Consider the following 144,179-nt stretch of genomic DNA (forward strand, 5'->3'; position numbering starts at 1 on the left):
GATTTTAAATTGCAATTAGTTTTAGTACTTTCGTGTTGAAATTGGTACTTAGTTTATTAGTATTTTCCGTATATTACTTATCTTATCTGTTTCTTGTAAATATACAAATTTATTTGTATTCCTAACTTATTATAAACTTTAGGAAGTATTGTCTAAAAACATAATCATTTTTTATTAAGTCGCTGAAGACAAGTGAGCTACAAAATACTCAACAAATGGTAGGGGAAGGTGGGGAGAAGTGGGACACGTAAATTTTTTTTAGGGTTATTGCAATATCTTTTTTATTTGATGTATAAACTGAACCAAACAAGTTTTTACGAATAAACCTTCTTTTTAGGCACCGACTCAATACTCTTAGATTTCCAACCAATTATAACCAAATATATAAATTTTTGCTTTTAGAGAAACCGTGCCATTGAGGTAAAGTGGGACAAGTTTGAATAGAAGTGGGACAAATAAAACAACATTTTAGCACAAATTATTAAATAGAAACTTATTAAATCATAAAATCACCTAATCAACATAAAAATGTTCAAGAGTTTTCTCCAATCAAAATAATCAAATGGCGACGGGAAGAAGTGGGCATAAATATTTTTTTTTCTACCCCACTTCACACCAATGGAAACACTTTTTTAATGTACATTTCAAAACTAGGGCTTCTAGAGCACGTAAAAACAAACCAATTTCTGCTTAATATAGGGGAAGAAATTTAATTGTTTACATTAAACAACAGTATTTAGGCACCACTCCTAAATAGAAATTTCAGGGTGTCCCACTTCTCCCCACTCTCCCCTAAATCTAAAAAATATTTTAAGTTATTAATTTCGTTCAACTTATATTAATTTTCCCAAACTCTATGGACTCTCTTAATGCAAAAGTCAGTTTTAAAAACAAGTTTAGGTCTCAAATATTATTGAAATTTTTTTTTTGACTTGGGTCCTAAACTTGGTTTACACTTTTCTCAAGATATATATTCCTAAACTGTTTTAACGACTTCAACTTCTAGACTTGGTTTCCAGACTTTCAATTTAGTTTTAAAATTTGTAACTTTTATTTTTTCACAAAATTCTTTTAACTCTTTTATTTGTGCCATTTAATTTAATTTTTTTTTTACCTCCTATTATTTAAAAGCCGCAAGCAAACCTTTTTTTCTCTTGTGAAATTATTTTTTATGTTTATCTACCAAAAGCCAGTATAATTGAGGCTAGGCTACTAGTGCTCTCATTTTTTAATTATTTTTTAAATCCTTTTTGCAATCCCTTCTTACATCTCGTTTGCAAAGCGAGGACTATATCATTTCATCACTACCAAATTAAAAGTGAAAATATTTACTCCAAAACCAAAATAAATAAAAAAAACTGTATTCGTTTCAAAAGCGCTACAGATAATGCGCGTTTTGATTACCCTAAATAAAACGTTCTATAAGTTCGCTTTTGAAAAGGCCTTTAGAAATTTTATGATATTTTGAAATGCGAATAATCTGTGATCTATGCGTGTAAATAAAAAGTAATATAATATACAAAATAAATAATATATATATAAATTCAAATAGATGGCTATATATTAGACAACAGATGATATCTCATTAGGTAACTGCTGTGTAACTTTATAGGGAAGTTTATGGGGAATTTGCATAGTATTAAGAAGCTTAGTATTATCTTCCAAATGTTCGTTGTTATCTTTTACGCTATGATTCGTATTTATCTTTTTATTTATATCGTCTTTTGATTTAGAAATGTTAGAATTATTTATTTCAAATACACTGTCTGATTTCATATCAATGTTTGCTTTATTGGCATTAGAACAATCAACGTTCATTGTTTTTAAATTATTCGTAAATCTTGCGTTGTTCGGTATAGAGTTATGTCTTATAAGCAAACTAATATCTAAAAAAAAAATGTTTTAAATATTTTTCATAAATACACTTATATATCTTATTTTATAGTAAAATAATTTTACTATAAATTAAAAGTAATAGGAACATACCAAGGTTACTTGAATTTCCTGATGCAATAGAGCCAAGACGTTCACCAAACTTCTTTTTATTTCGTAATTTCAACCAAATTATAGCCGTTGCAGACAGTATTAGAAATAATAAACACGACAATGTAACGACAATAGCTAAAGTTGTGTTATCGTTCATTGTTAAGTCTAAAAAAAGTTTTAAGTTAAATTTTTAAATATTTATTTTATTTAATGGTAGTTAATAAACAGTAGGGTAAAAAAATATAGAAATTTTATTCAAGTGATTATATGGTCCTAAAAAATAGCCAAAGCTAATTCGTATTTAAAAGCAAACCATTCGCTAATTTTTTTTTTCCAAAAATCTTTAAATTCTGAGTGACTCTTGCTAAGCACCTGATAAGCTCTAATATAAATTTAGTAGTATAAAATACTTAATTATATTAATATAAGGTTTTTTCTTACGGATCCTAATATATTAATACATTTTTTTATAAAGTATGTTTCAAAACATTTTATACATATATTTTTCATTTAGGTGTCCCAAGAAGACCTAACGGTTCTGTCACAGAGCAAAGCAGAAGAGCATCTAATTAGAAAGATCGCGCCTCCTCCCTTACCAATGGCGCGAAGTGTGCCTTGAGCTCGCTTTGAAACCCTGGGATTCTTGCTTCTAAAGCAAGCGCTCTAACAACTGCGCCACGGCCGCTCAATGTGGTTGATCTCAATGTAGTTAACCAATATTGTACTTTATACGTTTATAAAATAGTATAATTATGTATATTTACTAATATAATTAAAAAGGTAAAAGCCATATTTTACTTAAATAGAGTTACAACTATATTAACCTGGACATTTATATTCACAGCATCTTCCTGGAATTTCTTTATAATTAGGACATTTAGGCTTTGGACAAACTACAGATATGCAATGATCTTGGGTTCCGTTAACACATAGGCATTCCAAACAAGCAGAAGATAGTGGCGTAAAATATTCACCGTGATCTACTTTTTTAGCCGCAATATCCAAACATGATTTAAATCCTAAAAAAATTGATTCCTAACATGACTATCAAACATGTTACTGTTTTAGATATTAGATATTTATCATATTAGAAAAAAAAATGATCCTACTGTTTATTTCAGTCAAAATCTGAATAGATGGATTAGTGAATAATCATTTTATTTAATATTATTAGAGTTTAACAATAAATATAAATAAACCGAAGGTGTTTAACAAAAATATAACCATGTCAGTAATCTAAGTTATTTAGTATAGAGATATAAAACATTATAATGGTTATTCAGTCACTTGTCTAATTTTTGTTCTTTTCTGCTTGTTGTTAATTTAAAATGAAACTAACAACGTGAACATTTGATTTTCCAAATATAAAAAAAGATTTAACATGTCTACCTGATTTATTACTTGAAGAATTGACAAGCAGCTTTGCGTTACTCATTGCATTTAAGTGACTAAAAAAAAAAATCTACAAGTTATATATAATGTCAAAAAAAAGCCTGCGATTATTCTTTGTTTTATGAGAGAAAGGTCAAAAGACAATCAAGAAAAGGTATGTAATATTTTTGGGAACAGACGTCTACCAATTTAATCTCATCGTATTAATTTAAAATATATCAATTTATTTTTGCACGAATTTTCTCAAGTTAAACAAAGTTATACGCGTAGCATTCATTTTAAAGTAATCAAAGTGTAGAGCAAATAACATATAATGCAAAAGATTAAATATTTTTTTTATTGTTGTACAATAAACTAAAAAGTTCAGAAAAAAACTTAACCTTTCATACAAATGAACGTTTTGGTTCATTCAAAAATGATTTTTGGCTATAATAACAAATTTATTTTATTTTTTTAAACTTATTTTATAACTACTGGACGGAATTCTATTCACATCCTTGTATTTATTATTAAGGAAAACGAACTATACATAATTCGTTTAAAACGGAAAGTAGTTTTAACGCACTTATTATAACTGACGCTCTTTCAATGTTATGCTGTGAGCCGCTAAGAAAACCGCATCTTTCAAAACAAATGAACTACTCAAAACGAATTGGATATCCCTAATAAATGATGCGACTGAGCCTTACATACACACATTTAAAAAACAGGAACAAAACGTAAGTATGCAAAATAAACTGTTGGCGACAAAACCGGCGTTCTACTAATAATACAGACGGTTCAATTTCCTGCTAAAGTTCTCCTACGCAGTGAATTTTAAAATAATTTTTTTTTGAAATTATCGTTGACAATAAGCTAACTTTATTAAAACGTGGTAAAAAACGTATTAACCTTATAAGTAACACACAACTGAAAGCAAGTTTTTTTTTAATTAACAAAAAAAAAATTATTTTGAGAGACAAAAAAGCGTAATTTTTTTTATACATGAAAATGCGTTTATTAGCAAAACTTCAATACCCAAGTAAATTTTAAACAAAGTTTCCTGAGCATACTTCACTCTGCTTGACGGTAGGATTTTTTGTGTTTCAAATTCTTTCACAAAGTACTGAAAATTTGAGGGTCAAAAGAAGTATTGTATTAAAAAGTCCTGAAAATTATATTTAATGAAGTTTGATTAGTTTTTTTGTGTATTTCAACATTTAAAATAGAACTTAATGTTTGATGGCGTTGTTAAGGATAAATGTTTTTGCTATCATCTACTAAAATGCAACTAGATCAAATTTCATACTATTTATTAGATTAAATTTTATTTCAATATTGCAGGATTCCTATAGCAAAAAATTTTGCATTATGGTTAATACAAATTTTTTGGTATTAATCATATTACCAAAAAATTGATATTTTTCAATGTCTCTATTATTTTCAGTTGTGTACCTTAAAATATTGTGTAAACGTTAAACTGCAATGTAATAATTTTATTAATTTACTCTTTACACCCGTGTGAGTTAATGTATAAGTGTGAGTGTGTGGGTGTGCGTGTGTGTAACAAAACAAAAAAAAGAATTACAACAACATTTAAAGGTATATTCATTTACCTTTTGGTCCAAACTACATTATAACAATAATTCTTTAAAAAATATTTATTTAGCTTATTTCTTTTTCATATATAAAAAGCATAATTAAAAAAAAAGAAAAGTAACAAAAAATAGTAGAGACCAGTGAGGAGTATGGAGTATAATTTTGTAACAACTTTAATCATTTAATAGCTTTATATACAACTGATTTGTTAGTTGATAATATAAATTATTAACTATAATATCAATTTTACATGTAGCCGTATACATTACCCCTTAAACAGTCTTAAATATATAATATACAAATACAATACAAATAAACAGTCTCTGCTGAAAAATAAGAGAAGATTATAGCAAAATAATAACAATAATAATATTGATAATTAAGTAAAAATGAAATTATGTAATAAAATATTACTAAAGTAAACATAAAGAATAAAATTGAATATTCGATTTAAATAATTTATTCTATTTTGCAATTTGCGTACAATTAGGTAGACCATAAAGGTAGAGCATTAAATGACTAAACTTTAATTTCCTAATAGCAGATTTTTTCAATAGCTGTTTCTAAGTCAAAATTTTGACTAAGAAACAAAATTTCAGCCATTAAAATCAACTTACTCGATTGAACATACATAAGACATTTTGTAAAAGAAATAAACAAAAAAATACATGCATAACTTTTTTTAAAGTTTTGATTTTTAAGTTGTATTGATTACCTTTGAACGTTTGAAAAAGTTACATTGAAATATGGCTTTTAAAACGAAAACATTTTAGAGAAAGAAAACTCATTTTATTCTTCCTTTTTAACTACTTTGGATATATTTCCAATTAAATCTTGTTTACAAAGACTAGTTAAGCATAAAGAAATGAAACTACTTTAACGTAGAAAAGATTTTTTTGAATTCGAATTTTCTTCGACATTACACTGTATTCATTCAAAATTAATATGAATAAAAAAAGGAAAAACTCTCGAAGCAAGAACATGTAAAAAATATTGTGTCAAAATTAAATTTGAAAAGCGTTTTTTAATAAATAAAGCATTAAAATTCATTCATTATTCTCTACGGAATTAAAACAACAATTTTTCACCATTGAAACAACATTTTGAATAGAATTGAAATATCATCCGGCGTCTTTTAAAAGATTTTTGGAACGTTTTATATTTTATAAGAAACATCACGCGCTAAAAAAGCTATTTTATAATTAACACAATAGATTCATTAATAAAAAGAGCAACTGTTTCATTATAGTTTTTGTTAGTTTCATTTTATTTTATTATGTCAAAAATATTATTAATGCATATATATATATATATATATATATATATATATATATATATATATATATATATATATATATATATATATATATATATATATATATATATATATATATATATATATATATATATTTATGTTATATATATGTGTTAAATAGATTATACATATATAACATATATATACATATATGTATATATACAACATATATATGTTATATATTTATGTTACATATATATATATATATATATATGTTAAATTAACGGAGTAATAGTAAATAATGTATGTTAAATATACGGGTTGGTATATTAAAATTATATTAGATTAAAATTTATATTTTAAAATTTTGATTTTTAAAAACATTTTAACTGAAACGTCATTTTAAATCTTTTACGTACCTTTTATTAACGGAGTAGCTATTTTAGGTAATTGCTGCACGAAATTTTGTTTAATTATTATTTTTTGGAATTTCCACTTTTAATGTTTTCTTGCGTTGCTTTTAATAATTCTACTTTTTCTTAAACCTAATAAAAATAACAGTTAGTATTTGTTTCTCGTTTCAACTTCCGCCATTAAAACAATCAAAGTTCTCTCCGTCGATAATAATTCTTTTTTACAACAATAGTCAATATATAGTATAATAGTAACAAATATAGTTAGAAATATATAAAATAAAGCTGACATACATATACACATATTAGGTGTAAATATATTATAATATTAACTTTTTTAACATAAAATGTTATAGTGTCATTCCTATTAAAGGTAAAGTTAAATACGTTTTTTATTACAACAAAAAAAAAAAGTAGACCATTCTTAAAATTTAGACCCTCAAAATAACTGTCCGTTTTGCCTTTAAAAAAATCCTTATGCTTGCTCTTGAAATTCAAAAATACAGTCTTTATCTATAAACACAAAAAATAAATGAGTTGCTGCAAAAAAGTTTATTGTTTATTTTAAACTCTTCACATTTGTAATCAATACATTTTAAAAACGAAATTGCGTTAATGATTTCCGTTAAATCGTCCAATGAGTTGGTTTTTGGCATTTGCCATTACTTAGTAAGGTGTTTCAACTCAATTAACAACCATTGCCTGCCGGATATATGTATGTATGTATGTATGTATGTATGTATGTATGTATGTATGTATGTATGTATGTATGTATGTATGTATGTATGTATGTATGTATGTATGTATGTATGTATGTATGTATGTATGTATGTATGTATGTATGTATGTATGTATGTATGTATGTATGTATGTATGTATGTATGTATGTATGTATGTATGTATGTATGTATGTATGTATGTATGTATGTATGTATGTATGTATGTATGTATGTATGTTTGTGTGTGTGGGTATGTTTTTTGCAATTGTTTTTAATTCTTTAAAATCAAATTGTAATTCTTCACACACACAAAAAAAAATATATCAAAATAATATTGACAAATACTCTATTACTTTAGTTTCTTTACCTGTATATGTAAAATACCTTTAATAAAATATACGTCCTTCAGTTTAAATATATATACTTTTCTATACCTTAGCACTTAGCTAACTACGACTTTAAAAAAATACTTTAATTTGAATCGACGGAATTATTCATGGAAACAATATTTAAGCTCAGACAAACTTGAATATAAGAAAGGATATCCGAATGTTTTCGCCGTAGATGACGATGAATTATTTACGTGTAAATCAGTATAATATTTAACGAACACGTTCGTGAGCTTCAATTAATTTTGCTATTAAAATAGCGAAATTAAACAGTTTTGCGTTTGTAATAACTTAACTAGTTAATAGTAATTACTTTTGCTTTCATAATAGCAAAACCGCTTACAAAATTGTAGATGAAATATTTTTTGAAAAAATGTTTAAAAGTAGTTTATTTTAGTAATTGCTCTTATATTCAAAAAACGAATCAATAGATGTATTAACAAAAATTATATTTAAAATAACTAATAAAGAAAATCCCTCGTTTAATTAAAAAAGTAATCGTATTTCCTTTTTTTAAAAAGTCATTAAAATAAGATTTCTTGTTGGCAAGGGGATTCTTTTATTGATGAATGGATACATAATACTTAATCTCTTATGGATAACTTTTTCGAAAGGTTTTAAAAAGCGGACATCCGTTAAGTTACTTTTGTAGGTTTAAAATATATCTTTAAAATGTAAAAGAAAATTTTAATCAAATTCTTTTTTTAAACATTATTTAGCAAGTTATAGCAACTCGATACAAGTTAGAACCATATCAATCTTTCAATTAACATCAACACCTTTAAAATTGCGTCTATCTGACAGCCGTCATAAAACATTTTTGTTTTTATATTTAAAATTTAAAAAAATAAAGTAAAAAGTCTTTAATATATTAAATCTACGGCTTTTAGTTGTCAAGGTATAAAAACACAGGGTAGACATTTAAACTATCAAGATGTGTTTCGACGATAACAAAAGGTATATTCATATAAATAATTATGTGGCATAAGTTTTTCGAAATTTATTAAATAGTAGCGCAAGTGTTAACTTGCACAAATGCAACAATACTGGCATATTAGCGCCCAGAAAAAAGTTGTGTTCTTTTTTGTTTTCAAAGGCAGTAAAATATAATAAAAACAAAAAGATTTGTGACAAAAAGTGCTACGTAGCAGTAAGAGTATAAATATTGTAAATCCTCCATCTCCACGTCAACTTCTGTAGTTAAGTAAACCAATACCCCTATTGCGTTACAATAGACTAAACAATTAAAAAAAAAGAAAACTATAATATAAACAGAACAACAATATATACAACGAGAAATTTTGAAATAGGGCATTCAACAACTAATAGTTTTACAGCTTATTTAAACCTATCATAACCAACTATGTAAAAGCAACATAAAAGGTAATTTAAAATGTTTACTGCCGGCGGGCAGTGGTAAAATATAAATTCAATTTACTTCCATAATCTTAGGGTAGTGTAACACTATCGATGTCACGACGAATAATGAAGGTGGAGTTGCCGGTTTGAAACTTTTGTAAAGAATTTTAATTTTCGTGAAATTAGTTTTGTTTTGGAGTGTACATATTTTTATATTTATCAACTATTAATATTGTTTATTAATTCTATTATTATTATCTATTAATTACTATTGTTTTTTCAATATTATTTTTAAATTAGGCTAACAAAAAAAATTATTACAGTTGAATTGGTTTATTTCATACGATGTCGACTGTTAATTTCAAAATTTTTTGCCGGCAGATACCGTTTGCCAGAAATCAGTGCCATAAAGTCCATAGCTCAGATATCTACAATCCTGGTCATCCCGTAGAGGTGGTATACAAAATCTTATAAAAGTTTATATCATTTTTTAAAATCTGGTTTTAAGGTGCTCCATGAAGATCTAACAGCCTTGTCACAGACCACCGCGGAAGAGCATTTAACGGATATTCATGTCTCCTTTTTTTACTAATGTAGCAAATAAGGTCAGAACTTGCATCTAACTTCGGACCTCTCAATTTTGAAGCAAGCTTCTCTAACCACTGTTTTTGGCTGTATAAGAAGCTTACTAATGAAGATAACTTTCAAAACGTCTGCCGGTAAAAACTAAAAATCTTTCTAAAGAATAATTTCAAATTAAATATTAAAAACAAAAAATGCTGACATTATTTTAAAGTTTAAAGTCTATGTAGTAGCCATTTTTAAACATTAAATGAAGTTGCCAAATCCTAATTTATGAAAAATAAATCTGCTTTCACGGATTTATATAAACGATAAAAGAACATAAACTAGACACTGATTTTATTATTGAAAAGTAAGACCATCTCAAAAGTATCAAAAGTTACTTTTTGCATTTTAAAAGAATTCCTCTATTTTCATTCTAAACACCATGTCATTTTATTTTTATTTATTTTTTTGTTCTCTTCTTTCAAAAATGAGGGATTGTATCATTTAAACTATATTTTTCTAAAATTCTAAAATGAATAATGTAAATCAATAAAATGTCTTTAACATTTTATGTTTCATGTTTAAATGTAGAGAAAATTTGTTACCAAACGTATTGCAAAATCTTTATTGTATGAAACCTAAAAACAAATATAATCTTCGAATTAATAACAATCTTACTGCCCCTTTTTGCCATAAAAGCAAAGACCAGTTTTTTGTTTCTTATCGAGGTCCTTATCTCTGGAACAAAATAATCTTACCAAATTTTGATTTTTCTACCCAACTGACTTTTGCTTCATTCAAACAAAAACTTAAAAGAATAGTATTTTTAATTGAAAATAATTTGATTTATTTTTAATTGTTTTTTTGTTTTGCTTGTTTGTTTGTTCGTTTTTGTTCTATTTTGTATATTTTATTTATTTTTTAATCTTGGCTTTTTAAAATTTTATCTTGGTTCTTACATGTTTTTGCATAAAGTTGTATTATTATTATTATTTCACTTAAGACATTGTATTTTTATTAAAAATTAACCATATATTGTAAAGGGCTTCATGACAAGATCCACACGATCTTCTAGAAGTCCTGTCGTTACTAATGTAAAAATTGTAAAATATAAATGGTTATTGTAATATTTTTAAATGGCAAAATATTAAAGAAAAAAAAAAAAAAATAAATAAATAAATAAATAACGAAAATAAAAACAATTTAGGGGAGAGTGAGGTAATGGCGAACGCGGATTAACTCCGAACAAGATCAAAACGCTATGATAGAAATAGATAGTTGACAATATCTTTTAGCCTGCTGAGAGGGGGGTCCCACACACAGTTTCAGACGTGAAGTAGTGTAGTTAAGCTGCGCTCGTTATTCCCAATAAATTGATACTAACTTTTTCTGATAATTACATGCAGTTTTTTGCTTGAGAAACATCTTTGTTGTAACTACTATGGGTTTAAAAACACTCCTTTTGTTGTTGTTGTTGAATAGTACCATAATCAAAGAGTTTTAAACATTCTTAAACATTCTCTGGTTTTAGAGTGAAAACCACGGAATGTTTAAGAAAGAAACATTTTACTATAATTACGAGTTCGCCTATGAGAAATATTTTAGAGCAAAAGAAAAGTGAGGAAGAAGTAAAAAATACTATTGGTAAAATTAAAAAGAAGAAGAAGAACCTTAATCTATTAGAGGCTGATCATGTACCATCATGTAAAGAAAAAAAGTGAGCCAGTGGTGATACAGAAATTTTTTGTTTAATTTGCGAAGAAAAGTATAAAGAGCCACCCACAGAAGACTGGATCATGTGTCATAAATGCCAGTCCTGGTTGCACAAAAGTGCACAATTGGTGAAAGTACGTGCCGGCGTTTGTTATTGATATTTGTTTTACTTTTTTTTTTAAATTTTAATATATAAAAAATTAAATATTAATTTTAAAAGAGTGTTGTATTATGTTGCGATGAAAAGTTTCATAATCTGCCCATGGAAGACTGGATTATGTGTTACAATTATAAAGCTTGGTGAAGGTGAGCATATCCTGAGGTTTTGTCTGTGATTTCTGCACTTACTTATTACAATTAGCATTTTATTCGTTATTACACAACAGTGTTTGTGATTACCCCAAGGTATATTTGGAATTACCTAAAGTACGTAGGGTAATTATGAACACCGATGGTTTTATTTTTGCCCAAAATTTTTATTTTGTAATAAGAAATATAAAAATTGCATTTGGGGGTTTGTGACTGATTAGCTAGACTAAATGATAAGCAATAAATACGAGTAATTATTAATTACCCCACTCCCCTAGCACCTAAATTTAACGAATTTTATCATTGAAATACTTAAAGTAGGAAAAGTTAAACCTTTTTTTAAACTAGACGAATAAACAGAAAGCAGCAATTAAAGACGAATCCTTTTTTTGTTTGAATATTTTAGAGAATAGATTATGTTTGTTTTATTTCAACCTTTTTTTAATTGACCTTTTTTTTTTTCTTGCTTAAAACGGATAATAAATTTAAGCGTAATATACCATGAACGCGGACTGAACTCAGAAATTCTCGCCAATAAAATGAAAAGTTTTTATATTTTTCATACTTGAAAAAAAAATCATAAAGATAAAATCCTTTCACAAAAGAAATTACAAAATCAAATAAGAACGAGCTTCAAAATTACTTGTGTACATGATAGCGTTTTTATTGACAAAGATATCCCCTGCAATAAATAAAACGATATTATCAATAAAGTATCGTGAAGTGTTAGTTTACTATATTGCTGTAATGATAGGATTTATTAAGTAAACATTTTTAAAATAATGATCTTATCTAAAATAACAAGCTAAAAAGGATATTTAAGTGAGTATTTCATCAAATACTTTGATTATATAGAAATTAATAAAAAAGTTTTTATTTTTAAAGTTATATATAACTAATTTATTTTTAAATATATTTGAGCCTTTATATTACGAAATGGTAAACGAGAATATATACTACGGATTGTTAAAGAACGGATAAATAAAATTAAATAAAATTTGGAGAATTAATTATTACTTTTGAAAAATTCAACTTTACAAAAAATTTAACTTAAAATGACAACTTAATATTTAATCAGAGGAGCACCTATGGGTAATTGGTGCTCACGCTCTCCGAAGCTAGGTTGCATACGTTTTATTTCTGAAAAACTAATTTAAAATTAGATTATTTTTTCATTTAGGTCATAGTAAATTAAAAATTTGATATTTAATTTACCTAATGACTTTTCGCAAATGGTAGTAGAAACCGCGTTTGTCAACGGTATGCAGTATTACATTTGTTGTGCAGTTGTGGCGCAGCAGTTAGAAAAATGGCCTCAGAATCAATAGGTCTGAAGTTTGACGCCTGCCTTCGTCATATAAACGACATCGATAAGGAAGTTCACACTACCTTCCTTTTATTCTTTGTAATAAAATAATACATTAGCGATTAAAAAACGCAACCATTATAGCTTATTCTTGGCACAAATCAGGTGATGGTAATAGTATTTAATTTTCTTATTATTTGCATTAAATCTTTATCAAAAACAATCTGAGCCAAAAACGGATCTAGAAATTTTTTGTAAATTGTATTTTTTTTTTGTATGTTTACATTTGTCGTAAAATACATATTATATTTTACATAAACAAATTAACTAAGTTTCTGAAAAAAGATCATAATGTAGGTATGTGTGTAAAGATTTCAAACCATTTATTTATCTAAATTTTATATATGGTTCGAAAGAGCTTGAATTTGTAATAAAATGGTGAAAACTTTATGTAAAAAGAATAATTACCAAAAAAGTTATGCTCATTTAAGTAACATTATTTTTTATGAAGCATTGCTTAAGAAAAATGCAACTAACGTAAAAACTCGCGTTTGGCTAACGGCAGCTTTGTAATAGAATTATTGTTAATTTGCGCATGATTTTGCATAGTGAAATGTGCAAAACGATTAAAAACGTAATTAAAAAAGTTTCAAATTAAAATAACAAAATATTTTTAATGATTAAAACGTAATAATAAAATCTATTACAAAATTTTATAAAACATGCACAAAAAAAAATCGCATATTTTTGCGATATTTACAATAATTATATATATATATATATATATATATATATATATATATATATATATATATATATATATATATATATATATATATATATATATATATATATATACATATATATATATATATATATATATATATATATATATATATATATATATATATATATATATATATATATATATATATATATATATATATATATATATATATATATATATATATATATATATATATATATATATATATATATGGTTAAGGGTATATATATTTATTTTATTAAGGCTAGATATTTTATAGCGTATAGGTGAAATTTAAATAATTAAAAGCTTTAGCGATTTCGCCTCATTTTTATCGTTACTAATGAATTTCAATGAAAGATATATATACAAAAAAGATAGTGAAAATGAAGTACAAAAAAACAATGATAAAACACCATATAGTTCAACTAAAAACCTACACAAAAATATCCATCTAAACAATAGAAGGAGGGGGGGGGGGGAAAGCATATCCACCCACCCCCTCTTATATAAAGTTAGATAGATATATAGTCCATATATCTATCAAATTTTATATAAATTCCAACAAACCGCAAAAAATAAAAATAATTTTTTTACATACTTCTTTAACAAAAAATTTAGACTATAATAACTATTTTCAGCACTAGTCCGCCCTCACCTAGAATACTGTGGATCAATCTGTAACCCTGGACTTCTCAAAGACAAACGGCAACTAGAAAATGTGTTAAGAAGAGCTTCGAAACGAATCAATGGATTACAGGATCTACCGTATGAACAAAGATTGTTGGCATTAAATATGACAACTGTAAAATACAGGCTACTTCGTGCAGACCTAATCAACGTCTACAAAGGGTGCAAAAACAACAATAGTGACAGAAGTCTTTTTGAAATAGATAGTAAATTTATTACTCGTGGTCATATATATAAACTAAAAAAACAATCTTCGCGATTAAATTTACGTGTGAATTTTTTTTCTCTAAGAATAATAAATAAATGGAACTCTCTTCCTAATCACATTGTATCAGCGTTATCTTTAAAAACGTTTAAACTGCTTCTAGACAATCATCTAAAAAATGAATGGCTTCTCTATGACTAATCCACATTTTATTTTCTATTAGTTATACAAACTCTGTAATTGTCAAGTATTATATAATTAGGTTGACAGGCAGTTTATGCCTACACAATTTATTGTAAAACCTTAATTAAAAAAAAAAAAAAAAAAAAAAAAAAAATAATTATTTTCTTTTTTGCTTAGTAATGTTTTTAACAGAATTGCAGCTTTGAATAAAGCTTAGTTTTTGAAGCAAACAAAACTGTGACATCCATAGCTAGAAAGAGTCGATTCTTTAGTACGCAAACGAAACCACATACAATGATATCTAAAATAAAGTAAACCCCTAAATTAATATCGCTATACTTATTTAATAAGGATGCCTTATGTCGCGGATAATAAATAAATACATAACTGTTATTATTGCATTAATAAACATAATCAATCTCTAAAAAAATATGAACCAGTTTAATTTTGATATGAAAAAGATCAACATCCATCGAAGCAATCGTGTGGTTTTCATCATGTTGTGTAACCTTGCAATGATAGATAAGATAAAATATATCAATATAAAATTTAAAAAAAAATTAAGGCTAACAATTAGCTAAGTATATAATAAATTAACATGTAACTGTTATTACTGAATTAATAAATATAATCTTGAGGTCTTTAAGATGAACATCTACAGTAGCAAGCTGCCATCATAGTTTAGACGTTGCAATAAAAGATAAATGAAATTATATTAGATATTTAGCACAATAACTGAAAAACCCATTACAAATTAGAGAAGATGAGAATGATTTACTAACTTAAAAAAAAATTTTAAATCACTTAACTCGTGATACACAACACATTTCCCATTACCAAACAGAAAAATCGATAGAAGTAGACCCTTCAATACTTTTTAACCTGAAATATAATAGATTTGATTATAAGTTATAATGAAAAGAAAGTTATATTGTGTTAGTGTAACAATCTGGTAATGGCAGATCCCACTTGCCTAGAGTGTACTGATTTATTGTAACTAAACACTAACATCTCTCAATCCATGCAAGCAAAAGTCTGTCTTTCTGGGTAGAAACAATGTATAGCCATCATTATGATTAACATTAATTGTCATGAGCCAGGCAATTTGCTTATGTAAAATAGTAAATGAGCTTTGGTTTCCCATAGCTCGTTGCAACCAGGTCAACCATGATTGTTTGATATCGGTAACTAATCGACTACCTAAAATTACATTTCTATATACATATATGTATATACATCTATGTATACATAAAAACAAATTAAAATTTTTTCATTATCTTAAAAAAAGGGTAGGGTAGAGAGTATGATATACATTAGGCACTGTAAAATTTATTATAAAAATATATAAGATTAACCTATCTGTAATAAGATTAACCTACTATCTGTAAATAATATCTGTTAATGCAAGTTTATAAGACATACTATTATTTAAAATAACATATACCTTATTACACATTTCTATTATGTTATCACCATATCACCACTTTTTATGTATGCAGAAAGTTGATATTTGCTCACTTCATACTCAACACAACAGATGATAATATCTTCATTCTCTTTTGGTTTCCAATAAGAAACTATATATAAATCACTTTTCTTCTTTTTAATGCCAACAATTCTGCCTTATACATCCTGGATGCTAGTGGCATTATCAAAAAACATGTGGCAAATACTTCTTCCAATAGAAACTCCAATAAGAATTTCTTCAATATCTGAGGCCTCATTATTTTCTAGGTCAGGAAACATTTCTTTTACCTGATCAGGCATGCAATTCTTAATATTTTTTCTACATTTCTACGTTCTATGTTTTTTTTTTCCTGAATTTTATTTGCCATTCGTTTTATCAATTCTAACTTCAGGTCATTATGACATTGCATATTTGTAAACCGCTTTTTTCTGGCATTAGCCCATAATATCAACTTGTTTTGAATATCATTTGGCTTTTTGCATAGCAGAGCAGTTGTTTTATTTTTGCAAGCACAAAGTTTTGAAGAAAAAAAACAAAGAGTGGCATTTAGAGCTTTGTGCTTTGCAGCGCTAAACATACCCATAAGTTCTTCTGAATCAATGTTGTGAAGCCTAGCTGACTTAGTCTGGTCTTTAAGGTGATCATTAGAACTCATTTCAAATTGCTTGTACTGCCTGTCAATGACGCTAATAACTGCATTAAGGTAGTCAGCTAATGCTTTACTCATTTCATCAGTTACTGGGCAAAAGCTGATTATTGAATTAAAAACTACATCTTCAATATCATTACTAAAGAAATCAGTTTTTCGTTTAAGTAGAGATAAAGGATTCTTGCTGCTCTCAATAAGAGTGTTCCAAACATCTTTTACTACCTGAATGCCAGATATGTAGTCAAGTCCCGTACCTGGTGCAATATAAAATTTTGTCATCCAAGGACCAGAAAGTAGCTTTCCAATTAAAGCTAAAACACACAACTCATGGATACCTAAGGTGAAAAAGTTAATTAGTAACAAAGAATAATCTTTGTTTATAATAGTCTTTACTCCCCGTTAATCTTGCAAGTGTCATTACTATTTGTAATTTGTATTTGTAACTATATTTGTAACTAATTCTATAGCCTATATTATTGTGTAGCACTTTATCAAATGAACTGAACAGGTATAAAAAAGAAAAAAGATACCTGTTTCAGATGTAAAGTCTTGAAATAAACTATTTCGCAGTCCTCCGCATAACGCCAAGCCAGAACACAGAAATATCTTCAATATGGCATAATGACGGATCAAAATACCACATGTGTGAAAAAGCATATATAGTCTGTTGCCTCTATAGCGCGGTAGCAATCCTATGGGCAACTCATGTTCGTCCAAAAAGGTTACAAAACCTTTTGGATCACCTATGAATATCATAAAAAAGCTCATTTTGATGATTGCAAGAAGAATGTGAAATAAAAACATGCACTAATTATAACATTTCATTTTAACTCAAAATTTTATTCAGAAAACTTATTAAATTAAAGTAAAAGAATGGTTTTGATTAGTTAGAGTACCTTTTGCATCCTTATAGCAAAGTTTGTTCAGTTGTACAACAATGTCTGATAGTCATAAGCTGTACCTCCAGGAAGTTGATCAATAGCTACAACTATACATACTGATTCCATTCTCAAGTGCACAGCATTTACATGAACACCCTCCTGGGTTGTTGCATCAAAACCAAGTGTCAGATCTTTTATTGTAAATGCTATCTCAGCAGCTTGTATGTCTGAAAGCACACCAAGCTCAAGCATCATTAGTTCTACAGCTGTACAATGTGGAATTTGACTAAATCGGTAGCCATATATAAGTCTCCTAATATCTGTTGAGTAGCATTTTTCATTTTTGTTGTTTTGTGTTACTTGCTAAATCTCCTCCAACTCTTCCTGTAAATTCAGAATGTCATTTTGCAGTACAAGAATTGCAGAATTTTTTTCAGCAAGTTGTTGGCTTAAAATTGCCTTTTGATAAGAAAACTTTCTTTGCCTGGATGTCAACTGTTGTTTCAAACAAAAAATTTGATTTTGAAGTTTTATTAACAGTAAATTTGAAAACTTTTCTTTTAATTTTTTTCTAAGTTGAGAAATTATCTTTTTCTTACGAGTAATAACTTGATTTAGATATTTAAATCTGTATGTAAATCTTTGGCTTATCTCTTAAACCTTTAATACCCTCTATATGCTTTCTCTTCGTAATTGCCATTTCGTTTGCCAAAATGGTTAATCTCTTTCTCATAATCTTTTTTCTGGGACTCAACTGGTCAGCTCTCAAACTGGATAGTGGTTCATGAGAAGAGGTTTTTAAAGTAGGACAAGATAAAGGAGATAAGTGATCACTATTTGATCAGATGAAACACTGATTTGTTGAGAAGAAAATGAAGAACATGTAGCAAAGTCAATTGAGGTTGCAATTGATTGCGATGTTTGTGCCACAGCAGATGTTGTTATTTGGAATGAAAATGTTGCAGATGTCAACAAATGGTTTCGAATTTCGTGAAAAATGGTTTACAAAGACTTTTGATGTTCTAACTAGTTGCAGAATTTGACTTATACAAATTTTGATGTTAAAATACTTACCGATTAGTTCTACAGTTACTTTATATGAATCATTGTTAGTTGCAAATATATGCAGTACATGTCCATTTCTACAGCTAATATTAAAATGAGCTGGTATTGGAAAATTACAAGCTAAATAAGTTTTAGCTTTACCATAAAATAGATTTGTTTTCTTGTCAGGTCCTATGATGCACTAAATTAAATTCAACAATCATAATACTACTATTTAATTGGGTCGGCTATTAATCATAATTAAATAATTTAAAAAATCACCATTAATCTATAAAAAATTTTTTTAAATATATGTATAAATTTTTATATCATATATAGCTTAAGGTGGCTATATGGTAAATTATGGGTATGGAAAAAGCTGAGAAAATGCTGTTATTGTTTTTAATGATTTTTATACAGAATAATCATAAAATAGTTTTAAATAATTTTATTTTTAGCATTTTAAATTTTATTTTGCAGAATTTTGCCTTTAAACTAGTTTTGGTGGTGGAAAAGAGTTAGCCATCAAAAAAAAAAAAAAAAAAAAAAATATATATATATATATATATATATATATATATATATATATATATATATATATATATATATATATATATATATATATATATATATATATATATATATATATAACCACCTTAATTATACTTGTTAGTTTTTGTGTAAATCATTTAACTGCTATAAAAAAAGACAACAAATATTCTTAGTAAAAGGCTATTAAAAAAAAGTTTGTGTAACAGTTCTAATAAAATATATCATTATAATGAATAAAAAATCAAAAATACTGAATTCTCCACTGTCAAAAACCGCCCTTCCCCTAACACTCTGTAACGGAAGTGGAAATACATACCTCCACTGCGAAGAACAATAGGGTATGAGGTCATGAATATTTTTAGATGAAATTTGGCATGCACATAGAAAATAGATCTATACAGTTGCCTGAAAAATTCCAAATATGTACCAACATGCCTTCTATATTAATGCACCTCCGGAACAGAAACGAAATTTTAAAACCGAATGAAAATCACTGGTAACTGTAAAAAAACAAACAGAATTTATAACAAAAAGTAACAGTAACAATAGCAGAAACAATTTTATAAAGTGTAACAGTAACAGTAACACTAAAAGAGGTGGAAATGGTACCTCCACTGGGTCGAAAAATACGGTATTTGGTCATGAATATTTTTTAATGAAATTTGGCAGGCACAAAGGAAATAGACCTATACAGTTGACTGGAAAATTTTTACAACATTATACTTATCATTTTTTTAGTAATTTTCTACTTTGAGGCTCTTTGTTTTCCACTGGACATCTGCCCTTTTGTACTTTTATCTCACTCTGCTCAACTCTTTCTAACTTATTATTCATCCCTAAGGCGTTCACTGCTCGGTGCAGCTTCACTAAAATGCTTTGCATTTACAACAACAAAATATGTACCAACATGCCTTCAATATCAATGCAGTGCCAGAACAGGAACGAAATTTTGAATAGCAATAAAAAAGTTGAAAAATTTATTACACGTAAAAAAAACCCATAATTTATTCAAGATAAAACATTCTACTTTTTTAATAAAGTCTAAGCTGATATAAAATTCTAAAAAAAAAGACAAATAAGTACATCTTTACCACACCGACTTCGAGCACGCTGTGAAAAAAAAGGTCACAGCTTTTGTCTTTGAAACCGGTGCCGTAAAAAACCAGATACGCACGTACCTACATAATGATCTAATCATTTTGATCACTGATCTCAAAATATAACTGGATAGCGCATGCGGCAAATTTTTTGAAGCCAGTTTTGGCCTCCCAAGATGGCGACGGTTTCGGTTGATTACAAATGAAGAAATTTTTGTTACGAACTTATATGTCATTTACATATATAAATATTATGAAATTTACATGCCTCAAATATAATTTTTGGTTTTACATAACAATAATTAAAAAAAAAAAAAAGGCAATATTACATATTTACGTAAATTTCTCTATTGTTTAACAAAATATATTCTACACAATAAGTTTGTATAATATCTTGATTTTTTAAAGATGAATAAATGTTATTAAATAAGATAAAAATTTTAAGTTTTTTTTAATTAAGAATTAGTTTATTTAACATTAGTAAAGAACAAATAAGGAGTTAGTAGTTATACAAGTTAACAATTTCCAAACAACTTTCGAATAATTATTTTAAGTTTGAAAAACTGAAATAATTTTATTCATATTTTGTTTATTTTCATTTAACTACTTTCTTTTAATTTTAGTTTTACTATAAATTATTTGTTTAATATTGTTTATAATACAATTTATGCACCTTTTAGTTCTTAACTACCCAATGCTGTGTGCTAGAAGGTTAATAACATAACTGCATGGTAGGCAGCTAATTATCTTTTTAAAATAAACTATTATGAAATTAGTTTTTCAAATAGATATCACAAATTTACAAATGCTGCATGAACTATTAGCTGAGCTCTGTGAGTACACACAACTCAGGGGTTCGTTCTAGAATTTTTTTATATAGTTATTTGTGTCATATTATTTTATTATTATTATTATATATATATATATATATATATATATATATATATATATATATATATATATATATATATATATATATATATATATATATATATATATATATATATCAAACATGAGGAGCTAGATCAATTATTATTTTCAAGAAATCGACTGATCTCAAAGCAGCACTTGCTAATGCATTTTGAATTCCAATTTCTTTTGGAAAGAGGCAATTTATTAAAACAACCAATTAATTTGGAAACACCTTTCTGTTTCTTTGCATATAACACTTATGGTTGGTTTAATCAAACCTCCTATCTTTGAATTTTAAAAAGCTATTTTGTTTTAAACGAAAAGGGAATACAAGTGCATTCTGACATTTAATGAGGATATTTTTTTTTGAAGTCATTTTATCTACGTATCCAGCAATATATGGGATCAAAGTTTTTTTGTATTCAAATAGGTTGTTGGAATTTGGAATATCTGCATTATGGTGATCACTAACTGTTGGTTCTCTCTCCAACAAATCATATTTTCTTATTAATTCAATTCCAGTAAAAGATATTTTAGTACTAAAATCACCAAAAGAATCGTCTAAAACATATATATGAGTTTTATCTCTGATGCTGCAGTTTTCATTTGAAAATTGAACGGTAATTTGCATAAAAAGTTATTTATATGTGAATTGTTGGCAATTGATATTGCTGTTAAACATTTCTGCAGATCTCACAGCACCAAAAAAGAGCTCTAGATGGTTTTGACTGAGCTTATATGATAATAAATAATTTAATGGTGAGCCTTCTTTTTCAACCCAGTCAAGAAATACCTTTAGCAGATTTAATTGCTGCCAAATATCCAATGAAATCAGTTTTTCGATTATACAAGATCATTTGTGTAGCAGTAATCTCTTTAAGACTAATAATATTCTTCAGCAAATCATTTTCTTGAATTTAATGTCATATAATCAATCTATTATGCAAATAAACTCAACAACATATTTATAAAATTATTTAACAGCTATTTACAGTTCATTAATATAAAAAAAAGTCAGCAAGCTGTAATATATAACCATAATACTTAACAGCAGGTAAGCAGGATATTTAATTAAAGTTAAGGAGATATTTCAAAGAGGAGGAAATGTTTTGAACATTTCTATATAAAGAAATAAATAAATTTTTTTCAAACAAATGTATTTTTAAATACATTTGTTTCTTCAATTGTATTGAGTGATTATCCTTCAAACTATAAGAAACTATTATTTACTTTTTATTTGTTTTAAAAGTTGTTATAAATAATTATAATTCAGACCTGGTTTTTTTTTACCAGTATAAGTGACACCTAATAATATTTTATTCAAATAATTTATGCAATAATAGAATTCAAGTATAATATAATTCTAGAAAGAACCCCTAAGTTTTTGTATACTCACAGCACTCAATTAACAATTCATGTAGAATTTGTACAAAATGGCATCTTACTACAAAAAATAGAGAATATAGTAGTAGAGAATATAGAGGGTAGAAATGATTGCCGTTTATCATACTGTTATGTTATTAACCTTTTAGCATACAGCATTGGGAACTAAAAACTATAAGACTTATAGTTTTTAGTTCCCAATACTTATACATAAGACTTAACTAAATTTGTAAATGCCATTTAATAATAAATTCAATTATACAAAAAAATAACTTCTTTTTTTCTCTAATATTTATAAAATTCATTTGTTTTCTTTTATTTTTAACAAATTTATAAGCTTATTTATTTATTTTTTTAGTAATTTGATATAGCCATTTAAATTGTATATCGGTTTCACCGCTAGGAACTAAAATCGCCGCCATCTTGGGAGGCCAATTTTAGCTTCAACTTTTTTCGGAAAAAACAATAGAACCAGCTATCCAGTTATATTTTGAGATCAGTGCATTTTGATCTTTTTTCATCAAAACCTTTAAAAAAATTTTTTAACTTTTTTTGTTTTTTGTTTGTTTTTGTTCCTTACAAATTCGTAATATATAACAGAATCTTCACAAAGTAAGTAAACTAAAAATCACATAGTTACGTTACACAAAAAATATATAAAATAAAACTGTAAAGTATTAGAAATTACTTTAAAGAACGCGAGAAACATGCAAAAGACCTATGGTCTTGTCATCAAGAAACCACTATGCGTTACAAATATTTTTGGATACTTCAATTTAAAACAAGTTTATGTTTAAAAAAATAATGTTATTAGTTTCGGCGGAATGAAAATAAAAATGCAAAATTCAAAAAACAAAAAATGCAGACAAAAAGAAGTATTTAATTTTTTAAATTTTATTTCAATACACATAAATATAAGTAGGTACACGATTTGCTAAATAGGTAATATATAGTCGTTCATGTGTTGATAAGTAAGCCAATTATTTTTGTTGTTATTGTTGTTGTTTTTGAGTTATTTAGAGTTTTTAGAGTTATTAGAGTTTAGAATGGTTTCGGAACAAAGTTAGCTTTATACATAGTTATAAATGTTTTGGGGTTAATAAAAGTTCACAAAGCTGTTAGTGTTTATAATGACTTTTAATAACGTTTTTAGAGTATTTAAGTTATTCGATTTTTCCAGTTGAGTATTTTTGGATATTAATTTGTTATTTTGACAAGGGTCACGGTACGAAATGGAAAAGCGCGAAAGATTAGTTTTTTTAAAAGGTACGTTGAAGTTTCCCGTTCCTCTGGTATGGTATCTATTTTTGCTATTTTGGAAGAAATTCTTTAAAAAGTAAGAAGGAACAAGTTCATGTTTATATTTGAGCATAAATAACAAATTTTGGACTATATTGATTTGATATACATTTAATACTTTCAAATATTTTAAAAGTGGCTCAGCATGCGAGAGTCTATCCTTATTAAAAACTATTCTTGCAGCATGTTTTTGTTTTCGATATAGTGTGGTTAGTTTGGATTTATGAGTACTCGCCCATGCAACATTAGCGTATATGTAGTAGCTTTGTATGAAAGAGAAGTATAGAAACTTTAAATTATCAGGAGACAGTATAGAACTAGCTTTGTAGAGGATACCAATGTTTTTTGATATTTTTGTATTTAATATATCTATATGTGATTTCCATGAGATTTTCTCATCAATAAGTACCTCTAGAAATTTAGTTGTTTGGGTTCTCTTTATTTCTTTAGTATCTATATTTAGCGAAATTATTTTTTAAGGTTAGAATGAAAAAGAATGTATTCGGTTTTTTCTGTGTTGAGCGATAACTTTTAGACTTTAACCAATTGTTTATTTTTTCAAGCTCAATATTTGTAGTTTCATAAAGTTCTGTAATTGATGAGGATGCATAAAATAAATTGGTGTCGTCTGCGAACATTATGACATCCAATTTACTTGAGGCTTAAGGAAGATTGTTTATATATGTTAAAAACAAAAGAGGTGCAAGAATGGAACCTTGGGGGACACTGCATTTTATTTTGAGTAATTTTGAAAATTATTTTTCATGAGCAATAACGCATTGTTTTCTGTCTAGTAAAAAATTTTGAACCAGTTTAGTGCAACACCTTTTATTCCATATTTTTCCATTTTCCTAATTAAGAAGCGTGATCTACTGTGTCAAATGCCTTAGATAAATCAACAAAGACTCCAAGGACGTATTTTTTGTTCTCAAAAGAGTCATTTGCATTATTTATAAGATCAAGAATTGTGTGCTCGGTTGAATGTTGCTTTTGGAAGCCAAACTGTTTTTCATTTAGGATTTAGATATTTGTTAGATATTTGTACAGTTTATTGTATATTACTCTCTCCAAAAGTTTTGAAAATACTGGAAGAACTTTTTTTGCGTTTGCGGCACAAGACGAGTAAGACGTATTCTTTTTTTGAGCATAACTTTATTTACAATAAAAATGGAAATAAATATTAAAAATATAGAAAAAATTATCACAAGCAAACTAGAAGAACAAAAAAGAAGTATACTAGCAGAAACGGAGAGATTACTCAAAGATCATGAAAAAAACTTCACTACAATAATAAGTTCGAATTTCAAAATAATAACAGCAAGGTTAGACAAAATGGACGCTGAAATAAACAATAACAAGTTAAATATCAGAAGAGTTGAAAATGAAGTTGACGAAATAAAAGTCAGCTTAAATTTCCGAGAAGAAAAAGCTAAGGATGAACTTATTCATATAAAAACAAAAAATGATAATGAAATTTTGATGTTAAAAAAAAAATCTATTGACTTAGAGAATCGCTCGAGACGTAATAACTTACGTATCGATGGCATAAAAGAAAACCCTGAAGAAAACTGGAGTGATTGTGAGAAGGCTGTAAAAGACATCTTTAAAACAAAGCTAAATATATTAAGTGAAGTAGTTGTGGAACGAGCGCACCGAGTCGGTGCAGTTAAAGATAATAAAACACCAAGATCAATCGTTCTAAAGCTTTTGAATTATCATGATAAAAATAAAATATTAAGCTCAGTAAATAAACTTAAAGGAACCGGTATTTATATTAATGAAGATTATGCAAAAGAAACGATGTTAGAAAGAAAGAAGCTTTGGGAAGAAGTTAAACGATTACGAAACGAAGGTAAATTTGCAGTTATTAAATTTGATAAAATTTATTGTAGAGATTTTAGAAAGTAAACGCGCGAAGTTATATTAAGCGAAGCGCTATTTTAACGATTTCAATTAATGACTAACTTAACAATAGATTTTGAAAAATTACACTTTAATGTTTTCAATGTTGTCAGCAAATGTTTTACTTAATGATATTTCTGACGTTGATTTGCATTTTTTTAACGAAAACAATTTTAGTTCGTCCCTTTTTGAAATAAAAACTTTTAAAAGTGAACTAAAAACGTTAAAGAGTAATTTTACTGTAATACACATTAACATAAGAAGTATAAATAGCAACATGGATAAGCTAAAACATTTTCTTATCGAATGCGATTATCTATTCAGTATGATATGCCTAACAGAAACGTGGTGTTCTGACGAATCATGCAGAATAAATTCAAGTTTAGAAATTCCTAACTACAAATTATTATCATCTGAAAGAAAAACTAACAAAAGGGGAGGTGGAATTATAACTTATATTAGGAATGATCAAGTTACCAAAATTAGAGATGACCTTTCGATCTCAGATGCCGATAGTGAGGTTTTTACAATTGAAATAACTAGCAACAAATCAAAAAACATACTGGTCTCCACATGTTACCGGCCACCTGAAGGTGATTTATTTAAATTTTCCAATCATTTAAAACAAATTTTTATAAAAAACAACAATGAGCAAAAAAAAATATTCTGTATTGGAGACATAAACATAGATTGTTTACAATATGATAAACATGCCAATACTAAACTTTTTTTTGACGAAATGCTTCAACATTACATCTTCCCAATTATTAACAAGCCAACTCGAGTAACTCCAACTTCAATCACTGCAATAGACAATATATTAACTAATTCATTGTTTGATACTTCTCTAAAGGCAGGAATAATAAAGGCAGATATATCTGATCATTTTCCTATTTTCTTCTCCTTGACGCAAGATATAAAATCTAATAATAGTTGTAAAATTAAAACTTATAAAAGCAAAATCAACAAATTTGCTATTCAACAATTTAAAGACTCACTGTCGGCAGAAGAGTGGGATAAGGTATACCATGAATGCAATCTTGGGCACACTAACTCTGCTTATAATAACTTCGAAAAAATTTTCCTAAAAAGCTATAATATGCACTTCCCAATTAAAGTAAAATTTATAAAAGAAAAACATTTAAAATGTCCATGGATCACCAAAGGTATAAAAAAATCCTCAAAAAAAAAACAAAAACTTCATATTAAATACTTAAAAAATAGAAATGAGGCAAACCTAAATGTTTACAAACAGTATAAAAACTTGTTTGAAAAAATTAAAAAAAATTCAAAGAAAAACTATTACTCAAATAAAATAAAAAACACAAATGGTGATATTAAGAAAACTTGGGATATCATGAAAGAAATAATTGGGATAAAAACCTGCAAAATAAATAGTTTACCTGCTCAAATTGTCATAGATAATAAAGAGTATGACAATAATAATGCAATTTCAGAAAAATTTAATAGTTTTTTTGTCAACATAGGCCCAAATCTAGCTTCAAAAGTCAATTGTCCAAACAACTCATTTGAAACTTATCTAACTAGTGTCAACAACGAATTAATATTTAAAGAACTAAAAATTGATGAACTCGAAAATGCAATAAACTCTCTTAAAACAAACAAGTCTCCAGGTATAGATGACATTTGCAGTAATATCGTCGTCAATGTCTTTTCGGAGATACGCAAACCTATTTTCGAAATATTTAAATCATCAATTATAACAGGAACTGTACCAGATAAATTAAAAGTAGCTAAAATTGTACCTATTTTTAAAACCGGTGAAACATTTCTAATAAACAATTACAGACCAATCTCAATACTTCCAACCTTTTCTAAAATACTTGAAAGAATAATCTATAATAGATTATATGAATACCTAATTCAAAACAAGTTCTTAAATAAAAAACAATTCGGCTTTCAAGCACAGCACTCAACAGAACATGCAATTTTAGATTTAGTTAATAGCATAAGTGATTCTTTTAATAAAAAGCAATTTGTATTAGGAACTTTTATAGACCTATCCAAAGCATTTGACACAATGGAAAAAATGGAAAAATACGGAATAAAAAATACTAGCCTAGATTGGTTTAAAAGTTATCTGTGCAACAGACAACAATGTGTTATTTCGAACGATAATAAGTATTCTAATTTACTAAAAATAAAATGCGGAGTTCCCCAAGGTTCCATTCTTGGTCCTCTTTTATTTTTAATTTATATTAACGATCTTCCACAATCACTAAAAAAACTTGATGCAATATTGTTTGCTGATGACAGAAATTTATTTTATTCATCAGCATCAATTGAAAATCTCTTTGAGTCTCCAAATAATGACCTTGAGAGTCTAAACATTTGGTTTAAAGTAAATAAATTATCTTTAAATCAAGAAAAAACAAAATACATCTTGTTTCATTCCAACCAACAAAAAAACAAAATACCAAGCATGCTACCATTACTAAAAATTGATAACATAAACATCGAAAGAACTGAAACTATTAAATTTCTTGGGATAATTATTGACGAAACGATTTCTTGGAAACCCCATGTAAAAACATTGAATACAAAAATATCAAAAAGTATCGGCATACTTTACAAAGTCAAAACTATACTTTCCCAGGAGAATCTGAAAGTTCTCTACTTTTCTTATATACAAAGTTATCTAACATATGCTAATATTGCCTGGGGAAGTACAAATAAATCTAAATTAAGTTCTCTATATACACACCAAAAACACGCATCAAGATTGATTTATAATAAAAATAAATTCACTCATGCCGATCCTTTACTTAAAAACTTGAATGCTTTAAATATCTATCAAATTAACATCTACCAAAATGTTTTATTTATGCTCAAATATAAGCTCGGACTTGTCCCAACTCATTTTACTAATAACTTTTTTCAAACCAACGCCAACAGATATACCACACGAGGAACCGGAAACTTTACATTGCCCATAAAAAAAACAAAATTTTCGAGATTTTCAATTGTATACCGTGGCCCCTATTTATACAACAAAACAATACCTCAAAATATAGAACTTACTAAATTGGATAATCTTATTGCCCTGAAGAAAAAACTAAAAGATCTCATAATTAACAAAACCAATTTTATCGATATGTATTAAATATAAAAGAACAATTAATATAATAAAATGTAAAAAGAACAATTTAAGCTATAAAAATAAATAAAAAAGAAATAAAACATAAAATATAAAAAAATAAAAAAATAAAAAATGTTAGCAACTATACATAGTTAATTTTTTTCTGAACAGTAGACCTCAAAAAATTAATGTTTGTCTTTACTCTTTAAATTTTTAGTTTATTTTGTATTTTAAAGGTTCTCGATGAAAAGACTTTTCTTAGTCTTCTGCGAGTTTCCTTACAACTACATAGTACTACTAACCCCTATAACATTTTAAAGTTATGTTACGTCTTAATCGGTTACAATTGGTAACAAGGTTACATTCTCTAACTTTTAATTAAATATTAAGTAAATAAACTTGATAATGCAGTAAATGTTTGTTTTATATTGCCGTGTTGCTAAAAATCATCTTTTATTTTATTTTTATTGTAAAATAGCTTCGTCTCAATTGGTTACTTTGTCACGAAAAAAAAAAAAATTCTTAATTCGCAACGTTACGTCTCAATTAGTTTTCTTTTTAACTATATAAAGTGTAACCAAATAAGACGTAACATAACGTTACTAAATATAGATTCGAGACGTAACTAAACTACGTGACGCAAATGGATTTTTTTAACGTTACATTATGTCTTAATTGGTTACACTCTAACAAGTATCAAGATAGACGTAAGGAAACGTAAAATAAATTAAATTTGTGACGCGTTAAATTTGCAAATTAATTTTAATTAATACGTAACATCACGTGTCATAGGGTTACAGTAAATAAGATATATATAAGGAATTAGATTGCTTGTGGGTTAGTTTTTTTTTTAAATACTTTTTTTTATTACAATGGTCTGGACAAATGCATTCAGGGCATTTACAATATTGTTAATTCAACAAATTTGTTAAATACTGTAATTCATTTATGAGTTATGGTATTCAACAATACATTTGTTAAGACATAAGTAACTAAAAAAAGTTTTAGAAAAATATTTTTTTGTTAAAAAATTCAAATCGCAAAGTTGCAAATAGTTAATTGCAACTTCGCGAATCGAAACGTTGTTTTCGTGACAAATTTGTTATAAAAAAAAATTAGAAATAATTTTTTGTATATAGTTAAAAGTTTAAAAAAATACCAGTATGGTTTTTTTTAACTTATAAATACTAATTAAAAAAAAACCATAACACTTATAATTATAACAGTGCACTTTTAATAAGTGTAAACTAAGACGCAACATAACGTCAAAAAAATCTATAGGTATTTTAAATGCGTCTCACATTTATATTATATAAAGTAACATCACGTTTTATTTAATCAAAAGCTTTTAAATTTATAAGTTTAGAAAATAATCTTTGTTTAATAAAACCCTCAAGCAATCCAATGTAATTATTATATATATACTTAATTTTTTTTACATAAAAAAGATCTCGAATAATTCTTGTTTCTTATAAAATAGTTAAATCAGATTGCTAGTGGGTTTGATTTGAAATGAAACTTTTTTTAAGTCTTATAAACGGCGTAAATCGTTATTAAATCCGAAGACGGCATATTAAAACATTTTTAAAACTCAAGTTTTTTTTGCAACTTTTTTGATTAAAACTTAGATTTCAATGCGGTAGAAAAGTATTATTTTGAGGTACATGAAACAATACACAGTTGATGTATGAACACTCCATTGCGCCTGAACCTTATATTTATATCTGTAAATGGCGTAAACACGATTTGGGGGGAGGAGGTAATCAGGGGTCAATTATAAAAGAAAGAAGACACTAACCCAAAAAAAAAGGTAGGTACGTTAAAAGCGCAGGTTCTTTTATTGAGGTGGAGGGTACTAAAAAAAGCGTATATTAAAATTATAAAAAAAGACACTAAACTAAAAAAAAAGTAGGAACGATAAAAGCGTAGATTCTTTTATTGAGGTGGAGGGTACTAAAAATGGGGGAGGGGAAGAAGGATTGAAATAAAAGCGTACGTATTTAATGAACGACTCCTAATTAGAAATACATTTATACATATACAATTAGCAATGATAGTTAAAATTATGCTTGCAATTTTCGGCTTTTAAACGAGGCATAAGGGGTGTTCAAAATTTTTTTATTATAAAACGAAAATACACAAGAAACCCAATATGGAGCAAATATGAAAAAAATACGATTACAAAAAAAAAAAATTCTAAAAATATTGACATTTACCTTGTGCTCAAGCAGCAAAAAACCCCGGAAAATGCGCTAAATATTTTCTGAAAACAAAATTTTTTATGTGATAATGACCCAAATTTTTTTTAGATTGTTATGTATTCCGGTTTTTTCATAAATGTTGTTTAAGTTAAAAAAAAAGATTTAGGAAAAAAAAAACTATGGGCAAATACGCAATAAAGTTTTATTTTTTTGACTAAATTTTGCCAAACTTTATTTTATTTTAAACAACAAATACGAAGAAACCAGAAAACACAATAATCTAAAAAAGAAATTGGACCATTATAATCACATTAGCATTTTTTTTTTACAAATATTGAGATTTACCTTGCGCTCAAAGTCAAATAATTTGGGGACAATTTGGGGCATTTTTCGAGGTGTTTTGCAAATCGCAAAAACGCATTAACCTCCCATAAGGTAGCAGAGGCGCTCGGGGATCAATTAAAACGAATGTCAATGCATGCAAAACGCGCAGTAATCAAGGCAGAAGCCAGACTAATAGGCATACCTAGTCGGGCACCAAAGAAGGCTAGTATTGCACCTGAATCTATTGGTAATGATAATTCTGACAGTAACGCCTTTGATGATATTTGCAACGATGATAGTTCGTTTACCAAAGACAGTAGTTAGAGGCAAAATGTACACAGATTATATTATTACTATGTTAATTATTTTTTTCGTTATAATAAACTTCTGAATTAAATGCTTTTTTCTGATCGCCATCAATAAATTTTATATGAAATTTGAAATATATATGAAGAGGAGGGAGGAGAGTAATCAGGTGCGTTCAATCCCCCTTTATTTGCATATTCTCTTTATTTCAAAGAACTTTTAAATGTAAAATTAAGAAAAATTTATATTTACTATTACAATCTGCCTTTTTTCTAAAAATTTTCACGTTACGGGTCCGTATATATATATATATATATATATATATATATATATATATATATATATATATATATATATATATATATATATATATATATATATATATATATATATATATATATATATATATATATATATATATATATATATATATATATATGTATATATACACAACACATAAACGACTTATTATTAATGTTAATTACAATATTTTAAATCTAATTACGTTAAAACTTTTAATATAAATAAAACGTTTTTAAATTTTTTTTATTTAATCAGCGTAACACTTCTTTTGTTTTTATTACCCCACAAGCAAAAACGTGTATATAATGTCAATTTAGACAATTTTTAAGTATAAACATGATGATTAAAATATACTATGGAAAGGTTTGTGTTACTATCATTTATTACGAGGATATATTATGTTACTTAAGTTTTGTTATAAGTTATTATGTGATATACATAGTGTGATTGGCATTAGTCTACGCCTGACTCTCTAGACGATGCTACGTTCTTAATTGCCTACATTATACAGGCTGTAAGAGTAACTTGCAGCAATATTGTAGGCCGGTAATTAGGTGTTCAATCGCCTACAAGATAACAATTAAATATCGCCTATATGAAAGTCGCCACTGGTGATCATGATCCCGTCTTATTAGGTCAAAATGTTACGTATTAATACGCTATTCGTTACATCTCGGATACGTAAAAATAATACTTTTGCACGTAAAGTTACGTTACAATGTTACGTATCATTACGTAAAATCTTACGTCTCGGTTACGTAAAAATAACGGACATTTTGCACGTATTGTTACGTTACAATTTTACGTATCGTTACGTAAAATCTTTCGTCTCGGTTACGTAAAAATAACGGACATTTTGCACGTAACGTAACGAATCTTGTTTACGTTACAATACGTAATGTAACCTGAAAATGTTATAGGGGTAATATATGTTGATATATATTTTCAACAAATAACATATATTTTCAACGACAACGACAAGCAAGTTCCTAGTAGCACTGTGGTGCGACGGACTTGCGTATATTTATTAAATGCATGGGTTAATAGCCAGCACATTATATTATAAACCACGAATTTATTATTTTCATTCGCATGAGTTAAAATGTCAAACGCGCATGCGTTAAACAGCATTGTTAACGCTCTTTAGATATTGTAAATATTTGTGGTGGACATTTATATAAACTAGAGAAATGTAAATATTATTTGTTTTTGAAATATATAATAATGATTGTTTTAAAAAAAAAAAAAAAAAAAAAGAACTGAGATAGGTCTGTAGTTATTTAGTGTAAATGAATATCCGGTTTTTAATATTGGTATTACCTTAGCTATTTTTAATTTATTCGGTACAGATCCTGTATTAATTGAAGATTTAAATATTTCATAGATAGGTTGTTTTATTACTGGAAACATATTTACAACTATATAGCTACAAATATCGTCTATCCCAGGGGCCTTATTTGTCTTAAGCGAATTTTTTTGCAACTTCTAGTTCTTCATGGTTTAGTCCAGAAAAAATATTTAAGCAGAAATGTTGGTTTGTGATATAGGTTTCGAAGGAGATATCAGGGCATTGAATTTTTGAAGTCATGTTAGGGCCTATGTTTGCAAAAAAACTATTGAAGTTTTCAGCAATAGAAATTTTGTCGATATATTCAGTTTCGTTAACAATAATTTTATCGGGTAAATTATTTGATTTTGTATGGTTTTTACCTATTATTTCTTTCAATATGTTCCAGGTTTTTTATGTAATCACTTTTGCTTTTTTGTAGTTTTTTTGAGTAATATATATTTTTTTGAATTCTTTCTAATTTTTTCAAATAGATTTTTGTATCCCTTGTATGCAGTTAAGTTAGTTTCGTTTCTGTTTTTTAAATACTTGATATAGAGTTTTTGCTTTGGTTTTGATGATTTTCTAATCCCGTTAGTTATCCATGGGCAGTTTAAATATTTTAGCTTTATTTCTTTCTCTTCAACAGGAAATGTTTATTGTAGTGATCTAGAAAAATATTTATAAATAGATTGTATGCGGAATTTGTGTGGCCAAGGTTACATTCTTGATACACTCCATCCCAATTTACTACCGATAGCGAGTCTTTAAAATTTTTTATAGAGAACTGGTTGATTTTTCTTTTATAAATTTTGGTGTTAGGACTGTTATAGGTTTTTAAATCTTGAGATAATGAAAAATAAATAGGAAAATGATCTGATATATTGGTTTTGATAATTCCTGCGTTTAAAGAGGTTTCTATAAATGTATTTGTTATTATATTGTCTATAGCAGAGACGGAGGTGGGGGTTACTCGAGTAGATTTGTTGACGATTGAAAGGATGCACAATTGAAATAGATTATCAAAAAAGAGTTTAGTAATCGTATTTTGTTTGTAGTTTAGATTGTTAATATTTAAATCCCCTATAAAGAAAATATTTTAAATAAAGAAAATGCGTACAAATCATATAAAAAGGTTTATCAAAATAACTTAAAACAAGCTAAAATAAAGTACTATTCTAACCAGCTGGATAAAAATAAGTTTGATATCAAGAAAACTTGGCCTATTATAAATGAATTAACTGGAAAAGAGAAAAAGAAACTCTCTTGTTTACCAAAAAAAGTAATTATCAACAGCAAAACTATAACAAGTGAAAAAATATATGTCAAGACTTTAACAATTATTTTGTTAATGTAAGCGCCTCTCATGCATCTAACATTGTTCAGTCAACTAAAGAGTTTGATGAATACTTGGGAGAGAAACCCACAACTAGCATATCTAATGAAAAAATAAGTAAACACGAGTTTAACAAAGCACTATTTGAACTAAAGCGTCACAAGTTATGTGGATATGACGACATTACCAGTAATGTAGCTAACTATGTTATGGATATTATAAGTAAACCATTATTTTATTTAATAGCATTTTCATTTGAGAATAATATATTTCCTGATAAATCAAAATAAGCCAAAATTCACCCAGTTTTTAAAAATGGTGATTGTTCATCTGTTTGCAACTACCGTCCAAAATTACTACTCCCTGTCTTTTCAAAAATATTTGAAAGGGTAATTTTTAATAGAATTTATGATTACATGACATTAAATACACCTTTGTACAAAAATCAATTTGGATTTCAGAGATACTGCTTTACTGAACATGCTATTATTGAACTTTCCAATAAAATATCTATGTCATAACATATAATTGGGTTAAAAGTTATCTTTTTAATAGAAAACAGTTTGTTGTCCTGGAGGAGTCAGAAGCTCTTGATATTGTTTGCGGAGTCACACAGGGATCAATCTTGGGGCCTTTATTATTTTTAATATATATTAGTGATATGAATAAAGTTTCTCATAAAATATCGTCAATTATGTATGCAGACGATACAAATTTGTTCTGATGTAAAAATATTGTTCGAAACAATGAACACTGAGCAACAATTCTGATGTAAAAATATTGTTCGAAACAATGAACACTGAGCTAGAAGGCTTTAACTAATGATTTATAGCTAATAAGTTATCTATAAATTGGAAAGCAACTTTTACTCTCTTCCATAAAATAAAACAATCAACTAATCTTCCGTTAAACTTGCCAAAACTTTCAATCAAAGAAAAGGAAATAATTCGAGTTAACCATACAAGGTTTTTGGAAGCAATATTTGATTATACAAGGTTTTTGGGAGCAATATTGAGAACTTATCATGGAAAAAGCATATTAGTCTCATTTAAGCAAAAATATATCGTCTGCTATAAATGTATTATATAAATCTTGGGGCTTTCTTGATTTTAAATCAAGTAAAATGCTTTACTTCAGTCTTGTTCTTTGTCATTTCTCTTACGCTAATATTATTTGGGCTAACACATACAAAACTAAATTAATAAGATTACAGAGCCTTCAAAACCACGAACGTAAACCAGTAACCTACTTAAAGAGATTAGAAAACCCTTCCCCTGTAGTGAAATACATGAATGAGTTAAATATATCAACACTAAATTCGCTTCAAAATTTAATATTTATGTGTAAATATAAGAATAACTTGCTGCCAAAAGTATTTTATGATATTTTTACATCGGCGTTTTCACAAAAGTACAACCTTCGGTCAAATACCAACCATAACATCACTTGAGCAGAGTAAAATTGCAAGGGTCAAAATTCTTAACTATTAGCCAAGGCTCGTCATTATGGAATCAAATAAAAAGCAGCAATACAAAAAATTTGAAAAGCACTTTTAAACGACAAATGAAGTTGCATCTCCTTAATTTCTGACATATATGTAAGTCTGTTTGTATATGTGTGTGTGTTTATGTGTATATGTATATATGAGTATGTATGCATATATGAGTTTTTATTCTTCACGTAGTATTTTTCATAAAAAATATTATATTGTAAATTTACTAAAGCCGTGTGAGCTTTAATTGTAAAGGGTCTCTGTGAAAAGATTGTGGTTACACCAGTCATCCGTATCTTCTTTGAGTAGGCACTTCAGTCCATTTTATGATCTCGTAATATAATTAAGCTAAAATGTTAATTTTAATTTTATTGCATTCAAAATGTTAATCTTGTTTTACAATGGGTTTAACCAATTTTGTAGCACTTCTGGTTGTCAAGAAATTTGCATTTTTATACTACCTAATTTGACATTTTTTTAGACAAAAAAATGCGTTTTTTTATTTTAGTTTTTTTTAACATTTTTTTGCGATCATAACTGCGTAAAAATTTTACGCAACGACTTTAGTCAATAATATAGGCAATCTATCTGTTAACATTCAACAATATACAAATAAAACAACTTTCAGTTTACAACTAATCTTTAGAAAAAATATATATACAGAAAAAAATATATATAGCAGAAAAATATATATACCTTAATATAGTCATAGGCACATTACACATTAACATAGTCATAACTCTATTACAACATTAAATTGTGAAAAAATTAAATACAAGGTTGCCCAATTTTTAATTTTCTTAAATATTATAGATACAATATTATAAATATTATAGATCAATATAAACGATATATATATATATATATATATATATGTATATATATATATATATATATATATATATATATATATATATATATATATATATATATATATATATATTTATATATATATATATATATATATATATATATATAAATATATACATATTTTAATTTTAACTTAATTTATTTATTTATTTAGCAACTTAATGCTAGTTAAGTAACTTTTACAAAATATTACAAAATAAATGTTCACTATATAAGTTCATTATTCTTTAGTGTTTGAAGTAGTTTTTTTTTGAATTTTTTATAGTCCAGCTGAACAAATTCACAAGCTTTTTTCTGGTATAGTTTCAAACCAAACACGAACAATGACTTCTGCCCTGCTCTATGATATTGGCTGCTTTTATGAAAATAACTAGCTTGTCTTTGAATAGAACTGTTTAAATATATTCCTTTCATTTGATGTAATATTCAGAGTGATTTAAAAATTATTCTATTTTTTATACTTATCCAACCAAGCAATTTCAACATTTCTGTTTTGTGAGTTGACCAGTCACATTTTAATATAATTCTCATCGTTTTTTTTTTGTAGTTTTTCTAAGATATTTAATTTATTAGTGTTGACATCAAGAAAAATAGAAGCACAGTATTCATAGTGGAGAGCAATTATAGTTTGAAAGATTATCTTTTTGATCCATTGAGTTAAAGATTTGCTTATTCTACCAAGATAACCAGTTTTCTTTGCAATTTTATTTGAGATATGTTTGATATGTTCTGTAAAATTAAGTTGGTAATCAATAATAATCCCTAGATATTTCATGCTATCATTAAACTCAATGACTACGTCATCCAATATAACTTTTATGTTATGGTTTTGATTTATTAAACTATTTTTTCTTTTTTTTTGAAGTAATAAGTTTGTACCCTCAATACAAACCAATGTATCATCAGCAAACAAATTTACAAAAGAATACTCAATTTTTGATGCAATATCGTTCATGTAGATAATAAACAAAAGAGGTCCAAGAACACTACCCTGTGGAACCCCTATATCACAAACCAGTTCTCCAGATTCTTTACCTTTTATTTTGACTACTTGAGTTCTTACTAAAAATGGGCTAACCTGGACAAAATTTGGATATAAATGAATTTGGTATCATTCGAAGCGTAATTTTATCTACTTTAATATATCCAAAATCCACCATAATTCATTTTGAGCAAAAAAAGTTTATTGCTGATCTTACTTTAAGGACTTAAGACCTGTCAATAAGTTGTGATAATTCAGCGAAAAATGACGCAATTCATATAAAATTTTGTAAAAATATAGTTTAAAGTTTACAAATTATAAAAATGCAGAAATTAATTTCATAAAATGCTGACATCAGCATTTTTTTTTTTTCAAATACCAGCATAGCATGCTCAAAATGCGCTAATTTTTCTTTTCAAATAATATATTTTGTGTACTTGGTAAACTGTAGAGCCGTATGTTGATGTTGTTAAATATCATTTTTAAATTTTATGTTTTAATTTTAGATAAATTATCAAATATATCTTAATTTAAAATATACAATGTTGAACACATTAAAAGAAACTTGTTTGCTTTTCAAAGATATGGGTGACCTTGCTAATCAAACGATTAATGTTGGAAGGAAAGGTATTAATACCTTTATTCATTATTCCCAAGTACGCAACGATAAAAACCTTGAAGAAGAACTTAAGGTAAGGGACATGGTTGCTGTCCATATGGCATGCAGGCGTGATTTTACAAATCCGAAAAGAAAAGTATTAGAATGTCAAATGGAAAGCCCTAACATTAAAAAATTACATTCAACTGGAAGCAATGCTGCTTCATTTGTGGCAACCTAGCATTACCCGATTCTAAACATCGTGATCGCAAAGCCGTAATACAGGTGCGTACAATAAAATTCAAACAAAGTATGCTTAAGGTTTGTGAAGACAGAAAAGATATATGAGCAGTTGAAGTAAAATCTTGTTTGAATTGCTGTTGTGATCTGGTTGCAAGTGACGCGATATACCACTTTGAATGTTATAGGCTATTTTCAACCAACAGGGTTTCAACCAACAGGTTTTAATTCCAATTTATTTCAATTGATTTATCTTCTCATGTTATAGCAATATATCAAAAGTGTTGTTAAATGCAATTAACAAGTAAAAATTGCAAATGATAAAGTTATTTGTTGTTTTTCCATTATAAAGTAACATATTAACCGATTCTGACCGAGTTTTGAATTTTTATATTCGTTATGTGTATTTTTATATTTCATATGCTAATCTAGAAAGTCCTAATATATTTACAGGTCAAATTTGATTGAAACAGAAAAGCCTGGTTGCAAAGAAAATTCAATAATGGCGGAGCACTTTGAAAGGCTTTGTAGTTGGTTTGAGAGTCAAATGGCTCCTGTGACAACTACTGAATTGCACATTAAAATGGAGGAGCTGGCAAATTCCAAAATTATTTATTCAATGAGAAAATTGAAAGAAAAATACAAAGACGTTATAAGTATAAGCCAAACTGAAGGTAAATCTAATTTAGTATGCTTTAAAGATGCGGTTACATTTATTATTAGAAAATGTAAGGCAGATAACAAAGATGCAAACGAAGGTGAAGTTATCATTGGAACGGCGGTTAAGTAGATAAAGGCAGAAATTTTAAATCTAAAGTTCAACACAGAGAATTACCCATCTAAATACGATATTGAGCATCATGAAGAAAGTTTAAGCCCATCGTTTTGCCTCTTTATGAAACCAATTACATCTGACGAACTAAAACAATCTTCCTTTGGTCAAACTATAACAAAAGCTATTTGATCGCGATTTTACGTCCCACCTTTGCTTTTTGGTTTAGGAATAGAACTAGATCACAAGTTTGCATCAAAGTGGTTGACAAATGAGTTATTTAAACTAGGCTTTTCTTAAGTCCATCATAAATAATACGCTTTAAACACTCTGTCATGGCTAACAACGATAAAATTGTTGACGGAGTGCTGAATGGATTATTTACTCAGTGGGTTGCAGACAACGTGGATCATAATATCTGCACATTAGATGGTAGAGACACTTTTCATGGGGTTGGAATCATCGCTAGGAATCATCATTAGGCTTATGCATAATTTATTTGCCGCAACAGGGCATATAAACTATGCCAAAAGTGCTCGGTTATATCTACAATCCATGTACTCACTTGATTCATAATATCCTTGGCTTTATGAGCAGTACTGTAAATCAGGTTACATTGACGCACAGATTGATTCTGGGCTGGTCTTTAGATTGATTTAGTAATTGAACAGTGCATGATGAGATCAATAAAAAGCAGTGGAGGTTTAACCATAGGAAGGGATATGTCAGAGTCTACTAGGAATCTTTGGGTCAGTACCTTACATGAATTACATTACATTGACAATGTAATGTAATTCATGTAAACCTTACGTTGACAAAGCATCGTTTTGAGAGTAGTCAACAACATTGTGAATCTGGTGAGTCTCAGCGAAATGATCATATTTTTTTAATTTATTTATAATATTATTTATTTTATAACTATACGTCCATTTTGTTTTGCAGTGGTTTAATTTAGTACAACTATTACTATAGGTGAAAAAAATAAACAAGTCTCGCTAGCACAACTTAGGAAATAAAAATATATGAGAATGGTGGCAACTTCCAAAAAAGGAATTCAGCCAGAACAACTACCACCAACCGAAAGCGCGATCAAGTACCATTCGTTTCGAGTGTATTTACAAATTCAGCAATGGTTGGGAGTCAATATGGATAAAACAAAGTGGGGATGGAGAAGGGAAAATGACGTTTTGGTACCTATAAAAACATACAATTAGTATACTGGAGCGCAAAATAAACCACAAATGACGATTTCACTTTCAAAGGGGTTTCTTGAAAATAATCATTTTTCAATAAACAGTCTAATTAACTTTTCAACTCAAGTATTTTTTTATTCAGGATCCTGCACCGATTCACATTCTTAATATTATAAGATGTAACTGCGGCACTAATACTAAAACACCGTGTGGAAAACAATGCCAATGTCGACGTCATAGAATAAATTGCATGACAGCCTGCGGACAGTGCCAAGGTTTGGAGTGCACAAATTCACCAAAAAATAACGTCAATATATATATGACAGTGAAAATGAATACGAAAGTAGTGAAGATGAAGATGGAAACAATTTTGAAAAAATGTTTGACTTTTGATTTTATACCTAATTATATTAGTCGAGTGTGAACACTAATATTTAAACCTAAAAAATTATTCAAAAGTAGTTAAAATTATATTTGTTATGAAAGAAAATATTTCAAAAATGCTTGTTTTTTAAATTAGTTATACTAATAAATAAGTTTTTTTATTACGGTTTCAGTTTCAACTATTTATTTAGTAAATTTTTAAGTAAATGTGTTTCAATATACTATAAGTATTAGCCTAAATAAAAAATGTTGTAAAAAACTCCTGACATCAGCATTTAAGAACATGATTTCAGAAGCACATTTCATTTTATTAAATTTTTACACATTAGGCTATATCTGCGTAAAATTTCATAAAGACTAAGTTGCTTTATAATAAGTTATTACAATTTATTGACAGTAGACACAACGTTTTTTTTTAGTATTTTCAATAAATTTGAAAAAAAGTAAGGTGAGCTAAAATAATCATAACTTTTTTTGCCCAAAATGGATTTTGGTAGATTTTGGATATGTTAAAGTAGATAAAATTATGCTTCGAATGATACCAAATTCATTTTTATCCAAATTTTGTCCAGGTTGGACCCTAATTTGACTAGACTAGGTTGAGAACTGTACCTTTAACTTTATAACCTTGTAACTTTTGTATAAGAATCTTTCTATTAATTGTTTCAAATGCCTTTTTAAGATCTAGCATTACTGTTATAACAAATTTATTGTTATTTAAAGATGATCTCCATTTGGAAAGAAGTAGTTGAACAGCTGATTTAGTCGATCTATTTTTTCTGAAACCAAATTGATTATTATAAAAAATATTATTACTTTCAAAATAACTTGACAACTGCTTGTGAACAGCAATTTCTAATATTTTTTCATAAGTGGGAAGCATATTAATTGGTCTTAAGTCTTGTGGGAACCTTGGCGACATTACCTTTGGAATTGGAATGATTGTTGATTTTTTCCATTTAGAAGGAACTTTCCCAGTTTTTAACGATAAATTAATAATTTTTAATAGAGTACTTGAAAATGATGAGTATAATTTTTTAAAGATAATAACATTTAAGTCCTCACACATTGAATTCTTGTTTTGTAATTGATTTACTATTTCATTTAAGTCTTGCATAGATAAAGGAATAAATTCACAAAAACAAGGAATATTATCATTTAGTGATAAATTTTCCATAGCATTATAACTCATATCATTATGAATTAATGTTTCAATATCTATAATACTTTCGATTAAAAATTCATTATATTTATCTGGAGTGGATTTATTTGTTTTATTTTTTTGAAAACTCCTAAGATTTTCTTCGTCAAATTTAATATCATCCATTATATTTGACTTAATTAATGGTTTGATAGTTGTTAAATATTTCAACGAATTTCACATAGGTTTAGGATCATTTTTGACTGAATCAATTTTTATTTTATAGTAATCAGCTTTTAGTTTTCTTAATATTGATTTTTTTTTATTTCTTTTTTTTTTAAATTTGCTATGTTTTGTGTTTTACATTTGCTTTCTCTAAAGCCATGGTATTTAAACCAAACATGTTTTCCATTCATGATAATATTTTTTTTGCTGCATCTGTGTATTTATAATTTCTTAACCAGTTATTGTGAATAGATGGATTGTTGTTGTTGATTTCCTTATTCGTTTTATTAACCATTTCTTGCATATTTATGTTATTTTTAATAATTGTTGTATAACTATTAGCCATTACTTCAATATCAGTTTCTTTTTTCATTTTTTTTTTTGGCTCAACTGAAATGTTTTTATTTAATAAAGAATAATCAATCTTATTGAAGTTCTGTTTACTACTGTTGCCAACATTGTTTGCTTTTTTAGTTTTGGATTGTCTCTTTTCTTTGATAGAGTATTTACAAGTAATCATTTCATGATCAGAAAGTTAATCTTTTTCGTTAGTTTCGATAAGAGTACAATTTGAAATTGCTAAGTCTATACAAGTACTTGATTTTTCAGATATTTTTGTTGGTTTACTGTTTAAAATAAATAGATTGCTTTAGTGCTATAGAGTGTTTGTCATTTGAAAGTGTATTTAAGTTAAAGTCACCAAGAATGATAATATTTTTCGAACGAATTGTAGTAATCCAAGTATCGAAAGACTCCAAGAAGATGGATTTGTTCTCCTGTGGAGATTTATACAAAACACTGAAATAAAACTTAATTTTGTTAATGACTAGTTCAGTAGATAATAACCAATGACACTTGTCTTTGACGATAGATTTAGGATCAAACTTTACTTTAATGTTATTTTTATAATATAATATACAACAACCGGTATGAGTACTTGATGATTCTAAATTTATAAAAGAATAGCCAAAAATTTCAAGCTCTTTTTCAAAGATTAAGGACGTTAGGTGGGTTTCAGTTAGTCCAAGTATATGAGGTTTAAATTTTTTTACATATAATATAACTCTGTCAAGTTTATTTATGAGACCATTTATATTTGCATATGCAATTTTAATGTCTTTTACTACCATTGATTACTAGTTGTCATTCTTTAATTCCACTCTATTTTTATTGTCATTGTATACTGGACATTTTTTATTGAATGCACAATGTTGAGGATTTATCATTAAATTGAATTTTTTGTTTTTGTTAAGTCAATTTACACACCAATTACTTTCGTGATTTTGACAATCTTTACTGTAATGATCACCTGAGCAGTAGCAACATAAAGGAATACTAAAGTGACAATTTTTTGCTATATGATTGTAACCTTGACAATGGTAACACTGAATAATATTTATATGTTTTCTAATTTGCACAGACTCCCCAATGGTAGACTAGCCAATTGCTAATCTACCATTTTTCTTATTTATAATGTATTGATATGTGTTTATATCTATATCAGCTATAACCAGTTTATATTTGCCTCTGGTCGCCATACACATAGAGAGCTCAAAGACAAGCACAAAGAAGCATGCAGAAATGTAACCAAAACTTTGAGATTAGCAGTGTTAAAATATGAAGAGAACCTAGCTAATTTAAATAAAAACGACCCTAAAAAGCTACACGCTCATATCAAAAACAAAACCAACTCAAAATATGTATTCAACTCCATAGAAACAACTGATGGAACAATTTCAACAGATCTTCAAATTATTTGCACAACCCTGAACAATTATTTTCAATCAGTATTTGTCAACGAGCCAGACGGACCTGTGCCGGAACTAGAACCCCGAACTGACAAAAAATGTATATTAGACGAGAATACCTTTTCAATCAACGATATCCGTGCTCGACTCGCAAACCTAGACGAATCTAAATCTCTTGGTGTTAATAACGTTCACCCTCGTGTACTCAAACACTGCGCAGAAGCTTTCGCATTGCCACTAACATTAGTTTTCAAGTAATCTTTCTCAACCAGCACTATACCAGACCTGTGGAAAAAATCTAACGTCACGCCCATTTTCAAGAAAGGAAGCAAACTAAGAGCATCAAATTATAGACCAGTTTCTCTCACATCCATACCATGCAAAATATTCGAGAGTATATTACATGAAAAAATAATGCTACACTGTAACTTAAACGGTTTAATAAGCATATTGAACAAGGATTTGTTCAAAGAAAAAGCTGTTTGACTAATCTCCTCGAAACTCGCGACTTCCTCACAGAAGCACCACACAAGAAATATCCAGTCGATATGATTTACACTGATTTTGCAAAAGCATTTGATAAAGTCCCACATAATCGCCTATTTAGCAAATTGAAAGCATATGGCATCAGCGGGAAAGCACTAATGTGGATAAATGCTTGGCTTAACAATAGACAACCGCGTGTTGTCATTGATACTCACTCAACTGCTAAAATATTCACATCAGATTGGAAAAAAGTTACAAGTGGCGTCCCTCAAGGAAGTGTCCTCGGCCCTCTCCTTTTCGTACTATTTATAAATGATCTGCCGGACAACATTACCAGCCAGTTCAAGATCTACGCAGATAATAGTAAAATTATGAACATGATAAAATCGAATGAAGATATGCTAGCTTTACAATCAGGCATTGATCAAGCCATAAAATGGTCTCACAAATGGTTGATGTTCTTTAATGTGGAAAAATGCAATATACTTGATTAGATTTTCTGTTACCTCGGTTGAGGTAACAGAAAATCTAATCAGGTATATTCGATGACGAACACAGAAGGCACTCGTCGTAACCTGGAGGAAACTGAAACTGAACGAGATCTAGGTATTCTAATATCAAATGACCTCAAAGTCCGTGCCCAGGTAGAGTCTGCAGTCTCAGTAGTCTATTACAAATTGGGCCTACTAAAAGAAGTTTTCCGAAGCAGAAGCATTTATCTATGGCAAACGCTTTACATCACATATGTGCGCCCACACCTGGAATTCGCTATTCAAGCATGGTCTCCTCACCTAAAAAAAGATATCAATATGCTTGAAAGAGTTCAGCGCAGAGCGACAAAAGTTTCCTCGATCAAACATCTCCCATATGAGCAACGCCTAAATATATTTAGAGTGACAACACTGGAAGAGAGAAGAGCTAGAGGAGATCTTATTGAACAGTTTAAAATTAAAAATAAAATTGATGATGTTAACTTTTTTGTTCCTCAAAGGATCTCTAACATCGTATATTGCAGGAGGAGTCACAATAAACAGCTACACAGACAAATTGTTAGCGATTGCGAAGAGCGACATCACTTTTTTACTAATCGTGTCACACCGTCCTGGAATATGCTACCACAGGAAACAATTGACACTCACTCGGTCAACTTATTCAAAAGTTTCCTATCATGATGGGCATCTTGTCTCGTTGACAATTAGCCCTACACAATAGTTAGTATAGAGATGCCTGGTGTTGCATCTCTTCGTCAATATACTTTATAATTAATGATTGACTAATATACAGTATTATTGAATCTGTAAAAACATAAAAAAAAAAATTACTATTGATTGTAAATTTATTGATTCAAAATAATATCAAATTCAAATTCATTTACTATTTCTCATGTTATTTCTTTTCACAACAATGACTGAGGCTTTATCATTTAAATTATTTAGAGCTATTATATCGTTCGTTAAAATCTCATTAATTACTTCATCGTGTTTGGTAATCTTGAATTCAATCTTTTTCATTTTTTGTGTGTTACCTTTTTCAACTGAGACATTTACACCTAATTTACCTTTAATTTCCTGGTATAGTTTGTCTTTTGATTTTTCATAATTGCACCGTATGATTACTTCGTTATTTTGATTTCGGATATGTTGAATTTCTACTCCTAAGTATATATTTATTTCGACAATATAAATAATATAGATTAATATATACGACTATTTTATAATAATATTATATAATTTATAATATATTTATAATATAATAGTACTAATGATATATAATAACTATATACGATACATTATAATAACTATAAATGATATAGATATAAATATTATAGATTTATATATATGACTAATTTCTAATAATATGTTATATTTTATAATATATTTCTACTATAATAATATTAATAATATATATAATAACTATATATGTTACGTTATAATAACTATAAACAATATAGATATAAATATTATAGATTTATATATACAACAATAACAATATAAATATTATAGGTTATAATATTTATAAACAATATAAATATTATAGATTAAAATATTTGACTAATTTATAATAATATTATATAATTTATTATATATTTATAATATAATATTACTAATGATATATAATAACTATATACGATACGTTATAACAACTATAAATGTTATAGATATAAATATTATAGATTATATATACGACTAATTTATAATAATATTATATAATTTATAATATATGTAATATATTTCTAATAAAATATTACTAATAATATATATAATTAGTAATTATTTCAAATAAATTGTAAAATAGGCTTTTTACAAAACTATAACGTTTCCTTTTTCAAGGTCAACGAGCAATGGAAAAGTCCATACTTGATTTTCCTCAGTCTTATAGACCACATCAAACAAAGTTTTTTTTAAGTTAGAAGTTGACTTGCTTACTCGAAGAACTTCACCTGAACACCAAAAGTATTTTTTAGTGTCGATTTTTATTATTTTATGTTGAATAAATTTCCCAACAAGATAATTAACATCATTTAGAATGACAGCCAAGATGTTTGTTTTTTGTTGATTTGCTAATTGAGACAGTCTTGCTTTCTTTAATTTTTCACTGAATTCTTCTTTCTGTTTTGCAATCAAAATATCTTGTTCTTTTCTTTCAATAAGAATAACTCTTCTCTCAATGGGCTCTGGAAAAGTTCTTGTTCTAATAACTGATTGTAAATTACTGAACAACTCATAGTTTGTTAAGTCTATTCGCTTACTACCATGCATTTTAGTTTTGTAAAAATATTTAGGTTCACTCTTAACTTCCATAACATAAAAATCCAACTGTGCTCTTGATATTTTTTTGCTTTTAAATAAGTCAACTAACAAAACATATTCATCATCTGCTTCTTTTGAGGTCAACCGCACCTTCGTCCTCAATTTTAACAACTCATTAACCAATTTAGCTTTTTTTAAGATGGCTTTATCTTCAGCTATTTTTTTAGCTTTATGCTTTTCAGACAACATTTTACTAATTTCAAACTTTAATTCTAAATGACGTTGTTTGTATTCATCTTTCATTTTATTAAAGTTTGTTGAAGCTTTTTTTAGCAATGAGTCACACTCATCTAAAGTCTTTTTATCCAACCAGTCTAGTGTTTTGTTTTTATACCACATAGTATAAGCTTGTATAGTTTGTATTTTGGCATTTAGCTTTGTACGAAATAATATATCCAATACCGCGAAGTCACTTTCTGACGCTTTGTTTGTTGTTGGAACATTCTCTGCAGCCTGACTTATATTATCAGAAGGATGCCAATATTTACCTCCAGGAAGTTGATCAGCAGATTGTCCAGAACAATTAACAAAGAATGACAAATTACTTCTAAAGTCTGCTGTGTTAAAATATTTAAATCAGTGTCATTAGTCTCTTCAAATAATTTTTCATACAAAATATCTTTATGAATATTAACATCACTTGGACTGAATATAAGTGTTTTCGAGATCATAATCAATGATGCATTTTTACACAAATCTGAAAGTTTCATTTTTAGGGTTAACAAAAATGGATTCATATCAAGAATACTCTTTTGTGATTCAATTATTCGCCAAAGTGGACCTGTAATTATTTCATCAACTATTTCAATAGCCCGCACTTCTGCTAAATATAATTTGTTGCTAATATCTTCTTTAACTGCAAGTAAAAGATTATTTTGATTTGGCCAATTTTGAAGAAACTCTAAAATATCTTTTGAACGAAAATACAAAGCTGCAGCATTATAATATAATATATTAAATCTGTTACCAACAATGGGTGCAAGCATACACTTACTTTGTTCTTTACCAGCAAGAAATGCATTAAAATACCCAGCAACTCCAGCTTCATCACTTCCCCTTACATAAAAAACTTTATATGCAGTTCTTATTAATCTAGTGGCCTGATTCAGCAGTATTGAATGCAAAAATATTTTCATTACTAGTACTTAAAACTAACTTTTCGAATGAGTTAATTGTTTTATCAGTTTCTGTTGCCAAGTTCGATAATAAATGCAATTTACAAAAAAAATTAGACATTTCAATGAAATCTGCTTGCTCGCCTTTTTTTAAACCTTCCCAGTTCTTCATAATTTTAGGCAGTAACTTTTTCCTCATATTTTTAAGCTTTAAATTAAACAGTGGATTAACTGGCCCAAGATCAGACATGGTAGTTTTAAAAGAACATACAAGGTTAAAAAAATCGTTTTCCTTTCCAAAATCTCATCAATCGAGATTTTGTACCAATTGAGGGAAGCTTCTCTATATCTATCTTTGCTAGTTTTTTTAAAACAACTGTGATAACTCCATTAACTTTGTTTATGCTGACATTCAAAGAAACTAACTCCATAATGACTTCTCTTATATCATTAGAATATCTTCCGTTTTGAAATGTTATTATTCTGCGATCATGAAAAAGAGAACTTAAATTAAAATCTTTATTTTCTTTGCTTAATACTCTAATGTTAGGAGAGCCGGTATTTTTTTCACGATTATTTAAACTGTTAGAAGACAAATTTTCGTGTTTATTTTCTACCATGCTAAACTTCTTGTTTACATAATAGAATTTTTTGCATGTAATTCTTTTTTTCTCATGAAGGAGTGCAACTTTATTGTCACTTTTTTCAAGCCTAACTAACAAAAGTCTAATTCTTTTATTAAGATTTTTAATGACTTTATTATAAAAATCTTTTAATTCTTTTATTTCCTTATTTTGTTTCTTTTTTAGTTGATGAATCTTTGCTTTATTACTTGCATGTAATAGTTTATATGTCCTTCTAGGGTCGTTAGATGTAAATTTTATTTTCATATTACTAATACAAACATTAGCAGATTTGAACTTATTTATACAACCAGATGAAGCAAGTTTCAATTTTTTAAAACAGTTTTTCGAGGTTTGTTGGTTCAATTTTCTTTTTTTACCTTTCGTTTTATTTTTTTCACTTGATAGGCATAATTTACAACTAGTTTCCGAAATAGGCGGTTTAAAGTGCATCAGCTTATATATATTTTTTTTTTTTTTTTTTTTTTTTTTTTTAACGATGTAAATTTATTTACAACAATGTTGTACAAGCTCAAATTATTTTCAGTTACTGAAAACAAATTGGAGAATCGACTTCTGAAATTCGAGCACACCATTTTCAAAGATTTATCATTCAAACATAGTTACCAATCATATAATTCTTTATTATTCATTATGATAAAGCTAATTTTATACAACTACTGTATTATACAATTAAATTATTATATTGTTTTTGCAAATTAGTACCGAAATAATTTTTGAAACAATATTTAGACGGACTGATAGGAAGAAGAGGACGGGATTTAGCAGGTTTTAACTTAAATTTAAAAATTATGCTGAATTCCCGAATATTAGCAAAAACTGAGTTTTTTCAAAGTTATTTTAGACCAACTTAATTCATCACAAAACCTAAAATAAAAAAAATAAAAAAAAATAGAAACAAAGAAAAATAGTTATATACTATTTTAAAGGATGCTAGAACGCAAATAAAATAACTTTAAGCTAAAATAACTACAAAAACTTAATTAAAACCGCTCCTACAGCCAGATAAACTGATATTAAAAGTTCTAGCAGATATTTTATGAAAGATTAATCATTTTACTTTTCGTAAAACGTTTTACTATGGCATAATAGATTAAATAAATCGGTCTAAATTTAATCTGAAAAAGTCTTTATATATAAAAAACTTCGCAAATTTTGTCTACGGAACTTGTCTAGTGACTGAAGTGCCTACTTTGAGCCCCTGTCTGTTTTATATATATTGTAAAGGGGCTCTATGAAAAGATTGTGGTGACACCAGTCATCTGTATCTTCTTTGAGCCCCTGTCTGTTTTATATATATTCTTTGTGTAACGTAAAAGTTTCATTGTAATTTTATTCTTTTATTTTTATATAAACAGCGAAACATATTTGAAAAAGAAAAAGAAAGATTTATTTTTAAATATTACTAGAAATAAATATAAAACAAAACTATATAAATAAAAATACTACTTAAAACAAATCGAAAAAAAATTTTTTTTTTTGAGACAGTTGGCAACCATGGTTAACCAAAGATACCGCAAGGTTTTATGTCGTGTCACTCCTACGAAACTTTTTTTTATTCAAGAGTATTAGTAGTTTACTAATAAAAAAAGTCTAATTCAGTATAAAGAATAAGTCGCAAAAAATATTTTATAATATATAAAAAAATATTTTATAATATAATAGAATATAGATATTAAATTTAAAACCGTAAGGGCATAAAACTGCTGCGCTAATCAGTAAATCAAAAAAAAGATCAAATAAAATAAATACTAAAATAATGAAAGTTACTTGGTGATCCCTTTAAGCATGATGAAAATAATAGCCGTCATGTAATTCTTGTTTATAAATAAATATAAATTAATTATATCAAATTAAGTAACATTTTGAAGGAAAATATTTTAATGGGAATGAAAATCCAGGTTGCGTAATTATAAAAAGTTTTTTATTATGTTTTTGGTTTTTTTTTATGTTTTAAGTTTTTTTATGTTTTTAGTTTTTTTTTATGTTTTTAGTTTTTTTTTATGTTTTTAGTTTTTTTTTATGTTTTAGGGTTAAAACTAAGTTTTGCCATTCTAATAACGTTATATAAAAAGATTTTAGTATTTTTGTTGATGATTTAAATTAAAGTTTTCTCAAGATTAAATATTTCAGCTTAATGGTGTAATATTATGTTTGGGTTTTTTTGGACATAATTCACATTGATTTTAATAAATTTTAATGTATTGTATTATCCTGTCGACTGCTTTTTTTCGATGAAATGCAACTTGTTGCTGCTTTTAGGAGTTCTTTGGAGCAAGATCTATGACTTTATCTCCTCTAACAATCGAAGGTCTGATTAAGCTGTATATATCTTGGGTATTCCCTGGAAATTCGCAATTACCAAACTGTAGTTTGCTCCAGTTGTAGAAGAAACCTTTACTTGATAAAGTTCGGTAATACATTCAGAGGCTTAAGGGGAGAGAAAGTATCAAAGGTATAATCGGCTGGGCAAAGAAAAAAAACGCAACTGATTTTACTCTGCATTTTTGGTGTAGTTGCTCAGCTTGACAAGAATAAAAAATAGAAGGATTTTGCTTCAATTTTTATTCACATAAAGCTAAGTAACTACCCCAAAAACGTTGAGTAAAAGCAATTGCTTTTTTTTATTCACCCGCCCAAATGTAAAACTACATTTTAAACTCATTATTTTTTTTATTTTTTTTTAAAGCAATTAAGCTTTTAGATTAATAGTATTCATCTCTTTATATATAAATACCATCTACTGGTCTTATCACCGTTAGATGTAATTGTTGGATGATAATTTTTTTTATTAAATAGCGAAAACCAACGGGTTTTCGCCAGTTGATAAAAAAAATGTTGCGCCTTTTGAAATGCAGTCTGCATTTCAAAAGAACAGAAGCCATTTCAAATAGACAGGACTTGTTAGAAAGACATCTTTTTGGAATGTATTTTTGTGGTCAGTATAGTATGCGGGTTCTGTTTTGCATTTTCGTGTACCTACAAAGATTTTAATAAATGATACTCTATTTTTAGGATTTATTCCTTAATATGTGCAAGAACCATGTAAGAACCATCCAACAACCATGATATTTGTGCAACAACGATGATAATTGGGTTTAGCCAAAACAAATTTCGTTGACAAGTTCCATTTTGCAGCGGACGAAACAAGTGCAACTTTTTTGGTTTGTTTCATTTTCTTAAGTCTGGTCCGCGTCAACGTCACGGTTTTTTAATAATTAAAGGAAGTATCCAGAAGTTTCTAGAAGCATGCAGAAGCTTTCAGAAGTTTCCAGAAGAAACATCTGGAAGCATCCAGTAGCATCCAGAAACATTCAGAAGCATCCAGACGCATCCAGAAGCTTCCAGAAGCATCGAAAAGAAGCATCTAGAATCTTCCAGAACAGGTTCACACAGGTTCATTTTACTATATAAGAGACATGTAAATCGACATGTAATTCAGTCAGTATATGGAAGTCAATCAGTCATTATTATCAAGACAGTTTATCGAAGTAAGTTTTATCAAAGTGTTTTATCGAAGAACATCAATACAAGAAGTGAAATACAACAAGTATTTCATTGCATCAATACAGTCCACATCCAACCAAGACGTAGTGTTCCACAGAGCATTATTGTATCATCACAAGGTAAATGTAACACGGTAAGCTTGAGAAGCGTGATTATTTATTTTTATTATTTTTATGACTTCAAGTGCAAAAATGACAGTCTTGGATTGGAACTAAGAAAGAAAATTATTGGCGATTACGTAAGTGGAACGTCACAAAAAAGTATTTGTGATAAATATCGCGTTAAAAAATGGACCGTATCAAGACTATATTCCAAATATCGTTCTACAGGGAAGTTGGCAGCAGCTAACAAAGGTGGAAGACCGCGTTCCACCACTTCTAGAGAGAATTCTATAATCGTCTGATCCGTCAAGAAGGATCCCTGGATATCATCAGCCGAGATACAAAAGCAATTAGAGCTGCCTGTATTGGACCGAACAATCAGACGACGTGCTGTTGAAGCAGAATTGTTTTCTCGACGCCCTGCAAAGAAACCGCTGATTTCACTAAAAAATCAGAAGAAAAGACTCTTGTTTGCTACATCTCATTGACTGGAATGTGCAGAAATGGCGAAATGTCCTAATCAGTGATGAATCGAAGTTCAACATCATTGGGAGCGATGGCATTTGCCGTGTACGTCGACCGGCCGGAAAACGCCTCGATTAACGTTACTGCCATAAGACCGTGAAGCATGATGGAGGCAATGTAATGGTCTGGGGGTGCTTTTCTGCAAATGGTCTAGGTCCAATACATCGAAACGATAGAATAATGGACCGTTTCATGTATAAAAATATCCTGAAAGATGTTATGTTACCTCATGCTAAATGGAATATGCCAATAAAATAGGTTTTTCAGCAAAACAACGATCCGAAACACACTGCAAAAGTAGTCAAGCAGTGGTTTCAAGACAACCACCTATCGGTGATGGATTGGCCGCCTCAATCTCCGGATCTCAACCTTATCGAGAACCTGTGGGAGATCTTCAACCACAGAATTAATCGTGAAGGTGTTCGTAATAATGATCAATTGTTTGAACAAATCCAAAAGGCGTGGGCAGCAATTCCACAAAGTTTCATTGATCACCTGATCGAATCTATGCCTCGAAGATGCAAGGCTGTGATCGACAACAAAGAATTCGCCACGAAATATTGATAGCGAAATACAGCTTGGTCAACTTTTTTTAATACTTTTGATTAATGTATTAATTCTCGTGAACAAATAATGAACTTTGTGATGAATAAAACTCGAAGAACTTTGTCTCTAAACAGTTACATAGTTATTTCTCTAAATTGAAAAAATGCAGCACTTTTATATAAAGAAACTAAATTAGCATTATTTGGTTGCACTCGTTTTGTCCGATACTGTATCTCTGTGACTAGGGCATCCAATACCGGATCAAAAATGGAATACCGGTTTTTCGGTATTAGGTTAAGTGAAAACCAAAATAACGGTATTAATACCGGTATTTACAATTACTAAAAAAATTTAAAACCCAAAGCAACAATTAAACGGTTCCAAAACTTTATTTTTTAAGTTAAAATAATATATATAATTAATTAATTTGAAACAAAAAATATAAAAAAGTTATTTATTATTAAAATAGGCCCGCAAAAAACATAAATTATTTAAAGATTCGTCATTTAAAGATGATCGAAATTTCGTACATAACATTCCCGATGAAGATAAAGCCCGTTCAGCTTCTACGCTCGTTGGGGGAATAGTTAAAATATAATCGTAGATCAACATCAAGTTGGTATCACGAGTACCGTCTTCCTCAAATATAGAAAGTTCTTTTCGTACCATTTTAGTCAAATCGTTAATATTTCGCTTTGTTTTTGGTACTGTTTTCATTTTCATCTCATTATTTATGACGATGTCTAGCTGCTCCTTTAATGTCAAGCTCAAAGGTTCGTCTTCGCACATTATGGTATCTTCGTCATCATCTGTTTCTGTAGGGAATGCCGTAGTTTCAGTTTGAACAGATGAGAGTCGCTAGATAAAATGCACAATTAAATTTACCAAAGCAGTTTTAGTTTAGCCAATCAAATATGATAACTGAACCAAAATTATTTGGGGCTTGATCTCCTTTATGAAGATATTGTATGAGATAAGATAAATTTAAGCGTCTTTCTTTTATTCTTTTAATTAAGGAGGTCTTCATATTGTTACTTAATGGTCCATCTTTAGTCCATCTAAATGGTCTTCATTATATTTTATACATTATAATTTTTAAGTTGTGTTCTTTCAGTATGTTTTCAATTAACTTAACACACATTTCTGCTGGGAAATGTCCATTAACTCTTGCTAAACCCAAAATCCAAAATCTAGTTTGAGAATGAACATTAATGTTCAAATAACATCTATTTTTTACCGAAGTCCAAACGTAAGACTAAATCGATTTCCTTGACGTTGAAGTTCAGATAATTCTTTAATTATTGAATTTCGAATTTTAGTAGCATATTTCATAATTAATTGGCGAATGGATTCAGATAATTTTGGCACATCAAAACCTCGAGCTACCAGCAATTTTCGTAGCTCATTAGATTTTATCAAAACTCTGAATGGCAAACCATCGGTGGCCGTCATTTTAGCTAAAACATTTGGCAGTGTATCTTCGTCTTCGTTTTTCGTATAAAAAATTGTAACTTTATTTCTGGGCCTAACGAGTTGCAAATCAGGCGTAGTCGAAACACCAGCAGTAGATGGCGAAGTTGAAACTTCAACTTGATAACGTTTCAATAAATTTATTTGGTGAGAAGTCCTTAAATGTGTATGGAGTCCACTAGTCAAGCCACTACAGGTCTTCATTTCTCTAGCACATTTTTTACATTTTGCTGCAGCTCCAGACTTTTTGCGCAAAAAGTAATTCAACACAGAGTTTTTGTCCTGAAGTCCTTTTTTAAAATCTTCAAATACTTTTGGATTATCAGCCATGGCAGCACGTTATTGAATACTATAATTTGCAAAATATGAAAAATAATATTGAAATACATAATAAATAAATGTTAAAAATTTATAAAAATGAAGATAAAGATATGAACTTATATGAATTTAATATAATTATATGAATTACATATTGAATTATATGAACTTTTCATACAATTATACTTTATTTGGTTAAATGTGTTATACTTTAAACTGACTGCGAATCATAAACAAAAATAATATAAACTACACATATATATACACATCATTTCGCAATCGCAATTCCCAAGCAGTCTTAAAAAGCGTGCTTATGCAAGCCTATAAGTCGTTACTTCCAAAATCGTTTTCTGTTTTGAGAAGCCGTTATTTTAAGCACGTGCAAACCAGTGATTACGAAATATCAAATATCAGACAAGATTTAAAACATGAAAAAAAACATTATATGAATAAAAAAACATAACAAAATCTGTAATAGAAATGTAGTTATGTCTTTATATTATATAGAGATGTTTTTAGGTTTTTTCATCATGCCTATGAATACGTGTGTGTTAAATATTTATTCTTTTTAAATGTATTCTTTGTCTTTATTTGTTGTTGTTATATTTGCAAATATACATAAAACAAATAAAATGAATCACAACACAACAAAGTTACAAAAAACATAGTGAAAAAATTTTTTTGTTATCTATTTTTATAATCAAAGTTTTTTTCTGTGATATTTTCATGCTTATAACTCTCTAAAAGTGTCTGTGTCAAAACACGCACGAAGTCTAATGGAACAGTTTCTGTGCGATGAAAAAAATAATTGAAATACCGGTATATACCGGTGTTTAGAACTCGGTATCGGTAATATGAAAAATGACCGGTAAACTGGGATGCCGGTTTTCGGTATATTGGTATTGGATGCCCTATCTGTGACATACCAAATGCAACAAAAACACAACATTCTTTTAGAGTATGCGTCAGAAAGCTTATCAGTTGCACAAAGTATAGCAGACATGTATTTCAGGCATCCCTCTTTAGTATGTTCGTAGTGAATGTACTGAAAATATTACAAAAAAAGATAAATTGAATCGCATTTTGTCAAAGAAAAACGCTAATTCTCAACAGTAGTAACTTTAAAAAATAACGTTTCATTAAATAGAAAAGAATTTAGCAATTTTGAAAAAATAAACGAAAGAAGTGGAAGTCATTTATTTAAACAATAGGAAAATTTTTTGTAAACTATTTCACCATCGTCAACCGAAGCAGAAAGATGTTTTAATGCGGCAGGGCTTTTTGTTACAAAATTAAGAGCATCCTTATATATTGAAACGATTGATTTATTTTGCTTTCTTATATCATATCTTTTAAAAGAACATAATGGACTTAATCCATTATGTTCTTATAAAAAAAAATAATGGAAATAACTGTTATTTGAATTAACTTCTATGTTTTTTATTAATGTGAATAAAGTACAAATTAATTATCAAACTTATCATGTTTTCTTCAAATTTATAAATAAAAAGTGTATACCATTCTTAACCATTATAATATTACAACCATTTTTATTAATTACATTGGAGTTTTTCATTACCTTAAACGAAAATGAATTTTTATAAAAAACGAACTTAAATAATATTACTTAATGTTTAATTAAAGAAAAACTTTTTAAAAAACTTTTTTTTTGATCAATTGATTTTTATTTAAACACTTCTCAAAATGATTAGTTATAACAGCCCAAATGGTTTAATCCTTCATTCTGCATTTGCGCGAATTTCTATGGATAATGGAGAATCCTTTTTAAAATGTTAATCAATGTTTTTAATGTAAAAAAGAAAGTTCTTCTGTAATTTACATAAATAGTGGTGTTCAACGTTGTCAAATTCTTGCAACTGTTGAAGATGTTCCTGATGGTGGCATGGCTGTGGTGTGAAGATTTTAAAAATGCAGAATGTGGAAAAGCTAAGAAGGCTTAGTAAGAACTCTTGAAAGTCTTAGTTACTTGTATGCATAGTTAAAAGTATGAAAAAAATAATCAGTGCTTTTGTCTGTTCTGTAATTTCTTTATATGTTCTTTAATTTCTTGTGCATGTTATGTAATTTCTTACAGCTTTAATTTTACAAAATTGTTTCTTAAGCAATTACCAAATTGCTTAAGCAACAATTTGGTAAAACTTTACAAATATATCTTTATGAGGGTATAGTTATTATTGGTAATTATCATCATTATTAAAATTTATAATTGTAATTATCATCAGTATATGGTGATACTTACCACTAAAAAATGCAATCTAAATTTTTGATTGAAACACTAAAATCATAAAACTATATCTCAGTCAGTGGTACCAAAAATCTTGAAACCTATTTCTATAGAAACTGTTATATTAGTTACATATATTAATGTAAAATTTAGGCGCAAAAACAAATTTGAAAAAGAAATTCCTGTGTGAATTTTCATATATTAGTTGATAATATTGATTTCATCACTTGATTTAGTACCTTTTTATCAAATAACTTGCTCCAATTTAAAGTTTTACTGTTGTTCTGGTTTTCCAAAGTTTCTTTCAGATAACAATAATCAAAAGATAAAGTGCATCTTACAAAACCAACCTTTAAAACCATCAAATGTGCTTACTTCAATGCTAGATTAATAAACAATAAACTACATCACCTACACAATCTTCTTGAAAAAGCAAAAACATCATACTCATAACTAAAATTTGGCTAAATAAAAAAACACCTGATTCATCATTGTAAAGTGGAAATCATTTTAAAGTTTTCGATCAAAACAGTAAAGGCGGTGGTTCATTTATACTAGTTCACAACTATATTTACTCAGTTCAATGTAATCTTGAAATATAAGAAGAACTACAAAATACTGAAATTACATGTGTTGACATTTTTGTCTCCTCTATTGACCGAAAAATTTGACTTTCATGTGTTTATCGCCCTCCATGTGCTGCCAATAGTATTTTAATAACTAAAGCTTTGTGCAATTTATAAAATTACTTCAAAGTGCAACTCTACATGTATCATTGCAGGTGACTTTAACCTACCACTCATAAACTGGTTAACTCCAATTAGTTTCGGAGATTCGTTCTATTTCCATTTTGTAGAAACGTGTTTTTTGTTAAATAATAGAATTTGGTTAGGTGTCACTCATATAGTTACAAACTAGTCAATGGTGCGACACCTAAAAAACGTAAAATTCTCGAAAAATAAATAATGAAATTAAAAAAAGAAAGAAGAAATGAAAAGCAAAAAAAGATAAATAAATAAAAAGAAAGAAAAAATTGTTAAGCAAATAATAATGAAATATGTAATAATTATAATAATAATAACAATAATAATAAAGTATCAATATTATTAAGAATATTCGTAATACAATATAAATTTGTGTGTAAATAAATATAAATTGTATGTACATATCATAGGTAATAATCAAATATAATAATAACATAAAATGTAGCAATAATAATACAATAATAAATAAAATATATATAAATAATAAATAAAGCAAAAATCAAACCACTCGTTCGTTTAAGAAATTATATATCAAAGACAACTACAACACAGAGAGAAATTATTAAGAAATACACTCCAACAATATATTTTTAAATTAAGTTCTGTTGAGCAGTAAATAATCCGTAACAAGGGGATATTTTTTTTATACTTTTTTATTAATGCAGGAATACACTGGTTCCATTGGGAAATACATTGTTGTTTTATGGAAAACTTACCATATTTAATTGTGTAGAAAAAAGAAGAGTATAGCTTCCTATTTTCTGTATTCCTGGTGTGATAATTATAAATTTCATTTTTTTAATAAAAAAAAATTAAAAAAGAGTTTGGTAGTTTATTTTGGAGAAAGTCAAACACAAAAAGACAATTGTAAAACTTTACAAGATCATGGAGTTTCAGGGTTTTTTGCTCAGAAATTTTTTTTAGATATCAGATCTCATTGGTGAAAACGTCATTATTCTAATAGATGCGCGTTTTAAACTAGCAATGCTATTAAGTAAAAAGTTACTTTTTTGACCCCAAACAATACAATAATAGCAAAGGTGAGAAGAGAATAAAGAAGAATAAATCATTCGAAGAGTTTGGATAGGAACATAGTAAGGAATTAGAGAAAGCATACTGTTATCTCGTGTAAGTTTTTTTTTAAGATGATACAGATGATTACACCAAGATAGGTTTTCATCAAGATATACTCCAAGATACTTTATATATTTTGACAGAAAAATTTTTTTTTCGTTAACTTTAATTTTGATATTATCAATAGTATTTTGAGGGGAATGTAAATAACGTATTCAGTTTTATTGACACTCAATGAGATACGAAAACTAACTTTTTTACAAGGAGTCGTAAGTGATTTTTTGATATATAAAACATTGGTATCATCACACTGTTAAAAAAAAAGCGCGTTTTTTACGGAAAAGTTCCGGCAGCTGCCGATGACCAAACTACCCGTTATTTTACGGAAAAACCCATGTAAACGGAAGTTTCTGTTAAGTAACGGACTTTTTCCGTTAAAATACAATGGGTTTTTTTCGTTGAACAACGGGAGGTTTGATCATCGCAGCTGGCGGAACTTTTCCGTAAATAAACGGATACTTCCGTTTAGATTAAACAAGTTTTTTCTGTTAAACAAAGGAAGGTTGCAGCAACTCAGCTGCCGGAAAGTTTTCGTAAATAAAAGTAATGTTGCAGTTTATATGGTTCGGTGTCTTTAAAGCGAAACTTTTAAGAGCGAAAATTTTTAAAGTCGGGAAAGCAAAAAAGTTGAAAGCGAATGGGATGGGTTAAGCGAGAAAAAAATTTAATAACATTGGTAACAGTATTTTTATATAAATGAGTTAATATTTAAAAAGGAAAACGCAAGTGATTATTTATATTAAAATAGCTAATTTTCAAAGGTCATATTGTAGACAAGAATAAGTGGACAGAAGATTAGGTATTTTTATAGAATTAGAGAAATCAATTAAAAGCATCGAACTCTCCATGAGGCTTTGGCTAATTTAAATTATAGCATCATTTAGGAGAGGAATAATTATTAATAAAGACTGGATTTTTTTCTTTGAATTGTGTCTTCTTAAAGGTGTTACAATTGAAGTGAGTCAATTTCAGAAATAAGTTCATGAAGTTTATACTTTATAGAAGATAGAGTAAGGCGAAATTGAATTGTTTAGAATTTTGCTCCAAAACAAAGTGTAAAAGTTGAGATACCAATGATAAGAGGTGAAGTTTTTAGTTGTCTCCTCACAAAAAATTTAGTTAGTTAGAAGTGGTTCTCTTTTATGCGCCATCATATCGGCCAGTTATATTTACTGGTGAATTATCTGCAAGATAAAGTGAATTTTTAATATTTTTGTTGAAAATAATGTTGTTATCAGACCTACACTTTAGTAAAATAAATAATATCTCAAAGCCTGTGTCAAAAATGACTTTTATATGTTGTATTTATAAAGCCTGATTTTTGACTTATAATCTATAAGTCAAAAATCACAATATAAGTCTCTATAATATAGAGACTTATATTGTGACCATTATGTATGGCGTTATCTTGATCAATGTTGTTACACTTGAAATATGTTGCTGTACCTTTTAGGTATTTTGTTTGGCTACTATTTTTTTGTGATGTTGTTTTGATTTGATTTGTTCCTTAAACAGAAAGCTGCTCAGTGTCTTTTTTCCCACATGTTCAATTTCAGTAATATTTTTGTGTCAAAATTATTTATAATTCATTTTACAGGAGATAGTGTAAGATTATTTTATTTACTACTTATTTATTTTGCATTGTGGTTGTTTTTATTTTATAGAACACTTCAAGGATATGATTTAATTAATAACTGGGTGGATTCTTCTTGGTTGATGCCTAAAAGATTTTTTGAAGGCAGTTCTGCATTATGCGTTTTATTGTAGTATAAAAGCATGCCAATAATCCAAAAATTATTCTGCACAATGTTTTTTGGATCGTTTGCATGTAAAATTAAAAATTCAGTCATTATTTGTGAAAAAGATTCTGCTTAAAGGAAAAAGGCTTATAAAATGTGCTTGGCTAATTAGTTTAACAAGTTTCAATTGTGATGATTGACTGGTGAGGAACTTATTTACTTTTTATGCTTTAACTAAATGATTTGTTATTGTTAATAGTTATGTTATGAATTGTTTGTGACTTAAGTAAAAAAAGTTTTTATTTCTTTATTTGCATTACTTAGAATTAATATTTAATTATTGTATATAGAATTAATATTTAATTAATTGTATTGCTAATTTTTTTATTACTAAAAAAAGAATTTTTTTACAAAAAAAAAGTGTAAAATGCATACTAAAAGGCTAACATTGGAAATGTTTTTTTAACATCTTTATTTCCAACAAGGCTGCAAGCAACTACTATTACAGAAAAGATGAAATTTATAGAGCCAGATAACGAATAACAGAAAAATTAATAGATTGTAAATTTTATGAATCAGGAAAACAAGATGAAGCAAGTGAAAAAAAAAGTTTATGGAAAAAAACTAGATGAATAATTTTGGGAGCACTTAGTAGTCATAGTAAAACAATTACACTTTATTGAATGATGAGTAACACAAGTATGAATTTTAGTAGATTGCACAAGAGACGCTAGCTCTTTAGAGCAGTGTCCATTGTAGTATTTATAAAAAATAGAAAGATAAGCAACATTACGATAATGTTATAATGGTTGGAGGTTGCTGCAAGAGCAGCTCCTTGTTTGCTGCAAGAGCAGTTCAAGGTGCAAAAACAATTCATTTTTGCACCTTTTCTAAAAGAGAAAGGGCATCACTATAAGATCCGCCCAAGATATGGCGAAAGTGTTCCATTCAAGAATGGATTTAGGATTTATAGAGATAAGATATTTATAGATACTTATAGAGATGTTTGCATTGATGTATGGTTATAGAGTTAAAAACATATCATAAGTTGACATTATATTCAAAGGCTGAATTTTAGCACAATTGTTATAAGCAAAAGGTCTTTGTACACTACAAATTTGGCATTTATACTTCAAGGGTTCTTTATTGTAAACACTTTTTTTTTTCTATGTTCTATTTATTTTTTTGTATAAAGCTAATTTAAAAAAGGTTCATAAGTTTAGAAGCTTTAATACAATATAATAAATTTTGACACTTCTGTTCTGAACAAGAATAATTTATTGGCTTAAATGTAGAAATAAACACAGACCAATAATGACAGTGCTTTAGCTCATTTACCTAATTAAAAGACTCAAAAAACCATATTGCATATTCAAAGCGCATTATTACTGAGTGCAAGAAATCTCAAAATTAAACGCGAAATAAAGCAGATTTACTTAAGAACATTAAAATCTATCAACATATACCCAAAAACTACCCTTAAAAAAAAACATAGAACTTCAAAAACGTACATCTATAATATTTTTGTAAAAAATCAGCAAAGAACAATACAGTGGAAAAAATAGAATTAGCCTCACCTTTATTTTTTGTTTTAATTTAGCCAAAATGGCAGTGAGACAATTATTAAGTCTACTTTATTTTTCATTATCTTATACTACAACTAAAAAGTTTATAAATTGATATGTTTAATTAATTACAAATGGAAAAAAAATTAAAAGTATTCAATTTGTGGAGAAAATAGAATTAGCCTTATTTACATTATATACAAGAAAATACAAAAAATATTTTGTTCGCTCATTTAATATTTAGTATTGCTTCCTGATTTTTTAATGACTTCAACTTGACAAATACTAGTCACAAGATTTTGGATAGTTTTTATAGGTATTTCTTTCCAAGCTTGTCTGATATGAGTTTTCAGCTCCAAGGTGGATTCAAATTGCTTACCATTTTCATAAACCTTTCTAGAAAGTATTCCCGATAGATTTTCAATTAGGTTAAGATCTGGACTACATGCAGGCCATTCCATTATGTGAATATTTTTTTCTCTAAACCAAGTTTTTGTAAGTTTTGAATTATGGAAAGCAGCATTATCTTGTTGAAAAGTGAAATTTTCACCCATCAAATCCTCACCATGCTCCAGCAAATTTATTTCTAATAAGTCAATGTAGTCCTGTGAATTGATATTTGTTGAAATCCATGCCAGTGGGAGTTTTCCAGCAAAGGAAAAAGCCCCCCCCCCCCAAGCCATAACAGCTTCACCACCAAAGTTACAACTTATCCAAGTTTTTTTCTCTTTTCGAAGATTGTGCCAGTAATGTTGATCGCCATCAGGACCATCTAGATTGAACTTTTTTCATCACTAAAGAGAACTTGATGCCACTCTTCCTGCCAAGACATGTGTTCTTTTGCAAATTGTAATCTTTTTTTTTTTTTTTTTTTTTTTTATGTTAATTCACCTCCCCAAGGCCGAGAAAGCCACTACATACGAGGAGGCTACTTAATTGTGGTTATAACCCTCTCTCAACTCTATAACTCCGAAACACGAACCTTGACGAACAAGGCCGCTGCGCGGAGAAACAAGTTAAGCGCGGTACTACCAGGGACGTGGTGGGGATCGAACTCGGAACCTCTCGCTTACAAAGCGAGCGCACTACCACGACACCACTACCGCAATCTAACTTCTTTATGATGAGCAGTAAGTTTTGGTTTTGGTTTATGCTTTTTCCAAACTGTGTTTGAATCTTCATGTTAGATTTGTTTAACACATTGAACAGATACAGGTAATTGTAAATCAGCACAAATTTTAGATGCAGTCATGTGCTGAGCAGCAGCCCAACATACAACAACTCTTTTAGTATGATTATCAATTTTACGTTTGCCACCACTTCCCTTATAAGTTCCATAATTAACGCCAATCTTGAAGTAATTATTAACCACTTTTGTAGATATTGTAATTTACTTTGCAATTTCTCAATTAGATAAGCCTTTATCTTCGTATGCTTTAATTACTGCTAATTCTTCATTCATTTTACGCTTACCACGTTCCATTTCAAATTATGGTATTAAAAACCAAATATTAAAAACTTTATGAGCACTGGTTTTACAGTCTTTGTTTAATTTACAAATAATAATAAAAAAACAAGTCACAAATGTGTATTACCAGATCAAAATATACAATTAAACTGAAAATAATCATTAATGAGGCTAATTCTATTTGTTACCGCAAATATCAAGTATTATACACTTTACGGTTTTATTAAATGTACCGCAATTTAATTATTTTATTATGGATATAATTATTATAATCTAAAAAGTTGTTGTTTGTAACAATAATTATATTTGTGTGGATACAAAAGATGCACCGCACAAACTTGCTTACAGATTAACAAAACATTGGATCAGTACATGGTGAGGCTGATTCTATTTTCTTCACTGTATGTAACCCAACCAATCCACAAATATATCAAATAGCAAGAGAAAATATCAACTTTAGGACTAAAATACTCAGTGCATACATTAGTTTAAAAATAATTTTATAAAGAGAACATAATTTCTTATAACAGATCATAAGCATAAGCATAAGTGATCAACTTGATAAACATAAACTGATAAAAGTTTGCCTTAATTTACATAAATAGGAATATTTGTAGATATTATTATCTACTTGATAATAATTTTTATTAAAAACTAACCTTCATATGTCTCTTTTATAACTTCATGTCTCTCAATATGTTGTGTTGATGTATTTGCCATGGCTTTTAGTTTATAACTAAAAATTTAAACATCAATTCTTGAGGTTTAACTATCTAATCATTTCTAAAAGCATCAAGGGTAAACAGCCTAACTCACCATACCTAATCGAAATAAAAACACATTATTAATTTGCATCTTTGTAATTTTAAGAATAATTTTTATTTAAACAAAGAAACAATCTTTTGCTTGAAATTTAATGTATAAATATCAAAAAAGAAATTAAAATGAAATAATATCAATAAGAAATTATACAAGTCTATTTTTTATCAGATAACTTGTAGTGCAAAAATACTTTTATGGAAGATTTTATACCTTTTTGTCGCACTGTAACTATTACTCTCAGTTAAAATACCAAATAAATAAATAATTCTAAACTATATACAATAATTTTTTTTATTTATTTAATCTAATATTTTAGATTAAATAAATAAATAAAAAAAGTTAGAGTTTATTAGTAATAAACTCTAACTGTAACTATAACTCTCAGCAAGAATACCAAATATATAAATAATTCTAAACAATGACTAATAAATAAAAAATATAAAACAATTAAAAAAAAAAAAAATTCAAACGCCAAATAATCTATAATATAACATTGAAATAATAACAAAATCACAAAAAATTATCTCAATAATAACATTGTTGTTGTTGATGTTGTTGTTGCTGAATTATCACGATACTCGATTTCCCGGTTTTCGCTTTGAAACTTTTCGCTTTAACGTTCTTTCGCTTTAAAACTTTTCGCTCTTACGTTCTTTCGCTTTTAAACTTTTCGCTCTGACGTCCCACTTACCAGTTTATATTCCGTTCATATGAAAATTTAAACAAGTTATTGTTTAAATTTGTTATAGCAAATGTTATATACATAAAATCGATTGTATGTTTTTGAAAATATTTTCTGAAAACACATTTTCTTTGATTTACGTAAAAAATATTAAATTTTCCGTGATTTACATTTCACTTCAACAGCAAATACACAAATAAATAATAAATTAGTAAAGTAATGAACACTTTCAAAAAAATTATTAACAATTTTGATAAAGTATATACAAGCACATTGTAATATAAATATATTAAATATCCCTATATACATTTACAATATAGATATACTTTAAAACTTATCTTTAAGTAATATATATTGGTTAAATAAGAAATATAAATATAAGTAAATCAATCCAAATACACAAAAATACAGTCTTTTCTTTCTTTTTCATTTCGAGTCAACTCTAAATCTAAAATAAAAACAAACAAAAAAAAGTTTTCGAGTAAAAATTTTGATATTCAACAAAGTAATAAATTATAAAAAACACTCATTATGTGCAATGGTTACCTTAAAGTTGTTACTCAATATGAGCGATTTAACTAAGGCTAAGCAACAAACAACTATGAATAAAGTTAAAAACTCTTTTGAGCAATAAATAAATACCTACAAGAAATAAAAAATTAAATTAAAGTATGATACCAATAGAGGTTTTAAAGAGCAATGTTTCCAATCTCAGTTTGTTTGTCATGGTGATAACCAAATTTCCTGTTTATGCCATTATTAGCACCATATGCCATTGCTCCCAAATTTAAAATTAGATTTTCTTATATTTTTAAATAAATAAAAATCTTTACAACTTCTTTAAAATCAATTTCCAATAATTAATTACTAAATTTACATACAAAATAACTCAACAATTTAACAATAAAACCCAAGTTTTCTTTTCTGTTCTATAAACAATTGATGAAACAATTTTTACCTATCTGGTCCACTGTCATTACTAAAAAAATAAATATGAAATCAATGAAATACTTTTTATCATTTTTAAAAAAAATTATTTTTTTTGTTTATGTATATATATATATATATATATATATATATATATATATATATATATATATATATATATATATATATATATATATAATATATATATATATATATATATATATATATATATATATATATATATATATATATATATATATACTTTCATGTGACATTGAAATGGAGACATTTAAAATGCTATATTTTTTTTATTCTGAACTTTTTTTTCTCTTAAATGTTCAATTTGATGACCTTTGTTATTATAGATAAGTTTACAATAATTAGACCTGGACAATGCTTAATTTATAAGTTCTTGAAGGATGTCCCTCCATATATTTTTTATATTATTGAATAAACCCTGTAATACTTTTTGCTTTCCGTTTTTTTAATCGATTTAACATATAACCCCATGTTAAAAAGTCCATAGGTGCTTTATCTGTTGAGTTTGGTGCCCACATTTCAGTATGAATAAATTTGATTTTTTGGTCAGTTAAAAATTTAATGGTCATTTTTGAAGAGTGACTAGATGCGGAGTCTTGATGGAAATAAAGCCATTTTTGAATATAGTTTTTTGATATTATTTTTAATAAATGGTTTATAGTACTCTCTATATAGTTACTTGAATTAATTTCAACTACTGATTTGACAAATATTAGAGGTGTTAACCCTTTTGCACAAATTCCTATTTATACCATGATGGATTTTGCAAAATTTATCTTTTTATAATAGTGTACTCTCGCTGCTTTTTGATATTTATTTATGTAAATATGTTTGGATTTTTGATTACAATCAGTTAGGTTTATCAAAAGATTTTTGTTCAGTTTTTCTTAATAATCCGTAAATTTTTTTTGATCTTCTAAATCTCTATTGCTCAAAATGATAATGTATGTACTAAGGGTCTGCGTCTCGTAAAAAATTCATTTCAATACTAATACCAAGACAATTCCATTATAGTCTTGAAATTTTTCAAGACATATCAATACTTTTTCAAAGTGGTATTGTTACATAAAAATAATTTCAAGAAAATCAAGACTTGACGAAACTTGTTTTGTAAATTACAGGACTTCAAGTGCATTTTTCTTTTAAAAATTTGGAAAGGAGTTAGTTTTTTTCTCAAAATATTTACGCGCCATATTAAATAATAAATATTACGTAAGTATTACGTTTTACGTTAAGTATTTATTTTACGTTCTTAATTTAATGATTTTGCATCGCTGGCTTCAATGTCTTCAAAAACGTGATGGCAGCTTTTGCGAACTTAAAACTATTTAAAATATGACATAAAAATAAGAAGAGTGAGTAAAAATTTGGACAATCTAAAACCCTCCTTTAATTGAACGCGTAGTAATTAAACTGTGAGACTAAAATAATTTTTGTGACGTCACATTCAACTAACCCCCTCCCTCTCCTTGTCACAAAATTTTGCTTCCCCAATTTGAAAAGAATTGAAAGAAAAATTTGACATAAATTTAGCTTTAATGGTCGATGTCAACGTTAGCTTTTTTGCCATTTGAATCATCCTTTCTTTTCATTCTCGCCACGTTATTTTTAACTCTACTAACTGGTGATGCGGAAGTTATCGGACAAAATAAAAACGTCAATAACTTATTTATAAATAAAAAAACAAACTACTATTATAATTTTTTTAAATAAAGGATTTATCTTTTAAAAAAAATATATTATTTTTTATATGAAAATACACCATCATCTGCAATTGATCTCAATTTTGCTCTTACGCCTTTCATATGCGACTGTAAAAAGTTTAAATCAATTTCTTGTAGTTTTAGTTTAATGCGATCAATCAAAACTTGTTCTGTTGAAGCTTGCCAATCTCCCTCGTAAACCTTCTGTGCCAAATGTCCCCAAAAATTTTCAATTAATCGTGCTTGATATACATTTGGGGGATTGGATTCTTTATCAACGTAATAGTCATTTTGGTCCATCCAGTTTAGAGAATCTTTAGAATAATGAGAACTTGCTAAATCTGGCTAAAATAAATAGTTAAAGTCTCCATGATATTTGTGAATAAATGGAAGAAGTCGTTTTTCTGAACATTCATTAATATAGATTGATTAATTGATCGCTACAGCCTTGGAAGTGCGAAACAATGGCTCGGACATACCACGGTCAAATATGGCTATCCACATTAATAATTTTTTTGGAAATTTCTCTTTTCCTATAAAACGAACACTTTCTGGGCATGTCTTTTTGTTGTTTGTGTAGTATCCAGAATTTCCAGGCATGTTGTCCCCTGCAAAACAAAAGTACTTTTCGTCATCGATGACTTGAAGCGATTTTGTGTTATAGAGTTGGTTAACTACTTTCCTGCTTCTTTTCTTTGCCTTTAATTGTTGTTCTATAGTGTCTTTTGGAGTCTTTTCACGTTTTCTATTTAATATTCATTTTTTTTTAACTAACGACCAATTGTCGATTGATTTACACCGAATTTAATACCTATTTTTCTCTGACTGACCCCTTTTCAATTGTTGACAAGTCTCGTTAATTCGGCTTTCTTTTCTCTAGTCCAGGATGTCAGACGACCAGGGTGCTTTCAATCAGAAAACGATTGAACAGTTTCAAGTCTTTTTAGGTTATCATATATTGTACTTCGAGCAAATCCTTCCTTTTCAAAATGATTTACGGTTGTTGTTTTTTTGTATTAGGTTTATTTACAAAAAACATTTTTAGTCCCTTTCGAAAAGATTCTCGTTCAGCTGCATTTAACCTCATTTTACCACAAAAACTGATTATTATGGTCAAATAATAATCAGTTTTTGTGATTAAATCAAAGATAAGCTACAAAAACTAATTATTATGCTCAAATAATGAAATTAGGATTTGTCCGATAACTTCCGCATCACTCGTTAATGGTGGTTATTGAAACTTTGGTTAATTAGTTTATATGTACTTGTATTTGTTCAGAAAATATATGAGTTTCAATGTAGAAAATATAAAAGTTTCAATGTAGAAAATATAAAAGTTTCAATGTAGAAAATATAAAAATTTCAATGTAGAAATAAAGTTTTTCATTAAGTTTAAAGGAAACTAGAAACTGGACGGACAAACCACTCATCAATAAATTCTAATTAAAAATCAATGCCGTTGGTTAGAAACCCCAGAATGGTTATGAAAATTTCCCTTATTGATTAGTTAGTCTTCATCATGTAGAACTTAATGCCCCTCTTCTTAATACAAAAGTACCAGTCATTTCATTAACTTTCTTAACTTGCAATAGTTAAGAAAGTACAGGAGAGATATCATTTGCAAGAGCTATTAAAATAGGTTTTAGAATGCTGTTAGGTCTCAAAGCCTTGCTGTCATTAAGAGAATGAATAATAGATAATACTTTGTTTTTGTCGGTAGGTTTTATGAATATTGATTTAAGATAAAGGATTTTTAAGATATTTATTAAAGTCAGTATTGGATGAGCGAATCTTTTTCTGTAATTTTTCCTTGTATCTGATAATGCTCGACATAATAACCTCCTAGATCTAATACTAACCAATAATTAAAAAACTGTTTTTAATGTAGAAGCTATTGCCCCATTTACAAGCGCTTGCGACCACTGTATGATCGTTTTCGATTGTTATTTGGAGAAATCTAAATCAATTAAAAAATCAATTAAATACAACTTTTACAAAGGTGATTACAACGCCATGCAATCAGATTTACAAAATATAAACTGGTATATGCTTGTCAAGCAAAATTAAGATGTCGAAGTGTTCTAGCAAATTATTTGTAAATATTTAAACTCATCCATTTCCGCACATATTCCAATACATTGCAATAGAGAAAATAACCTCCAACCTCTAGCCATTCAGAAATTGGCCTCTGAAACCGCATTCTCTATAGAGAATACAAAAGAACTGGTAATACATCTATTCATATCAAAGATGAGGTTTGTTCTCGTTAATACAATGCAGAAAAAAAACAAACATTGTATTTTCACAAAGAAAGATTTAGTCGATAAAGCTAATATTGCCCAGTTTTATTCTATTATAAAAGCAAAAAGCAAATGCTGTAGTTCTGTTGCACCACCACCACCACCACCACCACTATTATGGTCAGATGTTTCTCTTAGCACAGATGGTTATGAAAAATCTTTTAAACAATTTTTTCAGTTATGTTTTTGTTACAGATAATTGTATTGCACCTGTCTTAATATTGCTAACACACTCAAACTCTTTAAAAAATGTTTTCATACAGCTCTGTAGATTTATCCCTACAAAATCTTCCATAAAATTCCTCCAAATCACCTGATGGATATCCAGCAATATTTTTAAAATCAATCGCAAATGCCATTGCTGTTCCTCTTTCAATACTGTCTGAGTTGTCAATGTCAACCTTTAATCTAGAATACTGCTATAGTGTGCCCCATCTATAAGAAAGGAAACGCATCATTAACCACAAACTATAAACCTATTTCTATGACATGCATTGTTTGTAAGGTTATGGGTCAATAATTGCAGAATGCATTACAAATTATTTTTGTCTCTTTCATATCCTTTTAATATGCTTATTATTTTTGTCTCTTTCATATGCTTTTCATTCCTTTAATTTTGTGGTCCCATTTTTTGTTAGTAAAATCAACATCTTTGTTAATATAAAGCATGAAGGTAGAGTGTATATCTTCTTGTATTAAGTTTTCTGTGGTATAATTGTATATTGCTTCTTTTATTTCATATTTCATCTTTGATTTTCAATCATTGGAAGTTCAGCTCCAAGTTTGTCGTGGCAAATTAGTAGAACTTCACACTCAGGATGTTTATTCTTTATATTTTATGTGAATATTATCATTTCAAAATTTGCGTGGTATGTATAAATCTTCTTCATCCATACATTTACTATAAGTACCTAATAATCTTTTTGAGCGGTGATGTTGATTGAAAATTTTTTGGCATTTGTCTAAAAAGGCGTTTCATTGTTTACGATTTTCGAAGTATTACTCTCTATTATTGAGGCAATTATACCAGCAATTTTAGATACAGTAAAAGTATTTTTTGAAAAAACAAGATGAAGGAATTGATTTTGCAAGACATGGTTTTATGTGTAAAAATTTAAATGAAATTAAAAGTAACAATACATAATAATATTTATATTAAACAGCAAGATGTTTTAATAAATAAAGAGAAAAGTGATTTTATTAATAATTAACACATAACAAAAGGTAAGGAGTGACATTTAAATTAATAACAAGGGTTATATCTAATAATTTTTTAATGCCAAAATAATCTAGACTTGAATAACGAAAATAATTCAGATTTGAATAACGAAGTCTAATTGCAAAAACTTTTTGTAATTTTTTAATTGCTCTTTTCCCCTTGCATTGCTTCTTCTAATGTTGGGTAAAAAATATAAAAAAAACTTTACAGATAGGAGGTTTACAATTAGGTTACAAATCTTGAAGCATCTTTCAGATGCTATAATAATTGTAACCTAAAAGATGAATTAAAATGAATTTAAAAAGATTACAATAGTAAAAACAAAAACAATCCGATTTTAAGGTTTGCTTACATTTTAAATCTTTAAATTTGATTCAGTTATATTGTTTGATTCAGTTATATTTAAAAAAAAAATGACCTGAACCATGTTTTTTAAACACTAAACTATTTTATTTTTTATTTTATTTTGGAACAATTAAACAATTAAATGCCAAACGCTAAAATGTTTTCATTCAACATCACCGCTCAAAAAGATTATTAAAACATTATACTGAATGTATGGAAGAAGATTTATACATACCCCGCAAATTTCGAGAAGTTGTAATAATAAGTCTTTATTTGTTTTCTCTCTCTCTCTCTCTCTCTCTCTCTCTCTCTCTCTCTCTCTTTGTGAATATCTTTGCTCAATATATGTATATTTATATAATGTTTATAATACCCCGAGGGTATGATAAACATTATAAACTTTATATACAATGTACTGTATAACGCACCCACGACGTTCCTTCTGACACATCAAAATAATAATTTATATGTAATACAATTATTTACACTAACTACAACACTCCTTGAACTCTAGATCACAAAGTCTCCATACTTATTCGGAAACTTTCGTACTCGCGTCGATCTTCTGAGATTCAGGTTGTCTTCGATGGGTTCTTCCAATTCTCTAGTACACAAGTCAGCTGCAACGGGAGCAGGACGAACGTCTGGCATGTGTCTTGGCAATCCATTGAGTTCTACCAGAACTTCTCGTCCTGCATCAGAGACTCTTCCTCTATTTCATTCACTCGCTCATTTTGAGTCAAGTGGTTTCATAAATACTTCTTGTCCTTGTGTACAATTATCGAGAATTTCCTCGTTAGTTTTGGCAGAAATTGTGCATGGTTTTCACTCATAAGAGAATACAGCTTTGTAGGAGAGCAACGTTTCCTCGCCATTTTTTCTGGGAGCCACGTTTATACCACCTTTAACAATCTTTGCCACTTCTTGCTGTCATATGTTTGTTTGTGCGATAATGACGTTCAACAATTCTATTTTCAGATAGCCTGTACGAAAAAGGATGAACACTTACCATTCTGCGCATAGTTCATCAACAAGTTTAGAGCAAGAACTTGCTGTTGTCAAATAGAACTTGCGATGGAGATCCTCTTTCTCAGAATGTTTCTTCTAATTGGAAGCACACTGTTGTTTCTTTCTTGTTCTGTAGCTTTCTTCAAACTGCAAGCTTCTTTTGCCACAGTCAATAATAGATAAATAAATCTCTGATTTATTGTGGGTTACGTCAATAGCTAAACTGTGCCAGCTCTTTCCGACCTCAAGATTTCCTTCTTCTCATCTAATTAGCGCAGGATCCAGCGATAAACATCTTTCACAACTTTTTTTTCACGACTAGTTTAACGTCTTTTCTACAAACTTTCTCTTTCGGGCATATCTGTTTCATCAGATAAAGGGTTCAATTGACTTCTCCCTTTTGTTACTAGATTAATTCCTTTTATCACGGCTTCTAAATCTGCGAGATTAATGTGAGCTGTATTGTCATGTTTCCTCAACTCGAACAGTCTTCTACTAATTCCTCAGCCACTTTCAAAACTATGCCAACAGCTAAACTGCTTGCATCGCACCACACTGTTGCTTCAGAAGTGTTTGTAACGTTCCATAACCTATGAACCTATGAAATTTCTTTAAACTGCTTGCTAATTGGACAACAGATTTATTTACCAAAGAGTTCCATATACAACTGCTCGACACCTTTTTCAGATAGCTACACAAAAGGCGCAACAAGTTTGCTATAGGAAAATGTCCCGTTAGCTGTCCAAGCCATATTTTTTCAAGAGCTCTTGAACCTTTCAACTTGACACTATGTTATTATTGATGATGATGTCATCAATAAATGAATCCGTCTCAGAATTGACATATTCCACAACTTGATATTTCTATAACACTTCATTAGCACGAATCTTCAGATACGTTTTCTTTAAACCAGTTATCTCAGGATTTTCTCCCCCCTTTTTCTCCAGCGATATTGTGACTCGATACAAATTGATTCAGTTCACGGTAGTCCATTACCGGAAGTACTTCAAATTTGTTTTGTTGAATTACTGCCCTCAACGGAATGATGCTATTACATCTCTCTTCAAATGGTTTCAGCCATCCCTGTGCTATCCATTCTCTTATTTCCATTGCGTACTCACTTTTCACCTTTTCAGAAATACAATAAATTGGAACTTTGTTCGTTGGTGTTCCAGCAGCCATTTTCAAGACACGCTCTAACTTCCATTTTTTTAAATTCTGCTACAAAGTCATAATCAATCAGTTTTTGAATAGTAGGCGAGGATAATTCATTTATTTTTTCTTGAGAGACTACATTAGTGACAATAGTTAGTTGTTCTACACTGAATTTTATGGTTTGTATGTCTCTCCCGACTTGGACACCCCCAAGCAGTTGTATTGCGTCCATACCAAGTAGCATTATTTATTTCGGAACAATGTCGGCCACCAGACATTCTAAACCGACGGTAACATCATTTATAGAAAGATCAACAACAAGCTGGTGTTTTACTTCAAATGACTTCCCATCATGACAATCTTTTCTCTTGCTTACATTTTTTATGTTTACATTATCTCAACTTAAAACTGATTTGGAGCATCAAATGTCTAACAATACTTTTATATTTCTTCCATTGACACATACGCAGAGAGTTGACTGTTTTAAATTTACGGGGAAGCCGCTACTACAAAAACGCGTGGCTTCCCTAACACTTTACTCAACTAATAAAGCATGATTCTTTGCTAGGTAAGATAACGAAAGTTCTTGATTTTTCAGTGACCTGGTATAGCAACATGGTTGATATTTGGCATGTGGTTTGCTGCTGTTTTCATGCTTCGTCAAGTAATCTGAGAAAAAATGCGCACTTTATTCACTCTTTGCTTACGTGAGATGATATTAGATTGCTCAGCCTTGTTAATTCTTGTTAAGACGGCGATTTACGAACTCGTCGTATGCTGTCAGCGGAAAAGCAGAGAAGACAATAGTCAGTGCATTTTTCACTTCATTGTAGTCTTCTTTTATCTCATCACTGAGGCCTTGATATATGGAACTCGTTAACTTTTTGATGTTTTGCTACCAGTTCCAATTTCTGTATCCATTCTGAAAACTTACCCGAAAGATCGTACTGCGAGACCAAATTCGCAAACTTTATCACAATGCCCAGGGTCGAATATCTTTACTCAATATATATACATTTGCAAATATTTCCGGTGGTATAATTAACATTGTAAACGTTATATACAATTTAATGTATGATGCACCCACACCGTTCCTTCTGACGCAACACAATAATAGTTCATATATAATACAATTATTTACACAAATTATATATATATATATATATATATATATATATATATATATATATATATATATATATATATATATATATATATATATATATATATATATATATATATATATATATATATATATATATATATATGTATGTATATATATATAAAGTTTTTTGAAAATGCTTTGATAAAAATATTAGGAATAATAAAAATGCTGAAGTTGGCGAAACTACACAAAAAATGGACCATCAATGACTGTAAACGTGGACCGAATCTTTGGTTTCAAGAGAAGATTGTTTGTCTGAAAAAAAAATCGCTAAATGTATGATAAAATAGTGTGTACTATCAACTCTAAAACATCGTGGATAGAGTGTGAAGGTCTAGGGCTGTTTTGGTTGGAATACCATAGATGAAATTGTATAAGTAGAGGAAATTTTGACAAATGCAGTTTACTTAGACACTTAAAAAGTTGTGCTATACCTTTAGAAAGTTAGGTTAATACTTTCTTAAAAGAAAATGACTTTTTTAGAAGCAAATGACTTGAAGTTTTAATTGAAAACATATTCTTCAGAACATTGTATAGTTTGTTTGACTGAGTTCGAGAAGGATCAAATATTAAATAAAATGATTTAGCCTCCCCAATCATTAGATCACTCTCCAATCGGATTTTTATGGGAGGAATCAAAATTAATATCAAAAACTAATGCCTAATAATGCATAAGATGTGGAAAAAACTCTACTGACTTCGACAAATTAAATACGTTGTTAAGTAGAATGCAAAGAATATGTATAGCTGTTACTATCGCTAAGGGTGATTAATAGACAAGTAAATTATAAATTAATCTCTTGGGATTTTATAGAGATTTTTTTGTAAACCTAGTACATAGGAAGATAACATATAACTCATATAAATAGGAAGATAACATATAACTCAGGTAGTTTTGTTTTCAGTTTTTCTCCCAATAAAAAAACTTTAATATCATATATCGAAAAGTACGACCATTCGAATAATTATTGACGGTAGTGTGCAGACCCGTAGCAACCGGGTGGGCAGCAGGGGCATTTGACCGCCCAATAATTTTTCAAGTAAATAATTTTGAAAAAAATTGACTGAAAAAATGAGTAAAAAAAATAAAGGTCCTTCAAACTATTTCGGGGTAGTACTGCCCCCACCCCAAATATAGTATATATATATATATATATATATATATATATATATATATATATATATATATATATATATATATATATATATATATATATATATATACCCAGCAAACACTGCTTGTACAAAAAGCGTACAATGTACGTTTAGTTTACGTTCTGAATGTCCAAGACCTTATTGAAAGCAAAATATTTTTTTTGGTCAGCGTGGAACGTTCAAAAGACGTCTGAATCACTTTCGGAAGTGTGCCTTTTCATAATAAAACATAGATCAAACGAACAATTTTTTTTAACAATTTGATTTATATTTAGTTTTAGTATATATGAAATAATAAATTTAAAAAAGACTGTATTTTTTTATATAGATAACTTTATCAAAAACTGTATTAATAGTTTTTGATAAAACTATAAATACAGTCTAAATGAACTTTAAATAAAAAGTTTTTGCCCAAAATTTGTAAAAAGATTAAATAAACAATATTACAAAGTAATATACAGAATATTATAAAAATAATAAATATAATAATAAAATCATAATTCTATTGATTATAGTAAGCAAAAATAATTGAATAATAAAAATATATATATGTATATATATATATAAATAATAATATAAAATAGTATAATAATGAGTATATTAATTGTAAGTATTTAATAATAACTAAATGATTGATAATGATGGTGTCATTTAAACAGAATTCTGATCAAAGGAGGGACACCAGTTTTTAAATATAATATGGTTAATAATAAGCATACACACATAGAACATACTTAAACTAAGTAAACATTTAAAAACCATACTTTGATGATAATAATAAAAAATAAACAAACAAGAAGTTAATGTTAATAGTTGTAGTAATTATAATTAAAAAAATAAGAGTATATTTTAAATATTAAGTGAAAATCAGTTAAGTTGAAAATCGATAAGTTAGAACAAAATTGTTCTCAGAATTTTTTAAATTGATATTGTTTAACATTAAGAAAAGACGATAAAGGTATTGGAAGTTGTCGTTTTTTGAACTCATTCACAATCCATACAGGACTTTGGTTCCATTCACAAATGCACTGATAGACAACAGAATGTTTACCATACTTCTGAGTTTTAAAAGATGGTACACTAAGTTTTTCACTATATATGTTTCTAGTAGAGTATGTATGCATTATTCTACTTTCTGTAAAAAAGTCTGTTATAGAAGAGGTTAAATTTTTATTAAAAGAATCAAAAACAAAAAGAAGATTAGAAATTTTAAAAGTGCTGGAAAGGTTGGAATTTTTAGTTTCTTGAAAGATCTTCCAACCTTTTAAGTCTAATGTTTCTGACTTAAAAGGTTGGAAGTTGATAGTTCTTATGAACTGACGTTAAAAGGACATCAATTTTTTGTGATAGTTGCCATATTGACCCCAAATTTGACAACAGGAACTCATCTTTATCAAAATTCCACGAAAGATTGCAGTCATTTAAAACACTGAGATATTTGATAACTTTTGTAGGATATGGCCGTTTATTATTTATTTTGATTTGGACTTTAGAATTGTTGTTTAGATTGTTTGTTTTTTTTGAAGATGAAAAAAGATTGCTTCAGTTTTTTTGGCGTAAAGACATGTTAGGTTAGCATTTAACCAGTGAACAATACCTTTTAGATCCAAGTTTATTTTTTTAAATAGAGAATTATACGATTTGTTGATATGCAATAGGTTTGTATCATCAGCAAATAGATGAATTAATGAGAAGCGAATAGAGTTGTATATGTCAATAATATAAATTAAGAACAAAAGAGGACCAAGAACAGAATATTGTAATTTGAACAAAACCTTGATCTGTAAGATAAGATCGAAACCAGTAACTTACAACAGCAAAAATACCATAGTGTTCTAATTTAGAAATCAAAACGTTATGATCCAACTACAGGTTTGGGTTAGCGCAGGAATTTTATATTCTTCAATAAAAAAAAAATTCTAATAATAATAGTACCATGGAGTCTTATCAGCTGTGCAGACCCCTATTCTATTATTAGAATATTTTTTTTTGATTTTTGATCATTTTCAGGAGTTGCTCCAATCGCCTGAATTTAGACTTTTTAAGCCTATTTTTGGCATATTTGAGCAAGTTCTAAAACTCAAAATAATTAAATTTTTTTTTCTTTCCAGAGTTTCTTTTAAGTTAGAAGAAACAAATAAAAATGCATGGTATTTTTATTTATTTGAAATATTTCATGCTAATCTATCTATAAAATCACAAATTTGTGCAATTTTTTCCAATTTTTACGCAACGTAATAACTTTTTTGATATGTTAAGTCATTTGGAAAAAACACAAGATATGTTGCATAAAACGTCTAGCAATTTTATTTTAAAAATTTCTTAATAATAGTATTATTTTTTACAAATATTATGTTATATTTCTATATTGTTTTTTTTGTTTTTCTTGGAGGTTTTGCTTTTTCTTACATACTTCCTTTTGTAATTGTGCAAGAATAAAAGTGAATCTTGTTTTTTTTCTTCCTTTCTGGCAATATCAATGTTGTCCTTTATAAGTTTAACAGTTCTTTCAGAGCAATCATTAACAACTGCAAGATTAAATCTTTAAATTTTAGGTAGAAATTGTTACAAGTCCAATATTCTGGCGGGGTTTTCATCCATTGACAGTCACTTTTACTCTGCCCTATCATAAGGAATAAAAGCCACGAATTTTCTGTGACCAATTCAACTTAGCTTGGCGGCTTTGGTCCACTGAAGTCTTAAGAATTGAGGACCTCTATGTTAGCTTTTATTCGGGCTAACGAATATTTATCTAAGCTACGAAATTCAAAGCTGAATAGTTTTTGAGCAGTTTTACCACTTTCTTCAAAGTTTTCGTCAGCTAAGGCTAGAACAATAAGGTAAGGGTCCAGAAACCATGTGTGCTGTTTGATTGATTCAATGACTGAGTCTGCTCCAATCAGATTGTACTCCTTAAACCTATTCATTTGCCACAGAGCTCTCATATCCTGGATAAACAAAAAATTGTTAAGTAACTAGCTTTCCTTTAAAAAAAATTATATTTTAGAAACTTTTAATCAAAACTTTTTATTCATAATAGAATCCTTATACATATATATATATATATATATATATATATATATATATATATATATATATATATATATATATATATATATATATATATATATATATATATATATATATATATATATATATATATATATATATACATATATATATATATATATATATATATATATATATATATATATATCATACTTGTTAACTTGGTACCTACCTGACGAGGAGCCACAGCAGATAGTTCAGCTTTGAGAAACCAGGTAGTATAGAAAACAGCCACAAAAGTTGCCACTTCAATAATTTCATTTTTCAGTCGATTTGTCAGACTGGATATTGCAGCCATCATTAGCTGGAGCTTTAAGTAGTAGATACCTATAAAAATATACATTTTTATTTTTTTGAAAAGCTAAATATTTGATCATGTTTAACAAGTTCATTTTTTTTTTGCTATGAAGCTATAATTTTTTAACTTTCAACTTTTTCCTATCATAAACTTACAACTCTCTACCTTTTGCCATAAAATGGGCATGATGGATTGCTCCGGGTGTACGAAACTTGTACTTTTCCTCAGAAAGCAACATAAGTGTAAGCTCTGTCAGCTCAATGTAGTCCTTCCTTGTAGTCCCATCCTAAAAATTAAATTAAATCAGAAGTATATTGGCATAATGCAATAAACATAGGTATGTATATTTTTGTCTTATATAAATAATAGAATTAAACAAGAAAAATCTAGGATATATTACTACTTCATGGTACATATTGTATTCATAACTACGTATTAAAATATCTAGTCATCGGGCTACCTTTTTCAGAGACCCATGGGTGATAATATTTCTGCAGAACTTTATACTTTCATGCTTTTGATGACCAAGCCATGTGTCATCCGGAATAGTCAATCTTCTCAACACCTTTTTATTTAAAATGTCAAATGGTCCTTGATCCTCTTTGATTCATCATAAATGACTTTATCTGCTGCTCTTAATGCTGTAGAGGTCAAACATTTAATTCATTTATATTTCCACCTGATTTAGCAATCATACTATTAACCATGGAAGTATGCTGGCTATGACTTATTCCTTCCCCAACAGCAGTATCAGCAGTTCTCTTGAGAATATCTTTTGGAAGTAGAACAGTATCTTCTTTTTTGACTTTCTTCTTTAACTCTGGATCTGGATATGGGAAATCATCATTATCTTCATATTTATCGGATCCATTTGAGCTGAATTCACTCTCTGACATGGTTTCATTCAAACTTGATCTCATTTCAAACTTGGATAAACTCCTGTTAACAGAGGAAATGTACCTTGTTTTTAATCCACCTATTCTTGTTTTTCTATCTCCTAATTGGTCTAATAAAATAGCAATATCTTCAGTCTTGTCTCGACAACTTCTTTTCTTATCAGCTTTAATGATTGCAACCAGAGTATTGAGCTCAGGTGCAATCCAAAAGATCCTTTTCATCTGAGTTAAAAATTTCCTCCTTTTTTCAATTTCTGATAAAGTTTGTCTTGATTTGTTTTTTTTTAACAGTTTCCAGGTTGGATCAGCTTCTCTATCTTTTTACTAAAAAATGTGATTTGTAGATTCTGAATATTTTACAACACATCTATTTCTGTTAATTAATTTATTTAACTTTGAAAGAGTGCAGCATAAAGAGTTTTCATTATGGCATCTGATTTCAAAGTGTTTTGTCAACGGACAGTGGATAATTCTACTTTCGTTTTATTTTGGATGCTTCTCCTTTAAATGCAAGAAGTATTGTAAAACCTCTTGCTCTGTAGAAAATTTGTCTTTTGGTAAGGATGACCTGAATTCTCCATCCAAAAAATTTACTTTTTTCTTTCTTTTTCTTGACATGGATAAAACTGTAGTAAATAGCTCTAATAAGCATATGAAGTATATCATGAAAGTTATCAATAATTATTTCCCGCGTTTTTAAATTAAAATTAAATATCGTCTTAGCTAAAAAGTAATTGACATAACGTGTTCAAGCAAGTACGCAAAAGTATTAAAGTAAACGCGAAGCGTAAAAATTGGTTAAAATCTGCATAATTATGCAATTTTTTAGTTAGGTTTAGACAAAATTTTTTAAGCAAATTAAATTACCATGCATTTTTATTTTTTTCTACTAACTTAGAAGAAACTCTGGAAAAAAAAATTGAATTATTTTGAGTTTTAGAACTCGCTCAAATGCTGAAAATAAGCTTAAAAAAGGTAAAAAAAGTCTAAAATAAGACGATTGGGGCAATTTTTTTAAAATTGGATGTAATTGCCAAAAAGATTTCGAATTTTATAAACAAATCTGATAAAGATTTTTGTTGGTATTTTTAAAAAATTGGTGAAAAGCTGAACTACTAATAGTTGATCATTAAATTTTTCCTTTAAATGATAAAGTTAAAATGATAAAATTAAATTTTTTTATTTTGAAAATCTGACTATAAAATTAATTGATTTACGGGTTACACGATTAAGATCAAACTATTATATTATGCATAATAAGTTGTCTTTTTTTTTAAAAATCAAAAATTTCAAAATATCATTATTTATTACATAATGATAGTTCAGTTACCCTTCAAATTTTTATAAGCTAACTTAATTCAATCTTTATTATATCCTTTATTTTATAATCTATACATATTTATTTATATATATATATTTTTTATATTTTGCAAAGACCATGCCCAAGTATGGCGAGAAAGAACTAGAAAATTGCGTTAAAGGTAGCCTGAAAAGAGCGCCGGATAGAAAAGGCGTCAATGACCGTGAAAAACTAAACCACGACAACAGTTTTGATGATAATTCTTTAGATCTGTAATTTGAGATTGATTTGTTTTAATCTTTTGTATACTTTTAACTTTGTGTTTTATTAGTTTTAATTATTAAGGCACACTGGTTGCCGTTTCTGTTACGTTATCTGAATATTAAATTTTTGGCCCCGAAACCCAACAAATTCTGCGATTGCTAAAATATGCTTATTGCATAACAAATATCTTTCGAACGTTTGAAAGACGTTCAGAACGTCTTTTGAATGTTTAAAAGTGTTTAACACACACACACACACAGATTTTAAAATCTGTGTGTGTGTGTGTGTGTGTGTGTGTGTGTGTGTGTGTGTGTGTGTGTGTGTGTGTGTGTGTGTGTATATATATAGTGAAAACTAACGATAAAAGTTATATACAAAAAATGCTAAGAAGTGTCCGCTTTAATTTTTAAAGTTTTTATTAGAAATTTATTTTCATGGCGGCACTTTGACACAAGCCTGGTTCGTTTATTAAGCAAATTGAAAAAAAATTTCTTAAAACTTTACTCGAGATACATTTGCTACAAAGTAATAGGAAAAAAATATTAAAATTGATTTTAATATTTTTTCCTATTACTTTGTAGATCGGAGGTATTTTATAATAAAACACAATTTTTTTTATTTTTTTGTTGTTGTTTTTTTGTTTTTATTTGTGGTGTATGGACGTGTATGGGTGTATGAATGTGTAGTTTGTGCGGCCGTGGCGCAGTGGTTAGAGCGCTTGCTTTATAAGCAGGAGATCCAGGTTCGAAATGAGCTCTGGACAAATTTTCGCGTCACGGTAAGGAAGGAGGGGTGAACTTCCTGGTTAAATGCACTTCCGCGGTGCTCTGTGACAAGACCGTTAGGACTTCTTTGGGGCACCTAAAATAAAAATTGAAAAAAAAAAAAAAAAAAAAAAGTTTCTATGGGTATGTTACTTTTTATGAGAGTTTAATGTCTGAACATGTTTAAACAATAGATAGCCTTCATTATTTATCATTTTTATAAGCTTTACAATTAACGAATAACTGCTGCTTTTTAACTGTCCCATTTTGCCCCACCCACTTGCAAAATGTAAAAATTTTGCGAGTAAAGAGTTTCGTTGATTAGTTTTTTCGCAAGTAGTATTTGTTTCTCAAGTGTCCTTATATGCCCCGCTCTACCCTAATTTTCATAACGCTAAAGAAAAAATTTTAATTTAAGATTTAGCAACATTTAAGCTTAGTTTTTAATAGTTTAAAATTTAAAATACAAAACAAAACAAAAAAAAATTAGCAATCTAAATTCTAGTAATGATCATCTGCATCATATAAAAATTAAATTTTGATTTTGAATTAAAAGGCTAATAAGTTATAAAAATATATATTTAGCTTTTAAGTAATAAAGACATTTTAATTCAATATTAAAAAGTCCCCTCATATTAACTTTAAATTTACATTGCTTAAAGGTTAAAATCAAAAAGGTTTAAAAATAAAAGTTTGAAAAGAAACTAAGATTTTGTTTATCATTTATATTTTTAAAAAAACTATAACAAATCTAATTTCAAAATTCTTTTACAAAAACTTTTTCGTAAAAAAATTCTATAAATTTATTATTATTGCTTTTTCACATTAGGCTTTATATCTTTTGCTTTGAGGTAATTTTTCATAAATGCTCTTTCAAGCTACTACCCATATGTCAGAATAATCCTACAATCCTACAACCCATATGTCAGAATAATACTACAACCCATATGTCAGAATAATCTTTTAAGATTGGTGAATTTGGTGTGTAAACTTTCAACATATACATATCTTCCAAATTCCCATTTTTCACCATAAACACCTGTATCGAATATCCATTATTCACTAAACTGATATACATGATTTTCAAGTAAATGCATTTTTGGTGTTACAGATGCACCTGGTCATGTGAATCTATAGAAATTCGGTTAGTTATTTGATTGCTAAATCTAAAAACTGACAAGTTTTTTCATAATAAAATACATGATGACAAAATAATACTCAATAATATTAAGTTATAAAAATAAATAGTTTACTGATGCACAGAGCATACTGCAAGAGTAAAATCGAAAAAGTTAAATATTTATCAAGTTCCTGAATATCATTATCTTAGAAATAGTATGAGCAATTTATAATATTATGACACTTACAATGATACATTAGTGTACATTAATGATTTAAATTTAGCAGCAGACCTATTAAGTTGTATTCTTTTTGCAAATGACTCTAATCATTCTTATTCCTATAGAGAAATTAATACACTATTTGAAACAACAAACGAAGAATTATTGAAAGTTAATGAGTGGTTTATAAGTAATAAATTTTCTCTAAATGTGGATAAAACCAAATTTTGTTCCACAAAGTAAATTATTCCCATCAAATTGCCTAATCTAATAATCAATAACACTAACATTAGAAGAGAAAACTCAGTAAACTATCTACGCGTAATCTTAGATGAACATGTTGGAGTTGGAGTTTACATATAAAACGTTGGTTACATACCACACCCTGTAAATATCCATGGCTAACATCACCCGAAAGGACCGAACAAATCCTTTTAGATGGGCATTATATAGACCTAGTGTGAACATTTAGAGCTGTTTTTGAAATCTTTTAACTACGTCCGAGCCATTTTTTTCATTTTTAAGTTATATAGTGAAAATAACCAAAATCCAAGATTTTCCAAAAAAATAAACAGCTCAAAATCATAAATTACAGTGATTTTTTTAAGTTGTAGGTATATAGAGATCATAATAAAATAATTTTAAGTCATTTCAAACATCCCAGAAGGTCAAATAATTATTGGAAATTAAAAACACACACACGCACGCACGCACGCACGCATGCATGCTCTAACTTTTCAAATTAAAAAGGGTTAAATCCTTCCCTGTCATCCCCCTTCCATTGGCATGAAGTACACTATAAGATTATGTACACAAAAAAATTGTGTACACATAAAGATTATCATGAAATTTATGAAATAAAAAACATTCATAATTATTTTTCCTTGTTGAATGAAGATCATTTTTTAAAATGAAGACATAAAGCATCAAAAATGCCAAATAAAGCAAAAACACATGAAGAATGCAGAAAGTCTGTTTGTTTTCTTTGCATGAGGAAAGGAGACCGAGAGTTAAATGACTTTATCATTGGAAGAATTCACAAATTGTTGAAAATAGACATTGACTTTGCAGATGAAAGAGTCCCACAGGCTATTTGCAATGCTTGCCGAACTCTCTTGCAAAAAAGAGATGCTGGGGACATGAGTGTTTAACTTCCTGCAATCTACAACTTCTCTGCAATCATTGTCAAGCCTTTGACACGAACATCTGGTCCATGTGACTGCCTCATTTGCCAAATAGCAAAACTCAAGCTCAACCAGAAACACCCCTTGGCACCAAAAGAACAGAACAGAAACCTTGACCAAGGTGAATCTTCTAAGCCTGGCCCTTCACCAAAGTCCCGCTAACAGTCATCAGAGAAAAGATGCGCACAATGTTTGTCCATTCTTGCAAGAGGTTTCAGACATTCATGCACAATCGGAACAAGACACCAAAACTTGCAAGCATTGGTCCAGTCAGATCCTGTTGGTGCTGAGCAAATTGCATCTGCCATCATCAGCTCAAAGGATGCATCTCCTGGAGGAACTGTCCGGCTGAGTCAAGTAAGAGGAGGGCAGTTATTTCCATTAACACCAGGTAATAATAAACTTCTGTGGGAATCACTTTTACACATAACTATTGTTGTTGTAATCATTCACAAGTAACAAAAAGTTGTTAAATTTATTTCATTTGCTTTTTAGGCCCAGCATCTGCACGCAAATCAACCAGTTCAACACTTACAATGCAAAGCTTGTTAAATGTTCAGTTGAACACAGGACTATCCAACACGGGAATGCGACAACTTGCCTCAACACTTAACAAAGCAACAGAAACTCGACTAGTTGAGCCATTTTTCCAGCAAAAGTTTGCTGCTGTAGGAAAATCGTTGAATGATTTCTTTCAACTATCAGTTGTTAACATTTCAGCAGAAAAAGGAAAAGCTGAAGAGAAGAGAACAATCATTCACTGCAAAAATCTTGAGGACTTAACCAACAAGGTGTTGTTGTCAAGGGAATACGGCTCCAATCATTTTGTCAAGCTTGGTATTGATGGAGGAGGATCATTCTTGAAAATGAGCTTAGCAGTTATCAAGGTAACTGATGAAGATGATGAAACAAGAAGTCCTCAACAAAAAAGTCTTCGCTTGCTGACAAACTTATCTGCCCGAGACACAGGTGTCAAACGGCAGCTCATAGTTGCCATCGCTGAAAATGTTTCTAAAACATATGAGAACATCAAATTGATGATGAACATCATTCAATTAAATGATGTTTCTTTCTGCATTTCATGCGATCTCAAGATGGCCAACATCATTTGCGGAATTCAATCCCATTCAAGCAAACACCCTTGTTGCTGGTGCAACATTGATTCTGACAATCTCTCAGAATGTGGAACATCCAGAAGTTTCGGATCAATCAAGGAGAGATTTGAAGCCTATGTTGCAGCTGGATCGGATACAAAATCAGCAAAAGATTTTGACAATGTAATCCATCCACCACTGATTAAAATGGATGACTCAACACTCATTTTGGATGTGATTCCACCAATGGAACTCCATCTTCTCCTTGGAATTGTCAATCATCTTTTCAAGAATCTTTCTGAGTTATGGCCTGGTGCCAAAGAATGGCCAACTTTGCTGCACATTCAGCTCCAGCCATACCATGGCGGACACTTTTCTGGCAATGAATGTCATAAGCTTTTGCAAAACCTTGACATTCTCCAAAGAATGGCAGAAAAAGCTTGTGCCTATCAAGCATTTGGTTTCATTGAAACTCTAAGACATTTCAAAGAAGTTGTCACTTCATGCTTTGGAAGAACTTTGCAGGAAAATTATAAAGAAACGATTCAGAAGTTTAAAACTGCTTTCCTATTCTTGCCAATATCGGTGACACCTAAGGTCCATGCTGTTTTCTACCATGTTTCTGAATTTGTAGAAAAACATCAAACCTCCCTCGGAATCTTCAGCGAACAAGCAACCGAAGCTATGCATTCAAGGTTCAAGGTTCACTGGGAGCGGTACAAGCGCATCCCAACTCATCCAGAATATGGAAAACAACTCTTCAATTGTGTTGTTGACTATAACAGCAAGCATCTGTAACAAACAACACCTACAAACTCAACTTTTTCAGAAATGTATGTTTTGGACTAAAAAAAATTAGAAATTGTAAATTTTAGAATTTTTTAAGACATTTAAAAACTGTTTTTGGATTATGCATTTTGTGAAGAAAGCTTTTAATTCTAGTCTCAAATTTGCAATATGTAAGAATCTGTTTATTTTTTATCATAAATATTGTCCAGACCAAGCAAGTTGTGAAAATATACTTTATGGAATTTTACACTTTGTGGTTATTTTACCATAGAACGTTAAAATGAGAAAAATGGCTCTGACAAACTTTTGGATGTTTGAAATGACTTAAAATTATTTTATTATGATCTCTATATACCTACAACTTAAAAAAATCACTGTAATTTATGATTTTGAGCTGTTTATTTTTTTGGAAAATCTTGGATTTTGGTTATTTTCCCTATATAACTTAAAAATGAAAAAAATGGCTCGGACGTAGTTAAAAGATTTCAAAAACAGCTCTAAATGTTCACACTAGGTCTATATAATGCCCATCTAAAAGGATTTGTTTGGTCCTTTCGGGTGATGTTAGCCATGGATATTTACAGGGTGTGATACGTTGGAGTTTACATATAAAAATACATACGTTGGAGTTTACATATAAAAAGTATTGAAAATAAAATATCAAAAAATTTTGCAATGATATAAAGGACTAAACCATTTATAAATAGTAGTTCTTTAAAAAGTTTATATTTCTCTTTTATTCATTGTTATTTAATTTATTGCAATAATGCATGGGCAAGTACAAACCATACAAAATTTAAAAAATTGTATTGTAAACAAAAACACGCGTCCAGAATAATTTTTGGAGCTGATAGAACTATACCTTGTGAGCCTCTTCTGCGTATACTTGAAGCATTAAATATATATAAAATCAACTTAAACCAAGTTTTAATGTTCATGTATAAAACAAATATAAGATTATATCCTAAAATATTTCAATCCTATTTTGGCAAAATAGTTTATAAATATCCAACAAAATTTTCAAATAACAACTTTGTTGTCCCAAAATATAATTCAAAACTAACTTCATATTCAGTTCTTTATCGTGGATCTTACTTGTTGAAAATGTTTCCCAAAATTGTTAACACATATAAAACTAGTATAGAGCAGTTTAAAACAAAACAGGCATTCTTACTTATGGATTTTAATATATCCGATTTTAGATGTTTTTTTTTAATTAAAACTCAAATACAAAAAATAATTAATACAAAATTATGTCACTGAGTGTATCAACACTTTTTTTTATTACCTTAATTATGGTATTACCTCTATGGCGTTTGCTAATTTATTTACGCTATTTCTATGAAATAAACTTATTTATTTATGTTTTTTATATGGTGTATATTAATTTATTTACTTTTTATTTTTAAAAAGTAAATAAATTTTATTTTTTTCTTAGTTTAAATTTTTAAGTTTTAAGCAAATGATAATATCTTATTTATTTTTTCTCATTCACTTGATCTTACTCTTTCCTTTAATTTTGATTCTTTAAATTTTTCTTTAAAAGACAACGAATTGTTATCTATTTTACTTTTATATTCTTTTTAATAAATAGTTTGTTAACTATAGATATTTAAATATTACGGTTTTTATTAATACGTGAGAATGGGGCTCGGTGATAAGGCTAAATAAGTCTTCTTCTTGCCCCGCCAATATTTATTTTTATTTATAGGCTTCGAAACTTTATATATGATTAAACGGCACAAAAAAAAAAATGATATAAAATTTTTTTCTTAAATTTCTGGCTCACATCGATAGATAGTAAGTAAACACCAGTATCTCACATCGATAGATAGTAAGTAAACACCAGTATCTCACATCGATAGATAGTTAGTAAACACCAGTATCTCACATCGATAGATATTAAGTAAACACCAGTATCTCACATCGATAGATATTAAGTAAACACCAGTATCTCACATCGATAGATATTAAGTAAACACCAGTATCTCACATCGATAGATATTAAGTAAACACCAGTATCTCACATCGATAGATATTAAGTAAACACCAGTATCTCACATCGATAGATATTAGGTAAACACCAGTATCTCACATCGATAGATATTAAGTAAACACCAGTATCTCACATCGATAGATATTAAGTAAACACCAGTATCTCACATCGATAGATATTAAGTAAACACCAGTATCTCACATCGATAGATATTAAGTAAACACCAGTATCTCACATCGATAGATATTAAGTAAACACCAGTATCTCACATCGATAGATAGTAAGTAAACACCAGTATCTCACATCGATAGATATTAAGTAAACACCAGTATCTCACATCGATAGATATTAAGTAAACACCAATATCTCACATCGATAGATATTAAGTAAACACCAGTATCTCACATCGATAGATAGTAAGTAAACACCAGTATCTCACATCGATAGATAGTAAGTAAACACCAGTATCTCACATCGATAGATAGTAAGTAAACACCAGTATCTCACATCGATAGATAGTAAGTAAACACCAGTATCTATAAATTCAAGGTCTAAAACTAGCTTAGGAATTGAATTGCATAATTCAAGCAAATATTGATTTATCTAAATTCTACTAACTACTTTCAAAACATTTTTTGTACTTTCTGGCTCACACAAAACTTGTATTACAACTGTGTATTGCAGAAGAGCAATTCAAGATAATCTGTAAAAATGCTATTCTAATACTAATCAAAAAACATAATTGGACATGCTTGAAAATGCATTTTTCAAAATTACTTTACCAATAGTTTTACTTTTCAATGAAAGTTCTGCAACAAGTTTTATATCAATTATATGACATTCATCTTCTAACATAATATAAAATTTTAAGTAGATTTACATTCAATTGTTAGACATTTTACTCAATTATTTGGAACTTTGAAAACGTTGTTACCTCTATTTTTGATGTTTCTAAGAGTAGTATAACACTTCATACACATTTTCACTAGATAAATACACTGACAATCTTTGATATATTTATATATTTGATCAATTTTACTATTTTTTTTAAACTGTCTTTTCCTAAAAGATTTCTACATATTCTACATGCTCTTGATAACTTTTGTTGATGACTACTCGCCATTATTTGCGGACATGCTTTTGTGAAAACTGCCCTATTCAAAACCATTAGATTTTTTTATAAAAAAAATGATAAGTAATAGAGAATACTATTTTCGAAAAGATAAAAAGGAGGAGTATTATTAACAACTTACCAAAATCTTAGAAAAATTTATTTCTTCTAAAATATGAATTAATAGAATGTGTTAAATTTGCCGATAACAAAGCTTTGTTGATCACAGTAAAGGGAACTTACTACTTCAAAATCTATTAAATCTTATACTTAATCAAGTTCATTTATGATCTGTTTTGCTTTATTACACAAAAAATAGTTTACCAACCACAATAAACACAAGCAAACAATGTACAATGGTAAACAATATATAAGAGGTCTTAACACGGTTAATCAAAATAATGATATGTATACATTTACACCTAATGCATGCGCATAATAAATCCCAAGTTTTAATAAGTATTGAATCACCGTGGACTCATAATAGTTATCTGTTTGGGGAGCCTGTATAACTCAGATCTTTCTATCATAGTGCAAAACAACGTGTTTGCTAACTCTAATTTTTGCTCACGGTCGTTTATGAGCGTTATGTTTAGGTGCGCATGTGTCAGAAGTTTTTAGAAATTTCAGAGATTTTAAAATGGCTGCGGTTCTTAGCTACATAATCTTTTTTACAAAAATAATGGTACCATATTACTGACCTAAATCAACAAATAAATGCCTTTTTTGTACTAGTAAATAAATAAATACGCTAAACAATTATTTTTAAACGTTTTAATTTGTATTTTGGCTAAAACTTTCATTTGTAACATTAAGTGATTTGTTTATTTTTTTGAAATAAATTTTGAGAATTTCCAATTGTACAAATTAAAAAAAAATTTTTTCTTTATTTTTATTATTATTTTCTTTATACTTAACTATTTTTTGGTTGTTGCTTAAATTTAATTTTTCTGTAAAAATGTTTTTTAACTCGTTTAACTTGTTAAGAGCTTAGTTTTTTTTAATAATTTTGTTCTGGTGCATTTTAATCAATTATGTTACAAAATTAGGGATATAAAAATGTAATAAAATTAGAACGAGTCTTATAATAACTTTAACTTATAGTAACTTTTTGCACATGTAAAGTACTGTTTACTTACATGCAGTTACTTTATAATGCATGTATTTAGAAACATGTCGTTGCTAAAAAGAATTTGCATTGCTATAAGAAATATTATATATATATATATATATATATATATATATATATATATATATATATATATATATATATATTTAGAGAGAGAGAGAGGGGGGGGGGAAAGAGAGCAACGTGCAATGTTGCATAAGTAGTTTACATAAGCATTAGTAATGTAAAGTTTTATTATATTTTAGGAATTAAAAAGAGCAAACGAGACAAGCATTTTTAAGAAACAAGTTAAAATACATAGCTTACATGAAATTTAAGTTAATTTGAATTCATATTAAACTAAAAATTAATCAAGTTAAAATGTTACTTGGTATTTTACATATACTAAATCTAAAATAGATCTATTTCTTATATATACTATTTTTGAGAAGACTATAATTGTCGTCATATTAATTGTTCCAATATTTAGTAATATCAATATATTTTCGATAAAAGATCTTATAATTGAGGTTATTTACAAATAGTTAAAAACTTATTTTAAATAAATGCAATGAAAGAGCATTAATAATACAAATAATAATGATAATAATAATAATAATAATAATAATAATAACAATAATAATAATAATAATAATAATGGTAAATTGTAAGAATAATAAGAAAATTATATGATAATAAATCAATATCCATTTTAAAACAACAATTGAATATAGTGCACAGACAAAAAAGTTACCAACATTTATGTACTGACAAAACACAACAACCTACCACATAACTAAAACAATTTCAATGAAAAATTACAATGAAAAAGTAACAATGGTTTAATAAATATAATAATCTTAATATCAATAATCATATAAATAAGAGTAATATAAATATTTCATTCAAAAATAACAATAAATAAAGAAACAAAAAATTTTCAATAATACTCACAAATAAAAACGTGTCACTCACTTACACACAAAGATTAAGTCACAAAAAGTATAGAGTTTTTATAATAAATGACAATATTAAAATAAAAAAGTAAATCATATCAAGCAAACACATATAGTCTTTCAAAAATAATAAAATTTGAATAATATTCTTTTTCCTTTCTTCAAAAACGGAGCAATTCTTATATATTTTTAAAAATTCTTTTTAATTACTTTCCATTTTCAAATGTTTTTTTTCTTTTAACTTTGGTTTTTTGTCTTTCCTTTTTGTTATCTCATTTTTTTCTTTCGTTAATTTGTTTGATTTGGTTTTTAATTTTTTTTTAATTTTTGCTTTTTTATTTCCTTTTTTTTCTTTTCTTCATTCTCTTTATTTTTATTTCATTTATTTTTCTTATTTTATTCTATTTCTTTTCAACCCTATAATATTGATAAAATTGGAACAACTATTATGACGACAATTATAGTCTAGTAAAAAATACTTAAATATGGTTTGGTTTCACTAATTTAGATAGCAAATTGCATTAGTAGCTAGTAATGCACAGTTAGGCAATGCTTATTGATATTTATTAGCATTATATATGATTTTATATTTATGTTAGTTTGTGTTTTTATAACACATATTGTTCAAGATTCCTAATTTTTTGAATTTATTTAATTTTATCTATTTTAACTTTATTGGCATTAAAGTGTTAATTTTATAGCTAATTTTGTTAGTACTATTTTCTCTTCTTCTTTCATTAAGATTTCTGATGTAGACTTTTTTCAGTTTTCATTGTCTAAAAGGTGCTCTTTTTTAGTATTAATTTTTAATTAATACTAAATGTAATTTGTCATTTTTATGAAAACAGTGAAGGAAGTTCATTCCTAAACTTCCTTGATTCAAATTTATTATTTTGTTTGAATTTTTTTTTCTCAAGATGAATCTAGCCAAAACGATTTTATAAAACGATTTTATAAAACACTTCAAGAAAACAATTTGGTCATTAAAAGCACAGAATCATGTTCTTGTGTGACAGAAGCTGAAACTAGATTCTACATATCTTTAAAGTTTAAAAACTTTAAGATCTAAAAACTATGATTGTATAAAGTAGGTACGCTATGTATAATTGATATATACTAATAATCTACAGATTGATTATATTGATGAATTTCAGAAACTCAATTGATAATTAAATCAAAAATTCAATCAGTATGATACAACTTTTTAAATAATGTAATACTGAGAGATAAATAAAATTCATCTATGATTTTTTTGTTGTTGTTGTTGAAAATATAGTTAATAAATTTTATATAAACTTATTTCCCTCCCATGAGACACAAAGCTCCACAATCTAGCAAACCTGGCCTTTGAGCCAATGTACAGATTCCAACATGTTTACCTTAAATTTAGAGATTTTTATAGTGTATATTAAAATTATAGTCGTAAATATTTTCGGCTCTTTAATTAAACTATTAATATTATACAAATGATGAGTTTAACTAATCTTCATGTCTTATTTCATGCCCTTTTAGACTACCTGTCTTAAATACAGAAAAATGTTGAATTAACAAAAATATTTGATCCTGTTTGTTTTTAATGTTTCAATCTTATACCTGGAGGTATCGATTTTGCAGTTATAAGGATGTTCAAGTAGTGTGACACTTTTTTTGCTCTTTTTAGATTTCTCCCTCCCCAAAAGACATATTTATATTTATTGATGTTTTTATTAACCCCCCTCCCCCGCCCCCATCCATCTTCCTTTAATGTGACGTGACATTTGTAAGCAAAATATATCTGAGTTTAGCAAAAACTAAACTAAGGTTAACGAAATGATAAGAATTGAAATTCAATTTCAATTCTTTTATAAATTTTAAATTCAATTATATCACACAAAAAAATAGCCCTTTGTATTAGCCCTTGACGTACACATTATGAAGACTTTAATAGGGCGTACGTTAAGGGCGGATACAGAGGATTAAGAAGTTGTTCTTTCAAAGAACAACTTCTTAACAACTTCTTAAGAAAGGTTGGATGTCATAAAATTAACGCACAATGGCAAACGGGGGGGGGGGGCCAAACCAGTGGTTTTGCTGCGTACGTATTTTATGGACACCCAAAAGAAGAAGTTGTATTAGTGGCGGATTTAGTATAGTATCCCTTACAAAACAAGTAGGAAAATGTATATACATTAACTGAGAGTTTTAACAGCGTTCAGTCGTGATAATGATGAATCAAATATCCTAAGTAAAATATTTAATTTCTAAAACTTAGTACCTAAGTTAGGAACTTAAGATCTGAATAAACTCCGAAAGTTGAGGTAATTGCAGTTAGAGGTCGTTCATAAAGTACGTACGCTTCTTTTTTCAACCTCCCGCATTTTACCATACATTTTTTTGAGTACCCTATCCCTCCCTAAAAGTACCTACGTTTTTAACCTACCAACCTAACATTTTATGATTGACCTACTGCCCCTCCCCCTTCCCCTCCCCCCCCCCCATCGCCCGTATTTCATATTTGCTATTTGCTATTTGCTGACCCCTCTTCCTCTCCGATCGTGCACACTTTATGGACGATCCCTTACCTATTTTTTAAGTGCTACGAAATAGAAAATTTAATTATAATATAAAAATATATAATAACAAAGTTTTCAATTAAATAAGATTTCAAAGTTTTTTCCCCAGGATTGTCAATAACTGGTTTAAGATTGATAACCCTAAAATTAAAGACACGATTCATTTAAAAATCCTAAAATAACAAGCAATAAGTTTACGACTATTAGGGAACTACTCATCAAATCAAGAAAATAAACTATATACTGATCAATTCTTTAAATATTTGGAAATAAGGCCAAGATAAATCTAATTATTTAATAAACAGGGGTGGGTAAGGGGGGAAAAAAGTATTATCTGTAAGCATGATATTATATTATTATTATTTTTTTTTTTTAATTTTTTTGTTTTTAATCTTTACAAATAGAATCTTTACAGAGTAAGTAAAACTTAAAAAAAAAAAATCACAAAGTTACGTTATACAAAAAATATATAAAATAAAACTGTAAAGTATTAGAAATTACTTCAAAGAACGCGCAAAACTTGCAGAAGACCGACGGTCTTGTCATCGAGAAACCGCTATGCATTACAAATATTTTTGGATACTTTATTTAAAATAAGTTTATATTAAAGCAAAAAAATGTTATCAGTTTTCGGCGGAATGAAAATAAAAATCCAAAATGCAACAAAACAAAGAATGCAGACAAAAAGAAGTTTTTTATTTTTTTAATTTTATTTCAATACACATAAATATAAGTAGGTACACGATTTGCTACATAGGTAATATGTAGTCGTTCAAGTGTTGATAAGTAAGCCTACTATTTGTTTTTATATTTTTTTTATTGCTGTTAGTTTTTAGTTATTTTTTTATTTTTTAGTATTTTTGTTATTGCTTTTATTTTTTAGTTATTTAGAGTTTTTATAGTTATTAGAGTTTTTATAGTTATTAGAGTTTTTATAGTTATTTAGAGTTTTTATAGTTATTAGAGTTTACATTGGTTTCGGATAGGGTTAGGACTATTGTAATTGTAATGAAAACAATGTTACTAAAGGTAATTTTCATATATATTTTAAGTTCTTTTTCAGCATTAAAATCAAGAGGAAAAAATAAAAGGGCTGAATAAAATAATTTATGAATATTATTTTTCATAATCGTAAGGCTATCATCAGACAGGCAATATTTTGCGGCCATTTAGAGCTTAGAAATACACAACAAAATGATTTGATGCGAAATCTAAATATGTAAAAAAATAAAATTTGCAATATATTGCAAATCCGTAAATAAAAGCAAAAATAATAGTAAGTTCGTCAGAGATGAATATAAATACGTTAAAATACGTTAGCTTTTCTACTTTAATGTAAAGTAATACACTACAATAGTTATTGTAATTGTTTTCATTAAAACAATACAATAGTTATTGTAATTTTATTTCATTAAAACAATACAATACAATAGTTCTCGAATTTTATTGCATTGTTAGAAAAAAACAATACAATACTTATCGTAATTGTTTTTCATCACAGCAATACAATACCAAAACAAAATTTTTTTATTGTTTCTGTAATATTACAATACAATATTATTGTATTGTAATGTGTAATTGTATTTAATTTTTGCAATTACAATTACAATAGTCCTAACCCTAGTTTCGGAGCAACCTTAGTTTAATACATAGTTTTAAATGTTTTGAGGTTAATAAAAATTCATAAAGCTGTTAGTGTTTAAAATGAGATCTTTTAATAACGTTTTCAGAGTATTTAAGTTATTCGATTTTTCCAGTTGAGTATTTTTGGATATTAATTTATTATACAGACAAGGACCACGGTACAAAATGGAAAACCGCGAGAGATTAGTTTTTTTAAAAGGTACGTTGAAGTTTACCGTTCCTCTGGTATGGTATCTATTTTAGCTATTTTGGAAGAAATTCATTGAAAAGTGAGAAGGAACAAGTTCATGTTTATATTTGAGCATAAATAGCAAATTTTGGAATATATTGATTCAGAGTTGTTAGTGGGTTGGGTTAACCCATGGGTTGGGTTGGGTTGGGTTGGGTTGAGGAAGTATAACCCACTGATAACCCACGCCTTAGCTGCATTTTCATTGTATTTTCGCCGTTTCACCGTTATGTTTATTTCATTATTTGCGCTTAAGATTTAACGAATTTGCTATCGAATGACGCAGTTTTATTAAAGCCAACCGTCGAATTTGACGTCAACACATCGATATCCAGGCCGCTGTATTAATGTAAAAAAAAATAATGTATAATAATTAGTGTAATAAAAAACTGCTCTTGCGTCATCGAAAGCATAATTACTTTCGATGACGCAAGAGCAGTTTTTTACAGTTAGCGATTAGAGCGTTTTTTTCTGCGTGAATGACGTCATATAGCAAATTCATCGCTGAGTACGGCTATATAAACAGCATAAAATTAAATTAAAAGCATCATAATAATTCAAACTAAGCATGATGGCGAATGCCGATGAATTAGAAAATAAATTGAAACGTTACCCCAATAATTATTTATTCAAACCGTACGAGGCTGCAAAATCTGCGATTTGGGATAGGTTTACTTTAATATTTGAAAAGCGTGACGTTGCCGGAAATGGAGAGCCATCGAGTGTTGAATTGAAATATCTGTGCGTGTGCCGTATGCAAAAAAGTGTATGCGTATAAGTCTGCTGATGGTCTAAGCTGCTTTGGCACAAAAAATCTCATAAATCATGCAAAATTATGCGGCACGAAGGACTGCAAACAACTGCAGATTCGTCAATGTTTCGCGTTAAAGTGTCAATTGACAAAAGATGACTGTGACCTTATGAAAAGAAAAGAAGTAGAATTCTGTGCTGATGGTTATCATTCTTTTCGATCTGTCGAACACGATGGTTTTAAGAGACTGCTTCAAACATGTGTTGACTTTGGCGCCAAGTATGGAAAATTTGACATCACTGACGCTCTATTTAAACGTGAAACTGTAACGCAAGCTACACGGCTACAAGCTGCAGAAATAAAGAAGAGAATAATAGACGCTATTAAGGAGCCTATCGAAGATGGAACAATTTCACTGTGTCTCGACTTGTACACTGACGACTACAGGAAAAAAGCGTACCTTGATGTTCATGCTTCGTGTATTGACCTACAATTTTGCGTAGAACATGCAGCGTTGGCCATTCGCCACTTTGGGACTGAAGCTCACACGGGTGTCAACATATCAACTGCGGTGAATACCATCTTCGCTGAATATGCTTTGCCAGAAAAGGATACGCCAGTGACAACTGACCACGGATCGAACATCGTAGCAGCATTGAAGAACAATGTTCGACTTGACTGCATGTGCCATCGTTTACACACGGTCCTCACCGGTGCATGGAAAGACACATTGGCCGAAGAACCCGAGGCTGCTACCTATGAATCTGCCGTTTCTGACCTCTGTCGTTACGTCAAGCAAGCTACTGGCATACAGGTAAATGTTTACAACTCATGTTGCTTAAAAGTATTTTACCTCGTTCTGCGATGACAGTGTGTGTCTGTGTTATACATGAACAATAATAATATGTTGTTACATTTTTTATTGCAAAAATTACATTATTATATTTTTATTAGTTTGTTATTGTTGGTGCCGCTAATGCTATGTTGTTGTTGTGACTGTTGTTGTTGTTATTACGTTGTAACTTATATATTGTTAATAATAATTATTGTAGGAACAACTACCAAAGTCACTAAAGCATGGAGGTGACACTAGACCGTGGATATCCATGTTTCGCCGAGCCGACTCTGTGGAAGACAGCTATGACGCACTCGTCGTTATTCTGACAAACAAGGACAAGCTATCGACAATCGCTAATGTCAGCAGAAAAGTTAACCGCGAAATTCGTGATGTGACTGACGGCATAAAAGATATATTTGAAGGTATGGAGAAGGTTACTGAACCAACTATGCAACTAGTAGTTCCGTCTTACTACCTACTGATTAAGCGGCTTCAACCTGCACCAGGATTGACAACAGCAGCAGCAACATTTCGGCAAAAACTCATTAAATACTTAGATTTAAAGTTTTGGACATCTATTAAAGCAATGCATTGGCTATCGTGTTTCCTAGATCCCTCTTTCAGAAATTTTGCATTTATACCTAATGTGACGGCGGCTGACAAAAGATTTAAGCGTGACTTGCTTAATGACGTCGATCAGTGGCTTCTGGCTGAAATGCAGCCCGCTGCTACACAAATTGCCAGGACAGCAGCAGGAGAAAAATTGATGGAACAAGGTGTCCAACTCCAATTGGAAGCGCCAGCAAAGAAGAGAAGAACGGACCCGTTTGATGAGCTGCGAACAATGCAGTCAACGCGAGATCGGCCACAGACGCAAGACGCGCAATTACATAATGAAGCAACAGTGCTACAGGAGACTTGCCAACATGAACTGTCCAGCTACAAGAGTCTTCGTGTTACTGCTGCGTGCAAGAATCCCTTAACCTTCTGGAAGGACAACGCAGCCGATTATCCCATTCTAGCAGCAACATCTCGCAGACTATACTGCATATCAGCAAGCTCTGCGCAGTCAGAAAGAGACTTTTCTTCTGTTGGGCACTCCATTACAGACACAAGGTCGCAACTATTACCGACGTAGAAGCTATCGAATTAGTACGCTGGGGAATGCGAAATGAGATGTTTCACTAATATAGTGCTCATTTATGTTAAAGCTGTTCTTTGTTAGTTTGCTTACTAACACATATAGTGACAGTAACTGAGTAACAACATATTATTTGTATCTAATATGGTTGTATAGGCTAGAATGTATTAAAATGTCGCCAATTTAACGGTATAATTATACATGTTTGCACGCACTCCGTGGGTCAACCCATGGGTTGGGTTGGGTTCATGTGGCAGTGGGTTGGGTTGAGTTCAATTTTCTTAACCCACTAACAACTCTGTATTGATTTGATATACATTTAATGCTTTCAAATTTTTTAAAAGTGGCTCAGCATGAGAGAGTCTATCCTTATGAAAAACTATTCTTGCAGCATGTTTTTGTTTTCGATATAGTGTGGTTAGTTTGGATTTATCAGTACTCGCCCATGCAACATTAGCGTATATGTAGTAGCTTTGTATGAATGAGAAGTATAGGAACTTTAAATTATCAGGAGACAGTATAGAACTAGCTTTGTAGAGGATACCAATGTTTTTTGATATATGAGTATTTAATATATCTATATGTGATTTCCGTGAGATGTTCTCATCAATAAGTATCCCTAGAAGTTTTGTTGCTTGGGTTCTCTCTATTTCTTTAGTATCTATATTTAGCGAAATTATTTTTTAAGGTTAGAATGAAAAAGAATGTATTTGGTTTTTTCAGTGTTTAGCGATAATTTGTTAGATTTTAACCAACTGTTTATTTTTTTAAGCTCAGTATTTGTAGTTTCATAAAGTTCTGTAATTGATGAGGATGCATAAAACACATTAGTGTCGTCTGCGAACATTATGACAACCAATTTACTTGAGGCTTTAGGAAGATCGTTTATGTATATTAAAAACAAACTTTGGGGGACACTGCATTTTATTTTAAGTAATTTTTGAAAATTTCTTTTCATGAGCATTATTTTCTGTCTAGTAAAAAATTTTTGAACCAGTTTAGTGCAACACCTTTTATTCCATATTTTTCCATTTTCCTAATTAAGACAGCGTGATCTACTGTGTCAAACGCCAAAGATAAATCAACTCCATAAGACTCCAAGGACGTATTTTTTGTTCTCAAAAGAGTCATTTATATTATTTATAAGATCAAGAATTGCGTGTTCGGTTGAATGTTGCTTTTGGAAGCCGACTGTTTTTCATTTAGAATTTTGTTATTTTTCAGATATTTATACAGTTTATTGTATATTACTCTCTCCAAAAGTTTTGAAAATGCAGGAAGAACTGAGATAAGTCTGTAGTTATTTAGTGTAAATGAATCCCGGGTTTTTAATATTGGTATTACCTTAGCTACTTTTAATTTATTCGGTGCAGATCCTGTAATAATTGAAGATTTAAATATTTCATAGATTGGTTGTTTTATCACCGGAAACACATTTACAACTATATAGTTACAAATGTCATCTATCCCAGGGGCCTTATTTGTCGTAAGCGAATTTTTTGCAATTTCTAGTTCTTCATGGTTTAGTCCAGAGATATAGGTTTCGAAGGAGATATCAGGGCATTGAAATTTTGAAGCCATGTTAGAGCCTATGCTTGCAAAAAAACTATTGAAGTTTTCCGCGATAGAAATTTTGTCGATATATTCAGTTTCGTTAACAATAATTTTATCGGGTAAATTATTTGATTTTGTATGGTTTTTACCTATTATTTCTTTCAATATGTTCCAGGTTTTTTTTGTAATCACTTTTGCTTTTTTGTAGTTGTTTTGAGTAATATATATTTTTTTGAATTCTTTCTAATTTTTTCAAATAGATTTTTGTATTCCTTGTATGCAGTTAAGTTAGTTTCGTTTCTGTTTTTTAAATACTTGATATAGAGTTTTTGCTTTGTTTTTGATGATTTTCTAATTAAATAATTAGTCATCCATGGGCAGTTTAAATATTTTAGCTTTATTTCTTTCTCTTCAACAGGAAATGTTTATTGTAGTGATCTAGAAAAATATTTATAAATAGATTGTATGCGGAATTTGTGTGGCCAAGGTTACATTCTTGATACACTCCATCCCAATTTACTACCGATAGCGAGTCTTTAAAATTTTTAATAGAGAACTGATTGATTTTCCTTTTATAACTTTTGGTTTTATGATTGTTATAGGCTCTTAAATCATGAGATTATGAAAAATAAATAGGAAAATGATCTGATTTATCGGTTTTGATAATTCCTGCGTTTAAAGAGGTTTCTAGAAATTTATTTGTTAATATTGTCTATAGCAGAGACGGAGGTTGGGGTTACTCGAGTAGGTTTGTTGATGATCGGAAGGATACACAATTGAAATAGATTATCAAAAAAGAGTTTAGTAACCGCATTTTGTTTGTAGTTTAGACTGTTAATATTTAAATCCCCTATAAAGAAAATATTTTTTCCCTTGCCAATTATTTTGAGAAAGATTTCATTTAAAAATTTGAAAATTTAATTATATCGCCTTCTGGAGGTCTATAGGAGGTGGAAATTATAATATTTTTTGATTTATTACCCGTTATCTCAATAGAAAAGACTTCGCTATCAGTGTCAGAGATGGAGATGTCTTGTCTTACTTTAAACACTTGAAACCTCGGATATACGTTGCGATCCCTCCTCCCTTTTTGTTTGTTTTTCTTCCAAAAGATATTAGTTTATATTTTGGAATTTGATAATTTGAGTTCGTTTGAAATGATTCATCAGAACACCACGTTTCGGTTATGCAAATCATATTAAATGAGTAATTGCTATCTATTAGAAAGTGTTTTAGTTTATCAAAATTTTTATTTATACTTCTTATATTTATGAGTATTGCAGTAAAATTATTTTTTAAAGTTTCAAGTTCAATTTTAAAAGTTTCTGTTTCAAAGTATTTCGAATTAAAATTATTTTTGTGAAAAATTTGCGCATCAGAGTCGTAAAAATTATTTAGTAATATATCATTAGCAGTTTCGAAGACGTTGCAACGCAGCGTTTCAAAATCTTTTGTTTTATTTTTGTTTTCGTTAGTCATTGCGTAAAGTGCAGTAAAATAAAGCGTGCTAGTATAATAAAAAATGTACAGAACCATTTCACAAATCTCGATTAACTACTTTGTTAAAATTAAAATTATTTTCGAAAATCTCTGACGAATATTTTATCATATTTGATAATAGCAAATTTACCTTCCTTTCGAAATCTTTTAATATCTTCCCACAGCTTTTTTCTTATTTCCATCGTTTTGTTTGCGTAGTCTTCGTTAATGAATATTCCAGTTCCTTTGAGTTTTTTTGATAGCGTTAAGATTTTATTTTTATTTTGAAATTCTAGTAGTTTAATAATTATTGTTCTTGGAGATTTGTCTTCATTTATTTTCCCAATGCGGTGAGCTCTTTCAACTATTACGTCTTCAGAGATTCCCAGTTTGTTTCTAAATATTTCTTTAACTTTCTTTGCACAGTCTTGATACAGTTTTTAAAACTGTATTAAATCAGCCATATATTTTTCTAAAGATAAATATATAGTAATAGTAAAAAGCTTATCGCTTTTTATCTAATATATATTTTATTTCTCAAACATACTACAAACACCTAAATATGTATACCTATATAATACCCTAAAACTACTTATCAACTAATAAATTTTTGAAGAATATCTTATCTAAAAACAAGACATTTAAAATAATATACTTTCAAGAATATCGTTTTAATTCTAATATCCTTTACAAATAATAATAATTTATCTATCCAAAATGATCAAATTGTGTGCTCTTGTTCATTTAATAATTTGTCCATTTGTCTGGAATCACGCACAAGTTACCCTACCTCGCTCAATCTGTTATTTCTTTACCGCTTTAAAAAGTTCTCGTTATTATCTTCCATTTTTTAGTAACCTTAAATTAAATATCCTAAATCATTGTTTACAAATATATCATTACTAAACATCACAGGTAAGGCAATAAATCACAAACCGATGCATATAATTAAGGAATAATTTACCTTTTCACTTTAAATCCCTAAACTCTATTACTAAAACTAGTGTTTGTGCCTTTTTTTTGGAGGGATACTGTTTGTAAAATGTTGGGCTCATTGTGGGTTATTATTATTATTACTTTTGGTGTTTTTATCCTTGCATGCATTTGTTTGTTGCATAGATACACACACATATGATATATGTGTGTATGTTTTCTTTTTAGCAATTGCAAGTTTCCAAATACAAGCAATGTAAAGTAGAAAAAACATTAATTTTCAATTTGCTAATTTAATATTAATAAATAACTTTATTTCTATCTTTATTTTTATAAAATGATTGTTTAAAATGCACCAGAACAAAGTCATAAAAAAAAAATCTTTGCACTTAACTACTCAAACGATAAAAATACATTATTCTACCAAAATTAAATTTAAGCATGAACCAAAAAGTAATGAACTATAAAGTAAAAAACATTAAAGAAGTTGAAGAAAAAATTTTCAAACTCGTACAGTTAGAAATTCTGAAAATTAATTTCAAAATAATAAACAAGTCGCTCTCCTTAAGCAAAATAGCTTCCACAGAAATACAACTATATGCATCTTAATTTGTTTTTAAACTTATTTTATTTGCCTAATATTAAAAATATGACGCTTGTTCATTGATTTAAAAAAAAAAAAGTTTATAATACTGAACAGCACACTAAAAAATGCAGCTAAATGGTAGTCATCTAAAATTTACTCGGTAGTTATGAACCGCAGCCATTTTAAAAGCTCTAAATTTTTTACCAAAAACTGGCGCATGCGTACCTAAACAAAACGCTTTTTCCTAATATCTAAACGACCATGTGCTGTACTGATAGCTTTCAGCATCTTAGCAACTAAGAAAGAGAGAATTTTGATATTCCAAAATGAGATTTGATCTTTAAAATTAACGTTATCTTAATAATCTACTAAAAAAAAAAATTATGCATAATTATATCCTTTTTCTTAAAGTTAATAATCTTGCAGTTAAGACAGCTAGTATTATTCCCGCAGTATAGAAAACAACAGAAAATAATTTACCCCATAAATTTATGGAAAACTCTACAAAATAATTACAATAGTTTTCTCTAAAACATTATGCCGTGACTGTCAAAATGTCGCAGAAAAATTGAAATTTCGCAAGAAACAAAAAAAAAACTCGTCACATCAGCCGTAGCAAAGCAGTACAAAAGCGGTAATGTAACTTAAGTGGAAATGACATTTTACTATAAATATGTCTGATTGTTTTAATATTTCTCAATCGTTTATTTCATGTAAAATTGACAAATAAATTAATCAGAAAACTAATACAAAAACTTCAAAAAGTTTAAAAATAACTTTAAAAATGATATAAAAATACTTAAATAAAAAGTGAAAAAATGACAAAAATAATAATTAGAAATTCCAAATAAAAACTAAATCTATTTTTCTAACTATAAACAATAAATGTAACGAAAACAAACTACACATGTACAATTCTCGATGAATGATTCAACCCTTTAAACAATATTTCTGCAACGAATTATTGTTTTCTTCTTTAAATGTTTATCTTTTATTTTTTTAATATTTCCATAGCTACATCCATTAACTACAAAAAACTGAATAAACGCTGTGAAGATATGTGATAATAGATTTTGGATCGGGAGAACGCATTCGAACCATGTCTTCAACGTCCAACAAATCCATTACACCCTCCTCTCTAAAATGTAAGAAAACTCAACACAATTATTTTGATAAAAACATTTTTGATTTATAGTTTTTTTTACCACAAAAAAACCTCCGGTTTTTACGGTTTATTGGTAAAGCTTAAACCCATTTTTTTTAAAGGATTCTTAAAAATCTCATACCATGCAGATTTAAAATATGTTAATATGTTTATATTGACGATTTGAATTTTTAACACTTTTTAGAGATTTGAAATTAAAAATCATTTTAAAGATTTTCAGGTCATGTATTTTTTACAGTAGATTTAAATAAAAACCGTTAAAAATAAATTAAAAGCCGCATCTTTTTTGACTTTTTGACAAATTTTTTCAAACTTTAAAAAGTTCCGAAATTTAGGGGGTTTTAAATTTTCTATAGCCATATCTTTTGAACGTTCTAAAATTGGCGGTTCTAAACTCTCTGTATTTTTTGAGGACTAAATTATATTTTGATAAAATTTGAAATCTAATAATAAATTACGAACCAATGTAAAGTAAGTTCAACAAGGAGTTAACTGTTTTTTATTGGTATTTTTGCTACTTTCGAACTGACATTTTTTTAATGTAAAAGCAAGCAGTGTGATCTGTAACACATTCGTGTTCTTATGTATTCTGGATCTTTCATTAACTTTTTATATTTTTTCTTTATTCCTATATTGTATAAACGGATAGAAAACTTATATTCAAGTTCGAGTCGATTTCACTTTTTACCTACTTTATCTCAGTAAAATTTAACAAAAAAAAATTAGCTTAAAATTTGTTTCTTCCAAATTTTTTAACTTGATGACTTTCATTTAACCAGGAAAATATAAGCCAGTTTAAAATATAAGTTCATTGGTTGGGCTAAGCACTTTCCGGCCGGGTATACTTAGCATTAACTCAAAGAAATTATTTCTAAATTTTTTAAAAACGATGTTCTATATACATATATTTAATTGTATTGGTGTTTTACTAATACTATCAGTCCGAAATGAGTAAACAATTGAATAATTGGAAAAAGGTTTTAGAAATTTTCCTTCAAAATCAAACTTGTCTAAAGTCGCTGAATCTTCAGTAAATGACATAGTCTTCAGTAGAAGACATAGTCTTCAGTAGAAGACATAGTCTTCAGTAGAAGACATAGTCTTCAGTAGAAGACATAGTCTTCAGTAGAAGACATAAACTTCAGTAGAAGACATAATCTTCAGTAAAAGAAATATTGAGGCAATACAAAAAGACTCAAAATATTGAAAGAAAAATAAGCAGCGGATTTTGTTGACAAAAACAAAGTGATTTCAATCATCCAGTCAGTTACAAGAAATCCATGGAAATCCCAAAAAGATCTCGTCAAAAAGTTGAGTTGTTTCCTTGTCAGAAAAGCACTCAAAAGCAAGTATTTAAAGGCTTAAACTAAGAAAAAAACCCTGAAGCGATGAATTGATGGAGAACTAAAAGCAATATACAATGCAAGGAAGCTTGTCAAACATCAAAACAAGAAAATTTATGGATTATTTAGGATGATGAAATGTATTGTAAAAAGGATTTCTCAGATTAACTTGACCATCAACACTATTACTTTTCAAAAGGTGTCTATGTCAGCATCAAATTTAAGTATATTCAGACTGAAAAGTTTGCTTGGAAGATCCTTGTGTGGCAAGCAATTTGCTTTTGTGGCCATAAGAGTGCTTTATTTGTCACTCTTTGACTTCCGATTTGTACATCACTGAATGTCTTCAGAAATGTCTATTACCATTTATTATGGCCATGATTATACTCTAAAAAAAATTCAGCCATGATGAAAACCAGGTCATGATGATACTCTCAAAAAAATCCAGGCAATGATACTCTCATAAAAATTTGATTACTTTCTAAGCTCCCCCTAAAATCTGTACAAACTGATTAAAAACCTTAAATGATACAGTATATTTCATTATAAAAAAAACTTAAAATTAATTCATTAAGTATTTCTTGAGTTGATGCTAAATATCTATATATATCTATATATATATATATTATATATATATATATATATATATATATATATATATATAAATATATATAAATATATATATATATATATATATATATATATATATATATATATATATATATATATATATATATATATATATATATATTCAGGACAATTTTTAAAGAAATGTATATAATATTATTATATACATATAATAATTACATTACATGTAATAAAAAGAAATTAGGATTTGTAAAGTAATTTTCAAGTTTTAGCTGTATTAGGACTTAATTAGCCATCCTTTGTTTCTTATGACTTCTGTGCATGTAGAAGGCATACTATCTACAAGTCTTTTTAATAAGTCATTTGGTAAAGCATTCCAACCAGCAAGAGGAATTTTGAACAGTTCATCTTCATTTGTCGTCCAACGATCTTGCAATTTTCTGTTCAATATAGACCAAAGATTTTCTAATGGCTTTAAATCAGAAGACTGTGCTGGCCAAGACATAACTGGTATCAATTTCGATTCCAGATATCTTTTATTCAACAATGCTGTATATTTGGGATCGTTATCTTGTTGAAAGATGTAGTCATTATTAGGGAAAAGTTCTTCTATACTTGGTCCAAGTTGATAAACTAAGATTTTGTGGTACAAATGCTGGTCCATGGTACCCTTCACCTGGTAAAGCTTTCCAACTTTGTGTGCACTAAAACAAACCCAAATATCTTTTTGTCATGTTTAATGGTTGTCTTGCATGTTTGGGGGTTGAACTTTTCTCCAATTAATTTCCAGCAGTGAGATTGACTATTATGAAACAACAAAAAAAGGAGACTCATCGCCCCAAATAACTTTAGCCCATTGCTCACATGTCTAATCTTTGTGCTCAATGCACCACTTTAATCTTTTTTTGCAATTGATTTCACTAACAAAAGGTTTTTTTATTTGTTTTCCAGCAAAAAACTCCCCTGATGCTTTTATTCGACAAGATATTGTCTATTTTGAGATATTAGTAAGGTTCAATTCTAGTTCCTTGCCATGTCCCTGGTAGTACAGCGCTCAACTTGTTGCTCCGTACAGCGGCCTTGTTCGTCAAGGTTCGTGTTTCGGAGTTAAAGAGTTAAGAGAGGGTTATAACCACAAGTAGCCTCCTCATCTGTAGAGGCCTTCTTGGCTTTGGGGAGGTGAATTATAAAAAAAAAAAAAAAAAAAAAATTTTATGATCTTTTTTGACGGCATTAAGAATATAGCAATCTTCCTTTTTTGATGTTTTAGGCTTTCTCCCAGATCTGACAGACCTTTCAGTTGTATCAGTGTGCTTATATTTCTTCAATAATCTACTAATAGTTGAGTTTTGTCGTTTGAAACATTTTCCAATGCTTCTGTGAGATTCTCTTGGTCAGCAGCTTCAATAATTCGTTCAATTTCTATATCTATTAGTTGTTTTCTAAAATATTAAATGTATTTGTATTAATCTGTTTTTTAAAAATTTTATTTAAATAAATATTAGTGTATATATAAACATACCTTTTCACAGATAGAGAGATCTATATGAGAGATCTCTGTAAATTAGGCAGAAGAAAACATCAGGAAGAAAAATTGTTTACAGCCTAAGAGTTTGAGAGATGATGTACCCAACAGTGAACTTGTAGACTAAATTCTAAGGATTCTTCAATTGTATCTGATTTTGATCTAAGTGATTGGTGTAATATAGAAGTTTTGGAAAACCCAGATACAGTAATAGCAAAAATTTTAAAAGACAATCTGGTAATGTTTTGCTTACTGCCTGCGATATATTGCCAAATGTTTTACAGAAAGTAACAAATGCAATTCTATAAAAATAAGGTATTGATTTTAAAGATGTTAAAAGCAGCCAGTCTGACGCTTAAAGAAAAATGAAAAAAAAAAAAAAAATTAAAATATGTCAACATTACAAAAGAAGATGCTAAGGCAGTCATTGATGCATATCCATAGTTATGATTTTGATGGCAAGACCTTGCTTGAGCTAAAGAAAGGGTAAATAATAAAGAGAGATATTTTAGTTAATATTATTAGAGACATACATACTTGAAGTACCACTAGAAGTGCCATCTACTGGTTAAGATCAATTATGAGGTGTAATGAATTTAATTAAGGAGTATCAAAAACTAGAGATCTATGTTTTAACACAATACACAATATCATCCAATACTGGGACAAACAAAGAATCAGTCTCCAGAATATCTAAAGAACTGGATAAATATCTCCTTCAAATAGCCTGTAGGCATCATGTGACTGTAAAATTAGCGACTAGTGACAAACCTAAGAAACCTTTAACCAAATTTTAGTTCAGTTTAACTGTTAAAATTTGATTGAAATAAGGTTAAAAGCAGTCTTTTAAAAAAGGAAGCTAATTGGCATTTTGTAGAGCTTATGTTGGTAAACCAGGTATTATAAGAGATGATAGAAGTGAGCTTGCAGAATAAGTTGTCACTAATTTATTTCTTTTTAAATATAGAGTAAGGAAAACTGGTGCTATTCATCATGCAAGATTTTTAGGAAAAGCAATTTATTATCTAAAGCTTCAACTTATATCTAACCAATTTATGTTTGTTCAGGAAAAGGATAAACTGAAAACTAAAATTAAGCTTATAACAGAATTTATTGTTTACTTTTATGCAAAATGGTATCTATAATCTGAGGATGTCATCAAGCTCTTTTCTTGACTTTACAGCCATAAACCAAATTCCCCTGTACAAGAATGTATGCACAACCTAATAGTTGTTGATGCTCTAATAATCTCAGTATAAAGATTGTTGGTACTTATATTCAACAATGACACCTTAAGATTTGCTAGATGGTGAGTTAACATTAGAGAAGGAAAAAATTGAATCAGCATTTTTGTCATTTGATATGCCTTGCTCTGACTATTATAAACCTAAAAACAAAGTAAAGCAAAGTATCAAGGAAATTTATAAAATTGATACAAATATTAGTAAAAAACCACAATCATTGTCTGTCTTAGTTAATGTCTTTTCTCACCTGATTTTTGACATGTTTCAAACTATTTGCATACTCAATCATGCTTCAAAAGTTTTCAAAAATATGCTGAAACTTTGATTTTTATAAATGACCATTCAGAATGGTCTATAGGTATGAAAGTATATTCATAGATTTTGATGAAACTGAAAAATATAACAGATGACAGACTGAAAAATGCTCACAGTAGACAAAGTTCGATTTGAATTCAAATCACCAATACAAAAACCCAGTTTTAAAAAGTAAATTTTAAAATAGCCTCGGCATGATTCAGAAAAAGATAAAGCGATAAACTTGATAATTGATCAAATTATCAAATTTTTTTTTTTCTGTTATAAATTCTAAATATACATTTGAACTTTTCATTTATTCTTACTCCTTTTGATTTTTCAGTATAGATAAATAGCAGTTTTTTAAATATAGGTAACTAACATTGCAGTATATATCGTCAAGCTGATATAGCTTAGGTTGATAAATTGTGTCATTTATAAAGCGCAACTGTTATGTTGGCATTGGATGACAGTTCAAATCCTGCCAATGGATATTTTTAAAAAAATGTTTTATTTGCTTTATAGACATTAAAAAATATCAAATTTTCAAATTTTTAAATAATTAACTTTTAAGGTAATTAAGCTTGGATTAAACAACTTTAAAAATTTTCTCTAAACTCTTTGTAGACTTTTAAATGAAAACAAATTTTATGCTTTTATTTTTTCTGGATTATATTTTATTCATTTTATCACTCTTTAATTTTTAAATTTTTTTAGTTTAGTTTTTTTTCTCTTTCCAGTCTATAGTTAGTTAATTTTTAATTTTAGTTTAAATTTACATTTGTTTATTCAGCATATTTTCTAAAAAAGCTGACTTAAAAACTCGCAAAGAGCTGCAGCCAAGTTGTCAAAACAAAATATTATATGTGTGGTCATATAAGGCGTTTGACTACAGGCATATACAACATATCTGTTATAGTCTTGCAGAAGTGTTCTCTGGGTTTGTTGTCTATATTATCAAAACTATCTAATAATTGCTTATCAGAGTCTTGTTTTTCAGCCTGCTGAAAAGCTGCACTTGTTATACCTATTTTCAAAAACTCTGGAGAGCGATCTGACTTGTCAACCACTGTCCGATTAGTCTTCTTTTTTTTGTGTGTGTGTGTGTGTGTGTGTGTGTGTTTGCTTTACAGGAAGTGCCCCATTTTTACCTTTAAACATCAGACGGTTCCTAACATTATTTTAAGATTTTTTTTCTAAGGTATGTCATGTTGGGTCTCAAATAAAGCGAAATTTTATAAAAACTTCAAAAATTTTATATAAAAGTTATTTCATATTTAGATTATTAGTTTACATTCAAATGCGTAATAAACTGTTGCTTTTTAACATTATACAAAAAAAATTAACTTTTTCCACATTTATTTTTAGTCAATTTTTTTTAGCTATGTTTTTATTAAGTATGATTACTATTTTTAAAATTTTTGTTAGATTTTGGTTCTTTTTAGACCCAACATGACAAACTTTTGAAGAAATTTTTTTCCTATAATAATAAAGACCTTTCTGATGTTTATGGGTAAAAATAGGGCAGTTTCCCATGTTTATATTATTATTTTTATTATTTTTTTATTCATTTACAGGTAGACACAACAAAATATTCAGAATTTTATACATTAGTCAGCATCAGCCAAAAGTAGAATTGATTATTGGAATTGGTTATTGGTCACTATTAGTATCTTACAATTAAATTTTATAACTTTTTTTTTTGTTAAGTATATTTATTGAATTATATATTATGTATATATTGGATTGGTAATTGGAATTGGTTATTGGAATTAGTTATTGGAATCGGTCACTATTACTATCTTACAATTAAATTTTAAAACTTTTTTTTTTGTATATTTTTATCTAAGTATATTTTTAACTAATTAAAAAAATTTAAACTATCAAAAAAAAATTTAAACTTTAAGAAAAATATAATTTCGAAAGCAATAGAATTTTGCAAAGAATAGAATTAAAGAGCATTTTTTATAAGAAGTCACATTTTACATGTTTTAAAAATAAACAAAAAAACAACAACAACTAATTATTGGAAAAGTATTTTTTGAATCTCAATAATTTTGTAATGGTCAATAAATAAATAAATTTTTTTATTCAAACTAACATAGTTAGATTTGTATTTCAATAAAGAATCAGAATGTTGAAATACCTCAATTTTTGAAAAAATTATTAATGAAGTAAATAATTTCATCAAAAATTTTATTTGGATGAAATTATTTACTTCATAAATTTTTTTAAAAAGTCTTCAATTATACAAAGTCATACATAATAATGATTAACTATTATTAATAAGTCTTTAATAATACAACATACTTTGCAATAGAGAATGCAAGTTCAAAGTTCCTTCTTTTTGTATCTTTAGATAACTCTTCAATAGGAATATCTTCTGGACAGAAAGAATGTATTAAAGCTGCGAATGCTAGACCATCTGCCCAACTTTCGCTGAAGTTTTCAATATTAACACCCTGAAAAAAATAAACTTAGTAAATAAGTTTTATTTAACAAAACTTTCTGTAAAATCCTTTTTTTGTTTGGTTTTCTTTTAGAATTTCAAGAACATTAAAAAATACCTGGTATCCCATTGTTTGCTTTTGAGCCCATGCCAGTAGCTTAGTAACATTTGTATTAGAGGTTACTTTAGCAGCATTTGGGTCTCTAAATAAATTTTTTTTTTAATTAAAGCTTATTTTAAAGAACCTAAATTTATTTTAAATTATTATTTTAATTAAAAACTTTTTAAAATTTTAACATAAATATAAAATAAGTAAAAGTTGTGAACAAAAAAATAATAATAAGTCTAAAAAACATCTCACTGTGGTGGAGCATTAGCTTCAAGTTTGTCCTTAAAAGCATTTCGACCAGCTATCACGGATGCATTTTTTTTTCTTTCAGCAAGCATTCTTTCTCTTTTTTTTTCTTCCATTTTCTTTTCAAAAGCATCCTTTTGTTCTATAAAGAAAAGATATAATTTAACAGATTCTATATTTAACAGATTCTATTAAAAAGAAAAGACTTGAATGAACAGAATTTATTCTATTAAAAATAAACTGAATCTTAACAAAGAAACAAACTTTATACGATAAAAAAATCAAATAAACTTAAAAAACAAACAAAACACAAAACATGAAAATCACTATTTTAACAAATGTAGGAAAACAAAACCTTTTCGTTTACGAGCAGCTTCATCCCTTTCTTTAGCTCTTTCAGCTTCTCTTTTAAGTCTCTCTGCTTCTCTTTGCTCTTTTTCTTTTTGGCGCTCAGCCTCTCTCTCAGCTGCTTTTCCTGTCAAAACCCTTGTACTCTGTGGAGTTTTTGCTGCAGGAGGTACAAACTTTTTTGGTTCTTCTTTTGGTCTGTTAATCTCAGCTAGTAGATCAGCAGATACTTCTATTGTTTCATCTTCTTTAACTTTGCGTGCTTTTGTAAATTTAAAATATTATAAATTTAAAATACCAACTACCTTGTATGTAAAGCTTGTGGCTTGCATACAAGGTAGTTGTTAATTTATAAATAAAGCTTTTATATAAATATAATTATAAATAAAGTTTATATATATATGCAATTGTAAATAAAGCTAATATATAAATATAATTGTAAATAAAGCTTCATATAAATGCAATTGTAAATAAAACTTTTGTATAAATACAGTTGTGATAAATTTGATTAAAAAAAATTAAACACTGAGAAATAAAAATGACTACTGAGTAATAAAATTATTACGGAGAACCAAAATAAAAAAAAATTTATAAAAAAATATATATAACTAATGAAAAACAAAACAAAAACAATAAACTTACATCGTCTACCAGGTTTTATACCATCATCATCTTTAACATTGCCATTAAACTTTACTGTTTCAGCATTATCAGTAGATTTTACTTCAACTTCTTTTGGTTTTTCTTGTTCATCATCTGAACCAAACTTTATCCTGCCCATTGCTTTAGACTGTGAAGATGGTTTTTTTTGTGCCACATTAGAGCTGTGCATATTTAAAAAATTATCAAAAAAGTAAAACAATGATTCAAGTCAGAAAGAATATAATTGTAAACACAATGTTGATAATAAAGCTGACATAATAAAGACCAAGCCTTAAAAGCACAATAACCATGCAGATAAGATGAATTTAAAAGCACAGTAACTATGCAGATAAGATGAATTTTGGCATTCCATGTTTAATCCAGATTATAAAATAAAATAATTTTAACTAAAAAGTTCTAAAAAACTAATACTTTAATAAAAACTTTAGAAAAAAAGAAAGAAGCTTATTAAACAAATAATCTTCCAATATCAATGCCATATAATTACTGTTGTCTAATCTATGCCATCCAATCAATTACATTTAAATCTATGCCATCCAATCAATTTTACTAAAATCTGTCATTCAACAATAAATACAAAAAATTTATATTTATTTTAAATAAATATTCAAAACTTGATTAAGCTTTATTACAACTTTATGCTGAGGTCTACGATTCAAAACAATCATGTTAATTGAACATTAAAGACTGGATAAACAGTGTAGTAAAGACTGAATGTGCAATTAAGACTGATCAGTTAATAATGGATGAACAATAATTACTAAATGAGGAGGCGTGTATAAGTAGTAAAAACTAAATTCAGAGAAAATGCAGAATAAAAAACAAAAACTGGACAAGCAGATAACACTATTATTACTGTTAAGAATGAATAAATAGTTAACATTGGATAAACAGTAAATAAATAAACAGTAAACACTGGATAAACAGTACACACAGGATAAACAGTAAACACTGGAGTTAAATAAGAATACGAAATAAACAATAAGTTGTAAAATAATAATTATAAAAGATCTAAAAGAAGTTTTTTTTACCTTAGTGACAAATCCTTTGAATTATCCACTGTTGGAATTTGCTGTGAAGACTTATCTACCTGCTTCTCCTTTGAATTATCTGTTGGAATTTGCTGTGAAGAATTATCTACCTGCTGCTCCTTTGAATTATCTGTTGGAACTTGCTGTGAAGACTGATCATCTGGTTTCTCACTGTTTACTTCTACATTACGGCTATCATTATCAGGAATTTTTACATCTACTTTAGCTTTTTCAACATCATTCTTGGCTTCTACAGAAACAGGTTCTGATTCTTCATGTCGTATTACTCTTCTTGGTTTATCTGTAGGTTTAGGTGGTGGTAATTTAACCTCTTTCGCAGTGCGACGATTCCTAGCTTTTCCATCAACATCTTCAACCTCTTCTTCCTTTGCAGAAGGCAAGTTAGGATTGCTTACGTTATTATCTTTGTTAGATGGAGCAGGTTCTTCTGATTTGCCTTTAAAACTTTTTTTCTTTGGGGCAGGTGGAGGGGGTTTGCTTACTGGTTTAGTTTGTACATCTTGTTGGCTAGCAACAACCTGTGAAGACTTAACTAATTCTGTATCTTCTAACTCTATCTCTTGTTCACATTGATCTTCATTAATTTCTACAGCTTTTGGCTCATCATTTATAAATTCACAGTTCTCATTGAGTTTTCCATCAATGTTTTGATCATCATCAACAGTTTGATATTCCTTTTTAGCTGTAGCTGGAGAAGAATCATTTTTTTTTAATACAGTTCTAAAATCTTTTTGCTCCCCTTTAGTTACTACTGGTTTAACTTTATTTGTAAGTTGAACAGGATTAGGCTCTGCTTTTAAGACAACTCTAAAATCTTTTTGTTCACCCCCTTGTGGCTTATCAGTTGAACTTTTTGGTTGAACCTTGTTGGAAAGAGCTGTTCTAAAATCAACTTGCTGTGGTGAAATTGGAGTTTTATCAAAAACAGGTTTTGGAACTTTTTGCTTCAATGCTGTCCTAAAATCAACTTGCTCTCCACCTGCAAGTTCTTTTTTCTCAGGTGCAGGTAATTCAACTTTTCTTTGCAAAGCAGTACGAAAATCAACTTGTTCTCCGCCTTGCAGCTTACGTTCTAGATTAACAACAGGTGCACTAGATTTTTTTTTAAGAGAAGGACGAAAATCAACTTGCTCTCCAGAGCTTACAGAACTTTTTTCTAAGTTTATTGAAGATTTTACAGCTCCTTTTTTAAGTTTTTTTTTAAAATCTTTCCCACTTTTAACTCCAGGTTCTGGAACTGCCATTACATCCTCAATGATTGATGCAACATGTTTTTTTCCATCATATGAGCCTGTTGAACTAGTAGAGTATTTGTTTTTTTGAACACCATCTTCAGAAAAACATTCAGAACCTGAAGCATCTTCATCACTATTAACATTATCTTCTTGCTCTTCTCTATTTTCTTGTTCTTCGTCTTCATTCTCATTTTTAGCATCATTTAATGTTTCATTTGACTCTGGTACATCATTACTACAATGCATTGTTTCGTCTGACTCTGACACATCTTTAGTATCATGAATTCCCTCATCTGAATCTGCTGTATCTTTATTATAAATTATAGCTTCATCTGAATCAATGTCTTTTTCAATATTATAATTACATTTTATATCATTATATGATTCCTCTGCTGTTTCAGTGTTTGATTCCTCTTGAAACTCTGGTTCAAGGTTAAGTTCATGTTCTGGTTCATGGTTTAGTTCACACTCTGGTTCAGGAGTAGGTTCTCTTTCTAAACTCGGCTCTCGTTTAATGCTTTGTTCTTTTTTATTCAATTGTACTTCTGGCGTAGGACTGGGATCACGTACATAAACTGGCTCGGTTTTAGATGGTAAATTATTTTTTATTACAGAAGGTGGAATGGGTTCTCTCTCAACTGTTTGACTTTTTTGTTGTTTTATATAACTATCAGTTTCTTTAGGGTTTAGACTCTCTTTAATAGATTCTTGATTAGGTTTTGAACTCCTCTCATTAGACTTAATTACTATAGGTGAATCTAAAAAAAAAAAAAGAAAATTAAAAACACAAAAAATATTTTCACGGCAAAATTTCTTATATACATAGATATTAGCTCTTTCACTATGATACAAAAAACGAGGTTTATAGAGCAAGATAACAATTGACAGACAACTTTAAGTTTAACAATTGAAAGACAACAAAAAAATTGCAAATTATATGAATCAGGAAAGCAAGATGAAGGAAGCGAATTCCAAAGAACTGATGTTTGAGGAAAAAAACTAAATGAATAAGAGTTTTTGGAGCACTTAGGAATAGTCACAAAAAAAGGATGAGACTTGATTGAATGACGAGTAACACGAGAATGAATTTTAGTAAATAGCACAAGAGACACAAGCTCTTTAAAGCAGCGCCCCAAGGTCCACCCCAGACATGGCAACAATATTCCATACAAGGACGGATTTGAGATTTATAGAAATAAAGAATAGAATTCAGAGTAAGAAAGTCGCGAGCATGATAAAGAGATGCAACCTGAGCAGATGCTAACTTTGTAATGGATTTGATATATGGTTTCCAAGAAAGATCGGAAGTTAGAGTTAATCCTAGAAGATGAAGAGTAGTGACTTGTCAAGTATATCGCCAATCATAAATATAGGAAGATCTAAATTATTGCTGTAACAATTGGCTGAAAAAAAATTGGGTTTTATCTGAATTAAAGTTCACTAGCCACTGTGAGCCCCATGCTGTAGCAGAAGTGAGATTTTCAAGCTCAAATGCCCCCACCAAGCAATCAGAGAGTGTTGGCTTCTTATCAAGACAAGAATAAATGGTAGTATCATCAGCAAATAAAGCCACCTTAGGTGAGAGAATATCTGGAAGATCGTTAATGTAAATTAAAGAGTATAGGGCCAAGGATAGAACCATGAGGAACCCCTGAAGTTACATAATAAGAAGAAGAGTGCTGTCCAAGAAGAAAACTTATATAAAGGACTGGCATGCCAAATTTCATCAAAAGCTTTAGAAATGTCAAGAGCGATAGCCTTAACCTTTCCACCTCTATCTAATGTACGATAAAACCTATCGTTATTACTGTTAGCAAATCATCTGTAGAACGAGAAGATCGAAATCCATATTGATGGTCAGAAAGTAAGTTATTAGATTCAAGATAAGAGATTAGGTGTTTGTTAATTAAAGATTCAAAAACCTTGCTTATGATAGGAAGAAGACCAATGGGACGGTAGTTAGAAAAGTCAGATCGATTTCAAGAATTTTTGAAAATAGGGATAACAGATGCCACTTTCCAGCATGCCAGAACACAAGACTCCAATAAGCACTTGTTAAATAATTTTGAAAGTATAGATGATAGCTCTGCAGAACACTTCTGCAAGACTACAACAGGTATGTTGTCCGGGCCACAAGCTGTAGAAGAGTGTAAGCAGGAAATCACTTTAGATAAAGAAGCTGGAGTAATACAATTGCCAAGCAATGGATCAACCTGTTTGACGGCAATATCAGATAGAACATAACTAGTGGAATCAAGAAATGATATTGATGAAAAGTTCTTTGCAAACAATTTAGCTTTATCTTTAGATGAGGAAACAAAATCTAAACAACGATGTGGAATAACAGATTTGCCCTAAATATTGATACTGTTAAAGATTCTCCAGAAGTCACCAGAGCCTAATTTTGGAGATGAAATATGAGATTTCATGACCTGAGAATAGCAGGCTTTGGTGTTAGACAAAACTTTTTTACAATGGTTTCTAGCAATAGTAAACAGACATCTGTTTTCTGGAGAATTGTTTTGCTGATAGATATGGAAGTGATGGTTTCGATTGGAAATTGCAGCAGCACAATGTGAGGTAAACCATGGAGAAGAGTGAGGCTTGACTTGGAATCATCAAAAGGAAATAAAAGATTTAATGCCAGCCTGAATTCAAGAAGTGTGTACCCAAGACCGCAGTCTAAGATATATATATATATATATATATATATATATATATATATATATATATATATATATATATGTATATATATTTATATTTATATATATACACACATTTGCACACTTAGCTGTGCATGGAACACCACTAATATCATACAGTATTAGCTATGTGTGAGAGCTTCCGTATATATACCAGGTTTGGCTTAGAGCAGATACAATCTAATGATAAAAGACATTTATTAGGGCAAAAAAATATTAGACTGTTTTCATTAATCTTTTTTATTTTTTGGATAAAAAACTTGCTTGATTAATATAGTGATATATGTTATACTGAAATGTCTTCAGAAAATTTAGTACCTACACCAACTAAGAGTTTGGAAAAACTTTATATGTAGGACAGCCTAAAACTATTTCATTTTTTTCAGTATTTTTTTTTTCTTCTTTGTCTAAAAAAAGTGTATGGATAACCAACCATTCAAAAAGTCAGCAAAATGTAATATCATAAATGTATTATATGGCTTCAATCCGCAAGAATAATTCAAGCCAACTTAAGAATAAATATCCAACTCAAGAATAAGTAAAAAAGCTCTTGGAAGATTTATTTACTAAAGCCCCTACAGATGGTTTATTTTCGGAATAACATAATCATTGACGTTTTATACAAAATTAAACTTTTAACTAAAGTAATGCAGTCTGATAAAGTAATGTAGCCTGATTTTAGTTAAAGTAATGCAGTCTAAATAGAACAATAAGAAATAATTATTCTATATAAGACATAAATACCATATTTAGCTTCTCTAACTTCTCTCATACGAGTTCGAATTTTCCTTCTTTTGTCTGTTTCTGTAAACTCTGTTGCATTCAACTAAAAAAATAAATTAAATTGAGTAGAAAAACAATATTTTTCAAAGTATAAATCAATATTAAAATATTTACAATACCAATGTTTGAAGCTCTTCTTCTGTCGTATATTTTAAAAGACCATAGGGATCTCCATCATCATCACCTGATGTTATCTGAGTTGCTGCTCGTTTTGAAGAGCCATTTGTCATAGACAAAGTAGTAGATTCACCTGATGATATCTTTTTAATTTCTTCATCAAACTTTTTATTTCTCAACTCTCTTATTTGTTTACGAATTTCTCTCCGTTCTTCGAGATCATCTGTGTTTTCCAACTTAAAGTAAAAATTAATCCAAAGTTTATAAACTATTTTTATTTAATTTGTAAATTAATTGTTTTACAAATTGTGGAAAAAAATTATTGCACAATAATGACAATGATTATGATAATGAAATGATTATGATGAACATAAACTGAATTTCAAATATTATACTATATAACATATAGTATTTAACATTAGTAAATAATATTTAAAACATTTATGCAATACAATTGATATTATATTATGTATTTTTTGATATTATATTATATATCAGGGGCTAATCTAGACCTTTTTCTCTCCTTTTTTTATTCTTTTTTATGTTTTTTAGGGCAAATATGGTTGTTTTTTTCGCAAAAAATCACCTATATTCTGAAATATTTCCGCTAAATTTCTACGGGACGAGGGGGCAAGGTAGGTTCCGCAGTCAAAAATTTTTTCCTAGAATAATCCCTGCATATAATATTTATTGTATCACATAAAAGTAAAGTATCAATAGCATTATTTATTATTAATACTTTTTTTTGCATATAATGTAAAAAAAATTTAAGCATTTATGTGATATTTATACTATAATTATTTGTATGTTAAAAAAACACATGGATGCTGCAAGCACCACAGATCTTAAGCATCCATAAAGAATCACAAGCTTTACAATGTAAGATAAAATTATCTTTACTGTCAATAATAACAGGGCTGACAACATGGATTTCGAAGTGGAGAGGCACAATAGCCCATTTCTTTAAAAAGCCCTTTCTAAAATTAAAAATTTCTAAAATAAAAAAAAAAATGGTTCTTTAGAAAAAAAAGCGGGAGAGTAAGAGGGTAGTGCTCCCCTGGCCCTCCAAGTGTCACCAGCCCTAAATCAGTGTGACAAATATAAAATAAAAATTAATTACTTTTTAAATTATTAAAAATTGAAAAAAATTTATTAATTGAAAAAAATAAAAAAAATTAAATTTAAAATTTTGATATATAATTTTTATATTTGTAAAAAAAAAATTTTGCATTCAACTTTTGTATTTGTTTTGTGTATAACATAAGTATCCTACTTTGTATTTTTGTGTATTATTTTCTTTAGCAATGTTTTTGGCACAGTAAGAATATGCATAACTGTAATGCATTCATAAAATAACTAAATAATTCTAAATCTCATAAAACCTTTTTATTACAAAAAAATTTTATTACAACAAATATTTTACCTTTTTTGATAAATAATCCTGATCTAACATCACCATGGTAACTTATCTGTTTATTTAAAGTCCAAACTTTTATATAAATGCTTATAAATTTATTATGCTAATCAAGAAGTATATATATATATGTATATATATATATATATATATATATATATATATATATATATATATATATATATATATATATATATATATATATATATATATATATATATATAAATTAATGTTTATTTTATTTAAACAAATTTTATTAAATAAAAAATATAAACAAAAAAAAAAAATAAAAATGAATAATCTACTAAATTAGATGTGACCAAAATACTGTCAATAAATAAAGATTACTATTTATTTTTGTCAAGTAATTAATAACGATTTAACAAGTGATTTCTTAATAAGGATAAATTAAAAACTAATTAAAAACACTAAATAAAAATTGTACTTTAGAAATGATATTAATTACAAAACGGGAAATCTTGAAGGAAAAAAATCTTATTAGTAACCTTGGGTTAAAAAATTAAATGATTAGAAAAATCAAATACCAAACCTTCCTATTAAGTAGTTTAATGGTTTGATGTTTTATCTAAAAAGATTTTCAAAAACCTTTGGACTTTTTTCTGACTGATGTTAAAACATAAAAAGCATAATTTTGAAAATATTTAGATAAATAACAAATGCCTTCATGCCTAAAAGTTGGACTTGATTAAAACAAACAAAAACGAAACAAATAGTTTGTGCTTGATGTTTGTAGAGACATTTAAACATATTCCATGTTTGTATTTCCAAACAATATTACTATAACACAAGTATTTATGAATAAGAAACAAAGCTTAGTGAGGTGTTATTTGAAAAGTTATATATAATAACAGTCTTTTATGAGATTATATATATTTAATGTAATATCTCCAGGATTTCACCTATTCAAATACCAAGTAATTTGTTTGTGAAAGAATGCTTTATTTTAATATTGTTTACAATTAACACTGGTAAAAGTGCAAGAATATATTGAAACTTTTCTATAGAATAGAAAAAAGAAAATTTAGTTTCATTTGTGTTTAGTTACTGTTAAATAAAAAAAAAGCAAATAATAATAAAAACATCCCCAAAATGCTACTTATTTACCTGCCTAATGTTTTCAGAATTTTCAATAAAAACATATTTTTTCACAATTATATAACTACAATAATGTCTGGAAAATAAATTGCTTCCTTCCACAGGAAAAAAAAAAGTTATAAAACATGCAAAAGTCAGAAAAACAATGACATTTTAAATAAACATTGCAAACTAAATAAACTCTTCACAACTAAAAGATATAATATTCCCATTACTATAATCTTTTATCATCTTAAACAAATAAACTTTAAACCAACTACAATTAAATAAATACAGCCCAAATGCATGACATGGGCTCAATAGTAAAACAAATAAAGCTTTATCTTCTTTGTTTATCTGTCATCACTTTACCTTATAGAGGTGTTTTTTAGAGTTTTGAAAAGACAAAAAAATTCTAAACCTTTAAGTATAAATTCTTTTAAAAACTATAATCTCTAAATATTTAAAATATAACAGTGTAGAATAAGAAATTAAAGTTACACACCAATATATGCACAAACACACAGACATATATATATATATATATATATATATATATATATATATATATATATATATATATATATATATATATATATATATATATATATATATATATATAATGAAAGATTTGAAAAAACAAATTTAATTTTAATGTGATAAAATTAATGACTAAATTAAAAAAAGAAATATGTTTCAATAACCATCTTAATTATTTTTTCAACATCATGTGATATTATTTAAGTCAGTCAAAAAAAAAATGAAAAGATAAGTTTATGTCTGCAAAAATATCTTGGAGAAACCTTCATTTAAATCATAGTCAGGATATAACATGCTGTTATTAAACTATTTTTATTCTTAAAGTTATATCGATGGCATGCATTTGTCTTCATCCTCTTCAGCATTTCAAAACTTTGATTGTTTGTTATAAGCAACTATTCTATCTTTAGTTATGTTTTAAATTATTTCATAAACCCTTTTTATATTTTAAATAAAAGATTATCAAAAAGTTCACTAAATGTAAATTGATTCTTTTAAAACAGCTTATTCCTCACAACCTTTTATGGATACATTAATGATTTAGACGTCTGGGTGGAATAACTGTGAATTCCAATCATTCCTTACAAATTTAACGTCATCTACTTAATCTACTTATAAAAAAAAATATTTTTAAATTAGAAAAAAACTGTTAAATAAATTTTTCTTAAAATTTAATTCTATTTTTATTACTTTGAAATGTACAGGTTAAAATGTTAAATAAATATATTATAGGCTAAAATGTAACAAAAATTTGTTACAGGTTTAATGTTATGTAGGGTTACTCTAAAAAATGTTTAAAAAATTCTTTTGAGTACAAATAAAAAAATTGAAATCACTTTGTCAATATATCTTGATGGTGCAGTGATGGAGATGATGATGAAGGAACAAAAATTAGGTATAGATGAAGAAACAACAAGGTAATGATTAAATATATTTTATTTTTAAAATCAAAATTTTTAAAATTTTTTACCAATTCATTAAATATTTTATATTTTAGTAAAAATATTGTCTTACAAAAATATTTATATATAAAAGATTTAGAATATATAAAATATATTTATATTAACATACTTTTAAAAATAAGTATATCACAGAAAAATAAATATCGATGTTATGGTTTGTGATGCTTACAAGTTTTAATACAAACTTTTTTAAAATGATGAAAAATAAGAAACATATTTTTTGTAAAAAACATTTTATTACCTTTTTTTTTAATACAGATTCCAAGTCGGCCATTTGCTTTGTTTTGTTAAAATTAAATCTAAATGGCAAATAATATAAAATCACCATTATTATTATATCAGTTATATCATTTTATGTTTACTGTGTCCAACTTTAAAACCATTTAATATTATATTTTATTTAAATCAGGTGAAAATAAAAAAAAATTTTGTAGATGAAAATTTGCATCTACAAAAAATTTTTTAACTCTATTTGATTCTCATAAACAATTTGTGAAGGTTTGTTTAACATATTTTATATAAGAAAAACAATTATCACTTGAAAATCATAGGAGCACTTGAAATTACAAAAAAAAAAATTTCCCATATCTATTATCTTAACTTTTAAGAATGCAGATATGTTATGTATAGATAAAAATACAATTAGGCATGAGCAAAAAGGTATTTTTAACAGGTTATCTTTTTAATACTTATTTTTACTTTGTCTATTTTTTATTTTATACTTATCTAAAACTTAAGTACTTTGATATGAGAAATTTAATATTATGACTTATTTGTGCTGATATAAATTATATATTTACCAAATAGTTAATTATCTAAAATAAAATAAAAATTAAGAAACATCTGGTTTGAGACCATCAAAATAAATCAGCGTCAAGGTCAAGCAACTTTCCACTTTATATACTTGTTAATGATACAAAGTTTATAACATGATAAATAGCAGAAATAAAACAAAAAATATATAAACTTTATTTCTATTCAAAGATTGGCATTATGTAGAGGCAAAACACATAGAACAAAAGGAAGAAGGATAAGCAGAAAAACATTGAAAATTATTTGTTTAATAGGAAAAATATGCTCAAGATATAAAAACTCATAAAAGTCGTAAGTATTGAAGAAATGGCATTGTGGAAAAACTCTTAAAAATAAAGATTTTCTAATGGATTGATCATTTAATAGGTAGCAAATGATATATATGATTTAAATCTAATAAGCATTTTTTTCAAAACTTGTTTTAGGCATGAGTTAAATCTTTTCTTTTTAAAGAGTTTTATTTTAAGAAAAAAAAAAAAAAAAAGAAACCAAATACAATTGATTTACTGTAATTTTTATTTGACAGTTGTTTACGCAAAACTATATGGTGACACAAATTTTATTTTTCCCTTTCTGTATATATTAACAAAAATTTTTACTTCTTTATATAAAATTTTTTACTTCTTATTTATATAAAAATTTTTACTTCTTATTTATATAAAAATTTTTACTTCTTATTTATATAAAAATTTTTACTTCTTATTTATATAAAAAAAAGCTGATTGTTTTTTTGTTGCAGTTTTTCATTTATTTAAAAAAATTATTGATAAAAAGTTTACACAATTATTATTATCTTTATCTTTATTTATTACCATTATTATTTTTTATCATCTTTATCTTTATTTTTTACCATTGTTATTATTTTTAATCACATCATTACACATATCATATAAATGTATAATCATACAATCATTTATTAATAATTGTAAAAAAATATTAAATTTCATATTTAATAGATAATAGAAAAATATTAAGCATAACCAAATAACAAACGAAGTAAAACTTCGTTTTATTTATTAGTTTTATTATTTAAACTATTATTATTGTAAACATCATGAAAAGAAGCTTGTTTTTGTTTTTTGTTTACTGCTTGCATTTGTTTTGTTTTTAGGTACATTTAAAAACGAAAAAAAAATCTACTATACAAGAAGACTGGTAGCTAGCCATAAAGTAGATGCAAATTTTATCACAAGTTTCAAAGTTGGATATTTCTATTATAAAAACTTTCAAATAACTAAAATTTAAAATATTTTCTTTTTCAAAACTTGTTTGTCTTTTTCATTAAGGTATTAATTGAACCGTTACTCCTTTCAAACATCAAATCTTTTCAAATCTTTTTAATTCTTGAATCATTTCCTTGCGTCTCTTCAAATCTCTTTTTAAATTTAAGAATTTTAAACTTATTGAAAATTTTTATAGATCATTAGTATAAAACAGTTTTGTATAGATCATTAGTATAAAACAGTCTTGTATAGATCATTAGTGTAAAACAGTCTGGTATAGATCATAAGTGTAAAACAGTCTAGTATAGATTAAAATGTTTGATTGTAAAATGTTTTCTTTAAAAATGGTTTTCTTAAACAAAATGTGCTTATTTTAAATAAATTAAACCAGTTAATTAGAAAATGATATAAAATGTTTCTGCAGACATATGCAACTAGCGAGGGACAAACCCAGCGTTTTTTTGGTCTTTGAGATAACTAACTTTCAGTCATGGAGCAAACATTTTTATACTTATGTCAAATAAGAATGATTTAGAAAAATTGCAATGATTGGAACAACAAATTTTTTAATTATCATTTTTAATTAGACTTAAATTCATCAAAAAAAGTTTCATAGAATAATATCTCAGAGTTCAAAAATTATGGCCTTAAAAGTGTGAACCCCTCAATTTGAGGGGGTTAGAAGATTTATTTTAGTTGCTCTTATAATGGGGTGTTTTTGTTTTGAAACTTTTTTAAAAAATTTAAAGATGAATTACAAAAATAATAAGTTTTAATTAACTATCCATTAATTCTATGAAATATAACCCCTCAAATTGAGAGGGTTCAAACTTTTTAGGGTCATAATTTTTGAACGCTGAGAGACTATGAAACCTTTTTAAATGAATGTCCAGTTAGTTACTATAGCATTAATAGTTAGTTACTATAAATTACATTAAATACATTATTTACAATTATTACATTACAATTATTCCATTAAATACATTAATACAATATAGTTAGTTACTATAAATTACATTAATTACATTAAAAGTTAGTTACTATAGCATTAATAACAATATTATTAAGATTTTTATCATCTTGTTTTAAAACTTTACGTTAAGCAACAATCAAACTTTTTATTTAAAATAAATATTTGGTTTATTTTAAACAACAAAATTTGAACATTGCTTCAGCATTAAAAAATAAAATTACAAATATGATATATAATGTTCGAAGATTTTTTTTCGTTTTTAATTATATTTTGCTGAGGAATATAGAAATATAACAGGAATATTTATACAAATTATTTCGCAAATAAGCATGAAAGCAACATGCATGCATGAATTTTTACATTTTTTCAAACTGAGTGTAAAGCAAGTGACCAAGTGGTAGAGCATAAAAGAAATATATAAAATAGAGTAAACAAGAAATGTTAAGATAAACCCATGCCATGTTTTTGATGATGATGCCATGTTTCTGACCTTAACTTGTTTCTCTTTGCAGCTGCCTTTTTCATCAAGGCTTGTGTATCCAAAGTTAGAAGGTTGAGATAGGGTTGTAACAACAAATAGAACATCCTCCTCCTTGATTGCAGTAGCCCCAGAAGCCTTAGGGAGGTAAAAACAGTAAAAAAAAAAAAAAAAAAAAAAAAGATTTCTGTATTTAACTGAAGTTTTTAAGCAGTTATTTAAGTACTTTTGCCTACTAAAGAAAAGAAAATTTTATTTAGAAGAAAATTTTACTAAAATGTTCATATTTAAAGGAAGGGGGGCTTCCTGCCAACCTTCCTGTGTTTTTTTCCTAAAATTATGGCATTAAGGACAAATATTTTTTTTAATTTAATTATCTTAATTATTTTCAAGCAATTTTTTGTATAGTTTTGTTTTATATAACCAAACCTTAATTTATTTTTGAAAGATTTTCATATTTGACACCACCCTGTTTTTATTATTTTTTTCCTTAAATAAAGTCATACGTTGTTTTGTACTAAAACCAAATAAAATTTTATTAAAAAGAAATTTTTGTATATGAACTTTTAATATATATTTATGATAATTTAGGCTTGATGTATATAACATTTAGGCTTTTAGGCTTTGATAATTTAGGCTTGATATATATAACATTTAGGCATTTAGGCTTAATGTATATAACTCAAAAAAAATGTGTTGTTTTTGCAAAGATGATGACAACAAGATAACAATATCTAAAAGCTATTATTAATAAAAATCTTTTTACTTAAACTAGGAAAACTTTTTGACTATGCCAGAGGTTATTGTAGACCCTTTTCGACAGTGTTAAATATGTTTGGGCAACATATGGGTGCCACCCAAATTCAGAAATCAAGAACCTTTTTTGTGGCAAATATTGTTTTTTTTTCACAAAAAAATTGTCTTTATAGGCAATGTTTCTGTTAACTTATTTATTTTTTTATGGCAGGCACCACCACAGGGATTCTTCCACCCAAATTATTTTACTAGAATAGCTCTGTATGTTCAGCTCTTTCTGCTCTGTATCTTTGCTCATAGATTTTGCATAGTTAAGCTAGTTTTACAGCTTCTTTCTATCTTAAGCAAATTTTAATGACTAAGTATGCTAAAACAAGCATTCCAAAACTGTGAGAACTTTGCTGAAAAAATTACCACCTTTGAACATAATTAGGAGATTAATATTTCCAAAATATTATTATATAAACAAAAAACAAAATTTGATTTAAACAAACACAGTTTTATGGAGAATTATTTTATAAAAAGAGGGTGGTATAGGGGGTAAAACTTTAAAAACAGCTAGCCTGATAAAATTTTTTAATTCAAAGTTATTCTTTTAAAATCTGGTGTTACAAATGTTTTTGAGAAAATATATTAGTTTTTGCAAACTCTATAATACAAACTTGGTGCTTCTTTAAAAAGGTCTTTTTCAGCTTGCTATTTTTAACCCCGCTTGTTTACTATGAACATATTTACAATTATTTAAAGAATAAAACATTAAAAACATTAAAAAAAAAAAAAATTAGATTTAACTAAAGTAAACAAGTTAACAGTTCAAAATTTCATTATGGATTGCTAGCTTGATAGATATGTTTAACGAAATTTCGTCAAACATCTTGCAATATATAATAAAATTCTGTCTGATTCCATTATTTATGAGAAACTTAAAAACTAACAATACTAAACACCTTTCACAAAATAGAACAGTTTATAAATTACCTTTGGTCTACTTTTTGAATTCTATTATCATTTCCTTACTACACTATTTCATCATTCATACAATGACTGAAGATGAATGTTGCATTTATTGTATTTTTCTATGAATAATATTAACTCAAATATGAGATCGCCAATTTGATTGCAATGGAATATGGTATATTAAATATATGGAATTATTATAAAATTCACTCAAAGCTCTAATTTTAAGATTTTGAATTAAATCTAAAAATAAAAATAATTAGTATTTAGTAAATAATAAATTTACATATTTGGATCAAGTAACTAGTTTAGTTTTAAGTTGTTGTTAAATGTTTTAATAACTACCCAATAATAAATAGCTACAAATAATTTTTTTTTAATTAAAATTTTAAATGTTTAATTTATGATTTAATTTAATAAAAGAACTCAAAATTTAATAAAAGAATTCAAAACAAAATTTTATTATATTTAGACTAAAACACTAATTATAACTTTTAAAAGCAATTTTAGGATATAAATTTGTTATTACCATGTAATTTAAAGGTCTTGATTTAATTTTACTTACTAAAATCTATTTATTAGGATAATAAATGGTTGGTTAATATTCAAAAAAGCAGCATACAGTTAATAAATAAGTCATTTAAAAAAGTTTGGTTTATATGATTCTATTGGTAATAGATATTTTGTTTAATCAAAGTATAAAAAAATAATTACATCTTTTTTACAACTGAAAAATTTTATAATAAAATCAAAAAAGAAATAAAATTCACATTATGAAAAAAGTACCAACATTAAATTTCTTTACTCAACTCATCCTTCTTCCAGTAACTGTCAGCGCTGTTGGGTGTAATATGTAAATAATACGCGGACTGGAATTTGACGACGAGAAATCGTCAATAAACAAAACGGTGTAAAAACTTTCAAAAGAAAACGTGTTGGCTAGGTGTAATGGAATTGCTAACTATAATTGGAACCCAATATAAGTAGATGTAATAAGGAGTACACTTTATCGTAAATTTATCATCTCAAGCTATATTGTGAGCTAGACTTGGTTTGTATTTTTAGTGCCATCATTCACATTGTACGTTTTCGTCTTTTGTTAGCCTTGATCACTAAATCATTTTTCTATTTTTCTTTTTCTTTTTTTTTATAACAAACCTTGTTACATATTTCGAAAAAACAATATTTACATGTCTCCAGTTTATATACAAAATCACACAAAAAAGTTATTACACAACACATATTTACAATACCTAAAGAAAGTTAAAAATGCTGTTATGCACTTGCGCTTGACACTTGCGTTTTTTATTTATTTATTTTTATTTATTTTTTCTTCTTCAGGTATACCATATATAACGATACATTTATTATCGTGAAAAAAAATATGATATAAATACAAAATTATTACGTATCAGAATAATAAAAATACATTAATATAACATTGATTCATTAATATAATATTGATACAAACTTTAATATAAATTTTGATATAGCAACTATTACATATATTTATTTTCCCAAACTATTTTATTTATTTACTTTAAACTAGACTCTTAGGTTTTCGAGGTCATTTTTAATTTTTATTTTGTTCTCTTTTATTTTTTCAACTTTTCCTTTTGTTAAAAAGCGATATCACTTTTTATATCATTACTTATCTTCAAAATTTATTATTTTTATTTTTTTTATTTTAAGTTGTATCTTGGAAAAAAAAAATGTAACGCTTTTTATTTAAAAGTATTTAAAATTATTTTACTGAGATTGTAATATTTTTTTTATATATGATAGCTCGTTATTTGTTTAACATTTAAATAATACAACGGGGCTGGATGATAAGCAAATGTCCTTCTGCCTGCTCCCGTTTCATTTTAACTAAAAATATTTTAAATAATTTATTATGAAGATGACAAAATATATATTGTTCAAAGACTTATGGAGATATTTTTCAAAGACTTATGGAGATCTTTGTTCACAGATTCAAAGAGATGTGACTTCACTGAATTATGATCCACACATTATGGGATCTTTAATCGATCATATATTATAACATCTGCAATTGGTGCTAATGAATGAAACAAATTTGTGTTGTAAAAAAAGTCGATGCAAACATTATTGCTCTAAGTTTTTTTAAGGATTGTGGAAGATTGTTAATATAAATTAAAAGTAAAAAAAACAAACAAGAATGGAACTTTGGGGAACTCTGCAATTTACTTTTTTTAGAAAATTTGAATATTTATTATCGTTTGAAATAACATATTGCTGTCTGTTGCACCGGTAACTTTTAAACCAATAAATAGTTACATTTATCGCATTTTTTTCTTTTTTCTTTTTTAATAAGATATCATTATTAATTGTGTCAAACGCCTAAAATGTTCGGTTGAATGTTGTGATTGAAAACCGATTTTATTTTATTTAAAAATTTGTTTTGAATTAGATGTTTATATAAATATTTTATTATTCGTTCAAGTGTTTTAGAGAAAGTAGGAAGTATTGAAATTGGTCTTTAGTTTTTTAATTAAAACCGGTTTTAAAAGTTGGTATAATTATAGCTATTTTTAGTACCGATGATTTAAATATTTCAAAAATAGGTTTGCGAATTTCCGAAAAGACATCTGAAATTGCATTATTGTTGTCATACTCTTTATCATTTATGACATATTTAGCAAATCAACTATTTAATCATCAGTTTTTGATACCAATTATTTCTTTCAAATTAGTTTTTTTTAGTATTCCCATTTGTTCTATTATTATCATTTTTAGATTAGTTTTAGATTTTAGATTAGATTTAGATTTTAGATTAGTTTTAGATTTTAGATTAGTTTTAGATCTTAGATTATTTTTAGATTTTAGATTAATTTTATATTTTAGATTAGTTTTAGATCATAGATTAGTTTTAATGTGAAAGTAATTATTAAGCTTAAACAAGTAAACGCTTTTAAAGGTTGTTTGAAACTCTGAAGTGTAATTTAAACTCCTTAATATTTATCTGAAGTGATGTGTCTCCTCGACAGCAATTTTCTTAATTACATTATCTATTGAGTTACGCATATCACAGCTGTTGCCGTAAATAAAAATACCGTTAGCCCATTTCTGCCATTTTTGATGTGCTCCATTGTGCATTCAATCTAAAGAAGTTGATGGCGTTGATGGTCTGAAATAAAATCGGATTGACCGTAAGAAAGTCTATAAAGTTGACAACTTTCTCACTTATAAAATTTTCATTTTTATTAAGAATTTTTCATTCAAGACTGTCTGTATTAAATACACAGGGACTAGCATTAAAAACATCAATTGATGTTATTTGATGTGCATTAAAACGACATTCTTGCGACAAAGAACTGAACCCATTATTAGATAAAAAAAAAGTATTACGCAGTAACATTTTCAGCATTTGTAAAAGTTTATTCTCTGTGTGAAATTTGATTGTCGCATAGTGATTTCGTTTAAATTTCCAATTTATTCACAAATAACAATGCATTGATTCAGAGTTCACAATTATGGAAATTCATACAAAAATGTAATATTATATTGTAATAAACACAAAACTTTTTGAAATGCTAAACGTGCAGTAACGAAAACATGGTTAAGTAAATACATGGTACATCTCAATTGCCATGCTAACTGTTTTGCGATTCTCTGATTGGCTAATTATTTACAATACACTAATTGCACAAAGCAATTAACAAAAGCATCTATACATTTAGATGCTTTTGTTAATTGCTTGTACTATACATCGAGACATTTATTTCAACAAACTGCTGCATTAAAAATTCTTAATTATTCTGCAGTTGACAAACGTTGTTCTTTACCCATCATAACTCACTGATTGATTACATTCAATTTTTGGTCCTTTTCTCAAAATTTTTGTAAGAAAAGCATACAAACAGTTTCGTACAACAAGAAAGTTGTTTCAACGAGTCGACCGCACATATTCAATGTATAAAAATGCTTAAAATCATTAATTACAAGAATTTATTCATTGCTAAAGGATGTATTATGCATAGTTTGGAAACACAATGGTGTTTCCAAACTTAGTTCAAAATAACTAGTTTTTGAAGGTAGGTTTTATGTGAGGGCAAAAAATGAGTTTCAAAAATGTAATTAATGTTATCCTAATATAATTAAATTTTAAAGCTGATAAAACGGTCGTTTTTTATTTAGGAAAATTTAATACTTTATACGTTAATTGTTGACGCTTTAAAATGTTATTATGCTTTTATTGTTTATTATAATTTAGTTTATTTATAAAATATAGTATAAATTTATAAAATTAACGCATTTAATTAAAGCTTATAACTCCATTTATTTAACGCGTATAACAAAATATAATTGAAAATTCGATGTTATTGGTTTAGTCACCATTAAAAACTCATACACAGGATACATTTTTCTTTTCAAGAATTGGATTGGGATAATTTGAAAAATAAGACTAATTTGAAAGATAGGATTTGCATTTTTTTATTAAAAAGAAACAGATTTTTGGGGTTAAATTGTTTATTAATAATACGGTAGTTAAAACAAATAAATTTCTCAAACACTTTATATTATGCACCGCAAACTAACCTTGTTAGTAAAAACATCATAGTGTAACAAGCTAAACAAAAGGAAAACTCTGCGAAAACTCTTTTATAATCTTGATAGAGTACAGTTAAGTGTAAATATTTTGCTCGTGTATTGTAGAAAAATAATTTAATTTAAGTATATATTTTAGGCAGATGTCTGTTATATCAAATACTGTTTATTATGAACATTTACTGTGTTTAAAAAGATTTCGTACCGTTGGTAGTTTAAAATAATGAGCATTATTCCAAAAGAAATTTTATTTTATAAAATTAGATTTTAATAACTACACAATATGACACAATATGACACAATATTATAAACTGACACAATATGAGGCACAATTGAACAATAATAGAAGGAACAATAAGGTAATAGTAGTCCAATAGGATAACATTAGACGTGACACTAGGGTAATAATAGACTTATAGGGTAACAATAGAAGTAAAAATAGAGTAATAATAGACCAATAGGAAACAATGGAAGTAACGATAGAGTACTAATAAAGCCAATGGTGTTATTTTATTAAAATAAACTGTTGTTTTGCTTTATTTGCACCCTAAAATTAAAATAATACTAAAATCAAGTGCAGTTTTAGGTACCAACTTTTAACCCAGCAAGCAGAAATACGTTGGAAAAACTTTAAAACAGTGTTACGAGTTGCGTTGACCAGAGTTGTTAGTCATTGGCCTTGGTATTGGTCTTGCCTTAAGGCCAAAATTTAGGTGTTGGTCTTGACCTTGGTCTTAGCTTTAAAACTGTTGACCTTGGCATTGCGCTTGAACATTTTGACCTTGGCCTTCCACCTTTTTTTATTAATTTTAGAACTTTCTTTTGTGCTTGCATTTTAAAAATTTTGATTCAGTTGATTTTCTTTACAAGAGTTATTTTGTTTACATGAAAGTTTTAGAACTTAATTTTGTGTTTTATTGCTATTTTGACTATCCATTTTAAAACAACAATCAATGACATGATTGGTTAATGGGAATTTAATACATCCATATATTAGGCCACATAAGTTTAAAAACAGAATTTTAAAGATCTTTTTAATTAAATAGTTTTTATTGAATTTAAATTATATATTATTATCAAAGTTTTTTTTATTTTTTATTTATACTGTTTTTATTCAGCTTATCCAAATCTGTTCAAAAAAGTTGTTAGTAATGTATTTTTAATAGAGTTATTTTTTATAATTTTATTTATAAAATCCAACATTGAACCAATAAGCAATAGTTTAATATCCTTCTTTGATAGTTTGGTCACTGAACTTTCAAAGATTTGCTCAAGAACAACATAGGAAACCACTTTGAAATTTACTAAAAATAGTGTTACACCTCATATTTAAAAGCTCTCTACCAAAAAATAAAAAAATTATTTTTTGCAAATTATAAAAAAATAATGTTTTACAAAAAATATTCAAAAAAATAAAAAAATATTGAACGAATAAATCACTAGAACTTAATCAAAAAGAGTGTTTGTTAAAAAAAATGGTAACAATGAAACAATTTTTAAAAATTAGAAATATATATTTGACCAGTATATATGTGTCCCTGCAACATCAGCTCTTGTCAAGCATATCTTTTTTCAGAATGGATTGATAACGCTCTTTCTAAAAGCTAGTATGTCTAATTCGTTGCTTGAAACTTTGATGTTTCTCAAATGTTACAAAGACTTATAGGCTATATAGACGATATAGTTAATGCTTATGACTTATAGTTAATACTAACAACTTATAGTTAATGTTAACAACTAATATCAAAACATTTTTAATTAAAAGATGTTCATTTTTAGTTGTTAGCATTAAGCACAAAAAATACATAAATATAAAGAGTTAAAAGTTTTATTTTTTACTTTTATGTATTTTTATTTTTGGCTTTTATACTATATCTATCTCCAAATATATTTTTTTACTGACTTCGTCGAACTCTGTCCTTAACCATGTTATTGTCACAGCACTTGCTACCTAGAGTTTTGTCAACAACCGCCCTTTACGTAAGGCCAAAGTTTAAGTCTTCGAAAATGTGTGCGTAGGCCTTGTCCTTGAAACTCTTGTCCTTGACCATGAAACTTTTGACCTGAGTCTTGGTCTCGAAATTCTTGGTCTTGAAACGTTTGACCTTGGTCTTGGCCTTTAAACATATGGCCTTAGTCTTATTATTTTTGGCCTTGTTAACAATTCTGGCGTTGGTATTATGTATAGTATTATAAAAGTGCTATTGTTGTTTGTCCTAATCCGGCTAATTGCCACACGGAGGCCACATACCAAAGTCCGCAGAAAATAGTCTCAGCTCTCTACTGCGCGTCATTTTTCACCTCAGCAGACCAAGAGTAAGTGAATTTTAAGAATAATTGAAGTAATATGAGTTAAAAGCAAAAAGTAGTCGTGTTTGAAAGTAAGCATAAAAAAAACGGACTATAGTGGACAGACTCGAAATTCTATGACAACACAAATAAGAAGATTACGAGAAAGATCTCTATGAGAAGATTAGATGTGTTTATTTTTCCCGTTCAATAAATATTGGCAAACGCCAAAATGCGACAAAACTACCTTCCTATCCATCAATTTTATAGACATTAATCATGTTTGATTTGTTTGTGGTTTAATAATTCAATATTCAATGAATATTTTATTTAAGTAATTTAGTTTTGTCTTTGCAACGCCGGATTGTATATATTGGATCAACATTAATCCATTTACATTAAATCAATGTTGGGTTTATATACCTAGTGTATATAAACCCAACATTGTATATTAAATCAACGTGGAGTTAAGATCGTAAAACCAATCAAATTTTGCGATTTTTTTATATACGTTTGACAAATGTAACTGCGCAAGCTATTTTTAATTGCGACAATATCATCCTTTTTTTTTGATATTATTGCTAAACACATGACATTTGATCAAAGTTAAATTTACATTAAAAAAACAGCAAACGTTCGCGATTGTTTTACTTACGTTAGCCTAATGTATGTTTAAATGTTTACTAGCTGAAAGAAAGTCAAACAAAAATCCTATCTTTACTTTAGCATACATTTTATTATCTGAATTGCAATCCCTCCAACCCTAGAATAAATTGCGATTCCTCCAACCCTTGAATAAATTGCGATTCCTCCAATCCTTGAATAAATTGCGATTCCTCCAATCCTTGAATAAGCTTTTATTAAAATAAACTTATGCTACACAGACACATAAATACACAAATTTTTAAAATACATAACTATAACATTTTTGAAACATAAATACACAAATTTTTAAAATACATAACTATAACATTTTTGAAACATAAATATACGAATATAACTTAAATACATAAGTATTTTAAAACACAAAAATACTTCATTTTTGAAACAGAAATACATAAATATTTTAAAATACATAAATATAATATTTTTGAAACATAGGTAGATAAATGTAACATAAATAGATAAACATTTTAAAACACATAAATATAACATTATAACTGATTTCGCTATAAAAGGGACAAATACAATTAAATACAGATAAATAATAAACTGACAAGAGCTCAAAAAGATCAAAATGGCGTCATAATATTTTTCATAGAGTTTCATAAAATTTTTCATAGAATAGAAAAAGGGGATAATATTTATCTATAACAGATATAAAAATATTTATAACCACAATTTCAAAATTTCAGATTAAATATTCTACAAATTTAAAAATGCAATTTTTCGTATGAAAACAAGTGAATTTACCCAGTGGGCACGAGTCGTCTAGGATACATCCGTCGGACATCTTACGGACGTACAGACGTCAGAAAGACGTCTAATCAACATCCCCGGACGATGCATGCCCACTGGGTAATGAGTTCGTGATAATTGCATAGACTTAAAATGCGCTTCCATAATTTAGATTCTCAATACAACATTTTGAATATTTTTAATTTCTTACGTAATTTATAAAAATCTTAGAAACATTTTTATAAACAAATATTATAACATTTTTTTATTAACAGATAAATACAATTTATTGATAACGGAGCTACATTGATACATTAAAGTGTTTGTAAATATTTATTTCATGATATTTTGTTATTTTTGTCTTTCATTTACGATTTATTTTATTCATTTTTTTTTGTTTGTAAACAGGTATGTTTTTGCAGTTTGAATAGTTTTTTAAGCTTTATCATTTTTTTAAGCTTTGATTCATGTTGTCACTTGCCCACGTAATATTTGCATAGGTAATGTAGCAATGAATTAACCTGAAATAAATGATGATTTGACTGCTATATATGAGTGAACTCAAAAACAATAACACAATGGTATTACAAACTTTTGATTTTACACATTTTATGAGAGGCTTAAAATAAACGTTCAATGCGGGATGGAAATAAAAGTGTGGTGGAAATTTTAGTTCAGATCTAATAAACGAATGGGGGAGGGGGAAGAGGGGTGGGGGGTTGGAGGTTAATAAAAAAGAGGGGGGGGGGTTATGTTCAATGTAAGTATTTTTCATAAAAAAAGTCCAGTTTATAAATCCAAAATAGTATTTTTTACAAAACACACATAAAACTTAATTCTACTTTAATAAAAGTAAGAATTAAATATAGAGTGGCGGTAAAATGCGCATTTTGTAGCAGGTGTTTTATCATAATGTCAATACGAAATTTCAATACTGATATAAATTTTATACTTTAGTCAGAAATAAACCAAAAGCTCAATTTCGACAAATTGAGATTTACTAGGTTGGCAATTTTTAAAGGCTGTTTACACTGAAAGTTTTTGTTTTTATCAGCGACTGAAAGAATTATTTTCTTATTTTTAAGGACGTTTTTGAATGCATTTATTTTTAGTTAGTAAAAAGGTTTCGTTGATAACAAGTTAAAATATTTCGTTGATAAAAAGTTAAAACAGGGGGAGGGGGTCTTAATAAGCTTGGGTGGGTGGGAAAACTTTCCCATGTCCCCCCTCCTTTTATTAAGGACTTTAGAGTAATATAATTCACCAGTTATGATGTTCAACTTAATTGACCAGTTATAATGTTCAACATATGTGCGCAAATATTACGTGACTTAACATATTTATGTAAAGTCACGTAAGTAAAAAATACCAAAACTTTTATTCCATAATAAACCTTTTACTGATGTAAATAAATATTTACAATAACTTATTTTTACAATAACTTATTATACATTTAAGAGTTTAATTAAAACTAAACTTTAATATCACTAAAAATCTTGTAACTGTAACAAATCAGTATTAATCTTTGTCAATAAATTACGTTTAGAATTCGAGTCAATCATTCACGTCATTCAATCATAGATTTGCATCAACTGTGTCAATCAGTTATGACAATCAATCATAATGATCAAGAAAAGAGTGTGAAATTAAATGCAGTTTCTATTTAAAAGAAATACGTAAATACTATTAGGTGTACTATTAAACTTACTCTCAAATATAGCATCTTCCATGTGTATATGTAACCACCTCCCTAGCGTAAAATATAACTATTATTGTAACAAACTTTGTATTGTAATTTCCCAGATAAAAAAAAGACAATGCCTATACTGTTTACACACATATCTACAAATATAAAATCTAAAATTGTAAAATTTTAAAAAACAAAAAGCTGTATTATTATGTGTTATTATTAATGTGTATTTATTGTTTTTTAAGTTATGCGATTATGCATATAAAATGTTCAAAAAGAGCATTTAATTTTTTAGCAAAAAAATATCACCGCAGCTAATACAATCACCGCAACCACCTTAAGGTGGCACACAACTGAAAATGAGTTTTTTGAAAAAAATACATTTTTTGATTTTTTGGTATTTTGATTCTATAATCATTCCTTCAACATATACAAAAACAATTAATCTTAAAAATGGTGTAAAATTTGATTTAATAGCATTTTAGTAGATGTCAGTTGAAAATAAATTCCCTAACAACGCCTTAGCAACCATTCAACATTTGAGTTTTTATGAATTCAAAACAGTAAATCACAAACCATGATTTAATAAAATAAAAGAAACAAGTGATGACTATTATGTTCTTCTTATATATTTTTTTCTTATTTTTGCTGTTTTGGCATTAAGTATTTTTTTAAACTTTGAAACACATTTTCTCATTAACAAAACTTTATTACATAATAAAATTTTCAGAATTTGTTTATTATAATATAATACTTAGTTTAACCCTTAGAATTTAAATGAAAATCTATAAAAAGTGAAATATTGACATTTAAAGTGCTGAATTTATTGATGTTTCATATATATATATTAAGTGATTTTGTTAAAAATGCAATATTTTGTAAAATAATTTCAATCACAAAAAATATCACGGTCAAACAGGGTGAAATATGGCTAGGAAACTATGTTCAAAATTTTAGTTCGAGTTGTTGAGGCACAATCAAGTTATTAGGTTTTAGAGGTTTACTAAAAACACGTGTTTTACAATACATTTTTTGCCATTATGGATAATAAAATTAAAAAAAAAAGAAAAGCTGCTTTTAATTTTTTTGTAATATAAATTTATTCTCATCAAAAAAAAAAAAAAATCAGAATTTTTGATTATCTAAAAAAAAAACTTATTTTCAATTGTGTGCCACCTTAAACACAACTAGAATTTATTTTAGATGAAAAAATTATAGCATAAAGCAAACAATAAAGTTGCAGCTTAACCAGTTAAACCCATCTGTTTTCCAGTTTTAATTAAAAATTTACGTCATGTTGTTTGTACATCAGCAAAATAACGTTGCTATTTGACTGATGTACGTCGACAAGCAAAATCAATAAACAACAGTCAAAGTTGGTTTACCAGAAAATAATAATAAAAGAATTTTTTTATATATACTTAATTGAGCAGTTGTTTAAAAATTGAAGTGAATTAGGAAGAAATAATGATCTTAAAACACTTTCTTCGCTTAATCAATTTAAACTAAACTCAAGCAAAATCTTTTACTAAACGACAATGAACTAAATTGCTTCTGAAGCGTTTAAAATGAGAGTACTATTATTAATAATTTAGTATTAATAATTGTTTATTACTAAGATTGTTTATTCAAATACATAAATATGATAAATAATCTTGTCTCTAGTCTTGTTTCTGTTTATTTTATTTTTATTTGTTTTGTCTTTTTTTCGTTTTTTTGTTTTTTTGTTTTTTTGTTTTTTTCTTCTTTATTGTTGGTCTTTTTAGTAAGTAAAGTAAACTTAAGCGTTAATAAAAAAAATAATTTATAGCAAATGTAACTTTCACGGTTTTTATTAGCATTGTAATTTACGGTATATTTATTACGGGGCTTAGTGATAAGGCAACTATAGTCTTCTTTTTGCCCCTGTCATATATTGTTTTTATTCATGTACATTGTCATTGTAAATACTATTAACGACGAAATATATATATATACATATATATATATATATATATATATATATATATATATATATATATATATATATAAATAAAAAGACTGTTTAAGTGTGATTAAGAATTTCAATAAGTCTGTGTCGTGCAAAAAAAAAAATTGGACTGATGGGATATTGATATATCATAGTGATATTGATTAAGATAGTGAAAGAACAATATTTAAAAATAATTTAACTACTACTCCTAATTTACTAGTCGTTTGGGTCAACCAAATCAGACCTATCTTATTATTTACTAAATGGTCTTGATGCATTGAATTAAAAAAATTTTTAAAAAATTGCCTCCTCCTCCCCCCCCCCCATCCCCCATTCTTACTAGATGGTCTGGATCTGCCCCTGCTTTTACCCAGCTTAAAAAAAACTAGTTCCAAATATTACGCCTTTTTTACTTTTTATTAATAATATTGAAACTAATCGAACAAAAATTACAAGATATTTAGGCCCTTATATTGACGAAAATCTCACATGAAAAAATTACATTAATAATCTAAATAAAAAAATTGCTAGAACTATAGGGATATTATACAAATCCAGGAGTTTTTAGAATAAACATAGTTTAATTTAAACATATTACTCATTTATTCATTCCCTTATTAACTACACTTATATTACATGGGGTCGTGTCAATAAAAGTATACTAGAACCTCTTCATCTTCAACAGAAGCATATTTTAAGTCTTTTAAACTTTAAAGATCGTTTTACTCATGCTAAACCTCTCTTACCTAAAATGAATATTTTAAATATATTTTTTTTATTTATATATTTATTAAACACCCACTATACAAGTATACAAAGTAAATTAGAGTTTTATACATGATAATTATAAAAATTCTTGAATTATTATTATTATTTTATTTTTTTATTTTCAAGATTTTCTTTTAAACGTTATCATCAAGGAATATTTTTTTCAAGAATGTCCTTGTATATCAGCTTAACGTATAATTCATAATAAATACAAATTCTTTAAAATTTTGAAGCATACTTTTTATTTTTAATTGTAAAATAGAAATGGAAATTAAATCTTTTTTGATTTTAAATTCATAAGGATCAAATTATAGTGTTTTTATTAAATTCATTTGAGTCTCTAAAAAAATATTTAAGTTGTCTTCATAAAGATTATTCAAAAGATTATCCTCAAAAGGATCATAACTTTATTTTTCAAAATCTACTTGTTCAAACTCATTATTTGCCATTTTTGTTAAATTAATAAAAAGTTTAAATGAGACAAAAATGTAACTAAAAACTCACATAAAAAAAAAAATTATCAATTACGTACAAATTTATCGTAAGATATGTATGCGAATTTCCCCGAATCTCTTTCCACTTTCAGTTTTTTCTCGAAAATATATTCAAAATAGGTTTCTTTCCGCAAATAAGTCTTCGTTAATATATACATTTTTCGCTTTCAAACTCGATGATTTTTTTAGGATTTCGATTTTATCCTTGAAGTCCTATAATTTAAGAACTATAGTCCTCGGGTTATAAGTGATACTCATTCCTGAACGATGTGCTCACTTAATTTTTATATTTTCCAAGCCAAGGTCTTCTAAGCTCTTCAAACAATTTTAGGATCTTGGCCTGCCTCACTTCCCTCTCATTTCATTGATTACGCAAAAACTTTTGACGTGAACGGACGTGCTTTTGTAAACTAAATTAAAAATGGCTAAATTTACCGTTTCTCAAATTAAAGACCTGTTAGATATTCATGAGAATACTTTGTTAAAAATATTTAACGAGAAGTTTGATAAAATGGAAATTAAGCTATTAAATC

General features: G+C 27.8%; 3 protein-coding genes and 1 long non-coding RNA gene across 11 annotated transcripts; 1 reads left to right on the plus strand and 3 right to left on the minus strand.

Annotated features, from left to right (window-relative positions):
* Window positions 1-1,517: 1,517 nt before the first annotated feature.
* Window positions 1,518-6,710, minus strand: LOC105844083 (integral membrane protein DGCR2/IDD). 2 transcript variants are annotated; one of them, XM_065808202.1, is made up of 5 exons: window positions 6,631-6,710; window positions 3,376-3,434; window positions 2,811-3,005; window positions 1,987-2,151; window positions 1,518-1,886 (listed from the first exon to the last, which is right to left on the minus strand). In XM_065808202.1, the coding sequence occupies exons 2-5, from the start codon at window positions 3,419-3,421 to the stop codon at window positions 1,564-1,566; spliced, it is 729 nt and encodes a 242-aa protein (XP_065664274.1). In that variant the 5' UTR covers window positions 3,422-3,434; window positions 6,631-6,710; the 3' UTR covers window positions 1,518-1,563. The 2 variants fall into 2 exon arrangements, with proteins under 2 accessions (XP_065664274.1, XP_065664273.1); XM_065808201.1 differs by lacking the exon at window positions 6,631-6,710 and adding an exon at window positions 3,759-3,887.
* Window positions 6,711-26,342: 19,632 nt separating this feature from the next.
* LOC136086406 (uncharacterized) lies at window positions 26,343-35,204 on the plus strand. The gene is made up of 2 exons (XM_065808704.1): window positions 26,343-28,105; window positions 34,937-35,204. Exons 1-2 carry the CDS (start codon window positions 26,343-26,345, stop codon window positions 35,202-35,204), a joined length of 2,031 nt encoding a protein of 676 aa, XP_065664776.1.
* A 23,299-nt stretch (window positions 35,205-58,503) lies between these two features.
* Window positions 58,504-66,517, minus strand: LOC136086630 (uncharacterized). Its single transcript, XR_010641480.1, has 3 exons — window positions 66,029-66,517; window positions 65,656-65,817; window positions 58,504-59,259 (listed from the first exon to the last, which is right to left on the minus strand). It is a non-coding gene; the product is annotated as an uncharacterized LOC136086630 (long non-coding RNA).
* A 39,347-nt stretch (window positions 66,518-105,864) lies between these two features.
* LOC100208415 (titin homolog) lies at window positions 105,865-131,529 on the minus strand. Of its 7 annotated transcripts, none has more exons than XM_065808204.1 (11): window positions 131,257-131,529; window positions 125,508-125,565; window positions 121,258-121,491; window positions 121,100-121,181; window positions 116,398-118,411; window positions 115,346-115,527; window positions 114,711-114,965; window positions 114,362-114,497; window positions 114,119-114,203; window positions 113,862-114,013; window positions 105,865-106,530 (listed from the first exon to the last, which is right to left on the minus strand). In XM_065808204.1, exons 2-11 carry the CDS (start codon window positions 125,538-125,540, stop codon window positions 106,416-106,418), a joined length of 3,288 nt encoding a protein of 1,095 aa, XP_065664276.1. In that variant the 5' UTR covers window positions 125,541-125,565; window positions 131,257-131,529; the 3' UTR covers window positions 105,865-106,415. The 7 variants fall into 7 exon arrangements, with proteins under 7 accessions (XP_065664276.1, XP_065664279.1, XP_065664278.1 ...); XM_065808207.1 differs by having other exon boundaries at window positions 131,237-131,361; XM_065808206.1 differs by having other exon boundaries at window positions 131,277-131,356.
* Between the last annotated feature and the right edge of the window lie 12,650 nt (window positions 131,530-144,179).

This window comes from Hydra vulgaris, chromosome 10, assembly GCF_038396675.1.
Source record: "Hydra vulgaris chromosome 10, alternate assembly HydraT2T_AEP".
NCBI classification, from domain to species: Eukaryota; Metazoa; Cnidaria; class Hydrozoa; order Anthoathecata; family Hydridae; genus Hydra; species Hydra vulgaris.

Coding starts and splice junctions, on each gene's coding strand:
- LOC136086406 (XM_065808704.1), top strand. CDS start 26,343: ATGATATGCCTAACAGAAACGTGGTGTTCTGACGAATCATGCAGAATA. Junction 28,106..34,936: donor AAAAATACTAGCCTAGATTG/GTTTAAAAGTTA, acceptor TGTTAATGTAAG/CGCCTCTCATGCATCTAACA.
- LOC100208415 (XM_065808203.1), bottom strand. CDS start 122,714: ATGGTGATGTTAGATCAGGATTATTTATCAAAAAAG. Junction 114,204..114,361: donor GAAGCTAATGCTCCACCACA/GTGAGATGTTTT, acceptor AAATTTATTTAG/AGACCCAAATGCTGCTAAAG. Junction 114,014..114,118: donor AGCAAACAATGGGATACCAG/GTATTTTTTAAT, acceptor TATTTTTTTCAG/GGTGTTAATATTGAAAACTT.
- LOC105844083 (XM_065808201.1), bottom strand. CDS start 3,787: ATGAACCAAAACGTTCATTTGTATGAAAG. Junction 3,435..3,758: donor AACGTTCATTTGTATGAAAG/GTTAAGTTTTTT, acceptor TTTTTTTTTTAG/TCACTTAAATGCAATGAGTA. Junction 3,006..3,375: donor TTCTTCAAGTAATAAATCAG/GTAGACATGTTA, acceptor CAATTTTTTTAG/GATTTAAATCATGTTTGGAT.